This window comes from Monodon monoceros, unplaced genomic scaffold (genome assembly GCF_005190385.1).
Source record: "Monodon monoceros isolate NGI ecotype Baffin Bay Population unplaced genomic scaffold, NGI_Narwhal_1 Super_Scaffold_15, whole genome shotgun sequence".
In the NCBI taxonomy this organism is placed as follows: domain Eukaryota; kingdom Metazoa; phylum Chordata; class Mammalia; order Artiodactyla; family Monodontidae; genus Monodon; species Monodon monoceros.
The window spans coordinates 52,376,669-52,520,847 of NW_021703771.1; the positions used below are offsets into that span (position 1 = coordinate 52,376,669).

A 144,179-nucleotide genomic window follows, 5' to 3' on the forward strand; every position below is an offset into this window, starting at 1 on the left:
TAATAAATACTCAGTTATATTTTCTTTTAGCTTTTCTATGGCTTAGAAATATTTGATATTTTAATTTCTGTGAAATTACTTTTGATGTATAAGGTGAAAATTATACACCTTATACACCTATATAAGGTGATGTATAAATTGAGAATTTTCAGACTTCCTAATCAGAACCTTAAAAGAACTACTAAAAACTCTTGGATTTTTTTCCATTTTAAAAATAAACTTCAAAAAATGTTTTGTTTAATCTTGGTAAAACCATTTCACAGATTTTCATAATAGATTTTTTAAGTTTTGAAATTAACTGAGAACAACTCTGTATATATGAACAAAAAAAGAAAATTTACAGATTTTTTTTACATAAACTATGTGTTTGGTTGAAATTAGTGAATGTAAAATGCAGTTAATTCCAAAGTTAATTATGAGTTAATACTATATGAGATATATTTGACTTGCTAATTCTTCCTGTACAATTTGCTTCATCAGCTTATCATAGGAAAGTTCCCTGGAGAAACAGATTTCTCCTCACTCATGAGGAAGTCTTACTACCAAAAAACAAAAACTTCTGAGAGAGAGCTCATGAAAATGTTTTCCTCTGAACAATTCATATATGCTCATTTTTATTCAAAAGTTTAAATATTATCATTAGAATATTTGATCAATTGAAGTTTATAGTGCTTTAAGAATTTTTCAACTCCAAAATGATTCTTTTTAATAATTACTAATTTGGGGTTTATTTTTTCTTCTTCCACAAATATGTTGGCACTATACAGTGTATATTATATATACACTGGGCAATATACAGCATTTCAAATCAAATTTAAATGGCTTTATTCCATTTTATAGTTTGCAAAATGAAGAGTTAATACTATTCACTCATTCACAACCCTAGCAGAGCTGATTTTCTGATTGAGTCTTAAACTGAGACAAGCCTACCTACCAGCCCAGGTCCTTGAATTTGACATAAGCTGGTGTAACACAGGTTACGTTGACATGTTCTTATTGACCTACTGCAGTTTTAATGATAAACAACCCTTTGCCATTTGTGGCATTGTCTGCGGTCTATCCCGTGACCGTGGATGATAGACGTGGGCTGTCATTAAGATATCACCCAGATTTCTGTTAACAAAATGAACAAGCCTCCTGGCTCCTGTAAGACCTTATCAATAATCACTGTGATGTTCTACTTAACCTTTCTCTAATTTTTCAATGTCACTTGTAAACAACAAAGCCAGAAGTGTACATTGTGTTTGAAAAAGCAGGGCCGATACTTGCTTTTCCGCTTTTGTTTTACGAGAATGGTGTGGTCATATCCACTTATCTAGAGGTCAAACCCTGGCTAAGGCGGCCACTGGAAACACAGCCACTAACCACAAGAGCTATCTAATCAGCAACAAGCCATCTTGGAGCCTTTTGTAAAGAAATTGCACCTTTGAACCAACCTGAGGGCCCACATAAGTAATGTCTTCCCCATCCTCCTTGTTACCCGTCTCCCAGGAAAAGAGATTGGGCTAAGAACACTGTCACTGTAAGGTCAAGTGTGTAGTTGGGCAGAACTTATATGAACACGTTCAACCTCAAAAAAGAGAACGAGGGCTTCCCTGGTGACGCAGTTGAGAGTCCGCCTGCCGATGCAGGGGACACGGGTTCGTGCCCCGGTCTGGGAAGATCCCACATGCCGTGGAGCGGCTGGGCCCGTGAGCCGTGGCCGCTGAGCCTGCGCTTCCGGAGCCTGTTCTCTGCAATGGGAGAGGCCACAACAGTGAGAGGCCCGCATACTGCAAAAAAAAAAAAAGAGAACGAACTTCTAGCACTTTCCTCATACAGAGTTACAGAGAAAAACCACAGGGATCATTCTGCCTTCTCTTTCTCTTCCCCTCTCTCTTTAGGAACGAGGTAAAGCCCCTCTTAGTCCTTTTTCGGAAAAGGCGTCTGCAGGTGAGGAGTGATGATGACAAGGGAAGAAGACGACAGGAAAGCTCCAGAGCAGCTGTGTGCGGAAATGTTGGGTAAGGATCCCTCCCTGGCTAGGTGCAGAGGGCTCTGTATACTATGGGCCTCCCTATATTACACACGGTAAGCATTTCTATTCATATGGTTCTATTCATAATGACCTTCAGGAAAGAGTTAAAGTCATGGTTCTCACCAGGGGGCAACTTGGCCCTCCAGGGGACATTTGGCAACGTCTGGAGACATTTTTGACGTCACAACTGAGGAGTTGCTACTGGCATGTAGTGAACAAAGGCCAGGGATGCTCCTATCCATCCTATAGCACAAGAAAACATTAGCAAGTGAAAAATAGCAACAGTGCTGAGGTTAAGAAACTCTGTATTAAGACCTTAGAAAATTACTACTTTTTAAAAAAATCTTGGTTATAAGTAACTAGGACTCGTTTAGGCGAGACTGCTGAGTACCCCTTCCCTTTGGACACTTAAGATTTCCACTGCATCCCCACCTCTGTAGAAAGGTCAATTCTGGAGGAGCGAACCAGGTTTTCATTGACTTAACCAAACACCCTCCCCTTGTTTTCCATGTGGAGTATCTACAGGAACAAAGAACAAGAGGGTGAAGAGGGTTGTTTTCCTAAGCTTTAAAGATGTGAAGGAAATTCATCATCCTAAGTGGCAAGGAGAAAGAAGGACATAGCACAGTCTTCTTTGCCTAAGCCATTATGTGGGGAATAACACCGCAAACCTGGTTAATTCCTTCATCCTGCAAGACTCAGGTGAGGCAAGCATCCTCAAAGAAACCTTCCTTTATCTCCTCCCCCGTCTGAGTTAGGAGACCTCCCTCATTTCTCACATGCATACTCGACTTAACTCTGGTACAGACTTATTATATTGCACTGCTTTATAAAGCATCTCTTTACCCCTCCTTCTCACGAGACCATAAACCGCCGGGTAAAACGGATCATGGCTCTACCTGTATCCTCAGCATCTAGCACAGTCCTTGACACATAGAAGATATTCAGTAGCTGTTTCTGAATCAATATCGATATTTCATTATTATGAACAATGATACAAGAGTTTAAGAGGGCAGACCTTAAAATTTTATAAATCAGAAAAATAAGTCAGAGTTTAGAAGAAGTTTAGATGACTCAAGCTAGAACATCGTTAACTATTTTTAGCTCCTTTTAACAGCTAAGAGTCAGCTGTAACCTGGTGTTTAATCTCCAGCGTAGAGAGGACCAGAACGACGGAATAGACTCTAAAAAGTGATTTAATCACCAATTCTGGTTCATCACTTGGTGCATCCATGGTCACTATCACCAAAAACCGTTCCTCTATAGCTCACCTATGCCTGGTGATCTATAGAGGAATTTTTTTTATATGACTTTATTTATTTTTGGCTGCATTGGGTCTTTGTTGCTGCGCTTGGGCTTTCTCTAGCTGTGGAGAGCAGGGGCTACTCTTTGTTGCGGTGCACGGGCTCTAGGGCACGCGGGCTTCAGTAGTTGCAGCACGCGGGCTCAGTAGCTGTGGCTCATGGGGTCTAGAGAGCAGGCTCAGTAGTTGTGGCTCACGGGCTTAGTTGCTACGCGGCATGTGGGATCTTCCCGGACTAGGGCTTGAACCCATGTCCCCTGCATTGGCAGGCGGATTCTTAACCACTGCGCCACCAGGGAAGCCCTATAGAGGAATTTTAATGGCACTGATTACAAATCAAGGACATCTTCAACATAACAAAAAACACTAATATGTTTATACATGTGCCAGGCAATCATGAGTATTCCTTCTTTCAAGCAAAAATGTAAGATTCTATTAATGTTTATTAGACTATAATCTGAGAGTAACTATAGAACCTACTAGTTAGTTAATTGTTTATTCAATAAATCTTTTTTTAGCTATGAATTTGTATAAGGCTCTTTGGCAGGAAATATGAGAGGCTCAATATAAGACCCACACTGGACCCTGACAGACTTTACCATCTAAGAGAGAAAAGAGACTGAGTCATACAGCAAATCATTCAAGACCAAATGTAAGTAAATACTACAGTGTATTTTGCAAATGAGGATGGCATAGATGGGAAGAAAAGGGGAAGATCCGTGACAGCTAAGGACCTGAGGAGGTGAGACAGGTGATATTTCTTAGTCCCTGCCATGCTTTCTAGTCACATTGCCAGGCCAGGCCAAGAAGTGAACTGTGAGTTTCTAGTCTTTTCTCTGAAAATATGACTGCTTCATCAACTTACAGATACAACCCATGGGTTTCAGATTAGAAAGTATATCCACAGTTGATGCTTTTTATTTGCAGATTCCATATCTGTGAATTTGCCTCCCCACAAAAATTTATTTGTGACACCAGAATCAATAAAGTGCTTTCATGGTCCCTCCCGGACACGGGTAGAAGCCTGAAAAACTTGGGTAGACATGTGCACATCTCCCAGCAAAGGTCTAAAAAGGCTAAGCTCCACCTTCTTGTTTCAGCACTCAGATTAGAAACAAGTGCCCTTCTCACAGACTATAAACAGGCTATTTTTGTGTGTTATGGAGGGTGATTTTGCTATTTAAAATGATCCCCAAGCCTAGTGCTGAAGTGCTGTCAGGTATCCTAAGTGCCAGATGGCAGTCTGTGCCTTAGGGAGAAATGCATACATTGAATAAGCTTAAGAAGTTTCATTCAGGTTTCCTAAGTTAAATAAGCTTAATAGGGCTGTTGACCGGGGAGCTCAATGTTAATGAGTTAACAGCATGTATTAAGTGATGTATCGTTAAACAGAAACACACATAAAACAGTTATATACTGATCAGTTGACAAAAATTTGGGGTCCAGAATGTCAGAGGAACCTAGCACTGTATTTCTACCAGGAGCAATGATTCCTTACTGTAAATCCACCCTCCTTCCTCTCCCCGGGGCATTGGCCCACTGTGCTGCAGCCCATGAATCTTGCCATTGGCCTAGCAACATCATTCACAATAAACTGTCCCATAAAAACAAAAACAAAACACACACACACAAAAAAGTTCATCTCCAGTATTCTGACACCAAGTGTCAACTGTGGAACTTTCTTCACCTAGGATATTAATTCATAATTTTTCTTTTTGTTGATGATTGATACCCTTCCCTTGATTTAAACGTACACATTATTTTTATCCCACATGCCCAGTAGTCATAAATTCCAAAGCCACTGGATCACTTGAGTACATAAGTGCCACTGTTTAATGAAATATGTATATTCAGGTCTGTAAACTTAAACACGTGACTTGGAGTGCTACTTGCAGACGATTCTGACAGTTAAGTATTTACATGGACCATGGTGATATCCAAAAGAAAAATGCTTTTAAATTTGTGGATTATTTCATTGAACTATATAAAATGGGTATCAATAAATGTATTCACTAAAAAAACCCCAAATACACAAAACAGTGAAGGCACAGCCGACCTCAAGCCTTCATAGGGCGGAGCACGCGCCCAGAGCCCGGAGCGGGCGCCGTCCGCCCGATGCGCGGAGCGGCCGGCAGGTGGCGCCCAGCGGTAGGCTCCCTCCCCGCGAGGCCTGGGCCAGGTGGACTGGAAGGGGCGGAGGTAACCAGAAGCGGGCAGCTGAGGCCGCTCCGCGGTCCCCGCCCTTTCAGCGCTGCGCTCGCTACAAGCTTGCAGGAAGAGGACGAGAGCGGCTGTGCCAGCTGCGTTCCGAGCTCGGGCACCGCTGCTGCTTCTCCTCCAAGCGCCGGGCGCCCCCGCCGCGCTCAGTCCGAAGTCGGCCACCATGGAGGCGCAGGCACGAGGTGAGTGGTCGCCGACCGCCCTGAGGGTCAGGCCCTGGGGAACGTAAAGGCCCTTTCCCTGCATCACCTAACTTTGCTCCCGGACCGAGCTGGTGGGTGACCGCACCACATGCCCGCAACTCCGCTCCTACCCGCGCTTGCGGGGCAATTCCTGCTCCCCAAACTCAGGACTTGCTGTGGGGCTGGGGACCAGTGAAGGACGCATTAAGTGCAGAGGACCCTCCGCAGGAAATGCGCCAGCGGAATGCCCTACTCCTTTCCCAGCCCGTCGCCCACACGCTTCCCGAGCCTCGTGGGCGCCCAAAGAACCTGTTGGGCAGGGACCGGAGTCCGCGTTTCGTTGCCTTTTCCCCGCGGGGAGTAGCGGGGAGCGCTACGCCTCCTGCCCTGAGCGGAGGGCTAGCGTCCCGCAGCTCCCAAGTCCCGGGCTGAGCGCGGCGCGCGCCGCGGCGGTGGTTCCGCGGGACCCGGCTCTCCCGGCTACGCGAGGGGTTTGCAGGGCCTGGACCTGCCTTCCAAGGCCGGGAGACCTTTACCGCCCGCTGATCTTCAGCAGCTCGACACGGGTGTCCCTGTTTCCCACGGTCGGGAGCGACTTCTGCCTCCCCAGGCGCGCAGGGCCGCCGGCCACGGTCTGGCCGTCACGCTCCCAGCTCCTGGGGTCGCCCGCTCGAGGAGCCCGAGACCGCTTCACCAAGGGCAGCCTGGTGTCTTGGGGTCACACGCGGACGAGGGTTAGGGAATCCTGAAGGCATCGTACAAGAGTGGAAGTAAATGGTCGGTGGAAAGAAACAGAGGTGGGCGGAGGTGGAACAGGAGACTGGTAGGAAGGACACTGACTCTGGAGTCTGTCTTGGGAGCAACGCCAAGAAGGGATCAGGGGGCAGAGTTCAGCCTTTAAAACAATCACCACCACCTTTCTAACACACTGCGGGAAATTCTGTGAAGGCTTTTTAAAATAAATTAAAAACCCGTTTTAAAAAAAAAAAGGAAGAAGAGGTTCATGACCCTATGTGCTCGCCCTTTAGAGGCCTAAGCGTCTTGCATGTGAGCGACTTGGCAGATACTTGGGCCTGGAGCCACCCAGCAGGTTTGCTGCCAGGATTACGATGGTCTGAACAGTACAAACCATCCTCGTTCTTACCATCAGCCAAGATCCTGTGCATAAAGCTGCCAATTCCAGTATTTTTTCCCGCACTCTCTAAATAGGAAAGGAGAATTCAACCAAGGGTTGTTGGTCAAATTCAAAAGCAGAGGTCAGGTTGGAGGCCTTCACTCCTAAGCTGAAGCAGGTGGAAACAAGGCTGGAGCTTTCCAACCTGCTTTGCAGATTAGAATTATTTGCAGTCTTAAATACAGGCCCTGGCAGATTCCAGACCAATCAAATTGGAATCTCTGGGGCCTGGGCATGGATATATTTGAAATCTTCCCAGGTGAATCTGTTACTCAGTGAGGTTACTCACTCAGTGAGTGAGTAACAGAATCTGTTACTCTGGCACAGCAGATAGGAAACATTCATCAGGTTACTGAAACTACAGATTGGACCCACTAGTGTCATTCGTTTGCTTTACTTGAGAAATATACTTAACAAATATTCCAGTGCTTTCCTTGGCCAAGCACTGTGCTAGGAGGAACAAACATGGCCTTGATCTCTGCTTCATGAAATTTACAGTAGAGGAAGAGATGGACATTAATTTGATAGTTATTTGATAAGTAAAATGTAAAATTGCAAGCATCTTAACGATAAGAAGAGGGCCACAGTGTAGCAAGAGCCTGAAAAATCTCCTGGCCTAGTAGGTGATAATCAAACCAGCAGAGTTTGTTCACTGTGTCCCTGTTTCTGCTCTTTGTGCTTTACATGTGTTGACTCATTTCTTCTTCACAGCAGTCTCATGAGCTAGGTAGTGTTGCCCTTCCCGTTCTCCAGAAAGGAAACAGGTCAAAGATGTAAATTTCTTGTAACATCAAGTTCAAGATCTTCTTGCCCCTTCGCACGTTACTCTGGCTAAATGAATTGCCTCTTAGATTCTAAGAGAGTCCTGTGATTTCCTAAATGCATGTTTCTATCTTCAACACCGTTTATTTTAGAATTACCTAGAGTGGGGATGGCTTCTCTTTCTGCCTCTTGATCTAGAGAAAAGCAAAACTGAGTGAGGTTAAGTGGTCAGCTGCTGATAAGATATCCCCATGTACTTTGCAGGGGACCACGCCCCCCGCCACAAATGCTATGGATATGATTTGCACACATCACTCCATAAATGCAGCAGCGGGTCCTAGAGACGTTTCCCTAAGTGAAATGCTGCAGATATGTTCTTTGACTTTGGTAGAAGGTAAAACACAGAAGTGGGGTTAGGAGCAGAGCCATTCCACGAAGAGGGCCTGGAGAACAGTATGCAGTGAGAGGCCCACAGGAGGCCAACGTTGCCAGTTGTTTTCCTGGTAGTAGAGAATTTGCTTTCATAAAAATGATATATTAGAGAATTTATTTAGGAATGTAGCATTTTCCTGAAACATATGGCAGTCCTTTAAAGTTCCTGATCCTTTTGAACTACCTTTCAATATTTCATTACTCTAGGAAATAACTTTCTGTCTTTCCCATTGTCTTTAATGTTAAAAGGCAAAATTTCACTTCACACTTGTATGTATTCAGATTAATAATTGTATTAGTGTCCTATAATTGCTGTAACAAATTACTGCAAACTTAGTGGCTTAAACCAACAGAAATGTTTTCTCTCACAGTTTGGAGGCTAGAAGTCCAAAGTCACTATCACTGGACCAAAATTAAGATGTCAGCAAGGCTTCGATCCCTCTGGATGCTCTAAGGAATAAGTTTTCCATACCTCTTCCAGCTACTGGTGGCTGTTGGTATTCTTTGGCTGCATCTTTCCAGTCTCTGCCTTTGTGGTCATATTGCCTTCTCTTCTGTCTGTCAGATCTCCCTCTGTCTCTCTTTTAAGAATGCTTGTGATTTCATTTAGAGCTCCCCTGGGTAATCCAAGATAATCTCCCCATCCCAAGATCCTTAACTTCATCACATCTGCAAAGACCCTTTGCCCATATAAGGTAACATTCAGAGGTTCCAGTGATTGGGACCTGATATCTTTGGGTGCCATTATTCAGCCAAATTACAGTAACTATTTTTTGTATTCAGACATTCTGCTCAGGAGGATTCTCATAAGTCCATGAATGACATAAAGCAATAAACATCAGATTAATCCTGTTTGCAGATTCCATTAAAGTGAAAAGGTCATATTTACCTTACTTTCTACTTTGCTCAAAGGACGTTTATTTGCACTCATCTTTTTCCAGGAAGAGCTCAGGGCAGTTTATACAGATATATGAAACAAGGTAATGTAAATTACATTACAGCAAGGTAATGTAAATTAGAAACAGATGAAAGAAAACAAGCCAGGATAAGAAAAGAAAATGAAGCAAGGAATGAGCTCTAGAAAAATGAATACAGTTATAACCTTTTTATTAATATTCCATGAAAACAAATTCTTGCTTTGTAAACAAGGCATTTTTTTTTTTTTTTTTTTTACAAAGCAGTAAAATAATCCCTCCTCTCATAAATAGCAACAGGTCAAGTCTCTTATATTGTAGGGATCAGATACCCAAGGAAAAAAAATCTGTTTTCCACATTTCAGGCCATATAATCATAAACCTCAAACTGTGGAAGCTAGGTATTACACATTTTGATTAATGACTTTTGAAAATATTATGAAGAGCATTCTTAGTGTCTTCAGAGCTACCTTCTATTGTTTTATTTTCCCTCTAAATAAAAGTTTTAAAGTAATTAATGATGTTTATATAAGATAAAGTCAATCATTTGCAACAAATCATGTACTATTGTTGCACTTAAAATTCTTATAAAATGGAGTCATAATAAATCATAGATATTATAGTATATTGGAACCACAAATCATAGATGTTATAGTATATTGGAACCTATTTTGAATTGCATTCCCTAATATACACCTTATTTTCTTGATACTCTTGGTAGGCAGAATCTGAGAAGTTGCTTCAAAAAACCTATAAGCAAAAGAGTCCATTTTTCTGGCCAGTCATAAGATTTGGTACTTAGGGAGCTAAGTAAAAAATAAGTATTGATACTTTGACAAATAATGATTTGTCAAATAAATATTTCAACAAATATTTATTGATTACTATAGTAATAGCAAATATTCAATAAGCACTTACTATTGAGAGGTAGCAGGGGATAGTGGTTAAGATTCCAGAATCAAGTCAAACTGCTTGTATTTTGATCCTACCATGGTCACTTATCATTAACATGACCCTGAAAAATGTATTTGATCTCTCTGGGCCTTGGTTTCCCCATACATAAAGTGAGGAAAACAATAACAGCTATCTCATAGGACTGTAATGAGGATTTAACGAGTTAATATATGCAAAGTGCTTAAAACGGTACCTGACACTTTGTAAGTACTCTATAAACATTTGCTGATGTTTTTAGTAGCAAAGAACTTTACCTGCATTATCTTATTGAATCTTTTAATGACACCATGGGATAGATACTATTACTTTTAACTCATTTTATAGACAGGGAAAACTGAAGGTCAGAAAAATTCAGTGAGGCAGGCAGAATTCAATTGCAAGTCCATCTGAGTCCAGAGTGTGAGCTCCACCACTATACTACACCATTTCTCAGTATGGGATGGGCAGTATATGCCAACGGGAAGCAAAGATGTGTTTGATTGACATGGGTCATCTTTCCAGGGAGGGCAACCAAGAAGAGTCATTCCTATGGGTAATGGCACATAGAACTAGCTACATGATATATTTCCATCTCATTGGGACTTTTTGAGTATTAAAGTACTAATTAGAACTAATTCACAATGAGGGTGATAAAAACAATAATACTGTATTTTTTTTAAAGTGCCAGATGCCATGCTATTATGCACTTAAAAAAAAATCATGTTATTACTAAATACAACAAAGTCAAGAGGAAGGTAATGCTATTTTCGTTTTACAGATGAAGAAACTAAATGACAGAGTAGTTGCACAACTTCCTTTAATTCATAGGTCTTGGATGTGTTGGAGCCCAGAGTTGGAATCAGAGAGTTTGACTCCACACTTTGGGATTTTATTAATATTCTATACCATCTCCTTAAGTTGGTGTGTATAAGTGGTCAGTGTGCAAAGTTAAAAATAATAGAGTATGGTCAAGGGGGTTTTAAAAGGGCAGAATTTAACCATACTGTCCATTGCATATATGGGCAGCGTCTAGGTCTGGGCATATGACCCAGAATAGCTGAGGTCTGCAAGAATAAGCCCCGTATTATGGCAAGTTGGGGTAGGGGTGCTTATGTAGCAACAGCTTGCTGTTTTAGTTCTGTTTTCAAGATGGGAAATTCTGTAAAATCACAGGCCATGTGATTCTTAGAACCAGTACGGAATTTTATCAGCAGCTGCAAGGAAAAGCCATTTCAAAGGTGGAATGGTTCAAATATGTTATTCCACTTCGTGTTCGTCTACATCTCGTAATCTCAGGACTTTAAAATAAATAAAAGGCATAGCATCTACCTGCTTGCCTCCACAAAGTAGGGTCTGTACACTCTAGATGCCCGCTAAAAAGACTCATCTCAAGGAATACCCAAGAAAGAAAGATTTTTATAGTCTCATGAGTATTAAAATTACTTGTTTACCCCGATATGTTTTAATTTAACCGTCTCCCAGCATGTTAGCACAATACCTACTTTAAGAAGGTACCTGGTGGAAAAAATTGAATCATCAGAGGGTTTGTCCTTAAGCTACTGTAGCAATCTCTGTGTTAAATTTTTGTGGTCTAAAATGGCAATTGAAACAAACTTATGGTTACCGAGGGGGAAAGAGGGGGAAAGGATAAACTGGGAGATTGGGATTGACATATACACACTGCTATATATAAGATAGATAACTAATAAGGACCTATTGTATAATATATGCACAGGAAACTCTTCTTAATACTCTGTAATGACCTATATAGGAAAAGAATCTAAAAAAGAGTGGATATATGTATATGTATAACTGATTCACTTTGCTGTACAGCAGAAACTGACACAACATTGTAAATCAACTATACTCCAATAAAAATTAATTTTTAAAAATGGCAATTGAAGAAAAGAGGGTGGCAGTCCCAGTCATCAGCCTGGCTTGCTCTCCATGTATGTGGACGTTCTTCATTACTGCAGTTTTGGAAGGTCCCCAGCAACACTTTGAAGCCACCTTTTAAACTTACGGAGTTAGGATGCAGTTAAGAACACGTAAAGGATGACCCCAATCTGTGGATTTTCCAGCCTGTCATTCTACTTTTCATTGAATATTTTAGAAATGAAGTGTAATTTATTTAAAATCTATACATTACATTAAGAATCACTATTAATGCACCAGGGAAGGCAGTAGGACATTTTAATGAATTTGAGTTGGCTAAATGAAAGCTTTGGGTCCTCAAGGAAAGATGAATTTTAAATAGTTTCTCACAGTGTGAGTCGTTTATAAGTGCTACATTTTGATGCAGAGGGTGTGAAATTCCCAGAATAAAACCACAAATCTCCAAGAGTACCCCTTCTTCACCACCATATTGCTTCTTTCTCAAAAGACAAAAATCTGACACTTGACTATTTGTGCTATAGCCAAATGATGTACCACACACTGAAAATGTGTGTATATGTTATACCTCATCTCCAGACTTATCCATGGTTATTTGCACCTTACGCAAATTACATTTTCCCTGCTGTGTATCTAAAACATAGAATCCTCCAAGCCCTTGGAAATTGCAAAATGCAGTTTTCTTATAATTAGACACCTCTTTTGTCAATCAATAACAAGAGCACCTTGTCAAGTATTCTGGAAACAGAACTGATTCATTCAAAAGAAAAAGGTAACTAGGGATTGGGGACGGTGAGAAGGGATCTCTTCAGATTTCTCAGTTTCAGAGTCTCTGGCTGTTGGATATTTGTTTATTTGTTTTTCACTGATTTTCCCCCCTGCACATGAATGAGCTGAGAGTAGCAATAATGAGAGTAGAAAAGAAAATTGTTTATAAGTATTTCCAACATTCGGGATTTCAAAATGGATTCATTTCCACATGAAGACATCATGGAAAGATGGTTCCCTTACTTAAGAGTTAGGACAAGAGTTAGGCCAGGAGGAAATTGAAGTCTTTGGCCTCGTTATTCCTCTTTTGATACCCCAGGTCTCCATCTGGAAATTTCGAGATCTTCATTCTTCCTGCAAAGTTTATTTCAAGTGATTGGAAGGTTCTTATAAGCACTCACCTATTTCTATTTTCCTCATTCCATGAAGGACATTACTGACAAGGAAAATATCTATTGTGGGCCTACTGTGTGCCAGGCATGGTTGCAGTCATTATGAGATGTTCCATCAGGTTCCCATAGTCCACTCTCAATGACACTGTCCCTGAAAGAAGGAGGATTAGGACTTTGCGTTTTTTTCCCTGTGACAGAGAATGTATACAGATGAGATAAGATGCATAGATACAATGTATAGAGACAAGAATACACATGCAGAAATTTTTTGAAATATGATCTTGCTATTTTGATAAAATCTGCACGTGAAGACATAAGGGGAGTGTATCCACCAGCCAGAAGGCAGGTGGTCACTTCATGGTAGTGCTCAACGCATATGCTTTACAGATTCTCTTGCATGCAGGAGAAGGCCTGAGACCCAGGCCCCTCCTTTCGAGCAAGGGTTTTGGCGTCCACAAGGGAGAAAGGCCCTTGTACTTACAAATAAAAAATCCACTACATTTGAAAAGCAAATCTCGTATTGGAAGAAAAAGGGAGGTCGGTTGAGTAACAGTAAAAAAGCAGCGGTAAAACACACATCTGAAAAGAGATTCAGGTATACATTTGAAAAGAATTGGAATCACAATATTGCCCACACCACATTGACTTAAGTTCTTTGATTAGGTATGTTATAGGGTTGCTGACTTCCCTCATTAAGAGAACTGGACAAATAATAGTGGTATTAGCACTAACATTTTATAATCTACTATCCCAAATCTTACAATTAGATACAAATATAACTTTTTATGACTTTTGCTACTGTAGAGAAAAAATCCATTTATATTTAGTGTCATCCCACATGTTGTGTACTTACAGTTAAATATGCTTGTTTGCAATGACCCAGGAATTCACAACATGTAAGTACAAAAACTACCTCCTGTGGAGATCTGACCTCAGGAAAAAAAGAACTTGATGCCAGTGTTTTGCTTGGCCCTCTCTTCCCCGTGACGCCCTGTGCCTGCCTCTGCAGAGTTGCCTTTCTCAGATTTTTGTCCTTTCTTCTTATTCCTTCCTCAAGGCTGAGGGAAAATAGATATTTTGGATTAATGTAATGGGACCTGTTATATATGGTGGAGTTATAACGGTCCCATGTAATTGCTTTGAATTTGGGTTCTCTTTGAGGAAAGAGAAAATTAGCTCTTTCTCTTTAAAAATCCAGTGGTCAGTCCTCCGACCGTCCCCATCTTAGTTGACCTACCAGCATCTCTTGGCGCAGTTGCTCATTCCCTCCTCCCTGGAGCACTTTGTTCTCTTGGTTTCCAGGATGCCAAGCACTTTGCCCCCCTCCTTCTTCGCAAGCCCCCCCTCAGTGTCCTTTGCCTTCTATCTGCACTCGCTCTCTTGGTGAGCTCCTCGTGACTTGTGCTTTTAAATTCAATCCATACGCCAACAAACCAGCAACTCCCAAATTTATTTTCCCAGCCTGGACCTGGCCCCTCACCTTCAGCCTACTCACTTACTACGTCTGCATGAATGTCTAAAATCTTGAACTTAACATGTCTAACATTGAATTTCTGATCTTCTTCCTCTGAAATAACCCTAGTCTCCCAGTATCTCCCAAAGTTATTGCCATCTCAGCTAATGGCAACTCCATTTCAAACATGGAAGCCCAAAACCTATCCCAGGAAAGGTTTTTGTTTTGGGGTTCCCCCCCCATCATATCCATATCCCATTTCCAGTCTGTCATGCCAGCTCTACTTTCACAATATATTGAGAGTGGAACAGCTTCCCACCCTCTCTGCTGACCTTGGTCCAGGCCACCACTATTTCTCACCTGAGTTCCTGCAGGATTTTCCTAGCTGGGGGGACAGCTTCCCACCCTCTCTGCTGACCTTGGTCCAGGCCACCACTATTTCTCACCTGAGTTCCTGCAGGATTTTCCTAGCTGGTCTCCCTGCTTGGGCCCTGGCCTGTCTTCAGTCTATTCCCAGCATAGTAACGAGAGTGATCGTCTCAAAACAGGTAGTATCATGCCATTCCTCCCTGCAGAACTCTGCAGGAACTCCTCCTTTCACTGAGAATAAAGAGGAGGGTCCTTACTGTGGCCACAAGGGTGCTGCGTGATTTCCCTTCCTCCTCGTTGTTTCCCCGACCTTATCTCCTAATGCTCTCCTTTGGAGTTCCCTTTGCTGCCTCTTCAGAGCCTTTCAGCTGAGCCTTCTGAGCCTTCTGCCTCAGAAACTCTCCCTCAGCTACTTTCCCTAACTCTCCCACAGTACCTTCAGTGTTACCCTTAGTCCTGGCAACTGGGCCCCTGTTGTCAGGAGACAGTTCTCTGTCGGTCTCTCAAGTTTCTGCGCAACTGGTCTTGTGAGCAAAGGCATTCACAGCTAATTTTCCCTTGACTCTCTTTTCAAGGAGGTTTTGCATAGCAGGCAGCCTTGGAAGACAGAGACTGTCTCCCTTAGGGGCAGGTAGATTTACCGTCCAAGATAATAAAGATCAGGACTCCCTCTGGACCCCATGTCGTGCAGATTTGCTAGCAGCCCCTGTATAAAATCGGAGCATCCTAATCTCGGTGCTACTCGCGGAAACACATCCCACTGTGTAATCGGCCCTCAGCACGTCACCCTTGTGGAATTAGGGCTTAGGGAACTGGTGCAATGATGTTGCTATGGCTACTGCTATTGTTGTGAGTAATACATTTTCTTTTTTCTGTGACCCAGGAGTCTTGTATCTTCTGCCAACATCTATGAAACTGGCAGGCTAATTTGTTTGCTTGCAAGTGGGGCAAAATCCAACACTTCACAATTCTTGACACCTTTCCTGAGCCATTAACTTTAGAGGACCCCATTTTAGCCTTCTGTGTGGGCCTTGTCTGGAATGAGTAGTCTATAGACCCGCCTAGAACCTATGCCTCTTCTTCTAGACCGAGCTCTGGGTACCCGGGACTCCAGAATTCTCTGCGCAAACAGCCCTCAGTGTGTTACCAGGCTTGCCTGTGCTTCCAAGAGTAGACCATGCTGCCAGGGTGAACATTCTCCATCCTGAGAGATGGCGGGCAGGCTGCTCTTGGAGTTGGCAGTGGGAGCCGCTTGGACATACAGGCTAGGGTACTGGTTGTCAATGTGATCCCTTGACCAGCATCATGGGCTTCACCTGGGAACTTGTCAGAAGTGCAAATTCTTAAGCCCCGCTCTCGACCTACTGAATCAGAGACTTTGGAGGCGAGCCATCTGTGTTTTAAAATGCCCTCCCAATGATTCTGATGCACGTTCTGTTTGAGAGTTCCGATATAAACTCACTGGGCTAGGTTTCCCCATGCACGTGCACAGGAACCCCTGTTTGTGCTTGTGATGGACAGACCTCTAGGTGACCCCAGGTGATGAATGATTTCCAGTTTTCATACCCCTGTATGGTCTTTCCACCGAGATTTCAGGCAGGACCTGTGACTCGCTTCTAACAGCATGTGACAGACATGATGGGATGTTATCCTTTGATTATGTTACTTTAATAATACTCTGTCTTAGCAGACTGGAGTTGAGACTCTCCTGGTGGGTTGATGAAGGAAGCAGCTGTGTTAGACAAGCTCACGTGACCAGGAACTTTGGGCAGCTTCTAGAAACTGTGGGTGTTTTCTAGGACCTGAGGAAGGCAGCAAAAACCTAAGGCCTTCTGCTCTGTAGATGCCAGGAAATTATTCTGCCAACAACCTGAGTGAGACTTGAAGTGGATTCTCCCCAGTCAAACTTCTAGATGAGAGCGCTGGGCTTCCCTGGTGGCACAGTGGTTAAGAATCCACCTGCCAGTGCAGGGGACACGGGCTCGAGCCCTGGTCCGGGAAGATCCCACATGCTGTGGAGCAACTAGGACCGTGCGCTACAACTACTGAGCCTGTGCTCTAGAGCCCACGACGCACAACTACTGAGCCCGCGCGCCACAACTGCTGAAGCCCGCACACCTAGGGCCTGTGCTCCGCAACAAGAGAGGCCACCGCAATGAGAAGCCCGTGCACCACAACGAAGAGTAGCCCCCGCTCGCTGCAACTAGAGAAAGCCCACGTGCAGCAACCAAAAATTAATTAATTAATTAATTAATTTTTAAAAAAAAAGAAAAAAAGAGAGTGCACCGTGGCTGACACCTGGGTTACAGCTTACTGCCCTGTGATACCCTGAAAGAGGACCCAGCCAAGCTGTGCCCAGGTTTCTGACCCACAGAAGCTCAGAGATAATAGAAGCATGTCATTTGAAGCAGCTAACTTCATGGTAACATGCCATGTGGCAGTTGGTAGCTAACATGGTGCAGCGTGTCTGTGGGAAGAGAGGACAGGCTGTGTGCCTCCTTTGCGCTCTTGCTGTGGGCCCCGCAAAGGTTAGTGATGATCATGTCGTTGTGGCCTCTTTACATGACACTTCACCCTACACCCTCACCACTCAGGTGCACAGAGACACTTACTATTGATATTTCCCTAACCTGCTTTCCATTTCTCTTTTTAGCCGCTATTCCCCTCTCACATACTGTCTATTTTACCTAATGTATTTTTTTTCCCTTGGCTTTTCCTACCCCTCCTAAAAGTAAGTTCACTGAGGCCAAAATATTTTACTGTGTTCGTCAGTGCTCAATCTCCAGTACCTGGAGCTTACACATAATAGGGGTTCAATCGATATTTGTTAAATGAATGAAGCAAGTTACAATCTTTTTGAGAGTCTACTGGTTCCTTGTTAGTGCTCCACTGAAATCAACTGGCTCTTTCTACTGACTCAGTTCAGTATTGGATAATTGCATGAATGGGAAAAAATAAATGTGAAGAAAATAGTTTGAAGCATAGTAGTTAAATAAATGAAAAAATATGTTCCATTCCCTGCGACTTCCCCCATAAAAAGAACAAACTGACCCAGGGTTTGCCATTCTTGCAAGACCAGAGTCCATCTACCAGTATCACCATGAAATGTAACCCTTACTTTCTGTCAGCAGGCCTCTTCTTTTTCTGTGGCAGACTGGTGACTGTGTGGTCAGTTTGTAGATGTGATCACGTGCTCACAGAAGGAATCCAGGAGGCAGAGAGAGTCCAGCTTCCCCACTGGTCTGTGCCCCATTTTCCTCTCTCCCTTCCCCTAATTACCAGGCTGTGCCAGCTCAGTCATTTGCCCCAAAGGACTCTCCACTTTGAGTCAGGCACATGGTCCAAAGGATATCTATAGAGAGCCCTGGCTGCTTTCCCCAATATAAATCTACATTTTTCCCTGGGTAGATGCTTTCTGTTGTTTCTGTCATCTGTCTCTTGATCAAACCCTTTTGGGAGGCAGTCTGATGTAGAGAGAGGGCACTGGCCTGGGAGCCCGGAGACTTGTGTCTGGTCTCGGCTTTGAGATCATTATGACTCACCTCTCAGGTCTGTTTGCTCACCTCTTACCTGAGGGGTTGGATCGGATGTCTTTTGAGGTACTGACTAGCTCGTTCTTGAAAGGCTCATTCAAGTTCTTTTATCCGTGTTGCTTTCTAAAAATAAAAAAGTTGTGTATGTATCTATATATATATGTACACGTATAAATGTGTGTGTATGTTTCTATATATAAAGCTGCTGTTCCTATATATATAAAACAATCATAATGGAACTATGCTTGCTTGCATTTCTATATGGAAAGTTTGCAATCAAGTTAGGTATTTTCATTTCCTAACGTAATTCCTAATATTTTAGTCTGGATACTGGTACTTCTCATTTAGAGATTGACTGTACACCCACATAAGCTGTTTCTCCAGGCTGAGAAGATGAGTGCGGTCATGTGGGGAGAAGTCAGGAGGAAGAAATAGAAGAAAGATAAAGGTTCTGTCAGATAAAGGAACTCTGGCCTAGTGGTGGAGAGCACAGATGTTGTCACAGAGATTTGGATTCGTGTCCCAGTTCAGTTATTTTTTGGTTGTGTGACCTTTAACTTAACCAAGTCTCAGTTTGGTCATCTGCAAAACGGTGAGAGTTGTGGCCACCCAGTGGGTTTGGTGATGACTGAGGGAGATGATGCCCGTGAAGCACTTGGGATGGTGCTTGGGTACTATTATGGTAATTAAAGGAAAGGTGAGATTTATTTATTAAATAAATGTCATTTCTTTGTGAGCTTACCACCCTATTTTTATTGAAGCAGTTAGGTGTCAAGTTACTATGTTTAATGCATTCTTTTATCAGAAAATTCTTTGGATGTGGTACACCACCTACCACACGATTAAATATAGCTCTCTGGAGCTAAGGAAAGATGAGTAGGTTGAAGATAGAAATAAGTACATAAGTTGATGGAATTTGGACATCTGGCCAGCATGCAAAGTTCTTTTCTGAAGTATAAATTTTACCTACTAAAGCACACTGCAATTTTGCTAACAAGAGGATATTTTATTTAATTTTTATAAATTTATTTATTTATTTTTGGCTGCATTGGGTCTTCGTTGCTGGTGCGGGCTTTCTCTAGTTGCGGTGAGCCGGGGCTACTCTTCATTGTGGTGCGCGGGCTTCTCGTGGTGGCTTCTCTTGTTGTGGAGCACGGGCTCTAGGTGCGCGGGCTTCAGTAGTTGTGGCACACGGGCTCAGCAGTTGTGGCTCACGGGCTCAGTAGTTGTGGCTCATGGGCTTAGTTGCTCCACAGCATGTGGGATCTTCCCGGACCAGGGCTCGAACCCGTGTCCCCCGTATTGGCAGGCGGACTGTTAACCACTGCGCCCCCAGGGAAGTCCCAAGAGGATATTTTAAATGATTGCTCTTTGGGTCCTTCTTTCTTTACTTGGGTAAAAGCTTAGAGATATGCAGGCATAACAAAGCAATGTTCATCGTTTGGACATGTTTTGAGGACGAACAGGTTAAATTTTTTGCTTCATTTCCATTGCTTCTCTCATAATAATTTAATAGATCATCGGGGTGGTGGGGAGTGCTGGCAGTGCTTGTCTTTTCAGTTAGCTGATCTTATTTCTGATCTCTCGTGGCTTGGATGTTGATTATTACAGTGCAGCCTTGCTGAAGGAATGCGGAGCCTGTGGAGCAAGGTGTGTATTCTGGATGGCGGGCCTTGGAGGATCCCGGTTTCTGTTGCTTAGCAGCATGCTTGAGATTTCTGAATATTCTGTAAAGCTCCTAATGACAAATGCAGATTTCTGCTCTTGCTATTTCAGATGTTTCAAAAAATAAATAATGCACAAATGAAAACTATTTATGTATAAATATAAATACGTAAAACCCCATCACAATCTATTCCCTTTACCTTCTTTTTCTTCATAGCACTATGGCATGTTATATTATGCATAACTATTTGTCTTCATTTTCTCCCAACTATCATTTAAACTCCTTGAGGGCGGGGGCTTTGTCTCCTTTATTACCATATCCCCAGTGTCCAGAACAATGTCTGGCCCATGGAAAGCACTCTGTAAATATTTGTGGAGGAAACGGTGAATGAATGAATGAAAAGAACTGAGTGGATAATGTCTTATATAACCCCGGCAGGGTGTAATAGGGGATGAACATTTCAACTTTTATAAGAAGTGAATAGTTTTTAAAATTTTTTATTATAACTTCTCATAAAAGCTCTCCAAATTAAAGAAGTGCTAGAGTGATAGTAAGAATTCTCAGTATTCTTTCATTGTCACAGAATGTTTCCAAGATTGAAATGTTGAAGAAGATATTAAGCTTAGGTGTTGGGGAATGTCGACATAAAAATAGAAGCTGGGGCAGAACTAAGTTGCTCCTCTTAAGAAAACGAGGGTGAGAGGGCTGTGGAGAGGGTAAGGGAGAAATATGGGAAGCAGGGAGGGAAGGACCCACAAAGAGTGAGCCTTAGCAGGAGAAAAAGAAATAGAGCAGGAGAGATGAAGAGATGCCTGGAGGCTGAGGAGAGAAACTTAGGACAAGAGATGCGTCTAAAGGTGCTTTCCCAGGAAATGCTATCATCACCTCTTAGTTTCCCCTGTGATATCTTTATTCAATATAGAATTTCACATTTTTTTCCTAGAGTTTTGTTCGTGAGACAGCTCAAAAGAGAAGAGGTCATTGGACACCTGATGTATATTTTCCAAACAAAGAAATAGATACTCAGTTTCTCCCAATCTCCATTAAGCAAATATTGAGCAAATACTTAATAGTCTTCAGTATGAGATGTGCAAATGAACCGTGTGCTTTCGGTGCCCAGGTTTTTCTGACTGTCCTGGGGCGGAGGGTCCAACAGGGCAGAGGAGGGACGAGAAGGAGAGACTGCAGCCCAGTCCCGTGGGGATGCTTTACCTGAGCAGCTGATTTTCAGTGCAGTTGAAAACCTCGGATCAGCAAACCTGTTAAAACTATTTTAACTGGACAAATGAAAGTCTCATTTATAGAAATAAAAGCTACAATAATTTGGTAACATTTTCTTCTGTAATGTGCATGTGACCTGCTCTGCTTTCTATTTTGTAGAGATTTATGAGAAAATATGTCCATATCCTTATGTCCACTATTCTGCATGTTGCAAGAAGTTACTGAACTTGAAAAACACTTATTTCCTTCCCTGAATGTGCCACCTCCCCCAAGTCTTTGCTGATAACCTGTGAGGGTTTGAAATATTGATGAATATGAGTCCATTTTTCTCCCATTTTCACTGACCTTTCACTGGAGAGTATTTTTAGCTTTGCTGAGAATTTAAAGAGGAAATCTCTTACAGAAATATCAGATCATAGAACTGTTTCATAGAACTCAAGGTGAATTCTGTAAAATGAATACTTGAATCATGATTAGTCTTTTATACTAATAAAGTAGTACAGTATAAGGTCATTTTAAAATAAGCTCCCAAGAAATAACTGTGTAATGTAAAAGCATATCCTTCTTCCCAAATCTAATCTTAATACAAATAGATGTAATAATTTTGATAGTCAAGTGTTTGTTTAGGTCCTGTGTAAATACTATCATTGTGCTATGAAAATATCTCTGGCGTCCTAGCAGATACAGTAAAGGCTGCTACTAACACATTAGCTTTTTGAGCTATGAGATGTATTCATCAACACACTGGTGAAGTGCTCTCTTGGCCGCACTGGATGGCTTGCTCATCATTGGACGTTTTCCTGTCCCTTCGTTTTCCAAGCCCACTTTCTACTTCCCCATGTTAGACCCTTCGCTCAGGTGGTTTTGTCCGCCTGGAATGCTGGTTCCTCTCATTTCAACTTGTCAGATCCCATCCAGCTACTAATGAACTTCTGATCTTCTCCCTGGAGGTAATCCCCCTCTTCTGTCAACCTCCATGGCATTTGGAATCTGTTTTATGTCCTTAAGGAACAGCATCATAATTTAGAGTTGGGAGGGACTAATAAATGATCTCATACAGTCTCCTCATTTTGTGGATGAAAACACTCCAAGAGATCTGGAGGGGGGATGGGGGCGTTGACCCAGGCTAGTTTCTTATAAGTGGAGACACTAGAACAGAACACGGGTTTCCTTCCTGCCTCGCAGCCCTGTGATCCTGTCACGTGCAGCCTTCCACCTTCTGCAGCACATTGTGGTGATTTGTTCCTGTGTCTTGTTGAAAAGACTGTGTGGAGGTTTATTTTTTTCATTCAAACATTAACATTTTATTCATGACAGTCAGATTCAGAAAACTTACACTCTTAAGTTCAGCTTGCAAATCTTATTCTATTTATAAAATTAGCAAATGCTAATAATTACTCTTAAAGGAACTTTGAATAGTATGACAGTCAAATAGTATGACATACAAATTTAGCTCATATAGTCAATTTCATATTTGAGTACTTCAGTTTTCTAGTTGACATCCTTCCCAATTACTTAAATCTTGTAAATCTAAAAATTAAATATGTAAATATAGTAAATCTAAAATTCTCTTAAATGTTCTAATATTACTTACAAACTTAGTAAGATTTCCACTTAAAAATCACATTTAAATCAATTTCCTAATTAAACACTTAAAATTGTAATTATAAACCTGATCGTCTCTCAATAGACGAAATTCTCTCAAACATAATATAAAATACCAAATACTCAGATGTCTTCCCACAAGTACCCCAGTTCTGTGGCTTTGGTTTTATTCATTTTTTCATTCATTCATTTCTTTGTGCAATAATTATCTAAAATATTTACACCTGAAACTAATATAATGTTATAAACCATTTTACCTCAATAAAAAAAGATATCTAAAAAATAAGTGAATAAATAAAAAAAAAATCTATGTCCCAAGACATTGTTCTAGACTCCAGAAAAACACAAGCAAACAAAATGAAAATTTCTGCCCTCAGGAAGTTCATATTCTAGGGAAGAGGCAAATAGTAAACAACATAAATTAACTGAAGATGTAGTATACTAGTTGTTGGTCAGTGCTAAAGAAAACAGTAAAGTGCTGAAGGTGGTGGGTGGAGTGATGGTTGTAGATGATTCTGCCTCTCTCTGGGATTGATACTGTGCATAGAGCCTTTAACTGAGCTTACTTTCCAGAAGAGAGACGTGGCTTTCTGAGTACACTTGAAGTTGCACAAGGAGAAGAGATTTGGGTTGGGACGCTGCCTGCATTCCCACTGGTGACCCTGGTGAATATTCTGAACTTATAATTGCTGTGTCCACAACTCCGTGACTTCTAAAGGGCAACCTGTAGCCCCACATCACTTGATTGGATTTTGTTATTTCTTTGTCTCTTACAAAATATAAACATTCTTTTCACCCAACCTTAAAGACCTTTGATGTCCCTCTGAAATCCTGCATCTTCTTCAGACCGCTCAATCTTAACAGACGTACCTGACTGCATTCCAGCCATCCTTCATGGTTCTCTCCTGCAATTTGGACATAACTTCCCCAGTCGCTTGCCTGATCAACTTTAACTCTCCAGGCAACAGTGAACTTCAAGAGGAAAAACGCTGTGCCTTGGATCTCTTCCGTTTCTCGTTTATCACTGTGTTCTGTAGAACCCAAGTAGACCCTTAGAAGACAGTGGATTACCCAAGTAGACCCTGTTGCTAAAGGCAGTAAGTATAGAGCTGCTCAAAGAAAGACAGGGTAGTCCCACTCAGCCTCTGGGTTGAAGGCAATTGCTCAGCGGCTGGACTCCCTGAAGTGTGAATAAGAATTATAATAATCCCCACAAGCCTCAAAGACCTTTGTTAACTAAGAACCACTACAGGAATGCTAATTTTCCGTGGTATTCGTGGTTGAATGTTTATTCTGTAAATCCCTCAAAGCGCTTCACGAGCAGATCGTCTTTTTCCCTTTCTATTTAGGCTTTAGGATAATTGAAGTTGTACTATTGTTTTGTTTTCACAATGCTGATAATTTTATTGTGTCTGGTATATATTGAAGGCACAAGTTTTTTTCCACAGGATAGCTTCAATGTAGCAGAATGATCTTTCATTTCTTTCTTTTCAGTGGTACTAACTTCTTTTTTCTAGTCCTTCAATTTACTTACTCTGAATGCCAGCGATGTTTTTTTGGACAGAAATGCTGAGAAGGCAGCTCTTATTTGAAGTGAGTCTTTTCTGCTCTCGTGCATGATAGCATTGTTTGAGCATTCTAAGAAAAATTTGGAAATGGTTTTTAAGAGGGCTGTGTTGCTCTGGGGAGCAGCTTCTTAGAGGCAATCTGGTTAAGGGAGAGTGTTTGATAGCCATTTCAACAAGGAAAGTCACTTTCTACCTGGTGTCTGAATGCACCTGAATCCACCACCAGGCAGAACTCCGATACCATCCTGATCCTACCTTTTCATTACCTCTAATCCATAGCTCTGGTTATTACTGTTCTTCTGTTGACGCTCTATCATGTGAATAATTATTCTGCTCAGAGTCTTGGTGAATCATCAGATGTCTCAGTTTCTTCTCTGTCTTTTCGTAACTGCTGCACAAGCCCTGTTTTATTTTTGTGTAATTATTATTTCATCATATATGATGTCGTAAGCCAATTCGACTCTGTTATGGAGTGAAGGTGAAAGGGAGGGAAGGAAGGAAAAGAAAAGCAGGCTTGTATTATTAAGATTTCAAAGATAGACATTTGAAAGTGAGTCTTTTCCCAGAGTCACCTACCATCTGCTATGGTTAATCGGCCAGTTAGTGCCAAGCATGGTTTAGAACTTTTCTAAATTGAGCAAAATTTCACTTTAACTTTGAAGGTCGTGACATTACCGACAAATTGGAATTTTCAAATTAAATGTGATACATAATTTTTAAGTAAATAAATAAATTCAGCATATGTATGTGTTATGTATTCAACTTTTCTTTATCAGAGAATATAAAGGAGAGTGTGAATTACCCTATTCTGTAGAATTCAACTTATAATTGAAAACATGAGTGGGACTGTTTAACATCTATATAAAACACTGTTTCTTGTTTTTTCTAATGATACATTCAGGTATCAAAAATGTTTTCTATTTACTTGCTCAGAGTTCTTTTAAATAAAGAAACAGAATCCCACCAGTTTCCAGCTCTGGTGGCCCACGGAATGGCAGCCAAATGACTTGCTATTACCATAGCCCTTTATGCTTGCTGAATGCTATTCAGTACATCTAATTGTGACTATTCACAGTGCTTTCTGGTAGTGCAAAGGAGGCTGCCTGGTGTTGCTCTTGTGCAGGTTACAAAGGTAGAACCAGAAGAGGGGAAACAATGATGGCTTAAAGTAATCTTAGAAGTTGGGTTCAAGCCCACTGTTTGTTTTTCTCTTTAAGATTTAGAAAGGGTAGAGAATCTGATGGCAGTGAACCAAGCAGTGAATATGATGTCAAATTAATTGATTGATTTATATACTGGAGTGATTAATTTGTAGCAATGAGGTAACAAACCTGATAATACGTGATCTAAATGATTAGCATAAGTAGCAATGCCAAGACCAAAATTCAGGAAGACTAAGAGGCTGTAATATAAGACCTTCAGGAGGACTTAGGAATAAACAAGAGAACTACATAACAGACCTATCTAAGAGACTCAAGAAACATATCGGCCACAGTACAAAAAGAGCTAACTATTGGGGACTTCAGCGATAGTGTCGAGGCAGACCAGCTATTTTACCTGATTATGTACATGCTATTTTCTAGAGAAAAAAAAAGAGAGAGGAAACCAAACTGAGATCTAACCACATCATGGGATTTAAATATCAGACTAAGAATAGTTACAGGATTTGGATGTTTTCCACTAGCACTGAGGACAGAACTAGATAGAGGCATATGATAACATTTGTTTACTGACAAGCATTTCCTGAGCATCTTCTGGGCGCTGAGTAACGTATAGATTCTGGGATACAGTGATGAACTAGGAGGGATGCTAAAATGTGTCAGCACAGATAACTGTGAGCCTCCAGGCTTGATCTGTTTCCGTTGATGTGGTATGAGCCATAGATCTCTGAACAATTTCTCTCTTCTCTCAGTTTGTCAAAGGAGAGCTGGAGTGAGTTGTTATTAGGTGGTGCACTGATTTCAGGGTCTGAGGAGTCTCTAGGACATTACAGAGATTCTGGGGCAGTTGGCTTTCATTCGGAATGTTGAGTTCGGACTGCCGCTCTCCTGGTGGCTCTTGCCTAGATCACCCCTTCGGGGCAGTTCTTATGGGCAAGGCTAACTCTAGGATACTTCTGACTTTACGGAGGCACTGCTATGCTCCTCTGCAGCTGTACTTTCTAGAAACCAGTTAAGCATATAATGACCAAGAGTCCCTAGGAAGGCAGATAGGCATAGGTGCTGAGTCAATGCTGGAAGGACTTTATTAAGCCAATAGCTGTAAATGTGTGTTGCTTGGCTGGACCTCGTACAAAGCAGTTTAAACAGCATCTAAGGCAAATGTGCAAAGCACACAGAGGCACAGGGGAAGTGTGTAAACCCTGAACAAACGCACAGCGCTGTGTCATTTTCTTTTCTAGTTTTATTTTTTTTAACATCTTTATTGGAGTATAATTGCTTTATACTGGTGTGTTAGTTTCTGCCTTATAGCAAAGTGAATCAGCTATACATATACATATATCCCCATATCTCCTCCCTCTTGTGTCTCCCTCCCACCCTCCCTATCCCACCCCTCTAGGTGGTTACAAAGCACCGAGCTGATCTCCCTGTGCTATGTGGCTGCTTCCCATTACCTATCTAAGCACAAGTTGTTTTTCAGGATTCATGAGCTGAGGTCGTGAGCAAAGTGTAGGAGTTAGGCTTTTAGATCTGTGAGGTGGAGAGCAGTGGCTGCCTCTGTATAGGCAGTCAGGAGAGGATTGCCTGCCGAGGGGGTGGTTCTGAGAGGTGGTTGAAGGTAGAAAGGGAGGGAACCTGCCATTTGGATGGATGATGACATTCCAGGCTCTGGGTGCAGCTTCTTAAAGGAGCCTTTGCTTTTGGAGTACATGGAAAGGAGAAGACATTAAATTAATTTGGCTGAGAACAGCTGAGGGAGTCAGGATGTTATGAGCACTGGCTTGGCTGTCAGACATCATCATCCCTACCATTTCCTCACCTCTGGACCCTGGACCACTGCTCAGAGCATTGCCATATAAGATCCCATTTCATGTTCATCAAAATAGAGCTAAGCAGTAGGTGACAGCGTCTTCATTTTGCAGGTTAATAAATGGAGGCCTGGAGAGTTTAAGTAATTTGCACACCAAGTACTCAAACAATTTGTGTGTGTGTGTGTGTGTGTGTGTTTATATACCACGTTGGAATACACACACACACACACACACACACACACACACACAGAGACACACACACACACACGGTGGGGATTAAGAATGCAAGGCATGTTATTTTGAGTACTTCATGCCAGTCACTGTGTTATAAACTCTGAGGACAGCCAAAGAGACAACTTCCCCTTCTCTGAGGGATTTCCAGTAGAGCCAATCCTTATACAGTAAAGAAAAATGAAAAGAAAATGGGAATGAAAAATGGGAATGAAAGCAGCATTGAAGGTGCATATGCAACACTGAAGCATCCAGAAGGTTCAAGGTGGCCAGCCTGGGTCAGAACTATATAGGAGAACTTTTTGGAGGGGTGAGCTTGGAGCTAGGTTTTGTATTTAGGAGTGATAGGATATAAGTATTTGAAAGAAGCACAGATGGATGAAGAGTGCCTACTGAAGGGCCTTGAACAGAAGAAGGGTTGATGTTGTTGTTATTTCTTTGTATGACTCCACTGGAAGATCGTAAGGGAAGGACGTTTAATGAAAACAATGAACAAAGCATCACTGGATTGTATGAGAATGAAACTGGAAAATATCTATAAAACCTGTGAAACTTGTGAAGGTGACTATATGAGCCAGGGATCAAGTTTTAGCAGTTGTTTTTCCTGCAGAGCCCAATCCCTGGCAACTTGGTTGACACTCAAATGTTGATTAAATGTAAATAAATCATGATAGTGATTGGGAATGTGTAATATGAGCTAAATAAGGAGTCTTGACATAGAAGAGACATACTGAAAGGGAAACTTCGTCTTAAACCAAATGTACTCAATTATTATCTCAGTAAAATCTGGGAGTCCTTTGGGGAGGAAGGGGCATGTCATTTAGAGTCCAACGGCAGAGGACAGAATGCACCCATCCATTTTAAACAGGAAGGAATTTGTTACAGAGCCCTGTTAAAAGGCCACAGAATCATAGTGGCCAAAGGGGTAGACTCCAGACTCAGCTTTCAGGAACAACTCTTAAAGCTACTCCCAGAACTGGGGCCCCATATTGCTGCTGCCACAGCTACTATTAAGAAGCATTTGGAATCAGGAAGCCACTGCCATCGGGACCTGCTGCCACCAAGCTGCCGTTCCTGCCATTGGCTCCAGAACTGAGCTACACCTGCTCCTGTCTGCACCGGCAAAATGGATGGCTCACGTCATGAAGCTGGTGGGGGGCAAACACTGGGACCTCAGCCACAGAAAGCCGATGCCTCCAAGACTGTGCTTGGCTGCAGGAACAGCAGAAATGGCTGAAGTGAGTCTTCTACCTCTCTGCTCTCACAGATCTCCTGGGAAAACCTCTGGCTGACCAAACCAAAGTCACATGAGGCCCTCCGGCGTCATCCAAGGAGGCCAGCTTCTGGGACTTTGCAGTAGAGGCGGGCATATCCACAGAGAGAAGAATGCAAGCTCTCACCTTACAGGGACAAAGGAGGAAGTGATGTAGGATTCATAATGGATCTGGAAGGAAGCAATAGTTGGCTTTGTATAAGATAGCCAACATTCGATTTTGTCTGATTACTAGTATTAGGCACTTTGTTTTCAGAAGATTTTAGTACCACTGTTTGTGAAGGAAAGGCAACAACTTATAGAATTGAGAAGAGTAGTAGAAATTTCAAATTAACAAGAGAAAAAAGAATGAACAGAAAGTCTACCAAGCCAGCAAAATAACAGAGAAAAAAAGAGGAGAAAACAAACTAAATCGTAACTATAAAATTAAAAAAATCTAGTATACCATTGTTACATTACAGTGTAAAAGATCTAAATAAAGAGACTGTTGCAATAAAAATAAAAGCATGGAGAAAAGTTGCTATAAGAAATAAACTTAAGCAATATTTTTTAAGGTTGAGGGAGGAAGGGGATAGGCAAAAATATACAAGGCAAAGAGCAAACAAAATAAAAGCATGAGGAACAATATTTGTATTGGAAGGAAAGCACAAAACAATAAAAAGAGTCACACTTTGTGATATCATAATCTTCATAATGGCATAGCAACTAGAAATGCATAATCAAAAGCTATCACAATTGCATGGATAACTGTTTAATAATTCAGTTTTATAGTGATGTATTTTAATGAGGAGATAGTAGATAATAGGTAAAGACAAAAGGGCCTTGGGTGATTCAATTAAGTTGACTTAATAGGATATATTATGGAACTTTCTATAGAACTTCATGTTCTTTCCCTAACTCTCTTGGTGCCATGAAACATGGAGAAGGTTAGTGAAGTACTTGGCCCAAAAAAGAGCTTAAAAATTTCAGAACAGCTTTTACAGACCACATACTTTTTTTATGTTGAAAATGAGGAATTTATTACACACTCTGACAGTAACGTTACCTTTTTAGCTTATGTGGAATGGGATTTTTTTTTTTTTTTTACTTTTTTGAAGTTTAGTTAATTAACAATGTTGTGTTAGTTTAAGGTGTACAGCAAAGTGATTCAGTTAAATATTCTATTTCAGATTCTTTTCCATTATAGATTATTATAAAATATTGAATATAGTTCCCTGTGTTTGTTGTTTATCTATTTTATATATCATTGTGTGTATATGTTAATCCCAAACTCCTAATTTATCCCCCCCACCCTCCTTCATAACCATAAGTTTATTTTCTGTCTGTGAGTCTATTTCTGTTTTGTAAATAAGTTCATTTATGTCATTTTTTTAGATTCCACATATAAGTGATATCATATGATATTTGTCTGACTTCACTTACTATGATAATTTCTAGGTCCATCCATGTTCCTGCACATGGCATTATTTCATTCTTTTTGATGGCTGAGTAATATTCCACTATATATATACACACTACATCTTCTTTATCCATTCATCTGTCAATGGACATTTAGGTTGCTTCCATGTCTTGGCTATTGTAAATAATGCTGTGGACATTGGGGTACATATATCTTTTCAAATTAGAGTTTTCTGTGGATACACACCCAGGAACTGGGATTGCAGGATCATATGGTAACTCTATTTTTAGTTTTTAAGGAACCTCCATACTGTTCTCCATAGTGGCTGCATCAATTTACATTTCCACAACAGTGTAGGAGGGTTCCTTTTTCTCCACACCCTCTCCAGAATTTATTATTTGTAGACTTTTTAATGATGGCCATTCTGACAGGTGTGAGGTGATACCTCATTTTAGTTTTGATTTGCATTTCTCTAATAATTGAAACAGGCACACATGAAAAGTTTGCCTGTTGGTCATCTGTATGTCTTCTTTGGAGAAATGGCTGTTTAGGTCTTCTGTCCATTTTTTATTGGGTTGTTTGTGTTTCTTTTGATATTAAGCCGTATGAGCTGTTTGTTTATTTTGGAACTTAATCCCTTGTCTGTAGCATCATTTGCAGATATTTTCTCCCTTTCCAAAGGTTGTCTTTTTGTTTATGGTTTCCTTTGCTGTGCAAAAGCTTTTAAGTTTAATTAGGTCCCACTTGTTTATTTATGTTTTTATTTTCATTACTCTAGGAGGTGGATCCAATAAAACATTGCTGCGACTTATGTCAAAGGGTGTTCTGCCTATGTTTTCCTCTAAGAGTTTTATAGTATATGGTCTTACATTTAGGTCTCTAATCCATTTTGAGTTTATTTTTGTATATGGTGTTAGAGAATGTTCTGATTTCATTCTTTTACATGTAGCTGTTCAGTTTTCCCAGCACCACTTATTGAAGAGACAGTGTTTTCTCCACTGAATACTCTTGCCCCCTTTGTCATAGATTAATTGACCATAGGTTCATTGGTTTATTTGGGGCTTTCTATCCTGTTCCATTGATCTATATGTCTGTTTTTGTGCCAGTACCATACTGTTTTGATTACTGCAACTTTGTAGTATAGTGTGAAGTCAGGGAGTATGATCCCTCCAGCTCCATTCTTCTTTCTCAAGATTGTTTTGACTATTCAGGGTCTTTTGTGTTTCCATACAGATTTAAAGTGTTTTTGTTCTAGTTCTGTAAAAAATGCCATTGGTAATTTGTTAGGGATTGCATTGAATCTGCAGATTGCCTTGGGTAGTATGGTCATTTTACCAATATTGATTCTTCCAATCCAAGAACACGGTATATCTTTCCATCTGTTTGTGTCATACTCAGTTTCTTTCATCAGCAGCTTACAGTTTTCAGAGTACAGGTCTTTTGCCTCTTTAGGTAGGTTTATTCCTAGGTATTTTAATCTTTTTATGCAATGGTAAATGGGATTGTTTCCTTAATTTCTCTTTCTGACATTCTGTTGTTAGTGTATAACAGACCACATTTTTTATTGTCCAACAAAATTAGAAATAAATATTAAAATATAACCCTAAATTTTTAGAAATTTGGAAATAAACATACTTGGCCAGAGAAAAAATCAAAATGAATTCTGAACTGTCTAGAAAACAATGAAAAGGAAAACACTCCAAAATCTATGAGATACAAAGTAACCACAAATAATAAAAGTTAATACTTAAGAAACTAGAAAAAACACACTAAAAGAAGAGAGAATTTTAAAAGATGGAAACAGAAATGAATGAAAACAGCAACAACAAAAATAGTAGAAAGGGTAAATCAAAAGTTAATATTTGGAAAGATACACACCCCTTGAGAGCCTATTTCCAGAGAAAAAGAGAGCAAAGTTAGAAGTAAAAAAAGAAACAAAACTAAAATATTGAAATTTTAGAAGCTGAAGAATACCACATATAACTTTTTGGAAACTAAATTTTAAACCTAGAGCAGGGATCTGCAAACTTTTTTTTCTTCCTTTTCTTTTATTGAGGTTACCTTGGTTTATAACATTATATAAGTTTCACGTGTACAACATTGTATTTCTACTTCTGTATACACTACAGTGTGCTTACCACGAAAATTTAGTTTCTATCCATCACCATACAGTTGACCCCCTTTACCCATTTCACCATCTCCCTCCCTCTTCCCTTCTGGTAATCACTACTCTGTATCTACATGTTTGTTTTGGTTTGTTCATTTATTTTGGTTTTTGCCTGTGAACTTTTTCTATAAAGGGACATATAGTAAATATTTTAGGTTTTGTAGGTCATATGGTCTCTGTCACAACTACTCTATTCTGTCACAGTAGCACAAAAGGAGCTACAAACATTATAAAAACAAATGGGCATGGCTATGATCCAATACAACTTTATTTACAAAAATGGACAATGGGCCAGATTTGGCCTGCAAGCCGTAGTTTGCTGACCCCTGAACCAGAGGAAGTATAGCAAAATATAAACTACCAAAATTAATCCAAGGAGAATTGAAAACTTTAATAGATTAATTAATAACTGTATTTCATATAAGTCCATTTGAAGTTCCAATATAGATAAGATATTTTGGAATTGGACAAATGCTCTTAAGAGTCGCTATAAAGAAAAAAGATGTGAGATTAGACAAGGCATTATGATAACGACAGCTAAGTGTGGGAGGGAGTTGCCTTATGGACTTTTAAAAAATATTACTACTTTATTTTATTTTTATTTATTTATTTATTTTCTTTTGGCTGCGTTGGGTCTTTGCTGCACACGGGCTTTCTCTCGTTGCGGCGAGCAGGGGCTACTCTTTGTTACGGTGCACACTGTCATTGCGGTGGCTTCTCTTGTTGTGGAGCACGGGCTCTAGGCGTGAAGGTTTCGGTAATTGTGGCGTGTGGGCTCAGTAGTTGTGGCTTGCGGGATCTAGAGCACAGGCTTAGTAGTTGTGGTGCATGGGCTTAGTTGCTCCGTGGCATGTGGGATCTTCCCCGACCAGGGATCGAACCCGTGTCCCCTGCATTGGCAGGTGGATTCTTAACCACTGCACCACCAGGGAAGTCCCACCTTATGTACTATTAATATATACCCTAAAGTCACTCTAAATAGCATGGTATTGCCAACATAGATAAGTACCACAAAATGGAGTCCAGAATGGATCTTAGAATATTCTGGAATTTAATATATGCAATTTAGTGGAAAATATTTAATAACAAAGTCCTAGTACAATTGACTATTTGAAAAAAATAAAGTCAGACTCTTATTCTATGCCTTAAAAAATTAATTGTACATAGATTAAAATCTTTACTGTAAAAAAATGCAAATATTCAAAGAAAAGTGACATGGCTATGTACCATGTAATGACTGGGGAGACTGTTTTTACTAAGAAAGGAAACACAGAAAAGAAAAATAATAAACATTTTATTCTACATAAAATTTTAAAGTATTTACATCACAAAAAAGTATTATCAAATTCCATCAGCAAATAATAGGTGGGAGAAAAAATTTCATCACATATAGCAGTTAATGGATTAATATCAATAAAGTGTAAAAAAATCTAATACTTTGATATATCAGTAGAAAATAGGCAAATTATTTGAATGGACAGTTTACAGAAAAGCAAATGCAGTTGGCTGACAGCATATGAAAAGATGCTTAAATATACAAATGCAGATTTGAGTAATGATATGATATTGTGTTATATACTTTGGATAGGTAAAAAGTTAAAAGTGTGATAACTCCAGTAACTGAGAAGGATGGAGGAAAGGAATACTTTCATATGCTGCTGGTTGAAATGTGAATTGCTTCAGTCTTTTTGGAAAACAATCAGGCAACATCTATTAAAATTTAAATTCTTCTCTTGAAATTTTTTGGAACTAAAACTACCTTGTGTAATAATACACACACTGATACTCATTGCCGCACTGATTATAGTAGGCCCTTCCCCATCCAGAAAAAAGTGAAGTAAATAAGTGTCCATCAAAGGGGCAATGCTTGAATACATATAGTATTTGCTTATCATAGAATAGTCACCAGTCCCTTAAAACAATTAGCTATAGCTATACCATTTAGCATGTATATTCATTGTGAATTGTTAAATAAGAATAACGAGAGACAGAGGAGTATATAAATATGATGCTGTTTTTCTCGAACAGTGGCAAAAAAAGTGCATGTGTATGTGTAATTAGATATTTGTACATGTACACACACACATACATACACACATTGCCAGAGAATAAACAAAGTCTTGTGTTATCTCAAATCCAGAAACTGTCAGATGAACTTTTATTTTTATGCCTCCTCATTTACCGAGGATTTTTTTTTTTTTTTGAGGTACGTGCGCCTCTCACTGTTGTGGACTCTCCCGTTGCGGAGCACAGGCTCCGGACGTGCAGGCCCAGTGGCCATGGCTCCGCAGCATGTGGGATCTTCCGGGACCGGGGCACGAACCCGTGTCCCCTGCATCGGCAGGCGGACTCTCAACCATGCGCCACCAGGGAAGCCCTACTGAGGATTTTTATGGTGTTAAGGCATAAAGGTTTTTAGCTGGGATTCGGAAGGAGGAGTAAGGGAGCATTTCACCTTTAAGAATAACTAATAGCGATCTTGTTTGGGAAGTTTCTGTTGAGAAGGTGGCCAGGTTTTATGGCATCACCTGCTGAATAAGATACCCATAGTTATCCAAGCGTATTGTACATTCCGCCAAAGCCTTCACAGCTGGGTAGGTTTCAGACAAGTTACCATAGCAGACAACACTAGTGACTCCAGTGGAAACTTTACAGTGACTCTCTCCTCTGTCAACTTGTTATCTAAGTGGAAGGACAGGTTTTTATCCTTCAGTGGATCTTCTTCCTGTAGTAAGTGTGATATTTTTAGACATAATGCTATTATTGCACACTTAATAGACTATACTATAGTATAAACATAACTTTTATATGCCCTGGGACACCAAAAAATTTTTATTACTGACTTTATTGTGACACTCGCCTTACTTAGGTGGTCTGGAACTAAACCACAATTCTTCGAGGTATACCGCAGAGAACAATAAAGGTAAAGCAAACATCTTAAAAGTATCCATAAAGAGAACACAGATTAACTACAAAGAAAAAAATTGATGGCGGGCATCTTTTTTTTTTTTATTTTTTAAAATTTTATTTAATTATTTAGTTTTTGGGTCTGCATTGGGTCTAAATTGTTGTGCCCGGGCTTTCTCTAGTTGTGGCGAGCAGGGGCTACTCTTCATTGCGGTGCGCCTGCTTCTCATTGTGGTGGCTTCTCTTGTTGCAGAGCACGGGCTCTAGGCGCATGAGCTTCAGTAGTTGTGGCGCGCGGGCTTAGTTGCTCTGTGTCATGTGGGATCTTCCTGGACCAGGGCTCAAACCCGTGTCCCCTGCATTGGCAGGCGGATTCTTAACCACTGGATGGCGAGCATCTTATAAGCAACGGAGGCCAGAACGCAGCAGAGAATATTGAAAACCCAGAAATGTACCCACAGCAACTATTTTAGTGGAAAAATATGATTTTAGTGCCAATAAGCCATCATTAAAGTTACTTCTAAAGGAAGTATAAGAAGGAGAAGAAGAGGAAGAAGGAGGAGGAGAAGAAGATATAAGAAATCATTCTGAAAAATAAATCAGTATAGATAAGGAAATCCAAATGAAAATTGACGGTTTAGAAAAATGGAACATTTAGGTTTAAAAAGACAACTAAAAATTTGAGCTTTTATAAATACGTAAAAGGAAGAGGGATTATGTTCAGCATTTTATAATTTTTAAGGAGAGTGTAGAAATATTGTTAAACTTTGGACTTTTAAGTATATATTTTTAAGTATGAGTGTCAAAATCCTCTAGTAATCAATGATAGAACAAAACTAGAGGACATAGCTCTCAATGTAATAGAGGAAAAACCGGAATTAAACACAGCAATTCATTCAAAAAGAAAGGAAATAATACGGGAAAATCATAAGGAAGAAAGTCCAAAATATTCTGCTCAAGGAAGGCCAATGGATGTTTGTCAGTAATTTCTAGGCCATCTCAGATGTCACAGGTCCTCACAGCAAGAGCCTGGAAGCCAAGGCACTGTGAAGTGATTTCTTCTCACACTTTCACTACAGCAGCCAGAAAATATAAGACAACTGAAATATTCCAACAAGAGCCTTGGGTATAGAGTGTCAACAGATTTCCTGGAAGGGGACAATGGGGGACTATACGCTCCATGATGTCACAACCAGTAGCCCCAGGAAATGGCCTGGATCCATCCCCTGCAAATGCTGGTATTACCTCTACTGTGCATGTTTAGTATTTGATCTTGGGGTGAATTGGTTAGGCATCCACCTGTGATGGTTTTCTTTATGAAATGCTCCTCTTTATCTCATGACTGGTTTTTACCTTGACTATAATCTTGCCTTCTATTATTATTATTTTCAGCTGTCTGTTTTTATTTTGTTTTTGTTTGTTTTCACTATTTACCTCCATCTGGTATACCATTTCGCATACTTTTATCTTTGACCTCCTCCAACTCACATAGTTTTTAGATAGTTTTAAGCAGGTGTAGTTGGGTTGTGCTTTATGATCTCTTTGGAGAAATTTTTCTCTTGAGGCAAATTTATCCCATTTTATTTACTAACATGACAGACAGGAGAAAATATTTGCAAATGAAGCAACTGACAAAGGATTAATCTCCAAAATATACAAACAGCTCATGCAGCTCAATATCAAAAAACCAAACCGATCAAAAAATGGGTGGAAGACCTAAATAGACTTTTCTCCAAAGAAGACAAACAGATGGCCAAGAGGCACATGAAAAGATGCTCAACATCACTAATTATTAGAGAAATGTAAATCAAAACTACAATGAGGTGTCACCTCACACCGGTCAGAATGGCCATCATCACAGAATCTACAAACAATAAATGCTGGAGAGGGTGTGGAGAAAAGGGAACCCTTTTGCACTGTTGGTGAGAATGTAAATTGATACAACCACTATGGAGAACAGTATGGAGTTTCCTCAAAAAAAATAAATAATCGAACTACCATACGACCCAGCAATTCCACTAGTGGGCATATATGCAGAGAAAACCGTAATTCAAAAAGACACATGCACCCCAATGTTCATTGCAGCACTATTTACAATAGCCAGGACACGGAAGCAACCTAAATGTCCATAACAGGGGAATAGATAAAGAAGATGTGGTACATATATACAATGGAATATTAGTCAGCCATAAAAAGGAACAAAATTGGGTCATTTGTAGAGATGTGAATGAACCTAGAGACTGTCAAACAGAGTGAAGTAAGTGAGAAAGAGAAAAACAAATATCACATATTAATGCATATATGTGGAATCTAAAAAAATGGTATAGATGATCTTATTTGCAAAGCTGAAATAAAGACAGATGTAGAGAAAACTTATGGGTACCAAGGGGGGAGGGGTGGGATGAATTGGGAGATTGGGATTGACATATATACGCTATTGATACTATGTATAAAATAGATAACTAATGGGAACCTACTGTATAGCACAGGGAACTCTACTCAGTGCTCTGTGGTGACCTAAATGGGAAGGAAGTCCATAAACGAGGAGATATATGTATATGTATAGCTGATTCACTTTGCTGTATGGCAGAAACTAATACAACCTTGTAAATCAACTATATTTAAGTAAAATAGATTTTTTAAAAAGAACAAATTATAAAAACAAAGAAGAAAAATATAGAAATATATAGAAAACAAAGGACTTTAAACAGAAATCATCAAACAGATAAAAGGAATAAAACTAATACATCTGTCATATTACTAGGCTACTTTGTTTTATTTCATTTAAAAAATGCTAGTCACAGCCCATTAAGTTGACTTAGTGATCCACTAAATGGGGTAGTGACCTACAGTTTGAAAAAAATACTGCATTAGAAGATTCCTATCAAGCTGCGTGCATGGCATTCCACGGTCAGAAGATTTCCACTGGGCTGTCAAGGCAGTGACTCAGTGAGGTCAAATCCAGACCTAGGCTTGCTTTGCTTTATTGAGTATATGCCAGTAAGGCCAGCTTATGTGGAAGACATTCAGGGAGCAGGTTCCTTAAGATAGTTTTCAGTCTTAGGCAAAGCATTGTGTTACTTTTAGAGAATTAGCTTAAAATGGGAGCAAATACTTTTTTTTCCTGCTGTGGTAGATGCCTTAGGTAATGATTTTTCTCCAGCGGTTGGGTCTGTCATAAGAAGGTGGGTTGTCCTGGTGTAAATAGAAGGCATCTCAGTTGATTTCACCTCTGCCCTAAACATTCTTAGATTATCTTTTCCACTTAGGCTTTAAAATTATATGCTCAAATGGAAAGAAAAGAATTTCCAAACCATTCCTAAATGAAGCATTCCTAAATGAAGAAGAGAGAGACTGAATGTCCTCTTCCAGGTTCCATCAAAATATGGACTTAATTATTTTTCTTTAATTTCAGAAGGAAATGGTGAAGGGATAGTGATGCGTTCAAAACTGGGTGAATAATATTCTTTCTTCTTACTGAAACAGTGTAGAGGAACCTACCCACTATCAAATGTCATGGTGCAGCATTGTAGATGCCCAAGAACAGCAGTGTTTCCCATTTGGCTGGCTATTCTTACATGTAGTTTGTCAAAATAGAAAAACAGGGTGCAGATATCCTAAGTATAAAGCCAAACATTCTCTGAGTGTGTCTCTCTCCCTAACGTCTGAGGAGAGAGAGAGCTCAGAGCAAAGGAAGAAATGAACAACTGTGGGACATCGAAGTCCTCACTGGCCTTCTGTTACTTGACTTTTCTCTCTCCTTCTTCTGCTCACTGGACACCTACATACCTTGTCATTATGAACTATTACTATTTTTTAAAAGGTAAGTTCAAGAAAAATAAAAAAGAACCAATATTCACATGGTATAATAACATATGGAACTTGCTATTCAAGGCACAAACTAGAATCATAAAAGATTTGAACAGAATTATGAATGAAGGACCTGAAATAGCTACTACACAGCCATCAAGCTCTCCTGATCATGTTGTTGGAGAAACCTGTCCTCTCATCATTATTCCCTCAGGACCTCTGTTGCAGGAGAATAGTGGGGGGTAGGGGGGTTGAGGATGACTTTGACTCCAGGTGGAAATTGGTGTTCTCCTGATGAACTGGGCTAGCACTCAGGACACCAGACATTTAGCTCCAGGCATGTGACTATCACCCGGCCATGTTGACACCTGCCCTTAATGCCAAGGGTTTCAGAACCAGCATCATGAAGTTCGTTTGGGTTAATCCATAGCAATACAAATTTTGAGAAGAAAGGAAAATCCTTATTTTCCTTATCTGCAAGTGCCTCAGCAGGATCCCAAAATGTACATGCTAGTAACTTGAAACGTAATCTACCAAGGGGAGGAGAAATAGACATGCAGATGTGACTTACGCAGACTTTGTCCCCATAATGGAAAAACACCTGCTATGACATCACCTGGCCACCAGGGGATGTGCTGCTAGCACCTCATGGGAAAGAAGAAGGGGTTGGGTTTGTTTTGTTTTGTTTTTTTAGTACAGCAGCACCTCATAAGGGAGTCTTCCTGCTTCCATCTTCAGTTCTAAGGAAGTAAGCATTGATTTTTCTCCCCTTGGTTAACTTACCAACTAGGTTTAAGTCCACTTTTCTTAGAGTTAATAAGAACTCGGAGAGAAAAGAGAATATTAGCCGTGGTTCCAAACACCAGCCAAGGGCTTTGCCACAGTGGTCTGCTTTGGTGGTGGGCCCGAGTCTGCACTGACCCCTGTGGGGCTCGCCTCCCCCGTGCTCTGCACTGGACCCGCACACATACCTTACTGATAAAGTCAGGCCCATGTGTGGCCACTCCAGTGACAGCTGGTTCTGTCACAAGTGTCCCACCTGATTTCTTGAAAGATTTTATTAGCATCCATGTCTTCCCTGGCAAGCATTTAATTATAAGGGCACTGACGGAGCAGTTCAGCTCTCCCTGGCTGATTGTTTATAATAATCATTGCTAACATCTATTCATTACCCTTATGTGTTAAACATTGTACCCAAGAGTTTACATAACTTAATCTCATTTAATCTTCCAGACAACTTTTTGAGGTAGTTACTATTATTTTCTGTATTTTACAGATGAGGAAAGTGAAGTTTAGAGAAGCTAAGTGAGATAGCCAGGATTGCTCAGCTAATAATTGTATTGCCAAGACTAGATTCAGGCCCATCTTATTCCAAAAGAGACATTCTTAAATTATATTGCGATTCTCAGTATAGAGGGTGGAGACTGGGGCTACGACCTGTCCCCAGTGAGGTAGGGCAGAAGGACTTAGTGAATTTGTTTTCAAGCTGCTTGTGTTTATATTCTCCCTTCCCATGTCCCTCCTCCCTCCTCTCTGCTCCCCTCCTTTTTCCTATTCTGATGTACTTTCCTGGGTAGACAGAATAGGGGAGTGCCTGTCCTCACCATTGCCACTCAGTGCCACACTGAGTACTGTTCCTGAGGGCTGTGCTACAGCCCTTAGGGGCACCGTGATGGAAAATAGCTGAGAACCAGTGGGCTGAAGGAAGGCTAACAAATCCACAAGCAATTTTTCTGTGACTTTCAGTGTGAGGCGTTCTCTCTGTGACGGCATAGCTTCAGGGGGCGCACACAGCAGCAGAGTGCTAAGGCAGGCTGGAAAACAGCCTCTCTGGATATGAGAATTGTATGTATATCAAAAGCAGGAAACATGTATATAAAGTGCATATACACATGGAAAACATACATATGCAAAACATATACATGAAAAATACATACATATATGAGAAAATATATATGCACATATATTTTATATATGAATCTATATACCTAGGTATAGATATTTATGTGTTGGACTCTAGGTTTGTGCTTCCTCCTCTCCCAATTCCAGCATCAACCTTAGTAAGGGTGCAAAGCTGTGATATGTTCATTGCGGGGCAGTTCTCCTTGGAGACTTGCAAGACTGAGCTGGGGAGTTGGTGGGGTTGAAGGCCACGCCCAGGCCTTCAAGGATCTCACAACCCAAAGGGCTTTTTTTCTTGAGGATAATACTGACAGTTCTATTTATAGATCCATTCTTTTAGATCGTCAAGATTTAAACAGCCAGAGAATTCTGTGGAAAAGTCTTCTGAAAAGTAAAAGAATTAAAAAATGAATACAGGGACTTTCCTGGCGGTCCAGTGGTTAAGACTTCACCTTCCAACGCAGGGGGTGCGGGTTTGATCCCTGGTCGGGGAGCTAATATCCCACATGCCTATGGCCAAGGAACCAAAACATAAAACAGAAGCAATGTTGTAACAAATTCAATAAAGGCTTTAAAGATGGTCCACGTGAAAAAAAAAAAAATCTAAAAAACCCCCCCAAAAAACCCAGAAAACGAATACTAAGGCTCCATGCCTTTTAGTCCCTAAGAGCTGACTAGGACCACCTTTGGAATTCAAGCTTATTTACTCAATTAATGATTAATATTGAGTGCGACTTTTTTGTTTCCCTTGGCAACGTCTAGTTTGCAATCAATTAGAAGTGGCAGTTCACAACAGGGAAAAGTCTGGAAGAAACAGGGATAGATCTGGAAGCTCAGCATTTCTGGGTTTTCTGTTTAAGGATGAAAGGGCCATTCATAATTCAGCAGCCCCTGAGGTCATCCATGAGCACAGCATAGCATCAGGAAAGTCGTGTTTTCTTCCTTAAGCACATCCTATCACTCCTCTGCTCAACCTGTGCTTCTCTTTTCCTCTCCTGCCTCCAGTCTCCTTTCCATCTTTTTTCCAATTCAGGATCCTCTGTGATCTAGACCAAACATGCTTTTTGGTACCTTCCTTAACTCCTTCCCCTAGAAGCCTAACGTCAGATAGTTAAGCAACTCTTCATTCTTGTACTATACCTGAACTTTTTTGGTTCTTATACTTTGCCAGTGCTCTTCCTACAAGATCTCCCTCCCCATCTCTACCTGTCAAAATTCTCCTATTTTGTAAGACCAAAATCAAACAACATTACCTCTGTGAAGACCTTCAGGATTAGTTTTTGCATTAAACATTTCTTATTTATGCTAATACTACATTGTTTAGACCTTGGCTAAAGTGTTTAATACATTCTTAATTTATAGTTAGCTGACTACACTAAGGCTCTCTACTCTGTTCTTTGAGGGTAAGAAGCATGTCATGCATTTTTTGTATCACCCTTTAATGAGAGAAAGATTTTATATAAAATGAGTAGTTTAAAATGCTTTAACATTAAGTAAACTTTAGATCTATGGAAAAGGAACTGATGTGACATTCCCTGATAATACTGGGCAAATCAGCATTGTCATCTCCAGTTGCTCTAATCAACACGTGCATATTTTGATTCTTTGATGTTCCAAGCAGAGATTTTAACCTTAGGGCTTTTGAACTAGCTGTTATCTCTCCCTGGAGCTCTCTTTCCTTTTGGGAGTTTTAAACTTCAGCCCATTCTTGGGGTCAGCACACCTGACCCATCTTAGCGAGGCTTCCTTTGACTTCTCAAATCATTGTCGGTCATGTGTTGAGACAGAAACCCTGCTTCCAGTTGCTCTGTCACGGTGCCCTGTTGTACCAGAGCACTGCCACAGCCACGAGAGTTGTTGCTTATCTGCTCATCAAGCGTCTCTTAAGCTTCATGAGAGCAGAGGCTTTATCTAAGAACTAGACCAGGGCCGGTTTCACAGTGGCACCACTTACATCATATTATGTTATTTAAAATCAGTGGTTCTCAACACTGGCTGCACACCAGTGTCACCTGTGGGGCTTAAAAAAACACAGATGTGCCAAGTTGACTTCAAAGATTCCAATTCAGTTGACCTGGAGTGATGCCCTTAAATTTAGCTCTAAATGTATGAATCATCAAAAGCTCAGGAAAACAAGGAAAGATAAGCTTTCCACAGCTTCCAAAGTTGTGGTTGTTTATAAGACTTTCTATATTTTATTTTAAGACCTCATCTCATATCCTTAATCCTCGTGACTGTCACAGAGAGATAATAAGAAGATTAAACACGAATTTACATTAGCCAAAGAAACATCTGGGGCAGTTCCAAAGTTTTAATTACCGTTTCAGTAATGTTAAGAGCTTAATTATAGTTTGAATGTTGAAACGAGTTTGGGTATGTCGCCCTACAAATAAAGGAAATATAATTATCATCCGGCCTTCTGTCTCAATGCAAGACCAACAATCACCAAATTATTTTTAAGAAATATACTACATGTTAAATGGTTATTTTTTATTAGCTTATATAAAATACATGACACTGAATAATGTATTTGAAATAAATGTTTATTTTATCCATAATATGTACTTTGGTATTTATCAGATTCCATTAAAATTGTAAAACAAGTTTCAGTGAAAATAGAACTTTTTCTTTTTCCTCATATTTGTGTATTTGATATCAGACTTTATTCTTAGACTCTCCACCTCCCGCATCACCATGGTATATAAACAGATTTATGACTGTGACATGCTGTGCCCCTTATTTTACACATGGGGCACAGAGGCGAGAGTGAGGAAGGTTCCTGCCCGGAGCCACTTACCCAGTGAGTGGCAGACCCAGCATCAGGATTCCTCCCCCTTAGTAGCAAAAGTGTAGTCATATTCCTAAATCATTAGGCAGGGAAATAAAAACAACAACCTTGAAACTGTTCCTCAGAGATATCTGGACACGTCTGTGCTTTTAATCAGAACATTCGTGTGGTGAATCTCCCACTAAGGAGCTCCAGAAAGGATTTTCCCAACCTTTTCTAGATCATGAGGAACTACATTTAATTTATAATCTGAAAATATTCCAAACATAGACTCATAATCTTGCTTGCTGAAATTTTATTTCATCTTTCTTATTGCTTGCTGAAAAGAAGAACTGCTGTCCTTTTCCTTTTGAACAGTCTCTAGAGATGTCACTTTTCTAGACTACAATCTCTGTTTATATGTTATCACTTTGACCTTCTAAATCCTTGAACCATTTTACTTTTCCTTCTTGGTAGGTCTGTTCTCTTCATAATCTCTAATTAAATAGTTCTAAACAGTACATATCTGCCCCTTGATCCAGTTCAGTATTGAGCGGTATGAATCAAGCTCACATGCTCAGAAATGCAGGAAATGTAACTTTTCTTATTTTTCTGCATTCTCATTTTCATGTCTCTTTTGAGTTCCTTTTCTACCGTAGAGTACTTTAGTGAAATGTTTGTCGCCCAGATCAGGAGGCACTTCCCTCTTTCGTCCTGCGAGACCCTAAAGTAAAGACTTTTTTGAGGGTCAAGTGTACGATTCAGGCCTGTAAGAGGCAGAATAGTTGGACGAATTTTTTTAAGCAAAAGCTATTTTCTACCCAAAGTAAAATATAATGTTCTAATCAGATGTGCAAACTAGTTATTTCTAAAATAATATATAATTTAACACTTTCTTAAAGTTAGACCACATTTCAGAAACAAGATTGCTTTTCCAGTGATTACTCTTAACTAAGCTGTACCCCAAAAGATTATTAAAAACTTGCCAAGTTACTTTTCCTTTCATCTTAGTGCTAAGGATTCAGATGGGTGGCAGAAACTAAGTAAACGAAAGTGTACGTAATTGGTGACGTGGAAGAACCCAAAGGGAATTGAATGAAGCCCGCTAAACCTCAGAGGTGAGGGGTTGCACCACCCAATTTTCAAAGAGGCATTTGGGTGTCATTTACCTGAGACAGTAGAGGCACTAGTGTCTCCAGAAAAAAAGAAAAGAGAGAGGTAGGGGATGTCACAACCAAGTGTGGTTAGTAACAGTCACTGCTGGTGTCCACATGGGTGAGGCTGGCCGGCGCCTCTGCAGCTCTGGGTCAGCGTGAGGCTGGCCGAGGGATCAGGTAGCCCAGGGCCCTCTGAGTGAGCCCGTGGCTCCAGTTAAATAAGTAAGGGTCAGGATCTGGGAAGGTCAGCACTGTCAAAGCACTACCAGGAAGTAGGACTGTGCCCAGGGCTTCAAGCTGAGACCCTGGCCCTCAGCCCCATCTTCATTTGATCTTGAACTCTGCTTTGCTCCCTGAATGGAGGAGCTCAAGGTCTGTCCACCTTTAGGGACAGAATATCTGCGGTTAGTTTCCAGTGGATCCCAATTACAGCAGAGGCAGCCGCAAAGGCTCTCAGCCACTGGGAGGCTCTTACAGTACTTTAAACCCTTTAAGGCAATTTGAGTCTTCTGTGTCTGTTGTCTTTGAAGGCATCTTGTGTAGTGTTTGAAACCTGTAGTGGCCAGGTCAAGTGATTTTTCAGTTATTCACTGGAGATGGAAAAAAATCACAAAATTCTTCTTTATTTTACATTTCTACTCACTTGCAGTGGCTGCCCCCATTCTACCCCTCTACACACGTTTGGATGCATGGAGTAAGGGAAATCTATTTGCAAACACATGAGCAGCTTCCAGAGCTGGGAGGCCTAGGGACACACTGAGATGATAAGTTGCCTGAATATAGAAAAAGCAGGGAAACCTGGCTCGACCATTTTCTCTCTATGAGCATCAATTTTCTCATCTATAAATTAGGGGTAGGGATGCCTAACCATATGAATTAATGAGCATCGAACCCCTTGACCTAGGGCCTGACACATGAAGAACACAAGGGTCAGCTCCTTCCCAGCAGCCATAATTGTGGATGTGGGGCTGCCTCTGTGCCCCAGGAGAGCTTCCTTAATGGTTCTCAACTGGGTGTGGTTTTGCCCTGCAAACACGGGGCAATGTCTGGAGAGAGTTTGATAGTCCCAGCTGGGGGAAGGGTACTACTGGTATCTGTCTGGCAGAAGCCCTGTAAGCCCGCTAAACCTCAGAGGTGAGGGGTTGCACCACCCAATTTTCAAAGAGGCATTTGGGTGTCATTTACCTGAGACAGTAGAGGCACTAGTGTCTCCAGAAAAAAAGAAAAGAGAGAGGTAGGGGATGTCACAACCTCAGGATTGTAGGATTACTGAACATCCTACAATGCACAGGACGGTCTTCCACAACAAAGAATCCTCTGGCCCCAAATGTCAAATAGTGCTGGGGTAGAGAAACCCATCTGACCGAAAAGTCATAGCAAAAAAGGGCAAGGTTGGCTCATTTTCCTTCATCCTTAGGAAAAAGAACATACATGATAACATAACAATACTGACCTCTTCTGGCACTTAAAGAAACAGCCTATAAAATCTAGACAATGCTATGAAACTAAATCTGATTGTGGTGAAAGAAAACAAAAGTAAAGGTATTTTGTTTGTTTGTTTGTTTTAATTTAAATAAGCAATCCTATCTACTCAGCTGGTTTCTTGATTGTGGATTGAAGGATCTAAGGCTGGATTTTATTGATTTTAATTTTTAACAATTTTTAACAATTTTTAACAATACAGCCTAAAAAATGTTTTGCTAGATTTGTATGATTTACTAAATAATTACTGATGTTTGCATGACACACAAAACCAAGAAAAGGTCAAGTGTTAAATTCTGTTTAGACACTTACTTCACTTCAAATGAAACTCTAAAGGAAAAGGATATCAAGTTCAGCTTGCCTTAATATACAAGAAAATGTGCTAGAATTGAGCACTTGTATCACAAAATATCAGATGTTGATGAAAATTTTTAAATGACTTACTGCACAAGAATGCTTTAGAATCATAGGGCACTTTGTAAAGCTCGAGTTGCCTTGTGTTTCCGCGTTGTTGCATCATTAGATGAAGTCTCCTTAGTGGGTGATTACCACCTGCCTGCCTGGGTTGGGTTGCCTGGGATACGTAGGTGAGCCTGCAGTCACTGCCATGTTTCGTAGTCTGTGTTGAACTCCTGCAGTGGCACCTTTCTAAAAGAACATACATTTTAAAGCCATGATTATTGTTTAAAACCTTCTTTCAGTCATCTTACTTGAAGACTGGTTTTTAAGTTTTGTTTGCCACCGACTGGGAAGGATTTTAAAAGAGGACCAGGATTCTTGCTGCTTCTATGTTTAGCATGCCATAAGTTCCATTAATAAATTCTTTGATCTTTTTTAAAAAAAATAGTTCTAGATTTAGTCATCTGTTAAAAATGTGTTGAAAATTGACGACATGTGTACAAAATTGTACTAGCCACAGATTTAAATACGTATTTTCTTTGAAAAAATGTGCATTGAAAATATCAGAAATGTTGTCACAAAATAGAGACAAATGATATACACAGTTTCTCAATAATTCAGTGTGACCTAATTTTTAAATGTTCCTCAATAGTCATTTATCCCCAGAGTGAGCAAAGGCTTGTGTGTCTGCGAGTGTGGGACAGTCGACCGGCTTCTGAAGACTTCTGATTGCGGTGGGCATGTTAGCACTGTCTGAGAGACAGGGAGGGCGGGAGCTCTGGAACTGTATGCTCTTCCTGTACCTCCCTGGCTGTCTCCAAAGGCAGTCTCCTCAGCCACCTTCGAAAAGCCAGACCTCCTTTGCCTGGGTCCATTTCGCTCAGTTTGTGTAAGTTAGGATTTCTTCATGCATGTTCCTTCGCCCACTCTGTATTTGAAATAAAAACCACCATTCATGATTTAGAAGTGTACATTGTCTCCCACTGATACCAAAACTGTAAAGTGAATGAGTTATTTAATGGTTTATACCTATACTGTATATATACTGTTCTTTGATGATAACATTGACACAATTGAAAAGACTCATCTATTCGTTCTACATATTCGTTCTTACATATGTAAAAAATCTATCTTCCCACGTATGGCTTTTTAAAAATGGTCCTTGATTTTGATTTTTGATTGCAATTTGTAAGACTCTGTGACTCTCTTGCTCAGAAAGATCTCCTTGATCCAGTGATCCTTCTTGTCTTTTCTGTTTTCCTGGTGATTTTTGGCTGGAGGTTCCAATAATTCTCCTGTTATATGCCACAACGATGCTAAGTGCTGGAGATTCAGACATGATTATGACAGTGTCTCTATTCTTGAAGAGTTCATGGGTAAGGACTAATAAGCCCTAAATTCAATGTGATGAGTGCCGGAATGGAACCAGTGAGAACAGATAAGACACATACATGAGGAAGCAGTTAATTCAGAGAAAAGCTTTCACAGCGTAGGCACCATTTGACCTGGGCTTAGAGGACGAAGCAGTGTTGGACACATGAAGATGGTAGGGAAGGGCATGACTTGCCAAAGAGTAGCATGAGTAGAGGAATGGGAGCAGAGATTGCCCAGGGCTCTGAGAATGACTGGTGAGCTGGTACAGCTGTAGAGTAGGCTGCCTGATGGAGAAAGGCTGAAGGGCCCAGCATAGGGGGGCTCTACTCAGTCTCGATGCTCTGCTTCGAGGGTTGTATTTTATTCTGAATCCGGTAAAGAGACATCAAAGGCTCTACTGTGATGTTACAGACCAGGATAGGAATGATGTAGGGACCCTGAGGAACCCAACTAGAAAGATCTGTACTTTCTTCTTAATATATATTTATTTTAGAAAATTTGAAGAATACAGGAAAGTGGAAGTAAATGAAAAAAAATCACCTGTAAATCCACTTCCCAGTAATATTCATTTTTAAGATTTTTGTGGATTTCCTTCATATAGTCTTTTTCTATGCATAGAAAATATATGCACTTTTTTTTTTTTTTTTTTTTGTGCTGCGCGGGCCTCTCACTGTTGTGGCCTCTCCCGTTGCAGAGCACAGGCTCTGGATGCACAGGCTCAGCGGCCACAGCTCACGGGCCCAGCCGCTCCGCGGCATGTGGGATCTTCCTGGACCAGGGCACGAACCCGTGTCCCCTACATCGGCAGGCGGACTCTCAACCACTGCGCCACCAGGGAAGCCCTATGCACTTTAATATTTGATATAAAATTTGAAACTATGGTTTTATATGTTTTAAAATTAACATGGTATTTTTAACTTTTAATGTTATTATTGTTTTTCTGGAAAATGATTTTTTTATGATGCAAAATGTTCCTTTTTATGGATTTACCAGAGTGTATAAATAGTCCTCCATTTTTTGGCATTTAACACATTTCACCCTTTTTATTGTTGTTAGTCTTCGATATTTGTCTTTAAGATAGTTTGCTGAGCATACCAGTTAATATTGTTAAAAATACCACGTCAGTGATATTGTGTATTTTTTCACTAATTCCACTGACAAAAGATAATAAATAGTAAATAAATAAATGTTGGTTGACCTGAATGGAAATGAGGCATTTGCTTTGATGGTAGTGAGAATAATTTGAGTTAGACATTAGAAAGGACTTCCTTACTATAACGATTGTGAGACATATTTGCAACCATGGGACTCCTGAACCCATTTTCTGGATATTTTAAAAATTAATAGCCAAGATTTAAGTATTGTCTTTCTTACCTGAATTGACTAGGATAGGTAGTATCTTATATCTATATTTATACTTTTGTAATCCTTTTAAGTTTTACTTATACATAAATTTGATATTACAAATTTTGAAAAATTTTAACAATTACATGCTATGTTGGTCCATTCGGGATGCCATAACAAAAATACCATAGACTGGGTGGCTTAAACAATAGAAATTTATTTATCACAGTTCTGGAGGCTAGGAAGTCCAAGATCAAGGTGCCAGCAGATTCTGTGTCTGGTGGGAGCCCACTTCCTGGTTCATAGATGGCCATCTTTTGCTATGTCCTCACATGGTGGAAGTGGGGAGAGATCTCTCTGAGCACTAATCCCATTCATGAGGGCTCAACCCTCATGACCTAATCACTTCTCAAAGACCCCCCACCTCCTAATATCATAACATTGGGTATTATGATTTCAACATGTGAATTTGGGGACCACAAACATTCAGTCCCTTGCACATGCTTACTGTAACCAGCCAGGTAATACAGAGCTATGTAAAAGAGAGTTAATCTTTTCCGTATCCAATCTCACCCTTTTGAAGTGAACAGCATTAATGATTTGGTGTGTATCTTTTCTCACCTTCCTCAGTGTTCTTCCAAACACACAGACATTCATGTCCACATGTAAAAGGTATTTTTGTTGGGCAGAGTACTGTGTGCTGGTTATTAATCCCACGGGAGCAGAACACTGTGCACCAATGCTAGGACTCTAAACACTCCTGTCCATTGTATCTTGATATTGGAGTTGCCAAGGAAAATACAACAACGCGGTCAGGCTCTAGATGGAGCAGTGCTTTACTTGTATAGGAAAGAGAGCAAGGTGAGCTTCAGTATTGTGCCTAGGTCCTTCATGGCTAGCAGGTCCCCTCCCTCACCCAGCAGCTGGCTGGGGCAATTGACCTTACTCACCCCTCTCCTTTCTACCACCATCAGCAATAGAGAGGAATGATCCCAACTGCACCCCTGTGGAGTCTGAAATACTGAAAGGTGGGGTGCACTTGAAGGCCATGGACACACATGCTTAAGCAGAGCAAAAGAGCACCCACTGAGCCTGAGATAGGGAAAGAGATTCCCTCACGAGGTGATAAGCCCAGCACAGGCTATGTGGGCTCTTTATCTCTTAGTAAGGAAGTGTTCCAGGCACAAGGCCCATTTCTCATTCAGCCAAATGGGGGTCCAAAGACTGCATGCTTGAGACTGCCTTCCCCAACAGTTTTTATTGCTGTCCCCAAATGGGTCATGGGTGAACATGATGTAGCAGGTTGCTTTACACATTTAACAACATACAGTGAACATTCCTCCTGGTCCATGAATGTCAATCCAGTTCATTATTTTTAATAACGCAGTATGGGTATCCTGTACTTCTTTCAGGTGTTCCCCTACTGATGGGTAGCCAGGTTTTTTTAGTTTTCTGCCGCTACCAACAATGCTGCAGTAAATACTTATACCTATTTTCTTACATCTTCTCGTTTTTTTCTGTAAGATTGATTCTCAAGAGTGGGATGGCAGGGTCAGAGGCTCTCCCAATCAGCTGTCAGAGTCCGGAAGCCAGTGATGTGGTGGAGGACCGGTTTCTCTACAACCTTGCCAACACAGGCTGTCCTCCAGCGTTCGAATTTTTGCTAATCTCTTAGACGAAAAATCATACCACTTTGCAATTTTAATTTGCATTTTCCTTCTACTAGTAAGGTTGTCTTTTCATATATTATTTAGCCATTGTATTTTCTTGTGTATGACTTGCCTTAAACTTTCCTAGTTCTTGCATACTTTATTTCTGCTGAACATTTCATGATGCAGAAACACATCTTTCCATCTCTTTTAGCATTTATTTTCCTACTGAGATTTCAGGAGAAAAAGATTTTCTCCTGGACATTGTCAGTAGCAACTATTTGAAATGCTAAAGATTTGATAAGCAAAACTGGGGAAATGTGAATGCTACTGAACTGATTGTTAACAGTAAAGGGAAGGCTGCCTATAACTCTGGCCAATGCTTTTTAAATGATCAGGCCTTCAAGTCTGGCTGTGGTACCAATAGGCTGCATCCTGGCATTATTCTTTAGCTCTCACCATAGCCATAATGTTGTATAAGGACTAAAGAACTTTTAAAAGCTTATTAAAAAAAAAAAAACCTTGGTCCTATGGAGGTCTTTCTTACTATTTACCCCTTTCTGTAAATATGCGGTGGGGGGGGGGAGTTATATTTTGTTCTGCTTGAGTCCCTAGAAGATGTCTTCTATTGTAAAGGGAATGGTTTTACTTTTTTTGCTTGAACTTGCCCTGAAGAATGACCCAGACCTTTACAAAGACCCATGAGCATTCAAGGAATGACCGAGGATGGGAGTGTAGCCTGTCCAGTGAAGCTGACCATATGTAAGCTTGTGTCTGTCTCACTCCCTCAGGGGTTGGAGGAAATGAGAAACTGGTCCCAGGTCCCTTGACTGTAGCTCAGTTATCTCAAGATGACTCACCAAATAAATAAATGGAAAATCTAATTCTCGAGTCTATTTCTGATGGTGTAAGAAGAAAGAGGGGAGAAGTAGAGAGAAAAGGAAAAGGGATTCTTTCTTTTTTTTAAATGAGTGTTAATTTTTGTTGATGAGTTTGAATACAGGATAGTTTATTACCTTGGGCTTTTCTTGTAATATAAGTGAGACTGTCTTCCTTCTTGTTCAAGGCAAAAATCTAAGGCTGGGTGTTAAATTCCGCGGATTTATCTTTTGTCAGGTTTGGTTTCCTTTTCCAAGTTTCATGAGAGGTAAAGTTGAATATGTATATATAGGGCTGGGGGGTGTGAAATGAGGATGGGGATACAAAAAAAGGATTATTTAAAGGTTAAATGATCTACCTATTTTTGGTTTGTCTATACACATTCTTGCAATAGTTTTATTTTTCCACATCAATGTAGGAGTTTATTCAGAGAAGGAAGTTCCTAGAGTCTGTCCATCAGGAAGATTAGTTATTTTTTGTTTTTCCATAACTATTTGTTTGGTTTTTTATTCACAACTTCGTGGCTGCTGCGTTTTTATCACTCTGCTTTTGGATTGTTTTGGTCTGAGTTGCAGATTTATCCACTGTGCATCTATTTGGTGTGTGTCAAACTGTGCCTTTCTAGAATAGCAAATGATGGTTTGGAATGGGAAGAATATTCCAAGTGCCTTAATCTTATACTTGAAACGTAGGCAATTGGAGAAGCCAAGAAGATTCATGATAAATATGTCACGTATTTTATTTATTTATTTATTTATTCTCTTACATGTATTTTAAATGACGAAAAGTTGCCCATGACAGTTACAGAAAATGGATGGAGTTACCTTAAAAATGCTTAAGTTCCATTTATGTACATCTGTGTGTGTACATGCACGCACTTTTTAACAAGAGTTAAATTAAACTCTCCACTAAAAATCATATATGGGAAATGTGTAGTGGGCATCCTCACTTATGGGGAAGCTCAACAAGATTTGGGAAGAGGCCTAGGACATTCATACTAAAATAGGAAATGCAGGCTGTCTTCAAATGGCTCAAATCTTTGTAAATCCAGGACAGAAGTCATGCAATTCTGACACATCTAATCAGGATCTTTAGTTTTAAGTTCTTTTCCATTTTGGGGAAGCTCTTTCAAATGCTTTGTGCTTTCAGCTTCTCTTTGGAGACCTAGCTCTCAATCCTTAAGGGTGAGCACAAAGCATGCATATTTGGAATCTTAATGTGTCCTCTTTATGAGATCCAGATTCTAGTGACTGGTTTCCTCTTTGCTTCTAATATTTAAACTCTCAAATTCTACCAGCATTAATCTCAGTTGAATCAAACTATACTCATCTGCCCAAACCATCCTTTTTCCTCCCCTAAAGTTTTACTAAAATGTAGTATACTTTTTAGATGTTTGAAGATAGAAGACTATCTAGTCCAGTAAAAAGAAAAGTATAAACCAAGGAAAGCATTGCCGTCGCCTTAAGAACTGGTACCCACAGAGGGTCAAAGACCAAAAATAATACGAAAAGCCTCAACATCTGCAAATCTCTGTTTCTACCCCACGTTCTGCACAGGAAAAAGCGCCCCCTGATCACTTCCCCGAGACGGTTTCCACATCAGCCATCTTGCACTTCAATTTCCCAAATCCAGCCTCATCCACTGCAGATGACCATACTTTTGTGAGCTGGAATAATGTTCAAATTCTGCCGTTAGTGTCAGAAATCACTCATTCCCGATTCACGGGCGGTGATATCAGAGCGGGTCTGGATTCCTGACGTAACTAAGGAACTTGCAGCATCAGTCGAGCTTCTTACCAGCTTCTTGGAAACCCAAACAGCAGTCTGTCTCCATCTTTTAGAAGCCGATGGCATTCCCGCCCAAGACCCCGGTGTCATTCTGCTGCCCCTGTGCTTTGTGACCATGGCCATGGCCTGAGGTCACACCCGGAGGTAGTTTCGGAGCTCATTCCAGAGCTGGAATCTCTGTCCGGATTCACGATGGAACCAACAGATCAAGCAATCTTTTTACAACCCAAGGTCCAGCTGTCTACCTTATCATGATTGAGGTGTCTGAGGAATTAGGAATTCTTGGTTAGGTAGCATGTCTATTGCAGACAGAAGAGAAAACCCTTCTGGGCAGCTGCTTAAGCCAAGAAGGAAAGGAACTTTGCGCGGGATCGATGAAGGCGGATCTTGTCTGGGTGGAGCTTTTCTCAAAGCAATGGGTGGACCTTCAAGGCCTCAGATGTTTTCTGGTTCATTTGTCCTGAAACAATTCCTCCTCCTGTTGTACTGGAAATAGCTGGCCGTTGCCCCCACCAGGGTCACCACCACCCCGCACACGATAGGAGACAGGATTTTTGCTATCCTATTGCCTTGTGGGTTGCCGTACAAGGGATAGCCATCTCCACCTGCGGACGGCCTGGGCCTGGGCAGGTAGCGGCCGTCATCAAGGTCCCTGTCGCTCAGGAAACCGTCCATTTGCTCCCCCGCTCCCCTTGCTGCATGGCTGGCACAGTCGGTTTGGTGCCAAGAACCAGGCTCGGCACATAGCAAGCGCTCAGTGAAATGCTTTCACAGTCCTCAGTGCAAGCTAAGCTGCCGTCCTCAAAAGGGGTCCGTCCGGGTGGGCTGCTACAAAGCTGCCAGGGATGCTTTCCTGCCCCTCGCACCCACCTGGGCAGCCTACTGCGGCCCCGCTGCACAGCCTGCACGGCGGACCGGGCCCCGTGGACAGCCTTGATGTCCCAGCCGGGAGCATGGGGCACGGCTCCAGGCTCTGTCCCCTCTCCCCGTCCTGCAGCCTCCCCATCCAGGCCTGCCTCGTGTCACATCTTTTAATTGAAAATTGACTTCGTGGTTTTTTCCCATGGCTTTGAGTGTGGTCACTTGAAATGCTTGTAACCAACAGAAGCCATTGGTGTGGATAAGGCCATGTGACCTCAGGTGAGGAATAAAAACTCAGGTCTGAGTGGCTCACTCTTTGGTTGTGATTCACATTGGCCTCACATGAGTGAATTTCAGAAGCAGCCCCCGGAGGAACACATCTACCACATCAACTGTAAGGAACTTAAGCTTCTCTGTTTCTGACTTTCATTAAAGAAAACCCAGTGTTTTCTATACTTGTTCCCTTGACCCACTTTTAAACATTTAAAGAAATTTTTTTCTACAGTATTCACAGTTAACTAAAGTTTTCTTTTATTGATATTTTCTAAACAACCTAAATTAACACAGAAGTTGGACAGTGTAACACAACCATGTCCTGGGTGACATGAAGGGACACCTTTCTACCACAGATAGTCCCAGGTATATGTCAAATTTCAACTTGTCGGGATGTTGGGTAAGATCCTGCTGTAGGTGTTTTCTGTTACCAAATGGAGTTAATATTCTAGGGACACCCATCATGTCTTGAGGATCCTAGTTCCTCTTAAACTTTCTCCCTTTAATTACTTGTATCTCTTTCAAGGAAGTAGAAACAGAATTGTTTTATTGGGGAATATAAAGGTATAAACTCAGGCAGAACATTGATAGAATGAAAGCTAGCCTCTGGCTTAATGTAGTTCTTGAAGGGACTAGATGCAGTAACAAAAATGTAGTGATGGTGCCAGGACAGCTGATACATTGATGTGTGCTGATCGTTGCTTCTCTGCTGCGTTATTTAATACTTCTGTCAATGGCCACTGCGTTGGTTGTCTTTTTTTTTTCTTACATCTTTATTGGAGTATAATTGCTTTACAATGGTGTGTTAGTTTCTGCTTTATAACAAAGTGAATCAGTTATACATATACATATGTTCCCATATCTCTTCCCTCTTGCGTCTCCCTCTCTCCCACCCTCCCTATGGTCACAAAGCACCGAGCTGATCTCCTTGTGCTATGCGACTGCTTCCCACTAGCTTACGTTTGGTAGTGTATATATGTCCATGCCTCTCTCTCGCTTTGTCACAGCTTACCCTTCCCCCTCCCCATATCCTCAAGTCCATTCTCTAGTAGGTCTGTGTCTTTATTCCTGTCTTACCCCTAGGTTCTTCATGACATTTTTTTTCTTAAATTCCATACATATGTGTTAGCATACGGTATTTGTCTTTCTCTTTCTGACTTACTTCACTCTGTATGACAGACTCTAGGTCTATCCACCTCATTACAGATAGCTCAATTTCATTTCTTTTTATGGCTGAGTAATATTCCATTGTATATATGTGCCACATCTTCTTTATCCATTCATCCGATGATGGGCACTTAGGTTGTTTCCATCTCTGGGCTATTGTAAATAGAGCTGCAATGAACATTGTGGTACATGACTCATTTTGAATTATGGTTTTCTCAGGGTATATGCCCAGTAGTGGGATTGCTGGGTCATATGGTAGTTCTATTTGTAGTTTTTTAAGGAACCTCCATACTGTTCTCCACAATGGCTGTATCAATTTACATTCCCACCAACAGTGCAAGAGTGTTCCCTTTTCTCCACACCCTCTCCAGTATTCATTGTTTCTAGATTTTTTGATGATGGCCATTCTGACTGGTGTGAGATGATATCTCATTGTAGTTTTGATTTGCATTTCTCTAATGATTAATGAAGTTGAGCATTCTTTCATGTGTTTGTTGGCAGTCTGTATATCTTCTTTAGAGAAATGTCTATTTAGGTCTTCTGCCAAGTTTTGGATTGGGTTATTTGTTTTTTTGTTACTGAGCTGCATGAGCTGCTTATAAATTTTGGAGATTAATCCTTTGTCAGTTGCTTCATTTGCAAATATTTTCTCCTATTCTGAGGCTTGTCTTTTGGTCTTGTTTATGGTTTCCTTTGCTGTGCAAAAGCTTTGAAGTTTCATTAGGTCCCATTTGTTTATTTTTGTTTTTATTTCCATTTCTCTAGGAGGTGGGTCAAAAAGGATCTTGCTGTGATTTATGTCGTAGAGTGTTCTGCCCGTGTTTTCCTCTAAGAGTTTAATGGTTGTAAGTCTTGATCATTTTGTCTTCAACACTGCAAAAAGACAGAGGCTCCCCTGACTGAATATCAGATTTAATTTATAGACATTTGAATAGTACATATGTAAGGTCATGAGAGCTAATTAAATTAGTCCACAAATATTGATATTTATGGAGAACCTTGTATTAAGAGTGTATAAAGTACCTCATAATCTGAAGGAGGAAAAAGACAATGAATTGTGTGGTTAAAATATAGCATAAGTGATAAATATCTTGAAGTCATCAAACTCTCTTTATCCTTCCCAGTGCTTACCAGATAATCTTTTGCTGTTCATTTGGTTTCTCTAGTAGATTTTGTTCTGAGAAAGTAAAGAGTACAGAATTTCCCGAAAGAAATTTGGTCTTCTTGGAAAATCAGTCTCCCAGAAGATTTGTTAGTGGAAACTATCATCTAAGAGGCTGATTACCACAATGTGAAGTAGTGAAATAAAATATCTGGATTTAACAGACCACAGAATATGACATCTCTCAAAGATGCAGCCAGCCTGGGGATCCCAGCCTGAATGGCCAGCTGGTCTTTCACAATAATTGAAGCCATGTCTTAATGCAAGGACATTTTCTGTAGTTAGCCCAGTAAAATGATGCCACAAAGCAAGCCACTCCCATGGGCCTGGGCAGCGCCACTGTAGCCATAGAGGAGCAGGACCTCTCCATCCCTCAAATTTCCACAGCTCTCAGTACCTTCAGAAGCACCCTAAAGGCGTGGGTTGGGCATGAGCCCAGGGAAGCCTTGGGTAAATGGGGCCAGTTCAGACTGTCTGGGATTCTTATCCCTGACGGTAGGTAAGAGTCCTGATTAGACCTTAGTCACAGAAATGATAATTTAGGTTTATGTGCATCCCTGATTGATTTGAGCTCCTTGAAGATGACCTGCCCTTCAGGGCTGTGCAGTACTTATTTAACTCTTGCGTGCCATATACTTTCTGCTAACTTTAGTATCCTATTGAATTTTGGTAACCTCATCAATACACAATGCACCTAAAATTTTTATATCAAAGGTATGTTTCCTCTTACAGTCAGAAGACAGTTACCTTGTACATATGGGTAAATGAGAAATGGAAGGAAATATTTCCATATATTTGTTTATCTCTATCTGTGATAGCATGTCACTTCCATCTTTAGCCAACGTTAGGTTTTGGTAAGTCACAAATTTTTCTTTAGAGAGTAGAGTCTATTTTAACCAGCATCTGACTATGTGGATTATTACCTAAACGGCATATTTTAAAAAAAGGGGAAAGATGGAGTATAAGAATTTAATTTAGTCATCTACAACCTCAGAAGCATCTTTAGATAAAATACTTAGTAAAAGCATATAGTCCTTATTCAACTGATAAGCACGCTCTCAGGCTGAGCATTACAGAGATGATCTTTTTTAGCTACATTATTAAATGACACCAAAGCTTTAGAAAATAATGCTATTAGTAGTGGTGACTCATGTGTTCTTCATATTTTAAGAAGGCTAATAAAATTTTACAGGACAGTGCCTGAAATATTTTCTTCATAAACTTGCTTAACTATAATTATAGTAATATATAGTATTATGTGTATTAATGCAATTTATAAAATGCAAGTCGTAGTGTAGCTTTTACTCTATATAATACTTAGTGGTAATATATAGAATAATGTATATCATAATATATAGAGTAATGTACATCGTAATACATAGAGAAAGCAAAAGAGCCATTTTAGATCAGTTTAAGGCACACGACATGTTAACTTGTTATTCTCGTGTTGTTGGCAACTTGGTAGGATTCTTAGAAGAGAAACTGAAGAGGAAGGGGAGAGAGGCTTTCGAGAGAGATGGAGTGGCACAAAAACATAAGAATGAATAGAACATGAGTGAGGAACACTGCATATGACAGCCTGGTGGGTTTTGAGGCCTTGGCGGGAGAATCATAGGCAGGCTAGTTGGAATCACCACTTGTAGCCAGCTGTGGAAGGTTTTGAATGCTAGTGTAAAAATTTTCAAATTTAGGCTAGAAGCAATTCCATTCCATCCATGTAATGTTTTTGCAACTGGGTTTTAACATGATGAAGGTTATGTGTTCAAAATATTAATTTGAGTGTTGTGTAGATTGGGTGGTGGAGAAAGAGACTACAAGCAAGGAGGTAAAATTTAGCTAAGATTTAAATAATTTTGAGTGTGTAGTGACAAAAGCCCTAAATCACAGCAAGCAGTATGCACAGCAAGCAGTACTGTGTCATAGCAATGAAAATTCAGAAGGATAGACAGATATGATAGATGATGAAAAGATATGCAAAGGGCATCAGGAAGACTTAGTAAGACATAGAAAACAAGCCTGTGGTTACCAAAGGGGAAAGGGATTGGGGGAGGGATAAATTAGGAGTTTGAGATTAGCAGATACAAACTACTATATATAAAATAGATAAACCACAAGATCCTACTGTATTGCACAGGGAACTATATTCAATACCCTATAATAAGCCATAATGGAAAAGAATATGGAAAAGAATATATAGACATATATATGTATAATTGAATCACTTTACACAACATTGTAAATCAACAATACTTCAGTGTTTTTAAAAAAAGAAGAGTTGGGGCTTCCCTGGTGGTGCAGTGGTTGAGAATCCGCCTGCCGATGCAGGGGACGCGGGTTCGTGCCCCGGTCCGGGAAGATCCCACATGCCGCGGAGTGGCTGGGCCCGTGAGCCATGGCCGCTGAGCCTGCGTGTCCGGAGCCTGTGCTCCGCAACGGGAGAGGCCACAACAGTGAGATGCCCGCGTACTGCAAAAATAAAAGAAGAGTTGATAGCTTGATTTTCTATTCTAGGGGATTAACTCAACAAATATTAGTTGAGCAACTCCTATATGAGAGGGTTTGGGAGATGAAAGCCCACGGTGGACTCTTCCCAGTGCTCAACAGTGGGAGACCCTACATATGTTAAAGCTACAGACTGCCATAGGTGGCAGCTGGGGTTTATGTGTCACCCCCTCTCTCAAAGGCTGGAGATAGGTTACCCCACTGGCGTGTCCTACATTAGGGTTCCAGCCTTGCTTTTAGGATGTGGGAGTTTAAAGCTCTCATTATATTGTTCTTAGCATTTGAGCCCTCTGCCAAAACTACAGGGCAAAACAAGGAAAAGCATTCAAAGCCCTATCTGCTCTACATGTGATTCAACAATAGGCTAGATACGAGTTTCTGGTAAATGAATGAACAGCAGTTCAAGAAGGGAGGTGCATAAGAAATAATATTTGGGTTTTTTGTGTGGAAGATTTAGTAAATGTGCAGAAGGGATTCTAATAAACTAATTTGTTTTATAGCTTTAATTTCTACCCTTCTCAAATTAACATGTATTTGCTTTTTGTGTGTATACTCAGAGATAATCATAAATCCAACAATAATGAGATAAGCTCAATAGCTTTTCCCTAGGGAATAAATGGAGATATTTTGAAGTTTTATGTTAAAAGAATGCCTGAAGCTATTTTTACCAAACATCATGAAGAAAATATAATTAAGTAATAAATATCACAGTTGTAAATTTGTTATTTAAAGCATGGTGAATTTTCATTTAAGCTATTTTATTCTTTTTAAAAATTTTTTTAACATCTTTATTAGAGTATAATTGCTTTACAATGGTGTGTTAGTTTCTGCTTTACAACAAAATGAATCAGTTATATATATACATATGTTCCCATATCTCTTCCCTCTTGCGTCTCCCTTCCTCCTACCCTCCCTATCCCACCCCTCCAGGCGGTCACAAAGCACCGAGCTGATCTCCCTGTGCTATGCGGCTGCTTCCCACTAGCTATCTACCTTACGTTTGGTAGTGTATGTATGTCCATGCCTCTCTCTCGCTTTGTCACAGCTTACCCTTCCCCCGCCCCATATCCTCAAGTCCATTCTCTAGTAGGTCTGTGTCTTTATTCCTGTCTTACCCCTAGGTTCTTCATGACATTTTTTTTTCTTAAATTCCATATATATGTGTTAGCGTATGGTATTTGTCTTTCTCTTTCTGACTTACTTCACTCTGTATGACAGACTCTAGGTCTATCCAGGTCTATCTTCTTTTTTATTAAGTCCTAGGATAACTTTGTATTCTTTTTGAAAATACGCGCTTCCTTCGCTGGATTTATTTCTTAATTCCTGAATATGGTGCACGCACACAAACAGGCAAGATTCTTTTGTTATTTAAAAGAAATTCTGGAACTTTTATATATTTGCCAACAATTCAGGGTATGGTCACTCATCTGAAATCACAGTTCATAATCATTTTACCTCATAGCTATCTGTACTGTTTCAGTCATGTGCATGAAGCCACAGCCTAACCCAGGGGAGCGCTTGACCGGATGCATTCAAGTATGTTGATGCCAACAGGTGATTTCATTTCAAGGTTGGAGGGGAGGCACTTTCATCCCAAGTTCATTCTTGACTTGTACTCAGCAGCATTTTGTTTACTATTCTTCAGATGGTTGTAAGCCAGGTAAAGGCATAGGCTTAGGACTCAGACTAACCTAAGTTAGAACACAGCAACTTGTAACTGAGCCAGACTCTGAACCCAGGTCCCATGAGTGAAGGTCCCCATTAGCAAAGGCTGAGACTGGCCCACAGTGACTTCTCAGTTGGATCTGGTTCAGTTTGTTGTGTCATTCAGTCCCATATGTGGGACTTAAATGAGTCATCACTGGGTCATTGTAGGTATAGTGAAAGCAGGCGGATGGTAGCATTTGACGAGTATTTAAAGACCAGGATGTCACCTGGCCAATGCAGAAGCACAGTTCCTGCGGTAGAGTCATTCCTGTGAATATTTGTTACTTTTATTAAGACAGGTCTGTATATTTTGTTGCATGTACTAATGAAAGTAAAATGGGCATCTTGAAGTGCAAAATACCCCACAGCAGGTTTGCAAGATTTATTCACACCACACCTTGGTGCACATACTTGTGCTCCATACCTGACCTATACCTGTATCTCTACTACCCTTGCGCTTTGGATAGTGGGGAAGAAAAAATAGCTTTAGTCCATTCCAATACAATCATTTTTAAAGCCCCTTTAAATAGTACTTAATTCCTTAGTAAAATTACCCTCTAGCTCAGAATTCTCCTTTTTCAGCTCCCCTTTTCCTTGTCCCAGCTAAGGGGATGTCTGGTATATGGAAGCAGGAAGGGCCCACGTAGTGCCTTGGCTTCTTCTCTGGCTCTTTGGGCCACTGGGACCATGAAGTATTCTGATGCTGACGTTTTCTGCAGATATTACTTATGATCTTGTCTTCCTTACCTGAGTCTGGGCCTTTCCAAGCTGATTCAGCTTCACTTTGGTTCTTGATGGCTGATTTCTCCACCCCCTCCACCCAGACCTCTGGCCAGGGCCAGTAACCTCTGCTCCTGCTGCAGGGGCACCAACCCTTTGCCAAGGCAGCAAGTTTCTCTCTAAGTGCTAAGGGGAGTTCTGGATCCCATGCGTGGTTAACTGACTGCAGAAGAGTGAATTGGGGAACTAAACACCAAGGGCCAAGATGCCCAACCGCCCAGCACCTGTTGATAGGGATGTGGTCCAGGTTGGTGCAAGACAGCCTGAAAGATATTTTTCTCTGGAGCGACCACTGCCCTCCAAATCAGAGTGGGGCAGGCTTCCTATATCAGTCAGGGACCAGGAAAGAAGTAAATGGATGACATGCTCAAAGGGGTGCCTGATTCAAGAGTTTAATGAAGGGACTATTAGAAAGATAGGAAGAATTAAGGGAAACCAACAGGGGATGTTGAAGCTCCTCAGAGCAATAGCAGCAGGAAGTCAGTACAATCCCTAGGCTGGAGGACAGGGCGGGGTTCTAGGAACTTGACAAGAGCTGAGCTGTAGAAGAAAACTACTGAATAGAAGCTGTGGTCTTTGGTGGTGGAAAAATAAAACTGCACAGTGCTGCCTGGCAGGGAGAGAGGCAGTCCCTGCCCCTTTCTGTCCCGCAGGGTCCCGCTGGGGCTCTGATGGCCAATGCAGAAAGGAAGCAGAAGGGTGAGGGAACCATGTTGATGTAATCCTTAGGCCAGTCTCCCAGGCACAGAGCATAGTGGAAGAGGATAGAGGGTGGGTCTGGAGAAGCAAACAGAACCTCCAGCAGGTTCCTCTATAAATCTTTCTGGGCCAAAACCCAAAGGAAAAGATTGGACATACACACCTCACAGCTCCTCTCCTTTCTCCCTTCCCTCTTCCCGCCTGCTCCGGGGCATAGAGCAGGAGGTACATACATCCTTGGTAAATCCTCATGCACTGTGTACCTAAGGGGAACTTCCTGGCCTGGATGTCCTGGCCTTGGCTTCTGATGTACAAAGAGGGAAATAAAGATGTGGAGAACATCCCCTCCTAAGAATATTGCCCATTTTGCAAAACTGTTGTCTTCCTGGCAAATCCAATTTCAGATGCCAAAAATCTAAATATTAATCTTTGTGTTTCTTTTGCTCCTTTTCTCTACCTCAGACAGATGGATGCCTTAGACCAGTTAGGAAAATACTATATCTTGGGGAGGCTGAAACACAAAAGAGAACATAGCACATTAATACTTTTAAAAACTGTCACCCCCAAATTTCACCAATATGTTGCTGAGGTCTGTATGGAAATTTAAACATTTTCACATATCTGATTTAACATCATTTAATCTTAACAACAATCCTGTAAGGTACCCATTTTACAGATGAGATAATTGAGGTCAAGTGTCCTCTGCTGGTTAGTGGCAAGCCCACAGGTAGGCAGAATTCCAAGTGTCCCACCTCCTGTTGTAGTGCTCTTTCTTCTATGCCAGATAAAGGCAGCGTAGTTCTGCACATTTGGAAAAGAGAACAAAATTCATAATGTATTGGTACCTGCTAAAAACTGTGCTTCTTGAACAGTTTTGCCCACTAATTACTGCTTTTATTAAAAATATGTTTTTAATCTTCTCTAATATCTTCTTCCATAGTAACTAGGTTATTTTATACTCATTTTACTGCCCTTCTCACATTATCATCTGTCACTTGGTATCTCTTCCTATTTGCTTTTTTTTTCTTTCTGATTTTGACTCTTTCACTGTTTAATCACTTTTTAAAATCGAACTCCTTTTTCCCCCTACTCCTTGATTCTGGAATTATCCTTTGACCTCATGAGTGATTGCTGCTTCCCTAACGCAGTGAGTCAAAAAAATGATGGGGAACTGACATTTATTTCAAAGACAAGAGTAAAGAAGGTAGCTGGTCTAATTAGACCTGACCTAACTAGCAGCTTCTGGGCTCCAGGCAGATTTCCTGAATGGCTGCTTTCTGGGAGAGAAACTTTGAGATTCATGATGTCTCTGAGGAGTGGCATGTGTGACAGATCAGAGCTGAAGCCAGTGCAGGAAATATCTCACTTTATAAGATGTATATACCTTCCCCCTGAAGAGTAGAAGCTACCTGCTGGATAAGGGGAGGTCTGTCCTTCCCTAAACTTGCTAGAAGTTTCCCAATTCACATATTAGCAATTAAAATGGATTTCGAATCTTCCTAGAATATAGGAAGATACTAAAGACATTTGATGTCTTGAAAAGTCTAAGTGCCTGGAACTGTTTTCTGTTCCCTGGTACATGTCCGCTCATACTGTCAAGAAAGGAGAAGATGGAGAATTTAGGTTCTGGCTAAGTTTGAGCAGTATCTGCTAAGTTCCTGGGCCAGGCTGAGTTGGGGAGAAGACCAGAGTGTCTTACAGGTTCCTCCTATGGCTCTTCCCCAGCCCCCAGTGCAGGCGGGCAGCTTACTTTCTGGGTGCATCTCTTAAAACTGTGCTTGGAATTACTGCTGATTCCTGATTTAGACAATTATCCTAGAACACTGACTAAAAATATATTGGCCACATGTAAACATAAATATTTACCAGCAAAAATAAATGACAGTGTTTAAAACCTTTTAAATGACCTACTTAACATTCTTGTACCGAGAATCTAGAGATACTCTCCTAGGTTGCTGATGTTTGCATAAAACTGGCACCACCTTTCTGGGGGATAACTAGGCAGAAGGTTTAAAAATGTCCATGGCCTTTGCCTCTGTAACCCAGTGTGTAGGAAATCATCAAGATTTTGCCTAATGACTTGGCAAGGAGATGTTCACTGCAGCTCCCCAATAAACAGGATAATTTATCAGTCATACATGAGACAAAATACTGTACAACCATAAAAATAAATAAAGGTAGATATGTGTTTTTAAACATGAAGGATATCATGTTATCCTATTGAAAAAGTAAATTAAATTCACAACAGTAAATGCATATAAATATATACAAGAGAATGTAAACAAATGCATAGAAGAAATACCAGAAAGGATGGACAAAATGATCATTATTTCTGGGTAGTGTGATTAATAGGAATTTTAATGACTAATGGGTCATTTTATGTTATTATCTTTTACAACGAACAGGTATTACTTATGAAAAAGAAATACTTAGCATTGAAACTGGTCTCTCCCACTCCTCAGAGAAAACCATGGTCCTGAATTTTTTACCATAGCCTTGCTTGTCTTTTTACTTTTATTCCTAAACAGTATTTTATTTAGTTTGTGTGTTTGAGGACTTCATATATGTGCAATTATACTTTATTATTCTTCTGCAACCTGTGTTTTTCACTCAGCATCTTGTTTCTGAGTTTCACCCATGTGGCGTGCATGGCTGTAGTTGACTCATTTCACTAGGGTCGAGTTTTCTTGGTGTAAATGACCACGGTGTGCTTTTATGTTCTCCTGTTGATAGACTTTTGCTGATTTACAGTTTTTTGCTACCATGAAAGTTCTTATTAATGACCTCAGGTACTGATGTATGAGTGTCTTGGGTATATCCATAGGTGTGGAATGCTGGATTGTAGGGTGTGTGAATGTTCAACTTTACTAGATAATGATACATTTTTTTCAAGTTATTTGTATCTGTTTATATTTTTACAAGCAGTGGATCAGAGTTTCCATCCTCTACATAGTCATCAACTTTTATTAATATCATCAAACTTTTAACTTTTTGCTAATCCAGTGGGTATGAAATGTTTTAATTTGTATTTCCCGGAATATCAATGAGGTTGAGCATGTTATTCGGGATTTATTAACCACTTGTGATTTCTCCCTGTAATGAATCTGTTTGGGTTTTTTGGCCCATGTTTCTATTGGGTTATTTCCATTGTTTATGTGGGTTGGTAGGAATTCTGTTTATTCTGGGAACTAATTTTGCTAGTTCTACATCTGGGAGATATCTTCTTCCATTAGTGGCTTGTCTTTTTATTTTCCATACAGTTAGTGTTTTTGATGAAGAAACATTCTTTTTTTTCTTTTTTTTTTTTTTTTTTTTTTTTTGCGGTACATGGGCCTCTCACTGTTGTGGCCTCTCCCGTTGCGGAGCACAGGCTCCGGACGCGCAGGCTCAGCGGCCATGGCTCAGGGGCCCAGCCGCTCCACAGCATGTGGGATCTTCCCGGACCGGGGCACGAACCCGTGTCTCCTGCATCGACAGGCGGACTCTCAACCACTGCGCCACCAGGGAAGCCCTAAATTCATTTTTTAACTTGCGTTATGTTTTCCCAATCTTGCCTAAAGGTTTGTTGGAGACTGAACCACTGCAAGGAAGAGATGAAGACACAGTAGCCAGTGCTGACTTCCCTAGCATGCTCTCTGAGGAGGAAAAAGAAGAATTAAAGGCAGAACTAGTTCAGGTATGTTTAGTAATCTTCTTATTGTTGCTATGTCTGTCTCCAAATCCTGAGAATTATTGTTAGTTGATATAAGTTGCATATTACAATTATGTTGTCTTCCATTTAAAAAGATTTAATAAGTGATATATTGTAAGATGATTCATTTTTCTGAGGTATTTTTGTAATGCTAATTGTCCATTATCCATTGGTGGCCATGGGAAAACAAACGGTTATGCTGTTTAAGCAACAATAATTAGTTGTAAATATGCACCTCTTACTCTTCTTAGTATCACAATGCTGTGGGGGCAATAAATCACTTACAAACCTTATGGAATTCCTTCAAGACCTTGGTACAGTCGCAAGCTGCCTTTGAAGAGCAGTTGTTGTTTTAGGTCAGCAGCTTAGCTCAACAAATACTGTGAAGGGATTTATGTTTATAATGAAAACTTCATTCATAGAAGCAACTGAATTTATTAAGTTGATGTACTCTTTTTTAGAAGAATAAAGCTCCGGCGGTAGAGAGGGAAGCTATGATGACTTTAGGCTTCATTAGAGCTTGTGTAGTTGCCGTGGGCATCTGGACCTAGAGATGAGGAGGGTGCCTGGCTTGTCGTGAAGACAACTCTTTGTTAAAGCCATTTGTTTGTAGCACCCACTACATACACTTTGCTACCTCTTAAATACTTTGCTAGGGAGCGTTTACATTGTAGGAGGAAAGGGCAGGAGAAGGGAGCTTCTCAAGTAGAAGAAGCAGTAAGGCAAGAGGGGAAGGGGCCAGCATTCCTCCCCATTTGAATCCCTGGCCCAGAGGGTAGGAAGCTCCTGGTCCAGCTGGAATCAAGGCTTGTCTTCTTCCTCTGGCCTCTTCTACAGGCTGGAGACACAGCTTTAAATTAAGCTTCACCCCGCTGTGTCCACCCCAGACTCTCCAAGCTCTAAGGTTCTGATAGTGTGTGTTTATGACAGCTCATAATAATACTAAAGACATTTCAGGTGCTTTCCTAAGACACACCCTAGAATAACCTCATGATAAAATGAAGGAGCAGCTTGTTCTTCTAGTACAGCAGAAATTATGTTAGTAAGGACAGTGCCTCAGATCAAGTAGCCTGGTTCTTTAGCTGGACCTGTCTGTGGCCACTGATCCAGAGCCACCTCGTTTATTTCAGATTGGCCATACCTGCCAGAGTGGATGGACCAAAGTCAACCTAAACAGAGAATATCTGAGCTCCACGTTTTCTTAGGGCCTGGAATCCTGGATTATGACTTGTTCCTGTCAATTGTGTTGACAAAAGTTATATTCTGCAGACTGTCATCAGCTAACTGATTCTAAACTGAAATTTAACTCCTTCACTGTTATCATCCAAGTTTAAGTTCATACACAACCTCTGTAACAGACCAACTTTTATAAAATGACTTGATTTTTCTCAGTTCTGGGATTACTGGGATATATATATACACACACACACGTACATACATCTGTGTTTTTTGTGTGCCTGCATGCTGTATTTTCTAAACTTTCAACAATGAGCAAGTATTATGTTTATAATCAAGAAACAGTAAGCCTTGGTTCTCAATGGATGCCCCCATGAATATAAAAAACCAGTGTTTTCACACATTCTTGTCTCATTTGGCCACATTAATGACCCTCCAGTGTGTCTCATTCCTAAGACTTTTTAAGCCTGACTTCTGAAAATAACACCAGACTCCTTGTTACTTTTTCACATTACCAGGATTGATGTTTTCATCCTTTAGGATGCATTAGCCTCCATGCTTCCTGTCTCTTATTTCTGGATTCCTCAGGGGTGGAGAAGCACCATGTCTTGCCAAAGGTAGCAGTGTAACCTCCAGGGGCACTGGGCACAGCTGTTTGCCTCAGGCCCAGCAAAAAGCAAAGGAGGGGATCTTTCCTATTTTTCCTCTTCACATTTCCATTTCTTCTCCCTCCATCTGTGTCACCTCTGTTTTCTGCTCATTATTCTCTTAAATCCACTTTCTCTGCCCTTTCACAGCGTACATGCGCGCACACACACACACACACACACACACACACACCACAGATTAGGTTCTTTCATATCACACATGCATTCAGATTACCGTAAATGCTAGGGTTTAATTGCATCACGGACATCTCAGCAGTCCCACGGCTGGCCCTATGAAGAACTGAGACATCGTGCAGACAGCTCAGCTTCTCTGCCTCAATTCTCCACAGATATTCCTCTGGGGCCACTGGTCATAAGCAACCCCTCTCTGTTTGAGGGAAGATCCTACTGGGTCTGTTAGGCACTTGGGTAACAGGACACCTCACAGGTCAGCCTATTAGACTGCTTTTGAATCAGGCAGTCAGTTGTGGCCATGATCCAAAGCAAGAGCTTCGTGTAGGAGGACTTCTTATGTCTGATTGCTTTGCTTAGAGGGGTCTTGGGGTGTTCCAGGCACCCGCTCTCCTCTTCTGTACACTCCTCTCCCTCGTTTCCTCAGATTCTCCTGCTGTTTGCTGACTGTGCTGGATCCCCACCCCACTGCTTTACCCTGCACTGTTTTGTGGTCTGTATTCTCAGGAGGGCGCCCTTAGACTTCAGGCGAGCCTGTAACCCCATTCAGCCGCACAGCCAGCGCACTGTTGTGCTTACCAAGTGCTGGCAGAAGACCTGTCCTTGTGGGGAGAGACATAAAATAAGCCAGTATTGGCCAAGGGGCTACATCTTAGCCGAGGTCTGCATCTTAAAAGAGGAATCTGTCGTTAACACAGTTCAGTCTCGAGTTTATTATCATGTTCACGCAATAAGTGTGTTTTTAAAAGAGTCTTCAATGCGGGGCCAATATCACTTCCGATCTGGTGCAGTGGTTTGTGCACAGAAGGTGAGCAATTAAGATTTATAATTAACTTGAATCATAGCACCAACAAACATTTATATTTGTGAATACTGGAAGAAGAATATATTTTTTTTTACAAATCTTGTCAATATATAAAGAAATATTATTTTGTTTCAGATATTTGTTCTCATTAGTCTTATTACCAGCTGCTCCTAACATCTTTTCTGAGGTTTTTATGCATCTATTCTGTGGGTTGTTTTTTCCATTCTCCCTTTTTAGATAAACTTGCTCAATATTTCTGTGCTACTAACATCCCACTACCACTTTCATCTCGCTAAGCTGCATTTGATGCTCAGTATTCTATAATGTGGCTTGCCTTTTGAAAAGGATGAAGTGTTAGCATTAGAACCATAAATTTATGATTATATAACAATCAAGTACTGCCAATGTCCCCTAGATAAAATGACTCAAGAAAAATGGGCATTACTAGGAGTAGAAAAAATACCAGACAGCATCATCAAATAGACAGTGGCTGTTGCTCAGTGTGTCGTTCCCCAAGAAAAGCACACAGTGCCCTCAAGCCACCCGTCTCTTAGCCTTTCCAAAGAAGTGCCCTAAGCTCTTCCTTCCTCTCTCAGTTTTTTTCCTTCAAGACTTTCATTTTTTCTGGACTGAGCTAGTGAACAACTAAAGTCTTCACAACCAATACTGTCTTATTGTAACACCCCTCTGTGTTAATCAGGGTTCTGCAGAGAAGCAGAACCAATAGGATATATATATATATGTATATAGAAAGAGATTTATTATAAGGACTTAGCTGATTGTGTAGCTCCAGTCTGAAGGCCTAGGAAGAGCCAATGTTACAGTTTGAATCTGAAGGCAGGAAAAAACAAAAAAACAAACAACAACAAGACAAAACAGTGGCCCATCTCAAAAGCAGACAGGCAGATAGAGTTCCCTTTTACTCAAGGGAGGGTCAGCCTTTTTGTTCTATATAGGTCTTCAACTGATTAGATGAGGCCCACCCACTTTGGGAGAGCAATCTGCTTTACTCAGTCTGCCAATTCAAATGTTAATCTCATGCAGACTAACCCTCACAGACACACCCAGAATAATGTTTGACCAAATGTCTGGGCACCCCATGGCCTGTCACACCCTCCCAGATATTATTTGAATTTTAATTTTAATTCTTCCATATTCTTAGCCAAGGCAGGAGTAAACCAGGAGAAGTGGCAGGACTTGAAGCAGTGTGTACAAGAGACCAAATGCTCTTACTCCTAAACATCATACTGATACTTAATAGTTTATAAAAGTATTTCTTTTTCTGGATTTAAGTTAGATATTTTATGTAATATAGCAGATTAAATAGAAAAGTAAGCTTTCAATCTTCTAGTATAAATTTCATATTGAAGCTAACTCATTACTTAATTTATAATTTTTTTCATTTTTTATTGAAATAAATTGGCATAGCATAAAATTATTTTAAATTGAACCATTCAATGGCATTTAGAAACTTACAGTGTTGTGTAACTACCACCTCTGTCCAGCCCCAAAACATTTTAATCGTCCCAAAAGGGAACCCCATACCCGCGAAGCAGTTGCTTCCCATTTCTCTTTCTTCTCTGCAGCCATCAGCCTGCATTCTGTCTCTATGGATTAGATAGTTCATGTAAATGGCATCATACAGTAGGTGACCTTTAGTGGCTGGCTTTATTTCACTTAGCCTGGTGTTTTTGAGGTTCACCTGTGTTGTAGCTTATATCAGTACTTCATTCATTTTTACCACTGAATAATATTCCATTTTATGTATATACTGCAATTTGTTTATCCATTCGTCCTTTGATGAATATTTGGGTTGTTTTCACCTTTTGGCTATTGTGAGTAGTGCTGTTTTGAGCATGCATATACATGTATTTATTTGAGTACCTGTTCTCAATTCTTTGGAGAATATGCCTAGGAGCAGGAGTGCTGTGTCATATGGTAATTCCATGTTTAACTTTTTGAGAAACTGAGAGACTGTTTTCCGCAGTGACTGAACCATTTTTCATTCCCACCAGCAATGAACAAGGGTTTCAATTTCTCCACATCCTCACCAACACTTTCATTCCTATTCATTCATATCTGAGTAATCAAGTTGAAATATCTAATCTTGTGCATAAATATTTATCCTATAAGAAGATCTTCTGGGCTTCCCTGGTGGCACGGTGGTTGGGAGTCCGCCTGCCGATGCAGGGGACACGGGTTCGTGCCCCGGTCCGGGAAGATCCCACATGCCGCGGAGCGGCTGGGCCCGTGAGCCATGGCCGCTGAGCCTGCGGGTCCAGAGCCTGTGCTCTGCAATGGGAGAGGCCACAACGGTGAGAGGCCCGCGTACCACGAAAAAAAAAAAAAAAAAGATCTTCTAAGGGGTCAAGAAACCAAAGAACCAGACTATCAGTTTCTAGTGAAGATATGATTAATTTAAAATTAAAGGGGAAAGGATATCTTAAATACTTTAATTGATGATTTACCTGCACTCCAGCTCATTCCAAAACGAATTTGATATGGCTGCAGAGGTACTTACAATGTAGAATTTGCATACTACCTGCATCAGAATAACTGGGGGTGCTTGTTAAAAAATATATGTAGGCTGGCCTCACCAAATTTGAGATATCAGAATCTTAGGGCATTAAAAGGGGCCTACTTCTGGAATCTGCATTTTAAATATGCTCTCTGAGTGACTTTTATATAAACTGAAATTGAGAACCACTGGTGTAACTAGGCCAAAAATTCTCATTAGTCAAATAAGTGAATGAATCTCACCAGGATTGTCATTTAAACCATTTGTGATTAAAGGCCTTTCTGCTGTGTCAGGACTCTCTGCTCTGCTGAGAGAGATGAGATTGGCCATTTTCAGTCTGGCATGTTAATGTAATTTAAGATTATCTGTTTTTTCACCTTCTGGGTTTTGCTTCATAGATATTTTGGCATATATTTAGATCACTGATAAATAAATGAAAGCTTTAAGAAGTGTGAGCCTTACATTTTATTGAAATGGTGAGACTTTCATTATAGAACCTGACAATAGACCCAACAGAGTAACTGAGTTCATGTTTCCATCATTAGAAGTTTTTTCTCTACAAATGCCTTTTAATGTATGCTTCGATTTTTAAATTATTAGGTGTGGAATTTTATCTTTCTTTAGGATGTTGTTTGGTAAATTGGTCACTTCAATGTTTCTATCACTTTTTGGGATTGTGGATTTCATTAGAAAATTGTGAATACTTTACCCACTCCTCCCACCCCCAAATAACTAATGAATATCTTACTGTCCCCCATAGTTTTGAATAAATTTCTGGGGTTCCATAGATATAAGATTGAGAATACCAAGTTGTTTAAACCTCTTTCTTCTTCTCTACATCTTTAATTTCTTTTTGCAAGTTAAAAAACTTCCCATTAATTTTGTTACAAGTTGGAAACTACAGTAATACCTGATATATGTACAAAACCAGATTCCTAGTCATTTCAGTCACCCAAACTGAAAGAAAGCCAAAAAGGTCTTTCTAATACAGAATAAAAGGCAGAAATGAAGCCCACGTATTTTCTATGGTAAGAGAGATAGAGATACAACCTTGAGAAATCTTAGGCAGCAAACTAAATGCAGAAGAACACATTGACAAAGATGAGAAAGTGGAATATAACACGAGAACAAAAGGATAGAAGGGTTTGACTTTAAAATGACAGTGTCTGGGCTTCCCTGGTGGCGCAGTGGTTGAGAGTCCGCCTGCCGATGCAGGGGACACGGGTTCGTGCCCCGGTCTGGGAAGATCCCACACGCCATGGAGCAGCTGGGCCCATGAGCCATGGCCGCTGGACCTGCGCGTCCGGAGCCTGTGCTCTGCAACGGGAGAGGCCACAACAGTGAGAGCCCCGCGTACCGCCAAAAAAAAATCAAATAAATGACAGTATGTTCTCATTTAATGGAAAGACTAAAAACATAATCCCCCTTGGTGGTCCCTACGTACACTCCTTTTGCAGTAATGAGTATATGTCTGCATACTGAAGACTCTTGCTCATCAAGAAAAGACAGGGTGCTATTGATTATAACATGTTTATGGAAGGTGAAATTCATTTCAGAAAGATTTCCATGAACATACAAGAAATGTTCCATAACCATAAAAAAAAATGGATAATGTTAGATTATTAGGACATTTTGCTGATATTAAAAGCTCCAAGATATTGTTCTTTTCTACTAGATTATTTAAGATGCTTGATTCAGTATTTCTGCCTGTTTTGCTTAAGTGATTTTTTGTGAATATGAAGGTTTACAATGCTATTTTTGTCTGTTCACCATTGCGGTAAAATCTTCCTTGCTCTAATAAAAAGGACTAATTTTTGCAAAGGTAACTGTCATTGTTGAGATGTGTTTTTTAGCAGCTACGTCTCTGGTGACCCAAGGAACACATTTGCAAGATGACTGACAGGGTTAGTGATGCTCCTTGTGGTCAGAAGTAGAGTGACACTTAGAATGTAAATGAGACACAGATCTCCATTAAAAAAAATAATAATCTCGTAAAGTGTCAGGCACTTTTTTTTTTTTTTACCTCTGTGCGTGTGGGATACTAAGGGAGTACTATCGATTCTCTTCTGGCTTCACAAAGAAAGTCACAAATATTTATACTTTTCAGAAAACCAAGATGTAAATTTAAGCAATATTACCAGGGCAATATGTTACAGAGTGTGACAATAGAATAAAGTATGATAACTGGAATCAAAGACTTTGAGGAGGTTCAAAATTATTTTCACAAAATATAGCAATGCTCTCTAAAATCTGGGTATTTTACAGAATTCCTTTGTTAGAAATTAGATTTGCAAGAGCAATTTTTTCATGACTTATTTATTTTATAACAGGAAGTTTATACCTTTTGATCCCCTTCACCCATTTCACCCACCCCCCTCCCTTGCCTCTGGCAACCACCAGTCTGTTCTCTTTATCTGTGGGGTTGGTGGTTTTTTTAAGATTCCACATATAAATGAGATCATACAGTCATATGGTATTTGTCTTTCTCTGTCTGACTTCTTTTACTTAGCATATTGCCCTCAAGGTCCATTCATGTTTTAAATGGCAAGATTTCCTTCGTTTTAAAATGGCTGAATAATATTTCTGTATGTGTGTGTGTGTGTGTGTGTGTGTGTGTGTGTGTGTGTGTGTATGTAAAATATCTTCTTTATCCATTTATCTGTCAATGGACACTTAGGTTATTTCCATATCTTAGCTATTGTTAATAATGCTGCAATGAACATGTGGGGGGGTACATGTATCTTTTCTGAGCTAGTGTTTTTATTTTCTTTGGATAAATCCTCAGAAGTGGAATTCCTGGATCATATGAGAGTTCTATTTTTAATTTTTAAAAGAATCTCCATACTGTTTTCCAGAGTGTACAAGAGCAATTTTATGATGCTGGAGAGATTTACTGTTCTGCTAACACAGGGGAAACAGGAGATACATCAGTACAAAGACTTCTACATGAATGTTAATAGTAGCTTTAGTTGCATTAGCCAAACCCAAATATCCTTCAGTAGTTGAATAGAAAACAAACTGTGGTATATCCATACAATGGAGTACTACTCTGCAGAAAAAAGGAAAAGCCATTGATGATGCAGCAACATGGATGAATCAAATGATTTCAAATTATTATATTGAGTGAACAAAGGCAAGAATGAGTTCATACTGTATAGTTCAATTTATATTAAATTCCAGAAAATACAAACTAAACTCCAGTGAAAGATCAGTGACTGCCTGGGTGAGGGAAGAGAAAAGGGAGGGAGGAATTACAAAGAAGAACTAGAAAACTTTTGGAGGTGATGATTTCTTTACTATGTTGATTAAGGCGATGACTTCAAAGGAGTATACATATATCAAAACTTACAGATTGGACACTTTATGTGTGTACAGTTTATTGTATGTTAACTACATGTCAATTAAGATTGTTAAAAAGAAAAATCAGTACAAATCACTCCCTTGCATACATCCTCTCCTCCCTTGTTCATTCTCTCCTGAGGCACCACCTTGGCAAACCACAACATATGCTAGGTGTGGTTGGCAAAAAATAAACAACACTGACTAATAACACTTTAAAAGAACTTGTTAGGCATAGACTACAAAAACAGTCTTTTCAAAAATTATATCTATGTATAATTTTAGAAAAACGTTTGGATGATTAGAAACCAAAAAAATTAAGCAGTGGCTGTTTCCTAGTAGATTACACGTGATTTTTATTTTCTTTACATTTTGCTGTATGAGTGAATTTTTTTTTTTTTTTTTTTTTTTTTTGCAGTACGTGGGCTTCTCACTGTTGTGGCCTCTGCCGTTGCGGAGCACAGGCTCTGGACGCGCAGGCCCAGTGGCCGTGGCTCACGGGCCCAACTGCTCCGTGGCATGTGGGATCTTCCCGGACCAGGGCACGAACCCGTGTCCCCTGCATTGGCAGGCGGACTCTAAACCACTGCGCCACCAGGGAAGCCCCTGTATGAGTGAATTTTTTACAAGGAGTAGTGATTTCTTTTAGAATTATTAAAGCTAAAAATATCTACTTTCATTTTTAAATATTAGACGGTCTTCTCTACAGGATGTGTTTGCTAAGGCCATGCACTGGGCTGTGTGAACAAGAGGGCGCAGAGGCTGCTTTGGAGCACCGAGGGCACCCGTGTGTGTTTCAGCTGGTCTGACCTCTTTCCCCACCATTTTCCCTCCTACCTGTAGCTAGAAGACGAAATTACAACATTACGACAAGTTTTATCAGCGAAAGAAAGGCATCTGGTTGAGATAAAACAAAAACTCGGCATGAACTTGATGAATGAATTAAAACAGAACTTCAGCAGAAGCTGGCATGACGTGCAGACTACTACTGCGTAAGTATATGTTTTTCTTTAAAAAAAATTCACTCAGCCTGCTGTCTTGCCTCTTCAGTTTTTTTTCCCATGAGGCTGATTTCGTACTGGTGGCTAGGGAAAAATATTTCCTCCAGAAGTAAAATAAGGAAATATGAATAATCATTAATATGTTGCATGATGCAGACTCTATAAAGTAGCTTCATGAAATAAAACTTTGTTCATCAACACTCTGTTTTCACTTAGACTACTTTTATGGAGTTGTACAGTTTAAAGTTCTTTCTCTTCATTATATATATATATATATATATATTTTTAACATTTGTTAAATATATACTTTTTCCTTATGTTTTTTCATAAAATTCTACATCCTCAGAATACTTGGCATTCACTGCATATTTTGAGTTACTATCAAAAATGGTTGACAGCTTTAAAAACTACAGACTTTTTGTCCATTTACATGAAAAGAAAAGTTTGTACCTCTCATGTTTGGGGGTGTGCTTTTATCCCCACTACTCTAGGGAATGTTAGAACTGGGTTAAGGCCTCATGAAATAATAGAATATATTGGTTTCTGCCCCTGGTTTCTGGCACAGAGCTCCCAAAACCCTTATAATTTCCTACACCAGGAGCATCTTTTGTTCTAACATTTGCATTTTGACCCTGGTTCCTGACACAGAGTTCCTAGATCCCTTGGAATTTCCTGGGTGATAGCAGTATCCTTGGTTCTAAAGAGGTGACTTTTGGTGGACTCCTGGATGAGGGCTGGTCACCAGAAAGACCAAGCCATTATTAGAAGCTTGGAACTGTCAGTCCCACAGCCCCGTTCTCTAGAGAGGGAAAAGGAGCTGGAAGTGATCTATCATGCCTACATGATGAAGCTTCCATAGAAATCTCAAAAATATGGGGTTTGGAGAGCTTTAGGGTTGCTGAACACATGGAGGTGCCGGGAGGGTGGCGTGCCAGGAGAGAGAATGGAAGCTCAGTACCCATCCCCACATGCCTCTTCCATCTGGTTGTACATCTGTATCTTTTATCATATCATTTTTACAATAAATCGGTAACCCAGTAAGAAACCTGTTTTCCTGAGTTCTGTGAGGCACTCTAGCAAATTAATTGAACTCAAGGAGGAGGTTGTGGGAACCTCTGATTTATAGCCCACTGGTCAGAAGCACTGGTGATAATCTGGACTTGCGATTGGCATCTGGAGTGAGGTGAATGGGGGGCAGTCTTGTGGGGCTGTGAGCCCTTAACCTGTGGGATCTGACTCGATCTCCAGGTAGATAGTGTCAGAATTGAGTTAAATTGTAGGACACCCAGCTGGTGTCACAGAATTGCTTGGTGTGTGGAAACCCCCCCCACAGCTGATGTCAGAAGTATTGTGAGTCTGATAGTAATGTGAGAGTAAAGGAGAAACACAGGAGAAGCAAGTTTTTCTTACTTAGACCAACAGAAATGTTTTTCAGCTTTGCCATTATCTTCCTGTCTGATGTTAGGCAAGGTACAGAATAGGTTTGGGTATTCTACAATCATGCTTTCATGGCGTTACTTTTTAAATTATGTGAAATATTTAACTATCGTGGTACTTCTCTAATGATTTAAAATATTTTGCTTGCCAGGGGGTCTTGTGCCAAAGCGAAGAAGGTGCCCGCATCATAATGCAATTGTGTTTCCTTTTGTGTGTTGGGAGCTGGGGGCCGATGGAGAAACCACAGAAGCTTCCTATCCCTTGACCCCAGATTCCACCATCAAGAAATTTTTGTCTTTGTGTTATGCATTTTCTTCCCTAGTATTCCTCCTTGGAAGGTAAAGATATTACATTGCTAGTATCTAAGTGGGAAACAATTCTTCTCTTTGCTGGTACTTTTCTCCCAGGTGTAGAGGGGCCTGGTAGTAAGAAAAGGTACCCATGATAGAGAGCAATTATTTCAGTTTGGCTGGGGGCCAACTTTGCCTGCTGGTTACTGAGAACTAAGATCTAAGACCTTAGTGAAGATACCCTTTGCATGAGGAGTTAGATCTAAGAGGAGCCTGACGTCTCCACACTGTGGTTCCCTTAGTGTCCATGTAAAGGGGAATGTTCTCTCCAGCTCTAAGAGCCTAGCAATTCTATCTGCATCTGTGCATGTGCACCCCGTGGGCTCATCCAGAAAGGGTCAGGACACAGTCCAGAGTAGGGCAGGATGGAGCCAGGGAGCCCATCAGTGTCTCTCCAGAGGTTAACCAACCTTCCCCAACCTGATGATTATGGAAGAAGATAAGAAACTACACACTGATGTTTATCAATTTAAAAAATATATATCGGGCTTCCCCGGTGGCGCAGTGGTTGAGAGTCCGCCTGCCGATGCAGGGGACACGGGTTCGTGCCCCCGTCCGGGAAGATCCCACATGCCGCGGAGCGGCTGGGCCCGTGAGCCATGGCCGCTGGGCCTGCGCGTCCGGAGCCTGTGCTCTGCAACGGGAGAGACCACAGCAGTGAGAGGCCCACGTACCGCAAAAGAAAAAAAAAAAAAAAAAATATATATATATATATATATATATATATATCTCGCCAACACCATATGAACAATCTCTTGAAAATTCAGGATAGCTGGATTTTAGGCACTAAATTAAATGAGCTTATCTGTCAGTAGTTTTGCTTTTTGTCTTTGCACTTTGGTGGCCTATACCAATTAATGGCCCTGATAGGGTGAGGCCGAGCCATCTCTAATTCCCTGGGTCTGGTGGCCTCTGTATTTAATCCAGGTCTGGGCTTTCTTGTCACTTGATCTGAACTTCCTTCTGGGGTGTCAGAACCAGGCAGGATCTTTCTGCTTGGGCTCCCTGACCACACTGCAAGGGTAAGAGAACCCAATGGAGGGAGGGCAATTCTGGCTCTTCTGTTGCTGAGAGGAGGGAGGGAGCAGCGAATATCTGAGCAGAGGATGTGGCCAGTTTGTTCTGGGTCTGCCAGAGCAGGCGGCGGGGGGAGTGAGGGGAATGGGTCATGGTTTCCTGAGACATGGAATTAGAGCAGGCAAGTTCAAGGAAGGCTTGTAGCCTCTTTGCACACTGGAGAATATATAGTTTCTTGTTTTCCCACGTTTGAAAAAACCAATTGGTTTTATAGTCAGGCAGTACACTTAGTATCAAGCTTTTTGTTGAATGAGTAGAACAGAGTTATTCCCTGGGGTTATCGAGTTTAAAGTCGTGGTCAGGAAAACAGTTTTGTTTTTGTTTATTTTACAAGTTTTTACAAGTAACCGGTTAAAAGCTAAGTGTGACAGGGTTGTAACGGCAAATCCAGGGTATTGTAGGGGATGTAAAGCAGGGGATGGAACCTTGCCTGGGGTCTCAGGGAAGCTCTTTTGAGTAAGATGTTTAAGCAGAACTCTGGAGGATGATCTGGAGTTTAATCCGGCCACGGGGGGCAGGAGGGACGTCCTGGGGGACGCACAGGCACAGCCTGGTTGAGGCTGGCAGAGAAGGCTCCTTCTCCTAAGGAAAATCGATCCAATTACTTAGGCTTGTTGAGGTGGTGGGGAGAAGGGGCCGGGGCTTGTGGCAACTGTTTATAACAGAGTTATTCTTTATCCACAGGCAATAGAAAGCTGTTAGGGGGGTCCTGACAGTTTGTTTACCCAACAAGTGTTAGTGAGTGTCTGCTATTAGGCATTATTACCCAGGGGCTAATCTAAGCCCTCAGGATACAGGATTCAACAAGATGGACAAAGTTCCTAATCTCTATGAATGTTGAAAGGGAAAAGGGCATGAAACAAGCAGCAAACAAATGAGGATCTGTCAGGACGCTATGATGAAGACAGCATAGGTTGAGGTACTAGAGAGTGACTTGCCGGAGAGGGTGGAAGCTGCTTTGATGGGTCCCTGACAGGGAAATCCTGTCCTGGGAGGTTTCTTTGAGCTGAGACCTGAATGACAGAAAGATATGACCTTGTGAGGATCTGGGGAAGAGCTTTTAGGCTGAGGAAAAAATTGCCACAAGGACACTGAGGCAAGACCTAGCTTTACAGGTTTCAGGAAGCAGAAGAAAGGGCTGTGTCTGGATTGTAGTGAAAGGAGCTTGAGGTCAGAGCCTCTGGGCCCTCCCAGGCCAAGGGGAGGAGTGAGGATTTTATTCCAAGAGCTTTGGATGCCGTTGGAGAATTTGCAGCAGGAAGTGACTTGTTCTAATTCACCTTTTAAAAAGAACGTTCTGGTTGGTTTGTGTAATATTGATTGTGAAGAGGCAGGAATGGAAACCAGAAAATCATTTATAAGACTGTTGCAATGGCCCAGGTTGTCGTGATGGAGAGTCATGAGCAGAGAGGGGACAGGATCTGGAGGTCGACCCAATGGGACTTCCCAGTGGTGTGGATGTGGGGGGTTGAGGGAAATAGAGGGATCAAATGTGACATTAGGTCTCTGACTTGGGCTACTGGGTGAATACTGAGACTGGTTACAGCAGTGGGGATTTAGCATTGTGGTTAAGCTGGTGGGCTGCGGACTCCAACCAATTGCCTGGTTTGAAATCTAGGTCCCCTGCCTCCATGAAATGAGATCGTATTAGTACCTATCATAGGTAGTGAGGATTCAATGAGTGCAGAACAGTGTCTGATACTTTGTAGGCCTGTTTGCTCTTCTAGGAAACAGGTCTGGTGAGGACACCCAAGAATTCTGCTTTGGCTGTGTGCAGTCTGAGATGTCCAGTAGATAAACAAGTTTATATATTGACAGGGCAACTCGGAGGAAAAGTCAGGGATGGAAATGGACATTTGAGAGTCATCTACATATTGATGCATTGAAAGCTGCAGACCTAGATGAGATTTCCTCAGAGATTAGTTAATAAATACAGATGATCATGGACTCACTAACCTTTAGGAATGATGTGAACTTTCCTTTGTAAAGAAGAATAAATCTCTTTCTTAAGAGGGAGGCATGAGTCTATCAGCAACATAATTTCAGGAGAGCATCTTGCTCCCACCATTTTTTCTTGGCTGCTGAGGGAAAGGGAAAAGTCTTAATCATATGGTGGGGGGAGGGGGGCAGACAGAAAAGCAGAATCTATTTTTCCCTTGAATATTTAAATCCCTGCTATTAGTGTCCATGATACCCATTCTAGAACAATATCTGTACCTCATACAATGAAATTTTGATGTGGGGGAATGATGAACTGGGGTAAGGTTAGATTGGATAAAATTAGATTTCAAAGCACCAAAAAGAATTTCAGCTGTCAGAGTATTGCAGGTATCCCAGAGGCAATACTTTGCATACTGATTAAGCGATCATGACCTATTTAGTTTGATTTATAATGAAAAGAAAATCTGTGATATGTTAATGAAAGATCTTGGCATATTTTAGTCTGTGGTAGGATTCAAATTGGAATAGGACCAGATGAGTAGGAATAACTACACCGCAGACGAAAATTATCTCCTTAATAGAAAGATAACCATACAGTAGTAGGTCGAGAGGCCATCTGTGTCCCTGGGTTTGTCGTTGCTGTTGTTTTTGTCATAGTTTTTTATTTGCCTTGATTTTGGAGAATCTAAGAACACTCACAAAAAATTCCCCCCACCCTCATCCTTTGAAGCTTTTTAATGTTTTTAGGCTTCAAGGAAGCATGGGGGAGGTGGGCGGCTTTGGGGTGAAGAGGTGGGGAGACCACTGGAGGAGAAATTGAATCTCTTCTGGAAATAGAAGGAAAAGGAATTTGTAAGCTTGATGTCGTGGTGGGCTGTTAAAACTGATATGCTGCATTTTAGTGAGTGTTCAGCCTTTGCTAACCTGTGAAATTGCCCACCAATAAACACTGAGTTGTATCATAGAACAAATGGCAGGTCTACAAAGAGGAGAAGGTTGTGGAATGGAATTTAAACCATTCCATCTTTTCAGAAAACTTAATAACTTCATCCTATATACAGAGGAGTAAAACTCTAACATTCAGCATTAAAAAAAAAAAAGCACAGTGCTTGAAAATTGAAGCTCAATTTATGATTTATTTACTCTTTGCTTTGTGCTTCTAAGACTTACAGCTTATTATGGTCAGTAAAGATTATTATCTCTTTTTATGAGGAGCCTGTTGTGGCACCATTGGGTTCAGAAGTGCCAGTGAAGATTAAAGACCTAATTTTAAAAGACCACGTAGCGCATCTCTCACATGTTCGTTCATTCTTCTTACCTTTCGGCTTTCATCTTATCACACAAGGCAGGAAGTAGGTTCTGCTTTTCTAGATTCAAGTGGTAAATCTATGTTTTGATAGTGTGTTTAGGGAAGCTTTGGAAGAAAAGAAGCCTAGTTTTTGTGTCTTTGGTGAAATGCTGCATATGCAACTGTTCAAGTAATGCTCTCTTTTAAATTCCATAATAGAAAACAGATTTGGGCTATAAGATATCTTCTTGTAAGAAGACTATTGAATTAAAATTTTTTTCTTCGATCCGTATGTAGAAAAATGCTTTAAGTCAGAACATGTTAGAAGATGACACGCTTTCTCCTTTTGATTATTAACACTGACTTTCAAATCTGTAAGACATGAAGAGGAATCTGCGTGGAAAGTCAACAGAATGCCTTTTATTTGGCTTGCAGAGAACCTTACCCCACACTACTGAAGAGCCCCTTGTTGGTGTGCTGGCCAAACAGCTCACCTGTTCTAGCAGTTAAATGCTACCCATTCCTTAAAGATGTGCGCGCGCGTGCACGCGCGCACACACACACACACACACACACACACACACACACACACACGAATGCAATGGAATATTATTCAGCCATGAGAAAGAAAGAAATCCTGCTGTTTGCGACAACATGGATGGACCTTGAGGGCATTATGCTAAGTGAAGTAAGTCAGAGAAGGACAGATACTGCATGGTATTACTTATATGTGGAATCTAAAAAAAAGTCAAACTCTTGGAAACAGGGTTCAAGGATGGTTGCAGAGGTGGGCATATGGGTGAAATAGGGAGAGGTTGGTAAGAATACATACTTTCAGTTATAAGATGAATAAGGTCTGAGGATCTAATGTATAATATCATGACTACAGTTGGTAACACTGTATTGTATAATTGAAATTGCTAAGAGAGTAGAACTTAAATGTTCTCATCTACACACATACATACACACACACACACACACACACATGTATGTGAGGTGATGGATATGTTAATTTACTAGATGGAAAAGAGTCCTTTCACAGTGTATATGTATATCAAATCCAATATCTCACAATTTTGTTTCGTCAGTTATACCTCAGTAAAGCTGGGAAGGGGGAAGCTATCCATTCCAGCCAAACTGAATCTATGAAAAGTAAAGCCTATTTTTCTGTTGACTTTCATTGGAAAAGAGGAAGATTACTTGTACTCCAAACAAGCAAACAAAATGCATCTTCAATAGGTTAACGCATACAAAGTGCTTAGTAAATGTGAGCTGCCATTTGCTTATCACAGTTAAACTTTTGCCAAAGAAAGGTTCAACACTGGACCATATTCGAGCCTTGTTGGGAAGTGCAGGTTCCTCCAAAGCTACTGTTAGCTGGATTGCTTTAGAGCACGCAAGGCAGAATTGCCCTCACTCACCTTAAGGTCGCTGTGGCTCTTCTGCAGAGTTAGAAACTTCGCACTGCCAAGTCCTGACTCTGCACCTGTAGCTGAAGCTGGGGCATCCCAGCCTCCAGAATCCAGAGGAGACTCACGTGACTCTTGCTGTAGTTGATTCAGGCACTGGGGATACAGTGATGATGAAAAAGACGTGGTTCTGCCCTCAGGAAGTTCAGGCGAGTCCCAGAGAGAGGTTTAAAAACCGTGATTGCAGCACATTGGGAGGATGTTTGCAAAGAGCTGTGCAGAGGGGATTATGGGAACCCTGAGGAGAGGCACCCAACACAGACTTCTGGAAGCAAATACTCCCAATTTTCTTGCCTCCCAGTGCACAATTGACAGCAACCTGAGGATATCTTTTTTTTTTTCAATAAATTTATTTATTTATTTATGGCTGCGTTGGGTCTCCGTCGTTGCGCGCAGGCTTTCTATAGTTGTGGCGAGTGGGGTCTACTCTTCGTTGCGGTGCACGGGCTTCTCATTGCAGTGACTTCTCTTGCTGCGGAGCACGGGCTCTAGGAGCACGGGCTTCAGTAGTTGTGGCACACAGGCTCAGTAGTTGTGGCTTGCAGGCTCTAGGGCGCAGGCCCAGTAGTTGTGGCACATGTGCTTAGTTGCTCTGTGGCATGTGGGATCTTCCCAGACCAGGGCTCGAGCCCGTGTCCCCTGCATTGTCAGGCGGATTCTTAACCACTGTGCCACCAGGGAAGTCCCTGAGGATATCTTAACACTTGATTTTTATTTAAGGAAAATGTGTTAGTTGTCCGCTCTATCAATTATGGAACTCAGCAATGGTATAATTTATCTTTAGCTTAAAATAAGAGATGCTAGTAATGTAAAATGCTAAATACCACTTCCATTTAAATTATAAGATTGTCAAGTCAATCAGAATATTAGTATTTAAATTGTTTTTCATTATTTGAATACTGTTGAACATAATTTTATGTGATAGAGTTGAAAAAACAGTTTTCAGCATTAGTAGTACAAACTATGTACAGAATTTCATGGCACAATAAAGGGAGTAAAATGCAAATACACCGACTTCCTTGGGGGTTATCTGTGGCCTGACCGAAGAGCATTGTTTCAAGACACAGGCTCCTAGCCTCTGGATGAGGATGTATATTACTTATTCAGTTTTAAGATCAAGCCCAATTGGGATGCACCATAAGGTACAGGGTCTGTGCAGTGCACAGCTCCAGAGGGACCCTTCACTTAGGCTGTAATGTGTGTGGTACTCCTTGGAGCTTTTAAATGCTCTGAGCCTGCTGACCTATTTCTCATGGATTCCCTAGTTATTTTGTTCGTGGAGCTCACTTCCCCATGTATAACCCTCTCTCACTGCCTAACCCCTAGAAATCTCTTGTCCTCAATTATTGGTCTCTAAGTAATGTATATAAGGACTACTAATTGTTTTCAAGAAATGTAGTGGTTAGCCTAGGGGAAGAGGCCTAAAAGTGTGGGTAGAAAATGTGCATCTTAAAATTTCTCAAAATATAGTATTATTATTTCTCTCCACAAACACTGGAGTTGATCTAATTCACCCTTGTCATCTCCTAGGCAACAAGACACTCTGGTGGAAGGCAGGCACACTGCCTACTCTAACCCTACCTCTGTCATTAAAGAGTCACTCAGCTCTTCTGGGCCTCACTTTCATCATCTGTAGTCTTAAGGGATCGGGCTCTAGTGCCTTTCAGATTTAACATTTTATAATTCCCAGAAATAGAGTTAACAGTCCCTAAAATCTTTAACACTCCATTGAGCTATCCATACGTTTGAATTTTAACTTTGAAATTTCACATAGATATAGAGATGCATTTTTCATGGTGAGGACTTAAATGCCCCTAATACCTCACTAAAGTAGTCAGATGCCTGTAAACACCTGTCTCACATTTTGATACAGAAGCGTTTTTAAAACATAATGTGCTAACACTTATTGCTTACTATATGTAGAGTCACCCCTAGGTATCTGCGGGGGTTTTGTCCCAGGACCCATGAAGATACCAAAATCCATGGATGCTCGAGTCCCTTATATAAAATGGTGTAGTATTTGCATGACCTATATGCATCCTCCCATACACATGAAATCATCTCTAGATTACTTATACTACCTAATGCAGTGTAAATAGTTGTAAATACAGTGTAAATGCTATGGAAATAGTTACCCACTGATGGCAAATTCAAGTTTTGCTTTTTAGAACTTCCTGGAATTTTTTTCCTGAACGTTTTCCATGTGTGGTTGGTTGAATGCGCAGATGCAGAACCCACAGACGCGGCGGGCTAACTGTACTTCTCCCTGACCAGCTATTTTTAAATGAAGCCATTAAATTTAGAATGTCTCACACACACACACACAAAGTGTTCAAAAGTCACTTCTTACCTCAAAATTCAAAGCATTCTCAAATATATAAAAGTTAAACTACGTGGAAAGTTTACAAGTAAATTAAATAATTGCTTTAATTGCAAGAAATTACTGAAAGAAATGCAGGACCAACACAAGAAGGAATTCTCTAACTGGTACCCAGTCCCAACCTCATGCAAAGACCACAGTGTGACAGAGTACTTTTTTACTTTTCCCTTGAGTCACCTTTCAGGCCTTACAGATGCAGTACTGAGTGGATACCCGATTGACTGTCTTCCCTTGGCCTTCCTTGATTCCCTCTTCTGTGCCCATTTTCCCCCAGAACCCAACTCTGTTCCTCTGACACTCACTTGGCCAAGACCCCAGGTGAGTGATGATGGTGAATTGAACTAAGGCAGAGACGAGTAGAGGTGGTGAGACAGTAGACAGATTCGAGATCTATTTGGAGGGCTGAACTAGCAGGGTCTCTTGATGGGTTGGCTATGGAGTGTGAAAGGAATAGAAGGGAAGAGAAGATACAAAGTCTCCTCTTTGGGTTATTTAATGGATTATTTCCTCACCAATATGCCTGAGAAACTTTTGCATAAGGAAACATTTTCCTTGCTAATTAGAACTGAGCCTAATTCTAAATTCCAGTCCATAGTGCAAGACCATGTTTCATCTGTGTATAATATAGTGTCTTCCTCACTTCCATCATGTATGGATTTCATGTTTTACAGCCCATTTTCCATAGATCTGATTTTTGGGGGTTTTTTGGGCCATGCTGTGCAGCTTGTGGGATCTTAGTTCCCCAACCAGGGATCGAACCCGCGCCCTCGGCAGTGAAAGCACAGAATCGTAGCCACTGGACCGCCAGGGAGTTCCCTCTACAGATCTGATTTCATGGCCGGGTTACTACTTTGTGAAAACTTTGTCAGCATCCTAAAAATATAACTGGAATAGCAATTCCACATTTTTCTTTGTTTATTTGTAAATAAATCCTTTTGTTTTTAAGGCTAAAACTACTACCTTTAAATCTTTGTTTTAAAGGCTATCTCTACGCCTAGTTAATCCAAGCATCAGGACACTGCTTTGGGAACCTGTTTAGTAGCATGTTTCTTCTGAAGAATTCTCAGCATGTGCCATTTCAAGATCACATCTCCTGAATTCTTGTAATAATGATTGAGGTTTTTATTTCTGGTCCACATTTAGTGCTATATTAACTGCCTTATCACTAATAAGAAGTTAGAGATTAATATTTTATTTTATGTGTAATCTGCCTGCAATTCCATGATTTCACATGATCAAAAATATTCTCCCGCCATAATTAAAACCTAACATCCTATAGTAAAATGTAAAAATAAAGTTGTAATTTGAATAACTGATATTTTTGTAACTTGGCAGCGAACAAAATTAAGCAAACATTCTAAAAGCTGTTCCTTTCTTTCATTTTCCCACTTCTCATTTGCTGCTTGACCCAGAGCCGTCTGGGGTCCACCTCCCCTAATCACATACCTCTCCCCAGAGACAAATTACCTCCCGTTCACCAAATTCTGCTTTGACCCTTTTTCCTGTCAGTCTTTCCCTATTCCCTAGAAAATGTCTGTTTAGTAAATGAATATTTGGTTTGGTTTTATCATCTAGATAATACTTGATTTTTACACTTCCTGAAGAACAGACATTGTGTAAATAAATAACATACGGTGCTGATAATATCAGACTCATTCCTTCCTGCTAACAAAAAAAGAATAATAGAATACCATGTTAATAAAGTGATTTCAGTCCCAAGGAAGACCAAGGAGCATGTTTTAAAGCATTTGTGTAGAGTCTGATAGTATATTTAGGGCCGGATGATTTGTGGGAAGTGGAAGGGTGGGAGGGATAACGGAAGTTCCTACACAATGAATGTCACAGGACATAGTCTTCTTAGATGTACCATATGCATGCAAGTGTTCTAGGCTAAGCAAGGAGCTTTGGGGGAACTTACCTGGGAGCAACATATATGGGAAGAAGATGGTATGTGCATTATAAGAATTAGTTTATAGTGGGAAGCAGCCACATAGCAGCCGCATAGCACAGGGAGATCAGCTCGGTGCTTTGTGACCACCGAGAGGGGTGGGATAGGGAGGGTGGGAAGGAGACACAAGAGGGAGGAGATATGGGGATATATGTATATGTAGAGCTGATTCTCTTTGTTATAAAGCAGAAACTAACACACCATTGTAAAGCAATTATACTCCAATAAAGATGTTAAAAAAAAAGAATTCGTTTATTTTTTAAAAGTCAGTTGAACACTTTTTGGTTTGGTTTGTTTCAGTTTTATTGAGATATATTAAATTAAATATAATACATACAACACTGTATAAGTTTAAGCTGTATAGCATAATGACTTGACTTACATATACTGTGAAATGGTGTACAAAACTTTCGGCTGATTTCTTTTTATTCCCTCAGGTTAGGTGCCTTTTGTTTTCTACTTTATTAGTTAACACTTAGAAATTTCCTAGCCCAGTGGATACACCACCACCTTTCCTGTCACCATGCGCAAAACCTTAAACCAATTTATTCGTCTTGTTCCATTTGTCACTTATAACCTCCTGTCAAGTCCGTCCATTCTCTCTCTATAATCCATCACACTGCATTGTTCTTACTGTCATGGCTCCTAGTTCAGAGCTACAGAGGAGCTTCCTCTTTGATCATTGATTCATTCCTCTAATATTTATTAAGCTTCCCCTGTATCCCTCTGCCACGTACTGGGGACACAAAGATGAATGGCTTCCTTGCCCTCAGGGAGTCAGCCTTGTGGGGACATAGGTTTGTAAACAGATCATTGCAGTACTATATTCCTAAAACTGTTTTAAAAAAAGTAACTATATTAAGATTATGCACCCTTCTTATTCCCAGCTCTAAGTATTTGAAAATTAAGTAACTAGTTCTATTTTGCCATTTTATGGTTACTTTTACCCACATAAGCAGTAAAAGCTTAAATTTCCCTTTGAAATATACATTTTCTAATTTGTGTTACCATTGATGGCTAGAGCTTTCATCGTCACTTCATAGAGTTAATACATCTCTTTAAGAATAACTCTCTACTCTCAGAGCAGTTCCACTATTTGTGATTAAAGATCTGCACATTCAGATCTGGACTTATATATGTATATTTTTCCTGAATTCAGATTTAATGGTCTGAGTTTCCCTCTGATGAGCGGCCACCAACCCATCCTCCCCAAACAATGAATAGAAACAATTACTTCTGTGGATCATCTTCCTAAATCTGGCTTGGAAAGGGAATTTTCAAAGTCAGGAGAGAGAAGTATGATGAATGTTTCATGGGAAATCATGATATTATCTTTCTCTGTTTTATTTTTTGTTTTATTTCTAGCTACAAGAAAACACATGAAACTCTGAGTCACGCAGGGCAGAAGGCAACTGCAGCTTTCAGCAACGTTGGGACGGCCATCAGCAAGAAGTTTGGAGACATGAGGTACTGTGGGAAAGAACCACGGGAACGGGGCTAAGCCTTTGGCTTTCTGAGAGAAGGGGAGCATTATATATATATATATATATATCAACTGGTCTTCCTAACACATTCTTTTTTTTTAAGTTGGATTAAAATTTTATGTGACTGATAGTATTGGTGACTGAGATACATTTTTATATTGGGACATTTTCTGCCTGAAGGTCAGGTTAGTGGGCCTGGTCCCAGAGATGCCCTTTCCACTAGGACCCGACCTAGTAGAAATAGAAGATAGAGGGGGGTGCCTTTAATCACCAGTAATAAGGAGAGATTTCAAAAGAATGCAGCACACACTGAATTTTAATCACTGTAATTTAAACAATAAGTTAAAATATGCCTTCAGTGGAATATTCTCTGATAAACTATTCTTGGTTACATTTTTGTATGTATCCAACTAGTACATGTATTTTTTCTGTGCTAAATGCATAGATATTTATTCTTTTATTCTAAAAAGGTACCATATAGTGTATGCTCCTGGTAGTATTCTTTCTTTACTTTAGCAATATATTGTGAATATGTTAATAAATGTTTATTGCATCTTCATTTTTTAAAAAATTATTTATTTATTTTTGTCTGCATCGGGTCTTTGTTACTGCACACAGGCCTTCTCTAGTTGCGGAGAGCAAGGGCCACTTCTCGTTGCGGTGTGCAGGCTTCTCATTGCGGTGGCCTCTCCCACTGCAGAGCACGGGCTCGAGGCTCAAAGGCTCAGTAGTTGTGGCTCATGGGCCCAGTTGCTCCACGGCACATGGGATCCTCCCGGAGCAGGGATCGAACCCATGTCTCCTGCATTGGCAGGTGGACTCCAAACCAGTGCACCACCAGGGAAGTCCTTACATCTTCATTTTTAATGGCTGTATTATCTTCCAGTGCATAGCTGTAGCAAAATTTTTAAACCAGTCCCTTTGCTCATTTTGGTTATTTTCAGTATTTGTTATATAAAATTAGGGTGAATATCAAGATTTTGAACCGAGAACCAAATGACCTCACTATAGGCACCAGGAAAACAATGTAGTATTGACCATTTTTATTTTTCATATTATGTACTAGGAAGTTATCTTACATAGAGTTGTTACTCTCATTTTTTTTGCTTGTTTAAATACCTATCATAGTTTATTTTGAATTTGGCTGATATGCTTAGGAGATTTTTCTGTATAAATCAATGTCACTTTTCTCTCTAGAAATCAAATTCACTTTTTAAAAACTTCTCAAGTACATTTTATAGTTCTTCTTTTTTAAAAATATGTGTGTATTATTTTACTGGATTCTTAAACTATTGCTTTCTTTGTTACCCTGCAGCTTTGATACCTAGAGGCAAATATTTATATCTTTGTGTTTAAGTTATTTTTTGACGTCAAAAATTACTGGATTGTGCCCAAAATTCATGCATCATCTTAACAACTTGGCATTCATGAGGCTAGAGTTAAGTAAGTACATGTGCATGAATCTGAGTACATTGCTTTATCTTCATTTTTGCTAATAAAGCAATAACAAAAAGCAGTTAAAATTCTTCAGAGGCAGTGTGTGATGAACGGTAAATACTCTGGATTATGAATTAACCCTAACTTTATTATATAAAAATTTGCAGTCATTTCAGTGGCATTAAAACATTTATCTAAACTACTTAAATAACTCCTTAAAACAGGAAAGACCTTATCACCAGTTATATCCAAGAAAATATATTTTGTCATGTTTATAAAGTTTGTTCTCCACATACTTAGTTGAAACCTTTCACTTGAACACTGGGATTCAGTGGCATAATACTGCCGACTATAATAGTGTTTCTCTAACGGTAGCAGACCTCAGGGACACCTCTGAAGCTTGACAAATGCATATTCCCAGATTCCACCTCTCTCTCCAAGGTTGCACCTCAGTAGGTCTTGGGTGGCGTCTAGGAATCTGTGGCTGTTCTCAGTTATAAATGGGAATATAAGTAACAACGTCTTCAGTTTATTATACAAGTAGCAAACGAGAGCCTGCTATGTATTAAGCACTCAATAAATGCCAGTTTTTACCTTTACTAAGTGACTCTCTCAGTTACAAGGTGACCCCACAGGATTGAAATTGGGAGAGTCCGTGAACAGGAGTGCAGTGTGTTTCATAAGTTGTAGAGAACGAGGACTGTGTTTCACACGTGCAGCATGTTGACATACTCATGTTCCTACAAGAGCTGGGCATAGTATCAAGGTTGTGTTGACTGCCTTTCCTCCTGTTTCAATGTGGCTTTGTTTTAGCATAATGGATAACCTGTTTCCCAGGAGTTCCAAACTTTTCATTAATTATTGCTCTGTGTAGAGGATACAAAACTTCCATTACAAACTGAGGCTAAAAATATTGGGAAATGTAGTCCACATTCAAATATGGGCCTGTAATATTTTGTAGACCTATATTTTCAGGCCTATATTTTTCTCAAACTATAATATCTAACATTTGAAATAAATGAGGATAACTCTCTGTGAAAGCAAAAAGTTTTACAAAGAATTGTTACTTTTATACTAGAACAAGTAATATATGTAAAAGTCATATTTGAAAAGTATTTAAGTTTAATATAATAACGATTCTCAAAAGAGAACAATTAGTAAGTTTTAAATTTTTTGTTCAAATTAATTTGCCAATTTATAAAATGATAGTGGGGAAATTTTAAAATTTTATCACAGGCATTTTACTTTGAACCCCTTTTCAGTTTGAAAGTATCATATTATTTTATATTTTGTTGGTTATACCATAAAATTCTTTTGTGAATTCTGGGAACAAATTTCTGAACTTCTTCAGAAAGATTGACAGAAAAATTCAGATACCTGAGAAGAAAAACAGTACCTCTCAGTTTTGTGGGGTTTTGTTTTTGGTTGTTGTTGTTGTTGTTGTTGTTGGCTGCACCGCGAGGCTTACGGGATCCTAGTTCCCCGAACAGGGATCGAACTCGGGCCCTTGGCAGTAAGAGCTCAGAGTCCTAACCACTGGACCTCCAGGGAATCCCCTCTCAGTTTTTCTTTAAAATAATTAAAAGTTAATGCTTACAGGTTTTGAAAACCTAGAATTTGGGCCTTTTAATAACTGGATGAAAAGCACTATGTTAGGATTTAATTTAGATGTTTTATAAAAATAAATAAGATTTCCTGAGCTAAGGTTCTCATTTTCTCCTGACGGCCACTAAGTGAAGGCCCCGAGCCTGGTCACGGAATTGCTCTGGCTTCTTCTCCACCTGTCAGGTAACGTGGTTAATAGCTACCTAACTAGACTGTTTTCTCTGAAGTTAAAATAAGGTCACATTTATGAAAGTACTCTGAAGAAATGCAAGCTATTAGAATCACTTTTATATTAATAATGTTGCCATCTTCTTGGGACTTCTCGGTGAATTTGTTCAAACTGCGTGTGATCTAGTGGAGAGGAAATCTTTGGAGGAGGCGTGTGACTTTATTAGAGAATCCAGCCACCTCTATATGTCCATGAGAAAAATAGTGAGAAGCACACATACGGTAGGTTGGTAAAGTAATTGTGAAGACATTAAAAAGTCAGTATACTCAAAAAGAGTAACAAATGGGGTCCCCTCGTCTTTTCCTTGGGGCTCTTCAGAGAGGGGACAGTGGGCAGTGAGGCCGGTTCCTTGCATCCTGATGTGCTAACCCTGCTCCTGCTCTTCTCTCCTGTGCTGCTCCGGCTGCAGGTCTCACTCCATCGGGTAAGCGCTGCCTCCAGGGCCCTGCCGGCTCCCTAGCAGCTCCCTTCCTCCCTGGAGCCCCACTGTGGGTGCGCTTCAGCCAAAGACCAGGTCTCTGTTGCGGAGAGTGTTCACAACCGGGGAGAGTTACAGAGTATAGGGCGCCTAATGCATTTGAATCTATTTCAGCCCCTGTGTATCTCACTTCTGAATCATTTACACGACTTTCACTTGCTGAGCCATCCCTCAGGAATCTCCTTCTGCATCATGCCTTCTTACACTGGCAGAGGTCCTTAGATTCAAAGAAGAGGAAAGTGGCAATTGCGAGTTGCATATGTTTACGAAACTTTCAGAAAGTGAAGTCGAGAAACAGGAGTTTTTTCCTCTAGATTGTTGTGTTTTTCTGAATTCCTAGTAACTGTTACTTAGGCAGATGATTTACCTTCAACTCTGTACCTTCTGAAGTTGAAGAGGAGAAAGGCCACCGGAAGAGCTCAAATGTTAGCAAGTGTGCAACTGTCAGTCCCAGGTCTCTGAATTAAGCCTCCTTTTAGGTAGAATCTTATTACATGCCTTAAAAAAATTTTTTTTATTAAGAAAACTACCTGTATTTAAAGAGATGAATAATTTATAATGCTGATGAAGTTCTTTTAGTAATTCTTTTTTTAATGTAACTTATGAGGAAATATTTGCCTATGATTTCTAAATGGAGTGTCTAGGGTAAGACCGTAAGTATCCCCTGCACTTCTTTGTCCTTTTCTTTCTGAGTTCTAGTAAAGTGCCGCCCCTACTGATGACCTCAGTGGATATTGTTGGGGAAGGTGATGAGTCTGATCCCCTACCTGTTAGCTTCCTGGGAGAAGAGAAGGTCGGGACTGTGGTGGAAATTGGATGAGGGCATGCTAGCCTAGGAAAATGGACCCCATTTTGCTTGCTCCCTTCCCGCAGCCTGATTTCCGAGTGGAACTCACGTAGAAATAACAGGCAGCCGAACAGAGGGAAGACGAGTTATAGCCACTGTAGGATCAGCAGGGTGAGAAGGCTGATGATCCTAAGAGTTCTCAGAAAAGTTGATCTTTGTACCAGATGTCCTGGGATGGATGCAGAAGCCCTGCCACCATGTTGGACTGTGTGAATTGCGTTTACCTGGCATGTGTTTCCTTGATTGACTCATGTTAACTACACACAGTCCTCTGGAGTGCTTCTCTACAATGGAATGATTAGCTTTTAGCTGCCTGGCTCTATGTGCTAGGCACTGCCCCTTGCCCCTTACTGTCTTCCTGAACAGGAGAAGGGAGCTGGACCAGGTGAGCATGTCCACCAGCTGTTGGGCTGACCTAGGGCAAACCAGACAGTCTCCTCCTCTCCTCCCTGGCCTACAGGGAACCTACAGGAAGTGAAATAATATGCAGCCATGGACCACCTGGTCTCCTTATTCCCTTGGAAGTGACTGTGGCCCATCCTACCCAACAAAAACAAATCTCATCTTGGTGGGGTGTGCAGGGAACACTTCAGATAGTTGAAGTTGCTGTTTTGAAACTGTGAATAGGGAGTTTCTCATGTACTTATATTGTGCTATCTTTTTTTCTTTCTTTTTTTTTTTCCCTTTAATCTGCTTTTGCCCTGAAGCTACTCCATTCGCCATTCCATAAGTATGCCTGCTATGAGGTAATCTGTGTAAATTATTTTACATAATATCAGTGTATAATGTGCATGAAGTGTTAACTTTATTGATACTTTGTGGGTTTTTTCCTTCTTTATATAAAGGGAAATGCCATGACCTATCTTATGCTCTTTTCTGAGGGCCCTCAGGAAAAAAGGCTGACAATCCTGTACAAGTATTGTAGGTGTCATGGGCTTGGGCTATTGACCAGACACACTGGGTTAAGTCCAGACACTCTTGATTTGTGTGACCTGAGGGGTGAACTTGGCAGCCTTGGGGAGGTCACCTCAGTGACAGCATTTTCATCATGTTTAAAAATAAGAGGCTAGAACCAGCTTTACTGCTCTTCCCTTGGTGCTTCCAGGAGCCCTAGTGCTTCCTTGGGCTGCCCTGGTTGGGGCTCCATGGGAGGGGATCTAGTCTCTGGGACCCTCCCTCACTTCAGTCAGAACTGTGCCTCTTCTTCCTGCTTTATATTATATACTGTGGTGTGAATACATTCTAGAGGGAGTTCAGTTACTCTAAATAGTTTGAGCCCACTGAAGCCAAATTCTTTCCAGGGTCATTTGCAGTGCTACAAGTTTGTAGTTGTATATGACATGATTAAATCTGAATAAATAGTTTCTCCGTATTCCCCAGCATGCACTCTAGTGTAATTTGATTAGAGGAATGTCTGTTTTATATATCTGATGATGTCTCTTCTACACTGGGGTTATGTGGTTACTTTGGAAGTTTAACCACAGCATTTGATTTCCCTAATTTGGTGGTAAGTAGAGAGCATAGATTCAAGATGGCTTAGTTCATATTTGAATGACTTGCTGCCCCTAGAATAAGAGCACCAGAATTGAGCAGTGCAGCCTGCAGCTCTGAGCTTCTTTACTTGTTAAATTTTAAGTCTGGGTGTCCAAAAAAGCCTTGAAAAAAAAATATGAATCAGGAATTCATAAAAATATGAAACCAGGAATCCATCTAGTGACTTATGGGTCAAATGTATTCCTTGTGAGCTTGCCTGAAATTAACTTTAAAAAAAAAAAAAAAAAAGGTTTTGCTCAACTAACATAAACCATGAACCATTAGGCTGAACTGTCTGCTCACTGTGGTCCTGTGCAACTGATGGATGACAGGTAGTTAGTCATGTGACCAGCTTGGCCAAATAAAACATGCATTGGAAGTAAAGTGCTAATAAGTGTACACTTCTGAATCATTCTTATGTAATTTCACTAATATTTCATCGTGAGACAGGTACGGTGGAGGATTCCTCACAGGAATTCAACTCATGTTTGAGTCATATACAAGGTGTGATGCCATGCTTGGGCCCTCTGAACTCACCACTGTTACTTCATACAGCCTGGATGCAAATGCATTTGTGACCATCCGGAGCATCAGAGTCTTGGGAGACAATCCCTAATGAGCCAAATTCATTCAAAAATATATCCTCTACATTAGTTTCCTCTTGATAGTATTAGAGCCATGCTACAGCCCACACCATACAATGAAGCCCGTATTTTATAACCATCCGCCCTTATGAAGTTTCTTTAGGCCATTCCTCTTATTTTATTTCTTCTGCACTCAAGAGAGAATAGCAAGTGGCTTATCAAGTATAGTAACGTTCAGTTGAATTTTTTGACCTGAAAATGATGGCAGTTGTTGCTGAAAGCCAACATGAACACAAGATTTAAGACACATTTTTAATTCAGTTCCTGTTTCCTTAGTTGGACTTGGTGATATCATTTTTAATGGTAATGATGTCATTAAGTCATAATGTCATGTGGCCAAATCCAGTATAGGAAACCAAAAAGCACCAAATAAAGATCTAAATCTTAAAGTTACAAGATGGTATGTAGATTATTTAACACAGTGAATGAGTCACAAATAAATTGTCAATAGACAGCAAAGGTTCTGTCTGGTAAGAACAAGTAAGTGTATCTTCTTTGGGAGGAAGTATAACACGTGCCAATAGCACCATTTTGATCAAGCATTAAACAAGTAGTGAGTATATTTCAGCCTAAAATAATGGGCGCACTGACTTTCAGAAACACTGCTTCCTGGATGTTGAGAAAATGCTTAGTTTTAAAACTTTAAAGTTTGAAAACATCTGAACCTTTTTTTTCCTTTAGCTATTTCTGTCTTGTGTCACATTCACTAAAATAAATGACTTAAAATTCCAAGTGGGAAAACTCGAATGTGACGTTCTTCAGGTAGACTTTCTATTGGTTATAAAATAACTGAGCTGGGAAAAGGAGTGTTACGATAGAAACAATTAATTAGTAAATGAAAAATTAAGCTATCACTCCTTTGACTCGTTGGAAATGATGTACGGTGCACCATGGAATTATTACAGTTGTATCCTTGCCAAATGCTATATTATTTATTCTATAGTTATCTATTTTACTTAGAAAAATTCCATGTCGGGTTATGGTTTCTGGCTCTAACCTAGCAGAAGCGAAATAAATTTGAAAACATGATTGGTGTAGGTGGCAAATCAGCAACTAACTCTGGTGCAGAGGTGATGTTTGCAAGTAAGAGCAGAAAACAGGCAGCGCAGCACGATTGCTAAGACAGCTAGGTCTTCGGAGCTGACCTCTCTTTTTTTTGTTATTTTAGGAATTCTCCTACTTTCAAATCATTTGAGGAGAGGGTTGAGACAACTGTCACAAGCCTTAAGGTACAGATGAAGTGAATTTTGTGTCGCTGGGTTCGTTGAATCAGGACAGCTTAGGCGTTGCTGGCCATTGGCTCCAAAGGCGGGGGCTACCAGCATTTGAAGGCAGCAGTGCACAGAGTCACTTTTCTTCACATATAAATCTATAAAGAAAACCAATATTGAATAGTGTTACTGTAGCCATACCAAGTTGTTTATATAAATAAATCATTCAGAAGTGAACTGTTCATGAAAGCGAATTGGGATTTGTGTTGATCTGTTCACTGGTTAGAACTCTTAATGCTATCCCCCAAGAAGCAGATATGTGATAGATGACTGTGGATAGGACAAAGGACCTGTGAACTCTGAAATTAGAGTGTAAGTGAAAGTTCAGTAACAGCTCAGAGCTCCTCTGGTTTGGACACGGACCAGTAGAAATGAACTTGGTTCCATGTGCTGTCCTGCCATCCACCGCCCATCAACACCACTTGCCGGCTCCACTCACATACTGAGCACAGCACAGCGTGGTTATCACGGAGGGAAAATAAAGCTGAATCACAAAATGCATTATTTTGTAATAGTGCATTTGTTCCCTGGGTATAAACTGAAAGTATGCCTGTTCTATAGTAGGTGCTAAAAAAAAAAAAAAATCATTGAATTTATCGTTTGAGCATAGATAAGTTAACGTACAGAGGATAAAAGAGCAAAAGTAAAATCAGTCTAGTCCTAACTGTATAGAACGTTTAAAACACGAAAAGTCATTGATACTACTAAGATTTTTTAAAGATACCACCTAAACTTAATTACATCTTGATATCATTATCACTATTTTACATACAATCCATTTCTATATTTCCCTATTACTGGGAAAATTAAGAATATGTGTGATCTTTAATCAGATCAAAAGCACATATAGGCTCGTGCTGATTACCCAGCTGCTTCTGAATCATACGACCCTCACATGGGCTGCCAGATGAGAGTCTGTGAGGGTATAAGTTATTCCTTAGTCGAGGTCTTAGATGCTCTTATTGATTTTGACCTGGAGGGTCTTTCCCCTTAGAAGAGGCTTTCACATAGTCTTCTCTTTTCCAGACCTGTGATTAGGTGTTTAAGGCTCAAGAATGAAATTATTACTCAACATTTACCATGCTTTCATTGATTTCATTTACCAGCAGTCTCTAGTTGTGCAGTTTTACTGCTCTGCCTGTCAACATTATCATTTATTTAGGGACCCAGGGGAGCCATTAAATTGCCGCTGTTTGTAGGAAAAACTTTTTATGGGTAGAGACCTGCAGTGTCACAGACGTTTCTCATGCCAGAATATCTAGTTTCAAAACAAAAGATTCCAAAAACCCCAGGAGTTAATTTCTCAACATTTGGTTCTCAGCCTTAAGACAATCCAAGAAGGATGGACTCTGTTGTCAAGTTCTGACATAGGAGAAGTTGTGCTTTTTAGGTTTTCTTTAGAAGAAGGAGGTATGAAGAAGCAAAAGAAGAATAAAGAACAACCTGTTTTCATTTGCTTTTAGGAAACTCTGGTTAGCTCACAGTTCATATATGAGATAAGTGTCTGATCCACACTGTCAGCCTCTCACTTTTCTCACCGCATCTGGATGGAAGGTACAGAGCCTGCCGCCTTCCTCAGACATGCACAAAACTAACTCAGCCAACTGGATACTAGCCTGTGTCAAGACCTCCTGAAAGCAGATTCTATGTCTGCATGATTGTCCATGGGTTTAACAAGACTCACAGCCCACCCACCACCTAGTTTCTCTTTCTCTGCCCACACAGGCAACAAGAGAATAGCTAATAGTCATGCTGTGTGTCAGACCTCCCACTTCCTCAATAATTACAAACTTCTCATTCCTTTTTTTCCCTCCAGACTAAACAATAGATATTTAACCCTTCTGTGTATAGTTTATTTTCTGCATAGTTTTCTTTTGTGTTCTGAATCTTCTCCAAAACTTCTGTAACTTGTCAATCCTGAGGTTATTTCCTGCTGAGGGAATGACTCATGAATCAGTACAGATGAGTGAAATTCCTTGCAGGTCTATATGCTGTATTTCCACTCACACATCCTGCTTTAAGCCTGATTTTTCGAACACCACTTAGAGGGCATCGTGTTCATATTTGTGTTCTATTAGGAGTAATGTTCTGCTGTGAAGCGACGTCCGTTCCTGCCATCTTTGCACACAATCTGTCACACCATCTGGCATTTGCACGCAATGGATCGTTCTTATTTTATACCCAATTGTGTAGATAGTTTGATTTCCCATGAAAAACTTGCCAGTCCATCAAAATCATATAAAATTTAGTCCTTTCTGCCTACATCCTTGTAATACATCAATGTATTACTTGACATCTTGGCTGGTGTCACCTGTACACTCAATAAGCACAATTTCTATTTCATCTAAAACAAGCAAACAGAAAACAGACCCAGAATCAGCTCCTATGAAACCATATTTGGAATGTTCTACTATGTTCCAGTGAATCATGAGCAGCTACATCCCCTCTGACCGTTCTGCACCCATGTCAAGCAGAACATATTTTTAGTGCCCCTACTTTTTGGTGAGCACATTGTATGGCCTGAATTAAAACCATAAAAAAAGGTAAGATATACTTACTGTTTCTTTGTGTCCTTTCAACCGGATACTTTTATTAAGAAAGATCAGGAAGCCCAGTTCAGTAACTCAAATAAAATTTTTTTGCAAAGAGCAGTTATAGTGTTGGGGACACAGTGACAACTTCTTGGATGAAAAACCATTTTGAAGGGAAGGGTCCGGGAGAAGCTTATTGTTCACATCTCTGCTTAAGGAGGTCCTTGGCTAAAGTATTGTAGTGTGTAGTTAAAACCCGCATGGTTAGGAAACCCCTTTAGTCCGCTCCTTTCTTGGCCAAACTGCTTTATTTCCAAGCGGTTTCCTCCCTCTTTATTTTTCTATTTTGATTTGAGAAATCAAGAACTAGAAGAGAAGAACAAAACAAAGCCCAGAAGAAAACATCAGTAATTGGTATTCACCTGATTTCAACACTGTGTGTGACTTCTGTTGCTAAAGAGAATGCGACTAAAGAGGAAGACGGAAGACGGGAACTATTAGTAGAGTTAATTACATTGAATTAACCTTGCCTCTCTCGGAAAAGAAATAACCATAGTGAACAATCAGATAGTTGAAACCAACCCCCTGCTTCTTTCCAGTGCTAAGGTAACACAGAGTGGAGGAGGAATCAGTGCTCTGTCCCTGAGGTCTGCAAACTAAGGTTTATGGGCCAGATTCAGCTGGTTGCCTATTTTTGAGCCGTCTGTATGCTAAGAATGGTTTTCACTTTTTTTTTAATGGTTAAAAAAAATCAAAGGAAGAACAATATTTTATGATTTGAAAATTAAATTACACGAAATTCACATTTCAGTGTCCATTCATACAGCCTGTATGGAACACAGACATGCTCATTCACTTATGTATTATCTTGGCTGCTTTCTACAATGGCTGATTTGAGTATTTGTGACAGAGACGATGTGGTTCCTAAGCCTAAAGTATTTATAATCTGTCACTTTCCAGAATGAGTTTTCCAATCCCAAGCAGAGTGGAAAAATTCAACTTAGTAACTGAATTTACGGAGGCAGAGGGATTTTAGTGACAATGGGAGAAAAGTTCGTGTGTGATTTGCGATGACTGAACTGCTTTTAAATCCTGGTTAAGGTTTTAAAAGGGCAGGCCAGGCAATTGGCAGGTACATTTCCCAGTGTGGTTTATGTCCTTGTGAGTGATCATAAGTGACAGTGAGGTGTAGACAGCATTTTGGGAAGAGCAACATCTTCTATACCTTTCTTTTCCTCAAAGTATTTTTCCATATTGTTAATGGTTAAAGGAAGGCCGATGTGGCCATTAACAAGACTTGCATTAAGCATTTTGGACCATTAAATATTCTTTTGAGAGACCTTATAATAAGGAATTTTTCAAAATACTTAACCATATTTCTTTATTATAAATTGATTTCTTCCTGACTATATTCTTTTTTTTTTTTTAATTTTTAAAAATATTTATTTATTTATTTATGGCTGTGTTGGGTCTTCGTTTCTGTGCGAGGGCTTTCTCTAGTTGTGGCAAGCAGGGGCCACTCTTCATCGCGGTGCGCGGGCCTCTCACTATCGCTGCCTCTCTTGTTCTCTGCGGAGCACAGGCTCCAGACGCGCAGGCTCAGTAATTGCGGCTCACGGGCCCAGTTGCTCCGCGGTATGTGGGATCTTCCCAGACCAGGGCTCGAACCCGAGTCCCCTGCATTGGCAGGCAGATTCTCAACCACTGCGCCACCAGGGAAGCCCCTGACTATATTCTTATTAGCCAATAACAAGTACACAGAAAGAGAGCTTCGTAAAGCATCATAACTTTGCATTTTAAGGTATATTCCTCCTATAAAGACAACTGCCTGGAAAGATATGAGAGGAGCAGTGCTTAAGCCATGATTCATCTCCAACTCTCAAAGTATTAGAAACCAGAAATCATGTTCCATTGAGCCACTCTGCTTTTCAAGAGACATTTTTCGGAAATCCAGATTGCCTTGCTAAATCCCAAATGGAAAACTCAAGCTGGAGTCACTAAAAGGCATTCACACATTTGTGAAATTGGGGGAATTTATCTAATATCCCATTCCATTTGATTAAATCGGTTCTCTGGGTGAGTGAGTAGATGGTGCAAATCCACAGATCTGCATATGCCCCTGAAGGGACTGAGAATTTTAGATGTAGAAGAGACAAAGAGAGAGTCGCCAAATCTGTACAAATTAAAGTTTCGAGTCCAGTCGCAGAACCCAAATATGAATGATATCCTAGCCCCCTGCTAAAGGAAACTAACTTCTCTACATCCTTTGCATCCCCTTTCAAGAAGACAAGTATATTTGTGAACTTGAAAGCAATCGACCTTATTTTTAAAATTACAGAAATAACGAAATAACTGCATGTGCGCGTCTCAACCCGTTTCAGACGAAAGTAGGCGGGACGAACCACGGCGGAGGCAGCTTCGAGGAGGTGCTGAGCTCCACGGCCCAAGCCAGCGCGCAGAGCTCGGCCGGCGGCCCCCGGCGGGCCGAGGAGGAGGAGCTGCAGTGCTAGGGCCCCGCCCGCGCCCGCAGCCGCCTCCAGGGACCCTGCTCTGCCCGCGCGCATCCGGATATGAAGACCAGAATCCCACTGGAAGACCCAGGCCTTGACCTTGTTCTTCAAATGGCTTCTCCTGAAAGTTTAATTAAATGATTTCCACTTGAATTTGTGTTGATGATGGACCACGTGACCATCACACTTTAGTATTCATAGATTGTCATCTTTTAAAATGTCGGCTGCAGCAGGTACACAGTTGGTCACGACCCTTGTTTTTTGTGTAATTCAACATATTTTCCAAACATGTAGCTATTAATTATTTGCTTTGATTTTTGCTTGGACTCCTGTACGAAGTGCATGTCTTTGAAGGCTCAGTGCCGCCTTTCAGTTCTGTCCACAGGATGGGGCTCTTTCTGACCGTCTCTAGCAGTGAATGGGATGACACTGAGAATTTCATCAAACTGCTTCCAATCTCCCTCGCCTACTTTAATTCCTTATGTTTATTTAAGCAATTAAAATAATTGATTTTAATGACGACTTTGAATTCTTAATTTCTTTACGTTTCAGTTCTGCTGATGACCTTGAAAGGTGGTAGGTATAATTCTGCAGATGCTATTTTATATCGACTTCTGCTAATTTGGAAAATATGAGAGAGGATATGTAAGTAATTATAACCTCAACTACCTTAGGATGCTGAAACAATCTACAATTATAAAATTCTCTCTAATCTACCTAGAGTAGTAGTTAACTTGGTAACTACTGAGTTAAGTAGGCAAGAGATAGCTGAAAAGGGAATTGCTAGAAAATGGGAGAAGCAGGGCTCTGCAGTGGTCTCCAGTTTGCAAATTGCTCACAAGAATGAAAAAAGCATCAATCAGTACAATCAGATTTCTGCAGTACTGTTTACCTTCCACATCATATGCTTCTTTTTTCTTCTAAATGGGAACATACATTTGTTATTAGGTAGAAGGTAGCATTTGTTAGTAGCATCCTATAGCTACGTTTTTTAAATGTACACTGTAGAGTGTAGAATAGACCTACCAACTAAAAATTCACAATTTAAATAAGCAATATATATAACTATATATTATATATAAATAATATATAATACACATAATATACATAATATAGATAGCAATATATATAACTATATTTTATATAAATAATATATAATACATATAATATACATAATATAGAGAGATAGTATGTTCATTGTTTTTTGTTTTGGTTTGGTTTGGGTTTTTTTGCGTTGCGCGGGCCTCTCACTGTTGTGGCCTCTCCCGTTGTGGAGCACAGGCTCCGGACGCGCAGGCTCAGCGGCCGTGGCTCACGGGCCCAGCCGCTCCGCGGCATGTGGGATCTTCCCGGACCGGGGCACGAACCCGCGTCCCCTGCATCGGCAGGCGGACTCTCAACCACTGCGCCACCAGGGAAGCCCCATTGTTCATTTTTTAACTTATTATTAAATAGAAGTGGATATATGTAAATAGTGAAGTAAGACCAACCTAAAAACTTCCATTGAAGTTAATGCAGCAGGACAATCCATACACCTAACTGAAAATCGAACTGGTTCAGGGCCACATAATCTCTGAGGCCTGAAATCTCAGGAGCAATAGGTGTGGGGCTATAAACTTGAAGCAGAGTGGACAAAGGAGCCCTGCCAGTAGGAGCGTTTGGCATTCTCCCTAATTTATCCTTCCAGCCTGCTGGTTGAAGCCAAACTGGCTTGTGACTGTGTTGCTCACCCCCTGCTACAGCGTGTCCTCGGTCTCTCTGTGACCAATCTGCAGTTGCCTGGTCACCTTTTGTAAACTCACTGCCATTGTTTTGATTGCATTCAGCACCCTGCATTGTATTAGAAAATGCAGTTATGTTGCTATAAACGTATTTTCATTCACCAACCCATTTCTGCACACAATAGTCTCAACCCTACAATCTGAAAACACAGCATTAAAATTCGGTAGAAAAATAATCAAGAAAATTAGTGTTAATGCCTCAAAGCTAAAATAAAATAAAATAAAATATATTTTATCTGTTTATTTTATTTATTTATTTTAATTCTTTTGGCTGCACCAGGTCTTAGTTGCAGCATGCAGAATCTAGTTCCCTGACCAGAGATTGAACCCAGGTCCCCTGCATTGGGAGCATGGAGTCTTAACCACTAGACCACCAGGAAAGTCCCTAGCTGTTTATTTTAAACCATTCTTCAAAAATTCTAATTTCATCAGTTTTTTAAAAACTATATTCACATCACCTCTATTAATTGAAAAGTTTGTTTTTAATTAAAATTATTCCCTCTCACCTGGGAGCGATATAATGGCCATGACATCTCTTTTTTCATTTTGTCATGAGATGTATGAGTAGAATAATTAAATCAGTTTTTGGTTGGTAGGTCTCATCTTCTCACTGCTTACTCACTCAGGAGCTGCTCGTGTCTCCCTGACTTTGCACAGGCAAGTATGTCCCAACTTGACTGGCCGCTGAGTTGCCCTATTTTGTCCAGCTGGGCTTAGTTCACATGCAGTAGTTTAAAGTGTTCCACAAGTACTGAACAGTATTTGCACGCAATGGACATAGCCTTTTGCTAACAAAATCAAAACGACTTCAGGTCAGGCCAGCCAAGTATACGAAATGCCACAACATGTATGATACCAAAAATGCATCTCAATAATTGAAAACTCCAATTTGATTTGTGATTACAAAATAAACTGTTTTTAAGTAAGCCATTCTGTAATTTAACCATTCATTACTTTTAAAATCCTGTTGCTTTGATGGAAAATATTCAGAAATTTACACTGCAAATTTATCTTAAACTCAAATCTCATAGACTATGACTATTGGTAGGTCATGTCAGCAAAGCAATCTGTATCTTTCCCTAAATTACACATTTTCTTATAAATCTGCTCTTGAACCATAGACAACAGAACTGTCCTGATAAGCCATGCCACTCACAGTGGTCAACGTGAAGAGAACTCTGGGAATCTAAGCGGCTCTTCTGCCACAGTGCATTGTTCCAAAATTACCCATCAGCTTGAAAGTTGTTGAACTTCACTGTAAAATGGTGCATAAGGTTGTGAACTTTAACCCCAAGCCTCTCCTCTCCCTTTTTATTAAATTGGAGTGTGGATGGGTACAATAAAGGAAGGTGGTGATAAGGTTAAAAAGTGATTTAAATATGACATGTAAAGCAACTTCTTCAAACCTGGCGTTCAAATATAATTTCAAACTATATTTGGCAAAGTCTTACGGTTATTTTTGATAATCTTTATTTAAGAATGGTAAAATTCTTTATTCTACATTTCTACTTGACTTTCAGTTTCTACCATAAAGAGTATATATATCAAGGCAAACCACAAATAACATAATCCTAAGTCTCCCATAGAAATCATCCCCAATCTCACTTTGTCTATAAAGACTGGCAAGTTACTTAAATAAAAATGCTGGGTACAGAGGATGCTCTTCCCAAGGCACTCCGTTAGTCATTTATCCTAGAGCATACAAGATTTTAAGACGAACAGGTTGGCCATTCTGTTAGAATTAGTATTTGTCAAATATAAGGGCATTGAGAATTACGTAAGAGCTAGGGAAATGGTAGCCCACAGACAATGGGAAAACAAGGAACTGTTTTGGAGATAGAACCACCCCCACCTCCACCCGACCCGGATCAGCCCCAGGGACCAGGCAGGGAGAACTAGCCTGAGGTGCCCCCTGCAGACCAACCCTTCCAGCTGCTCCTCTTTTTGAGTGCGGGGTAGTCTCTTCCTCATTACCAAGAGGTAACAAGGAATTGTTTTTGTTGAGTTCATGTTGGAGGTCATCAGGAGGATGTGACCACCAGCTGACCAGAGAGCTGGGCCCAGGCAATCGGAGGCTACTCACCCCCATCCCTGTGCGTGTAATGTGTGTTCCACCTACCATTCCCACACTAGGAGCTGTTTCAGGAAGCTGCCTTGTGACGGTAATGGTTGAGACCATCTGGATGGTACACATGACTGACTGAAGCCAGTTAAAGCTTCTATATAAATTCAAGATTCTGACAGGCGAGTGCAGAGATCTTGTCTTGAGGCCGCCCCAGACAAGCTGCATATGTAAGTTGCCTTGCTTATGAACTGGCCACCTACTAAGCTGGAGTGGCTGCCTCTTCTGCAGTCTCTCCTTGCCCTCCGCGTAGGGGAGCCGGTCTGCGAACCAACAGTTCAACCCAAGAATAATTATTTACTTGGCAACATAGTTCTAGGGTTTGTTATTCAGAAGACCAATTCCAGACAAGAAGCACAGGTATCTAAGAAGAAAAAAACATTAGATTGATAATGCTTAACTATTTGTAGACATCGGCTGGTGAATGCAGTAGCTATCTTCTTTTACTGATCTTCATTTTGTCCTTATTAAAGGATATTTTATTTATAACACCATTACATTTTCTGTTTTTAAATATATCAGCCCAATAAGGAAGGTTTAGGACTAAGTGTGAACCCTCATTTGGTAGGTAAATGGAAAACTGAGATAATGATTGTGACCAGTATTAAGTCTAACCCAGTAAAGACTTCGAGAGTCTCTGTGTGGATTTATGAAAATTACAACAGGCAAACAACCCAAATAAAACTCCAGGGCCACAGAAAATCTTCTGGTTACAAATATTTGAACTTTATCAAGGGTTATTTTGTGTGCATGTTTTCATGCCAGGAGAAAAAACTCCAAAACACTGATAGATATAGTTGTTTTCTTCTAAACCGTATCTCCAATGAATAACCAGACTTTGCTGACTTTCAACTATTTACTGCTTTTTACATACTGTTGCTGTGATGCAACAGCATTTCGGTGCAGAGCAGCACTGCTCTTTTCAATGCAGATCAGCTCTATGTACACGTTTGTATTGCTCCTAAAGAGATCATGCACCTTGCTTCCGGCAGATTGGGTATCCATGGATACTGCAAAGTTTCCAAAGAAACGGTGCCTAGGATTCTCACCATGCCAGCCTTTTTAGGCCTTCTTCAAATGGAAACTGACATTTGAATTAAAGGGACAGGCATCATGCTCCCACCAAACTACTGAGCAGGTTTGCATGGATAGCCTTCCCTTCCTCACCATTCAGTGGCTGTGCAACATGTAAAGGCAAGCGGGCAGATTACTTACCCTATGCTAGGGAAATGAGGGGAAGAAGTCGGGTCTGATGTGTTCGCTCCATAAGGTCCCGTGACCCAGTAATAACTCATATATTTCTCATCTGGTGATAAATATCTTATAATCAAGGTCTGAAGAATATAAATCAGCCAGGGGAAAACAGAGGAGGAGAAATGCCATTTGAGATCACATGCCCAGATTTATATCCCCAAATGACAGAAAGGATTGACGGGGGCGGGGGCAGAACCAGTTACCAGGTTTACAAGTCTACGATCAGGGGCCTAAAGCAGATCATAGTGAATTAAAAATCTGGCCACAGAATCTGAATAAAGCAACATTTCATCTGATGGGAGAATGCATTATGATACTTTTGTCTTTCCTGGATCCTTATCACTAAGCCAGCTGAAGAATCTTCTTAAAAGCAATCATAATTAAATTTTCTGTTGTTCAACGAATCTGGCCTTCAGGGAGGTAGGTTGTTAACTCAGAATAAGATGACTTAAAATCAGTAATAAATATTCCGAAGTTTAAGGTTTTAAAAATTTATTTATTCAGTTCATAAAAAGCCCCCCACCCTCCAAGTCTTCATCCATGGCATTTTCAGAACCACACCCTGTTCTGTCGCTTCTTTTACTGTCCAAATTTTATCACGTTTCTTGCTGGAGTCCAGGCAATTGAAAACAGACTCACATCTGGGGAATCAACAGACCAACAGTGGCAAAACACAATACCATGAAACAGAAAAATAAAATGTTTGTTACAGGAGTGCCTCTCACGAGTGTGGCTCACCGGCGGCGGCAGCTATGTTAGCGTTTCTTTCTGCCTCAAGTTCAGAAACAAGCTGGGCTATCTCAGGGTGACTGAATTTTCCTGCAATGCAAGAAGATAGGGAAAAAGATAATGACAAGTGAATACATCAGTTTCTCCAGCTGGATCCTAGGGCTTGTCAGGAGCCCGATTCTGTGATCTGACCCATACTTGACTCCAACGCAGAGTAAGATTCCAGGTCCTGGAGAGAGGCCAAAGGCAACCACTCGGAGCTTACGCTAGTCACCCCAGATGCTATCAAGCGTAAGGATGAGAATCAGGCAAAGAACTACAGCTCAGGCAGACCTGGGGAAAACCTCACCAGGCAGCCTCTGAGTACCCCTACCAGGAACTCCAGGGAAACTCAGGGAGGATGGAGTCCAGAGAACTGAGAACAATTGCTGTCCATTCTGAATCTGCAATTAGTTGTGGGGAACAATGCACCTACATATAAAAAGACTGATAGGAAGACCAGGGGGTCTGGGCTGTCCCAGGATGCAAACAAGAGTGCAAACATCTACAATGAAACAAGCTAGTCTGTGCTGTCTTCCTGGCTCCTTGGCCCCTCTGGGTTTCTGCCCTGGGCAGCAGCCAAGCTCCGAGCTATCTTAGGTGGGTGGTGGCTAGCACGCGGTGGGTGAGGGGTGGTTAAACCCACCGTCCCTTCTTCCCTGTCTTCTCTTGCCAGTGCCTTTTGTTGCTTGCTCTTCATTCCACAGTTAACTCTATTCCATTGATTCGCTATGCTCAATCTCTTCTCTGAACGTCCCCTTCACTTTCTTGCCCTAACTGACACCTACTCGTCCTGAGGATACAGCTTTCTCTGCAGCCCCTCCACCCGTGGCTGTCTTCCGTCTCATGCAGCTCCTACCACCAGGCCAGGGCTTGTCCTCCACACTCCTCGTTGCTTCCAGGCCATCCTCTGCCCCACGGTGTAAAAGTCGTGCTGTCAGACTTAACGTCATTCCACCAAAACTGCTTTTACCAAGGACACCGATCAGCTCCATGTTGCTAAATCCGACGGCTACTCCTGCCCTCTTGAAACACTTTCTTCCCTTGGCTTCTGGGACCCCTGATTTTCTTCCTCCAAACCTATTCTTCCCCCCATCTTTCCTGTCTAGTGGAAAATCCAAAATCCTCAGACTCCTCTTATAAACACCCCATACACAAATCCTGTCGACTCTATACTCAAAATATATCCAGAATCTGACTTCTTACTTTTTCTACCATTACTACCCTGGTCCAAACCAGGGCAAGAAATAGGAAGAAACCATTTCTTACATCATTTACACTGTTTAAGTTTACTAATTTTTTACTAGAAATAGTGCACCACAGTGGAAAGTGCAGTGAATTTTAATCTCATCAGCTGTGCGCACATCACCCTCTTTCCAGGCTCAAGTTTCTTCCGCAATAAAATGTGGAGTTTAAACCAGATGACCTTCCAGCTCCCATAGTTTTTGATTGTACTAGTATTCTCATGTTTCATTTTCTGTTTTTCATTGTGAATGTACCAAAATAGAAGATAATAGTATTAAAATGCAAAGAACAACATAAACATGACATATTTTATTACCTTATTGGGGAAATATGCTATCTAGTAACCCAATCATTGGTCAAACCTTTTTTCGTGTAAAGAGTCAGACAGTAAATATTTTAGGTTTTGTGAACTATTTGGTCTTTGCTGCCAAGTACTCAGCTCTGCTGTTGTAGCATGAAAACAGTATAGACAACAGAGAAAGAAAGAGCGTGGCTGTTTCAGTAAAGCTTTATTGATAGAAACAAGCAGCAGCCAGTTTGGCCCACGGGCTATATAGTTGGTTGACACCTGGTTTACAACATTATTCCACTGAACCAAAGTCAAACATTTTGAGCATCACCTATATCAAGGACAGATAAGACAAAGCTGGTTGGTCTCAGCCCTCAAACAGCTTACGATAGGGTGGGGTGGGCAAGTGGGGTTTTGGAAAGAAACCCAACGAGGAACATTATTACAGAGAATGCAAGTCAGACTGTGACAACACTAAGGCAAGCTGCAGGCCAAGGGCAGATTGAGCAAAAAGAAGGGAATGCTCAGCTGTGACAGGGAAGATTAGGAGAGGAAACCAGACAGCTGAGTGGCCTTAGCCTGCAGAGCTGTTCAGATGACTTAAAAATTGTCAAGATTTTATTTTTAAGGAAGAGGAAAGCCACAAACGTTTAAAAAACAAAGAAGTGATGATACCTATATCTACAGAGGAGGAAAGCACTGAGACATGCAGGATGAACTCATGAGCCTAGCAGATTAAATTAGGTGGTTATAACAACAGTTCAATAGAGAAATAATGAGGGCCTTGTCTAGGGCAGAGGTAGTGGGGCTGGAAAAGAGAGAAGGAAAATCACATCAACTTCATTACAATGCAAATCATAGTTTGGAGCATATTTTGGAGCTGGGACTTTCCTCTACTTGATGAGGTCACAAAAGGGTCCAGAGAGGTCCCCCCAAAATCATCGCTAACAGTATTCTCAGGGGAGATGGAGGCTGAGCTGAGCCTGAAGAACTCCCAGGGAAGAGAGATGGAGTTCTACTCCAGGGAGCAACATGAACACCAGCGGTCAGTGCACCTGGTGCCTCACTCTAGAAGCTGAATCAAAATGAAGATAGCGGGCTTCCCTGGTGGCGCAGTGGTTGGGAGTCCGCCTGCCAACGCAGGGGACGCAGGTTCGTGCCCTGGTCCGGGAAGATCCCACATGCCGCGGAGCGGCTGGGCCCGTGAGCCATGGCCGCTGAGCCTGCGCGTCCGGAGCCTGTGCTCCGCAACGGGAGAGGCCACAACAGTGAGAGGCCCGCGTACCGCAAAAAAAAAAAAAAAAATGAAGATAGCTAAGGCTTATTGCCAGCCATTTTCTAAGCACTTCACATATATCCTCAAATAACCCTATAAAGTAGATTTTGTAATTATCCTCAAGTTAAAAATAAGGAAACAAAGGCCCAGAGCTAGGTCAAGTATTAATTTACTGGAAGTTACGTAAATTGTATGTGGCAGAACCAGGATTCAAACCCATGCAGTTTGACTTTAGGCCTGTGCTCTGAAGAGCTATAATGACGACGGTGACTTCAGCTGTTTGGAGTTTTCTCTTTTTAAGTCTCTATTTCTACCTCCACCTTAACATGACCTGACATCTATAAAGCACTTACATATTATAATGCATTTGACATACATTACCTCTCTTGAATCTCAAAACCAGCCTATGTCTTAAGTAGGGTATTATGATTTCCATTTTTCAGAGAGGTCAGGAGACTGCCTGGAAGCACACAGCTAGTATGTGTGATGTGAACCTGGTGCTCAGAAACCAGGGTGGCAATGCTCTTGTGCACTAGGTCACCTCATACCATAAACCCCACCATTTGCTTCTTAGATGCTCCATACGAAAGTGTCAGAGGAGGGTAACAACAGTGGACATATAATGTTATGACTAACATTTTATACACTAGGAGTAAATTAAGCCGAACTAAAGTGATGCTTATTGAAAGCAGCATTGCGCACCTGCTGTGGAATTGTAGAAGTCCTGCAGTCTCCCAGGTTTGTTCTCAAGGTCTTCATATTCAGATGCCTGAAGAATCATTTCACATTGGTCCAGCTGCTTCACAAATTTAGCTTCTGCACTAGATTGGGTCTCATATTCCTAAGTAAAGGGACAATTAAAGCCACATGATTAGGGCTGCATGATAGGTTATTCCAGGAAAATTCTCATTCTGGTACCTGAAATCAGAGTCACAGCTAAAAGCACATTCTGTACTGGCCACATTTCTCCACTGCATACAAACCCATCACAGAGACTAGTCACCTGCAATTCCACAGCTTAACAGCGGCGCTGTATGTGGGAAGGCGGTGCTCACAGCTCCATCTATTCCACCCGATGCCTGCGAGGCCTCATGTGTTCACATGGACACTTCCAAGCATTTTCCTTCCTGTTTAGTAACTTATCTTCAAGATCATTATTCTTTAATCCACCTGAGTAGAGCAGGTCTTTTCAACTTCAAGCTAATATTTCATCTTATGCTTCTCAAATTATTTCCCTCTCCATTTAATGTCGCGTTTCCTTTTCCTTTTGAAGTGAATTTCTAGCTTTCTCATTTAATTTCGGTTACCACTCTACAATGAAAATCTCTGTCCCTGCTTTCCAAATAGGGAGGAGTTAATCAAGTCCCTCCGGGTTATGACTCTTGAGGATACAGCCAGGGTCTGAGAACTCTTCATGCCATGGGTATGTGCATGTGTTGGTGGCAGGGAGGCGGTGAAGGTAGTGGACGGGGTGTGGCTTTTTTACCTTTCCTCTTCCCTTTGTTCCCTCCCTCCTCAGTGCAGACCAGAAATAAGAGGCAGTCTGCTTCATACTGCATGACACATGTCACAAAACCACCAGTCCCAATTAATACTATACAGAACCATTCTTCTATTAAGACCAAAGTATTCCCAACTGATTTCCCTGCCAAGTTCTCATTTGTAATTCCACCCTAGATGTGTTCAGATAATGAACCTGTCATGCTTTCTCAGCAGGGTGATGTGATGTGAATCACTGAAGATTTCTTGGTTTTTATTAGATGCAGCTCTGATTGGGGTTTTCAGAACAACAGAAGGATGAGGATTTCAAGCAGGAAAGAAGCTCTGATTGGGGTTTTCAGAACAACAGAAGGATGAGGATTTCAAGCAGGAAAGAGATACAAGTTCCAGGTTCTCAACATGGAGGACCGAAGGAAAGAGAAAGAGAGGAAAGGAGAGGAAGATCAAAGGTTACCTCCCTCTCCCTTGGGGAAAGATTGGCACTACATGAAGTACTGACATATATAAAGTTTGTCTTTTATGTGTTCCACTTTCCCACCTCCTCGTGACTCTCCCTCTGGGACCCAGGACCCTCATGTTGCTGTATATCAAACTCCCCACCAAAATACTGCACTTGTACTTCAAAGGATAGAACAGAGAGAGGCTTTTTTAAGGGGTACTTGTTAACCCAACAGTATCTTCAGCTGTATGTTGGGAAACAATCCAAGGGCAGGTGAGTGTGCCAGGCATTCAGCATATGGCAGGGAGCACCTCTTGCTTTGCCTCGGGATTCCAAGGGTTATTTCTTTAAAGCAAAATGCAGGTGGTAGGGCGGATATCTTTCTGTGATACTTCGAGGAAAAAAATGAAAATGTTTTCCCTTGACTTACTAAAATTTGACTTCACACTTCTATGGTAAAAGATAAATTATAATCGAGGATATCTAATTGCTTTAACTAGATGTGACCCTGTGGGCTGATAGCTATTTACAGTTGTGAATAGCAGTGATTAACGTTTCAGAAATCGATCAACTGCCATTTTCTATGTAACCAGTACTCAGTTCCCTGGGTACAGAATGACCCTATTTTCTTAAATCAAAATCAGAACATATGGACTGGAGACAGAAAAACAGAGTGTACTATGTGTCAGGCAATATTCTAACTGCTTTACATATATTCATTTGATTGCCACGCAACCCTGTAAAATAGGTATACTACTATTAGTACCATTTTATAGATGAGGAAATTGAGACACAGAGAGGTTCAGTAAGTTGCCCAAGATCAAATAGCTAGTAAACAGAGGAGCCAGTAATTTGAACTTTGGAAATCTGGTATTGAAGCCAATGTACATGAATCTAAAACATGTGTAAGTTAATATGAGAGTCTGTTCTCTGTTGAATAGCATTCCCACAAAATCATGTCTACCTGTAACGCACGAATGTAACCTTATTTGGAAATAGTCTTTGCAGATGTAATCAAATTAAGATAAAGTCATAATGGATTAGTTCCCATGACCGACATCCTTACGGGAGGGAAATCTGGGCACAGATACAGACACAGGAAGAACATCACCTGACTAAGGAGGCAGAGACTCGAACAACGTATTCAGAAGGCAAGGATGTCAAAGCTGGAAGACGCATTCACCAGAAGCTAGGGAGAGGCAAGGAAGGATCCTCTCCCAGAGCCTTCAGGGAGCATGGCCCTGCCAGCACCTTGATTTGGACTTCTGGCCTCCAAAACTGTGAGACAATACATTGTTGTTTTAAGCCATCCGAGTTCGTGGTAATTTGTTACAGCAGCCCCTGGAAACCCAGGGTCTCTTACAATTAATAGTAAGTAACTGACATAGTATCATGAATACATAAGAACTATAAATGCTTGTTCAATTAATTAACATACAGCGTAATGACATAAAGAAAATGCTGAGTTAGGAGGCAGGCTTGTGGCCTTGCTTTGTCACCAGCTGGCTAAGAGACCTTGGGGAAGGCAAAACTCTTTAGTCTCCAGTCTTCTTATCTATAAAATAAGGGAGTTGGAAACAGGCTTTCTTTCAGCTATAACTGTACAAAACTCTAACAGATACAGTAAAGAGCCAAACAGAGAGAATACAGAGATAATTAAAAAATAATGAAGAATATAATAAAGTAGCCACTGCACAGAATCAGGGAAAGAGGAAGAGAGAGAGAGAGAATTAGTTTTCTAAGGCTGCTGTAAAAAGTACCACAAACCGGGTGGCTTAAGCAACAGAAATTTATTATCTCCCAGTTCTGGAGGCTGGGAATTGGAAATCAAGGTATTTGCAGGGTTGGTTCCTTCTGAGGGCTGTGAGGGAAGGAACTGCTCCAGGCCTCTGTCCTTGGCTTACAGATGGCCTTCTTCATGCTCATATGGTATTCTTCCAATATGTGTGTCTCTGCATCCAAACTCCCCTTTTTATAAGGACACCAGTCATATTGGAAAAGCGCCCCACCCAAATGACCTCATTTTAACTTGATTACCTCTGTAAGAATCCTAGTTCCAAATAAGGTCTTATTTGGAGGTACATATGAGTTTTAGGGGGTGAAAGAAAAGGTGGAAGGTCAGGTTCAGAAGACAGGAGGAGGGAGCAGGGCTTTGAAGGAAACGTGAAAAGTGAGAGTGAGAGGCAGGGCTACCCAAGCGTAAGGGGTGGGGCTAGAGGCTCAAGCAAGGGAGGGTCAGTGGGGCTGGAGGGGAGTGAGAAACTGCAGTAGGCAGGGTTTGTTTGTCGTTTTCCCTTCACTGCTGGAAAACAGCACCAGGGAGGGACTGAGCACCCACAGAGCCCACGTTCTGCGCTGGGCTCCATGGCAGCACCTGGCCTTGACCTCACTCAGCCCTAACACCCCTTAATGGTTTCAGAGATGGACAACTGACTCAGGGAGGGGAAGGAGTCCAAGGTCACTGAGCCAGGAAGTGGTGAGTGAGGTGGGAACCCAGTTCTGAACTACCCCAAAGCCTACATTCCTTTCAAGGACCAGAGACGGGGGTGGGGGGGTGTGAGGTTGACAGGGTGGAGGATGAGAGCCATGCATCAGGAAATCCAGGGGCTGTGAGTCAGTATCCGTACCAGGCTTTATGGTGACAAGGGAAATGGGAAGAAAAATTACTGTTAGTCCTGAGAAGTTCCTGCAGCAGCTAGGAGGTGAGAAACTGACACGACCAAAAAAGCAACAAGTTGGAGACAGCTTATTGAGATAGTCTAAGTCAAATAAAACACTGATGAACCATATAAATTCAGTTACAATAAGAAGCGACCCATCAGATATACTTACTTCCCAAAGTTCATAGAGCTCTTTTCTGAGACCCTCTGGGAGAAGCTGGGTTAGCTGCTTCATAGCTTCCTGAAATATCAAATCATTACTTTTATCATATTCACATTTATTTAACAACTCATCTACAAATGCCAAATAATGGACTCAAACTCTTACAAATAACTCCCAAAGGGGCAGCAGAATATTGGACAATATTTAGGCTTACAAGGAGGGCAGTTGTGTACATTAAATAAATGTATTTGTTCATATGTATTTATTCACGAGCACTTATTTTGTGGCCTACAGCACACCAGACACAAATAAGGACAATGAGGAGGGTGTGAAATGATTACAGAAATATCAGAAGCAAGGCCAAGGAGCTTCCATCTTTTTTTTTTTTTTTAACATCTTTATTGGAGTACAATTGCTTTACAATGTTGTGTTAGTTTCTGCTGTATAACAAAGTGAATCAGCTATACATATACATATACATATATTCCCATATCTCCTCCCTCTTGCGTCTCCCTCCCACTCCCCCTATCCCACTCCTCTAGGTGGTCATAAAGCACCGAGCTGATCTCCCTGTGCTATGCGGCTGCTTCCCACTAGGTATCTATTTTACATTTGGTAATGTATATATGTCCATGCCACTCTCACTTCGTCCCAGCTTACCCTTCCCCCTCCCCGCGTCCTCAAGTCCATTCTCTACATCTGCATCTTTATTCCTGTTCTGCTCCTAAGTTCGTCAGAACCTTTTTTGTTTTTTAGATTCCATGTATATGTGTTACCATATGGTATTTGTTTTTCTCTTTCTGACTTACTTTACTCTGTATGACAGACTCTAGGTCCATCTACCTTACTACAAATAACTCAAATTCGTTTCTTTTTATGGCTGAGTAATATTCCATTGTATATATGTACCACATCTTCTTTACCCATTCATCTGTCGATGGACACTTAGGTTGTTTCCATGTCCTGGCCATTGTAAATAGTGCTGCAATGAACATTGTGGTACATGACTCATTTTGAATTATGGTTTTCTCAGGGTATATGCCCAGTAGTGGGATTGCTGGGTCATATGGTAGTTCTGTTTTTAGTTTTTTAAGGAATCTCCATACTGTTCTCCATAGTGGCTGTATCAATTTACATTCCCATCAACAGTGCAAGAGGGTTCCCTTTTCTCCACACCCTCTCCAGCATTTACTGTTTGTAGATTTTGTGATGATGGTCATTCTGACCAGTGTGAGGTGATACCTCATTGTGGTTTTGATTTGCATTTCTCTAATCATTAGTGATGTTGAGCATCCTTTCATGTGTTTGTTGGCAATCTGTATATCTTCTTTGGAGAAATGTCTATTTAGGTCTTCTACCCATTTTTGGATTGTGTTGTTTTTTTGATATTGAGCTGCATGAGCTGCTTGTATACTTTGGAGATTAATCCTTTGTCTGTTGCTTTGTTTGTAAATATTTTCTCCCATTCTGAGGGTTGTATATTTTTCTTGTTTATGGTTTCCTTTGCTGTGCAAAAGCTTTTAAGTTTCATTAGGTCCCATTTGCTTATTTTTGTTTTTATCTCCATTACTCTAAGAGGTGGGTCAAAAAGGATCTTGCTGTGATTTATTTCATAGAGTGTTCTGCCTATGTTTTCCTCTAAGAGTTTTATGGATTTTACATCTTGTGGATGAATTGCAAGATGCCCACATGAATTTCAACCATAAGCATACTAGAGTTCAAAACAAACCTGAGTGTGGGGAGAACAGGAAAGTATCAGTGAATTACAAATCTCAAAGAAATTTTTTGTATACCATTATGTTCATTTTTTACTGTTAAAATGTTTTTATTGCAAAATGTAAAGCACTACACAAATGGGCAGATATTGTTATTAACATAAAGGAAACTACAAGCAGCATTTTGTAGGCTCACAGACTCACAGACTGAAAAGAGATGTTAAAGGGTAATGAGCCAAACCATCCAGCAGCATCACTGGGCACTTCTTAGTCTCCCTCCATAAACATGTCCAGTGGTGGGAGCCTAGCACTTCAAGAGGTTACCCAAATGGGCTTTAGGCAGCATTGGTAGAAAGTACTTTCTTACATCAAGCTGAAAATTGTCCCTGTAGTCCTTCCACCATGCCTATAGCCCCAGCTCTTCTGCCTTCCTCCCTCATAAAAACACAATGTCAAACAGGTGAGCAGTGGCCCGGCTGGGCCAGAATCTCTGTGACCAGTGATTGGTCCAAGGGATGGCCATGTAACTCAAACCAGCCACTCAGGGACCATCTGCATGAGTTGTCCAGCACAGGCTGGGAGACAGAAGCCCCGAGTAGAGCCTGGAGAGCCAAAATCCACAGAAAAGCAGAGATGAGAGAGTGAGAGCATGGAGGGTGTTCAGTATGTATTTCTAGTCTCCAAGTCCCAGGAGCCCCTCTCATTCCCATCTCTTCCTTCATTTCTATGTTGCTCCAAAATTCTAAAATATCACACTTTGGGGACATGAGGTCTGCAATCTACTCTCAAAGGCTTCCAGTTCCTTCACTATCCTCATCCTATGCCTCTTAATCTGGGCCAGTTCTTCTAACTAGAGCTTAGGCTCTTTGAAAAGAACATGGTTGTAAGAACCACTTTTGGCAAAGTGGGTATATAAAAGTGGCAAAGGTCTCACTTAAAATCAAATGGTGAGATGGGAAAAAGCAATAAAAATAAAAATGAATATTTGTATATATAATTATTTATTACCGGGAGAAAAAAATGTTATAGAATACAACCACTTCCAGAGCAAACCATATTGGCCAGTGTCAACAATCTGCTCTTGTAACTAACATCACCATCTTGAATGGTTTGTACCATTACAGCAGGCTTAGTGGTATGAAATTTAGAGTATTTTGCACCTGCGTTCTCCCTTGTTTCTTTTTCATAAATCTCAGCAAAATATTTGAGAAAATACTTTGCACTTTCAAAAATTAGTGTCTTTATAAAGAGATCGCTTTTCTCTACACCATTCTAGAAACATAAGTTTGCCCATTGCTTTTGTTTGAAAAGAATGAACTGAGTAACATATAGGTACAGAGACATATCAAAATCTAAACTTTTAGCATATAAACATAAAAGTCCTGCTGTGACAAGGGATTACTTTATTTCCTTCAGAGCGATGCACCCAGCACTGAATACGGTGATTGATATGTGGTCTGACCCCGAAACACAATGGAACCAAAGCTTCCATCGTGCCAAATGCTCTATTTCTATAAATGCAGCCCAAGGCTGAGTTGGCTTTTTGGAAATCACATATGATTATTGACTTATTAATAAGCTTCCTGGTGACTAAAATCACCATGTCTTTTAAAAAACAATACATAGCAAACAAATACGTTTTTGCTCTCTTCCTGAAATTAAGCAATGATTTTCTGGACCTAAACTCATTGATATCATTTGTTATTATACAATCAGAATTGCATTTTGAGACCTCTTAGTTGTTATTCCTTGTTTGGCCTCATATGCCACAGAATCATGCCTACCTTTTCAAATGAGCCACTGAAATCAACTTCATTAAAGTCCAGGACAAATGGCTGAAGATGTCAGACTTTCCCTGCCTGATGGTGAGCCCTGCCACTCCCACTTCTAAACTGAGTTTTGTCTTGTTCACACAGATTTAGAGTGATAATCTCCCTAGCTTCTTCCTGTTAGCAAAGCATGTCAAGAATCTGCCTACAGTTCTGAGCTGAGTGAAGCTTTCAGCAAATGTCTGTCAGTTTTGTGACAAGCACCCAGAAAGCAGTATTCATCACTCACACATCTTTGGTGAGGCTGAAGAGTGCAACAGCTAATGACAAACTGTAGATTCAGATGGGGTTTGAAACCCTGCTTGCCATTTACTAGCTGTGGAACCCTGTGCAAGTTACTTCTTTGTCCTTCAGGTTTCTCATCTGTAAAATGGGGTTAATAGTGGTACCTACCTGAAAGGATTGCTGTGAGGATTAAATAGTTAATATATATATAAAGTGCTCATTATCTGGCACAGGAACAGCACTCTGTAAAATGTTCACTGTATTTTTCACTTTCTCCATCTTGCCATGTTTACTCCCATAATAAAGTTTTGTTCTTCCCCTTTTAACCTCTAGTTCTTCAGCAACTTTAACTCTCAGGTACATATATATCATAACTCTGCCTTCTGTTTTAATAAGTTTTCCCTTTGCAAAGGAATATAACCTGCTATTGCTATATTCCAGAGTCAAGCTTCATCCCACTACTTCTTAATGATCCCTACCAGGCACCATTTACCAACTAGGGTTATAATATGAAGTTTATTTTATCCTGTTTAGGAGAGGAGTCAGACTACAAGTATTACTTTTGGCCCCCCTGAATTTTCTCTTCTACACCTTCATTCTCCCTTTCATCTTAATACCTACTCTCCTCCAAGACAATCAGCCTTCCAATTTTATCAAGTATTTTTCCTCCCATTCCTACTTTGGTTTAAAGCCTTTCTGATGCCGTTGGCTAGCCTCTGGGCAAATGATACTTCCTGGTTTTCAGTATGTGCATTCCACCTCAAGGAGCCAAGAAACCCTCATTTAATTATCTTAAGTTATGGCTCAGACATCCACATCTTATTCATGAACACCATCTGCATAAAGAACTGTTCACCTCCCAGATCTTTTTCTCTGTCCCAAATCCTAACTAGCAGAGGAAGAGGCAATGGAGTATCAGCACTCCCCAAGCCTTTGGTTTCCTGTCCAAGAACTTGGGGTTCTTTAAGATGTTTCCCCTGTCCCTTCTGATGATATTTATTCTCCTGTAAATCAGAGGGAGTGGGCAGCAGCCAGGAGGTTTAATGAGGCTGGGCAGGCTTTTCATCATTGCTTGCCTACGGCGTCCAGGAAGAAGCAGCACTGAGTGTCAAGTCCCCTCTATGCCCCGCTCCGGGGGGTGTCACTAGCCAGGACTCAGCTTCTGTCAGGACAGAGGTGGGTTTTCTCTGTCTCCAGTGGTTGGAGATCCTTCCTACTGAATGTTTTTTCTTCAGAAGGTTCTGACTCGCTCCTCTGTGGAATGAACCTCACATTCCTTGTGTGCCTATACGGGAACACTCTCTTCTTCCTTTGCGTCACTTTAAGGGTCTCTGATCACCCTCTGGTACTTCAGTATGTGATTTCTCCTCCACAAGGTATACATTTACCCTTGAATGAAACTATTGTACATCCTGAAATGTGCTATATAATTGAGGAGTCTTTTCCTCCTCCTTTTTCTCTATGTCATATGTCAATACCCAACATCCTCTGGTTTGGGGCTAACTCCTCTCCGCAACTCAGCAACAATTGAGCTAATTGTTTTCTTTTTGTGTTAATCCTGCCAGTCAACCTAGGAGTTCTTTATTCAGGACAGTCTAGACTCCTACAGGGAAACATTTCCTTAGCTCCTCCCTTTTCACAGACTGTCATGATGCTCATGTGTTCTGGACCTGTATTTACACTAAGAACACATTCCTTACACTATTCCCCTTACTACCATAATTTAGGGTGTGTTGGAACTCCTAAACTGAGATTCCTTATAGATCTTCTTGCCTCTAGAGGGGCAAAAATGCTGTTGGCTACTGAGCTCTAGCCTCCGCCAGCTCCGAGAACAGCTATTTAAGCCCACCTTCCCTGTTAAACCACCTTGATGAAGGATCTGTTGACTTAGATATTTAGGATCAATCTCTCTGGCCTACAACAAAAGCAGCTTGCAATAATCCCTGAATTGGGAACCAGCCATTCAGCATTTTAAAAAAAAACGTTCCTGGATTTTCCAGTCTCTGTTTCAAATATGTCTTCCTCTTTGTCCCTGGACTCTGGTTTAGAGTCCAAATCAGCAGACAATGTTTTATTGATGTTATTCATTTTTTACTAATACAAAATTTTTTTCTTTACTTTTAACCACTAAATCAAAGGACTAATTTAAAATTTACTAAATACTAATTATAATAATGATTATTCTTGGGCTTTATAGAACTTCTCTCCAAAGAGCTTAAACTAGCATGGAGAATTCCTTCAAGTTCCAGCTATTTCCATTGTCCTACTGAAAGCCGTACTATCTGTACTCTGTGTTCAGGTGCCCTCTATGCCCCTCCATGAGAACTGAAACCAACAAAATGCCCTGTCTCTGTGTTAAACAAGGCTTAGAATAAGCAAAACCAATTCACTGCTTATTCCAAGAAATCCTTACTTCTGGAAGGTAAGATTGTAAACCACCCAAAATAGAGTAAGCACTAACAGCTTACCCTTCAAGACGCTTGTTAAGACCTTGGCTCACCAGCCCTACCACCCCAAAGTTATTATGTCCTAAACTCTATGCAATCCCATCTTGTAAGATAGTAGCTCCTCTTGTAAGATGCATCCAAACATCCTCCAGCCCAGGCCCTAAAACTCTATAAATACCCTCCCTTCACCCTCCTTTCTGAGACACTACTAAAACTCCGTCAAGGAGGTACTCTCCCTTACTGCAATAGGTCTAATAAACTTAGCTTTGTTTCCTCAGTGGGTTTTTCTGGGGGTCTTTTGTGGAGTCAACAGTCAACACTGACCTCTTCTCGTCTATGTTTTTCTTCTTTGGGGATGTTATCTGCTGGTGCTATGTCCCCAACGATGCATTCTGCCATATCATGAACCAGGGCTAGGCGTACACATCTGGCCAGGCAAGAAATGGTGAATAATTACACAGAATTATATTCACTACAGATTCCTTCTCTATACTACTTTGAAGTTACATAATATAGTTTTCTTTCTCCAGCCTCACAGAGTATTTTATTTTAATGCAGTATTTCCTAAAGTAATTATATTCTGCCAGCCTGCAACAGTTCTGAGTCAAAACTGCTAGTTAATATTCAGCACAATACATGAGAATACAGGGGAAATTGTTAGCATGAATTTAAAAAAAAATAGCTGGTTTCTCAAATGTCACTTTAAAAGGTTGCTAACTTTAGATTAAAAAGCCAGGAGGTGATCTAGTTAGAGCATTTACTTACTGATACAAAATTCAAAAACTATCATTTCCCCAATGTACTAGTCAGATGTCAAAATGATGCCCTTTCTAGAGAAATGGGTAGAGTTGGACAGATCTGAGTTTGCATCCAGCAATCAACATCTAATAGCTGTGTGACCTTTGCCAAGGTACTTAATTTCTTTAAATGCTGAGTTTTGCAGCCTTCATTTTTAACATCCGTAAAAAGGGGTAATAATACTTCCTAACTTTGGTATGAAAACTAAATTTGATAATTTATATTCCTGAAACATGTTGATTATTCAACAAATGATTGTAATTATTAGTGATAATGATTAGGATAATCACCATCAAAATAATAAAGGCAGTTCATGAGATAAATGCCCCAGAGGGCCAGTCTGTTTTATGTTCCCACCATCACCAAGGCAGAAGGCCTCACAGCCTCCTCACAGGTGTCCCTGCCTGCAGTTGCTCTCTCATCTAGTTCAAATCTCAGACTGTCCTTACGAGCCTCTTCATTTGACACCGTGCTCATCTCGTACCATCTGCCAAAAATCTCCTAAATTCTACACCATCTACAGAGTAACAGGCCTCCGGAGACTCCCTAATGGACCTTTGTTTCAATCAATTTGATTTACTTATCAACTCCAAAATATACCTTTACTTTCCTACCATCAGAGATTTGGTTTCTCTGCCCTTCTCTTTATGTGCTGTCTTCTACTTCTCCACCTAATCAGCACCTTAGAGGTCAACTCCGATTCTGTATCCTCCATTAAGACCGCCCAAGAACAGGTGATCTCTTCGGTTAAATTTTCTAACTTAATTTATTTTGTGCTCTGTGTGGAAGCCACTCTGGGCCTGTGTAATTCATCTGGGTTTTATTTACTATCTTATACTGTATTGCTAGGAAAGTTTGTCCTGCGCTCAAAAAGCATTTTATTTTTTATTTTATTTATTTATTTTGGCTGAGCCAAGTCTTAGTTGCGGCATTCATGACAGATCTAGTTCCCCACCCAGGGATCAAACTCAGGGCCCTTGCATTGGGTGTGGAGTCTTACCCACTGGACCACCAGAAATGTCCCTCAAAAAGCATTTTAAACACTTGTTGGTTGACTGAAGGGAGAGAGGATATCTTTCTCAGCTCTTTGCTGCACATACAATTTCAAAAAGTCACTTCACAAATAAGTGCTACTATTCAGAAAAGGGGTGAAATGAAGGTACACACAGTGTATGGATACAATTTTAGACAAAAGACACTTTACCTTCAAGGCCCTGGAAACCCTCACATCACACTTAAGTTTCCTTGAGACCAAGGCAGGCTCTTTCACTTGCCAGGAGAAAACCCAGAGTACAGTTTACAACAACTGAAGTGATCAGCATATAGTGCCCCTTCCCACATCCTGAATCTGTATGGTTTGCCTCAAGTAATTTTTCTTGACATATACACTAAGCTACAAGAATTTGACACAGGCCTCAGTCATGAAGAGTCATGCATACCCACAGACCCTAACTGGCACCAAAGTTCACAGCTTACCGGTCTTTGTTAAGATGTTCATCTTTGGTCACCAGAGCCATAATTGCCATCCTATACATGTGATCTGATACGCTCTCTGGCTTCTGGACATTTCTGTATACCCAGCCAGTACGTGGGACTCTCTGATAAAAATGAACAGAAAACAATTGATAAAAATAAGTATTTTAACAATCTACGGTGCTTTTCAAGAGAAGTCCAGGGAACAGGGCACAGAAGCTGGGTCACGGTTTCAGTACATATTAAAAAACACTTAACTAACCTAAATGATCAACTTCTGGAATCAAATAAACCAGTGAGGGCAGAGAATGAGAAAGAGAGAGGGAGGGAGGAATAATTCACAAGTATACAATACATAAGTCCAAAAGTCAAGTTACTCCGTGTTACCGATTTACTGATGTACAGATCATATACAAGTCCTTAAAACATAAGAACAAAACTGTAAAGTATCTTATCTTTCCTAACTATAAGAGTTGGTAAATTTTACTTCAAACAACTCATTAGACACAAGTAAAAAACACTGTGGTGAAAGCGTCGTGAACAAGCGACAGACTTCCAAATTCTGAAGCAGAAAGGATAAGGCATTTCTAACTGCTTCATGCTACCCAGCAGTCATGACTCTTCCTTTTACTCAGATCATGATGTGATCCTGTGAGACTCGGGAGTTCACATTTCTAAAGAATTTTATGAACTGTAGAAACAATGGCATGAAAGAGATAATCTGCTTTGAACTTGGAGAAATTCTGCAAAACGTGTGGCCAGGGGTGGACCGGCAGGAGGAGGACCCCTGGGATGTAACTCCAGTGTGTGCTACATAAAATCCTCCGTTAAAAAAAAAAAAAGTCTTGTTATTTCTATAAGTAATTGTGAGACAGATTTTAAGCACTCCACTTAAACCCTGCAGGACCAATGGGTTCTGATCTTCCCACTTGGCCGGTTGTGGGGTCGTGAGCCCCAAAAGTACTCGGGGCAGACACGGGCAGAGGGACCAGCACATCACCGCGCCGGATCCCCTCCAGAAACCTCTCGAAAGGCCGCCTGGGCCGGCCCCATCGGAGCGCCAGGCCGACACAGGAAACAGCGCGTCTCGGACTCCTCCCGGCCTGGGGTCGGCCCTAGCAGCCCGGCCACGCAGTCTCCGCCACTTGCTTCCTCCGACCACGGTCCGGACGCACGACCGCATCCATCCGGAGGGGTTTCCTCGGTCGACCCCAAGAGGCCGGGAGAACTGAGGAAGGGGGCTGGCCTCGGGCCAGGTGGGTAGCAGGAGCCTCGTCGCCCCGCGGCCGGCCCCGGCCTCTCTCCGCGCAGCCGCGACCCCGGCCCCAGGCGGCCCTCCCGGCGCCCGCTCACCTTGAGCTGCCCCACCAGCCGCAGGAACTGCAGCAGGTCCCGGGCCCCGCGGCCCGAGATGGGCGCAGCCATGCGGCCACCGATTCCGACAGGTCTGAGCCAGCAGCGCGACCGCCGCTCGAAGCTCCTCCCCCCGAAGCCCCTCCCACTGAAGCTCCTCCCATTCTTCCTCCCTACCCCTCCTTCCCTCTCCTCCTCTCCTTACTCCTTCTCCATTTCCTCACCCTGGTTTTCTCCGACTGTTCTGTCCAGTCTTCCACCTTCCTGGCCGTAGTGGCTGCAGTTGGGCATTGCACCATCCAAGGCAGAGGCACTGTACTTGGAGCATCTAGGTATGCATTACTTGTTTGCTAAACTCCGCTCAGCTGAACTCCATCAAACTTTTAAAGGGATTGCAGTTCCTTGGGGAGGGACAGAGGGGTTGGGGTGCCGAGGAGGTGGAGGAAGGTTATGCCATAATGCACCAAAATCTTGCCTTTTAGCAATTCAGCCTCTGACTAGAGGGAGAGATAAGGAACCCTACTTCAAGGCGAGCAATCTATAAACATTTTAACAGAGGCACAAGGAAGATGCTTTGGAAGGGAGACATTAGTTAGGAGTGACAAAAGTACTGGAAGGATTGGAGGCTAGCCATAGCTAGAGAACTTTAGAGGTTAGTATAAATGGCTAGGGAGTGAATACAATTCCATGTTGAAATCACAACCCCCTGACACCTCAAGTGCTGAAGAATCCCCCAAAGTTGGTCAGGGCCCGTCTCAACTATCTGTCCTAATTCTATCAAAAACCGATGGTACCAGTTTTTAAAGGCACTTAGTGACATGCATACTGAAGGACTCAATGAGAGAGGGTAACATGGAGAATGGACTCTATAGGGAGGAAGGAAGTTGGAAGACCAGTTAGGAGTCTATTGAAGTAATTCTTTGGGGAGATGATTTTGGTTTAATCCAGGATTCTAGTAGTGGAGGTGGTGAGATGTTAAATTTGGGGTACAATTTAAAGGTAGGACTAACAGGATTTGTGACAGATTGGACATGGGGTATGAGAGAAAGAGAGGAGTCAATGATGACTCCACGAATCTTGGCCTGACCAACTGAAAGAATGGAGTTGCTATGTATTGAGCCAGAGAAAACTGCAAGAAGAGTAGGTTGTGGGGAAGGGTAGGAATCAGAAGTTTAGTTTAGGACATGTTGAGAGACCTATTAGAGATCCTAGTAGAGAGATAAATCGGGAGGTCAGGGGAAGGGTGACAACTTTGTGTCATCAGCACATAAGATGGTTTGTAAAACCAAGCAACTGGATGAGACCACCTGGTGGAAAAGTGTGGATGAAGAAAAGATGTCTGAAGCCTCAGCTCTCAGGCAAGCCAACGTTTAGAGTTTGGGAGACCAGAAAGAAGTGGCCAGTGAAGTAGGTAGAGGATTAAGAGGTGGTTGTGTCCTGGAGGCCAGATGAAGAAAATACTTAAAGAAGGAAGGAATGTGATCAATTAAGTCAATATTATATCAGATAAAGACAGATTTGACTACTGGATTTAGCAAATTCATTGTCACTACTGACCTTGACAAGAGCAGCTTTGGTCTGCTGGGGCAAGCAGAACCCTACCTGGAGATGTTCCAGAGAGAACAGGAGTGAGAAATGCAACTCATTTAAAATGAGTGGGGCTACTGGAGGAAAGATTTCTTTTTAAGACAGGAGATGTTACAGTATTTTTGTTTACTGACGGAGGTGATCTAGTAGAGAGGGAAAATTAATGACGTATTGTAGGAGACAAAGGAGAGAAATACTGGAATGACGGCCTTGAGTAGATAGAAGAGGATACAATCTAGGGTACAACATGAAAGATTGGTCTTAGGAATATGGAGCATTCATCCATAAAACATGAGGAAGGGAGAATATATGGTGACTAATTAACGGCAGTTGTGGTTGTGGGAGATTGTGGAGCTCTCTTCTGATTGCCTCTATTTTCTCACTGAAATAGGAAGTGAAGTCTAGACTGGGTTATGTTGTAGTAATACGCAACCTCTGTATCTGAGGGGTTTAACACGTCAAAGGTTTACTTCTCTCTGATGCTAAATGTCTATTGCTCGGAAATTGGCAAGCCTGCTTGCACTCTACCAGACCAATGGCTTATTTCAAAGCCTTGTTGGCCAACCACTAACATCAGGGGACTTGGAACCCATTTGTTTCCCTAGAAGGGGTGCCAGTTTAAAGCAATGGGCAAGGAAAACAATTTGGATCACTTACTGAGTCGACTAGAAGAAAAGGTGAAATCGGAAGGCTCTCATTAGAGGGATATATGCTATAAAATGGATGAACCTTGAAGATATTATGCTAAGTGAAATAAGCCAATCACAAAAGAACAAATACTGTATGATTACAGTTTAATATACACTTCTGGGGAATATGGAAATCTCCTGAAATTGTGTTGCATTTGAGGGCTTTTCTATTTATCAGGTCCCTAAAGAGGCCTGTGACCAGAATGGGGGCAAAATCTGCTGCTATTGAGAAAGCTGCTTCAGTATGCAGCTGTGGGGTAGTCCACAAAGCTCTGGCCTTGGTGTTCTAACACAAAAAGCTATCACTGCTTAAGCCTCCACTAAGTGAGATATATTGTCACACATCTCTCCTCATTTTAATTCACCCAACATTTCTCCAAGATAGTAATCGCACATTTCCAAGAGAAAACTGAGTGGCACAGAAGCTGAAGAACTGGCCTGACTTTTCTTTCTTTTTTTTTTTATTTACTTTTTATTTTATATTGGGGTATAGTTGATTAACAGTGTTGTGATAGTTTCAGGTGTACAGCAAAGTGATTCAGTTACACATAATTCATGTATCTATTCTAAGTTTTCATAGCCAGTGAACAGGGCTGCCAGAATTGAAGCTCTGGCCTGTCTTCCTCCAAATCTTCCTTTCCATGACACCCTGCTGCTTGCCAGCTAACTGGCTGTGAGTACCACATCTTATCACTGTGGAAATTAAATGAGATCCTGTGTATAAAATAGATTTCGTATACTGTCATTCAGGTAAAGCATTGAGCAAGCGAACAGATAGCAATGGATTGATCTGAGAAACTTTGCCCAGAAAACATTTATAAAAATGCTTTTAGGAACTGAGGAAAGAACAGAGACCATGTCTGACCGAAACCTACTTTCTTTTCTTTTTTTCCTTTAGACACCCAAGGAAGAAATGATGCTTCTGCCTGCTATATCTTCACTGACAAAAAGGTTAATAGTTGGTTTATATCAGCGACTCTCAATCTCGGGGTGACTTTGCCCCAAAGGAACATGTGGCAATGTTTGGAGACATGTCTGGTTGTCACAAAGCAGGGCAGTGTGCATCTAAAAGGCAGATGTCAGGGCTGCTAATAAATTCCCACAAAGCACATGACAACCTGCCACAACAAAGAATTATCCGGCACAAATATCACTAATGTTGCAGTTAAGGAGCTGTAGTCTATAGGTCCAAAATGAAAATGCTTAAAATTAAACTCCTCGTATTGTTGATGAATTATAATTGGCGAAAATGGATGTTACATTTATATTAAAATGAGTGAGGAAATAAAATAAACACAATTTTCACATGTAACCCCTTTTTAAAGTAGTGTAGAAAGGCTCTGGAGGTTGGCCACAGAGACTCTGGAAAGATGAGGGGAATTCGAGGAAGGCTTTGATCAGTTATGTTACTAGGTTAAGCAGAGCAATTCAGCTCCCCGAAGAAAAATGTAGGATAGTAAGTCTAGGAGTGGGGGAATATTACAAAAGGAATATTTGCTCAAAGAGATTGGGCTTTGTTCTCTTTTGCCACTTTTCTTGCCGGTGCTGCAGTATTGCAGTGCAGCAAAAAAGTCAGAGTGGGCACCAGTCCCCCATAAAACCAGCCATTAACGACAGAGGTAAGGGAGGGCTTTCTGCTCAGAGGAGCAGCTGTAGAGTGCACCCTGTCTGTGGTAGCTGAGGGTGGTGTCAGAGACATTGCCAAGAAAGATGTGCCTTCTTAACAGTTAACCTTAAGCTGAGCAAGAACGGTTTGGCTCCAAGCTAATTGCCACTAATGGGTGTGTTAGAGTCACCCCTGGACACATCTGGATTACAGAGTGGAGGGGTTCTGCATGTATAAAGACAACATTACTGTTTTGTTTTTTGTTTTAAATTATTATCTGAGTTAATAATCCCTTACACCAGTTTTGTGGCAAGCCCCCAAATCTCCACTGATGCCCACCTTCAGTGACTAAAGGGTTTCATAATTGTACAAGAAACTTCAGCTGCTCTATCACTCCATCCTTATCAGATGGAACAGACTGGAACTATTATCCCTCTAGAGTGACTGAAGTTACAGTTTGCCCCTGTCCATCAGCATGCGTCATCAGGAATAGGGCAGGGTTCCAGGTGAATTTCACAGAGGTCCTTGATGCCAGCCACTGTTTTGGGAGCTGTTACACGGTGACCTTTCAGGTGTCTTAGACCAGGTGTCTTAGACCTTTCAGGTGTGTCTTCTCCGCACACAGAAAAAGAAATGATACTATCGTACGTACTCAGCAGTAGCATTTTCCTGTTAAATAAAGAAAAATAGTTACTCCTATAAAACAGCAGCCAAGTTAAGTAATATAGAGAATAAATTATATTAAAAGAAAGCCAGAAAAACAATTCTGATAATATGCAGCTTTCAACAATTTGGAAATTTTTTTTTTAACTTCTAACTAAAAGAAATGCTATTGTTCTAGCACATTCCTAACTGTTAAAGAGTAAACCTATATGTTTTGTAGCAACACCTCAGTTATCCCAGAGGCCAAAATTCTAGTAATCTTATACATCTGGAGTGGCATGGAACCCAGAGGATTAAAGGGGGGGCGCGGGGAATTTTTAAAGTGTGTCTAACAGGAAAAAGAAGAAAAACAACCAGAGCATCCAGCTTTAAGCCATTGAACCGAAACCTGATTGGATTGGGTCCAAGATGGCACTTAATGGTCTCTTGGTTTAATGTTCAGAAAGAATAGAGATACTTCAGTGCCTTTTAAGAGTCATAAAAGGCAAACCACAGCAACACTCAGGCCAGGAAGTATAGAGGAAGTTTGATGGAAGAGGGAAGAAAACAAGCGAGGGAACAGCAAACAACAAAGGCAGCAAGTGGTGAATATTACAAGTGGTGGCAACGAACATTGACTCTAGGAAAGCAATTAGATACAAGGACAGATACTAAAACTGAAGGGTTTGGCCTCACTAAAAGCACAGGACAGTCAGGTGGTCTTGCATGGCGTTGTGAGAGGGTATCAGGAAGTGGGTACAGGGAGTATTTAGATGGCAGTGGTAATACCTTTCTTTAACGAACACCTCATTTGTGCCAGACACTTCACTAGGAGTTCTGCCATATTATTCAAATTTGTACCATCCTTCAGAGTATCGTTATCTGCTTTCTGTAGGTGAGGAAACAGGCTCAGAAAGGTTAAATAATTTGCCCAAGATTGTACACCTATTAAGTTGCTGTGTCAGGGCTAAAACTTTATAGCACCATGGCTCATGTATTTTCTAGTATCCATACAGCCTCCTAGGACTTTCTAGAATGGCAGTGTGGGAATCCTGGCAGCCATTTAGTTCTCCTGTGTGGGGAGATCATTTCACACACACAGAGAAAAGCTGTGTCAGAATATGCCATCATTATGTAAATACTGAAGTGGCTATATTGCCAAGGAATCATATTTCAGAGCTTGGAAGGGGATATGGAACAGAAAGGTTCTTCTAGGTAAAGTGCATCTCAAGCTTTCTCTAGGGACAAATCAGGTTCTGCATGTGTCTTTGGTTCAACTTAATTGAAATGGTAATTTTTGAGCTTACAAATTAGGTCAAGTTTCTTTTCTGGTGGTTGCCCCTGCCATTTCAAAGTAGGACTTGACCTCAGAAGGTGCGAAAATCAAATGGCAAACCACGAAGCCACAGAAGAATTCTTCAACTTTTTGGAAGTACATTTCTGAGCTCAGGGAATATTTCCCAGGCAGTTTCGTCCTGATGGTGATACTAGACAGAAAGGCTCCTGGGGGTAGACACTCTGTCTGATCCATCTTTTATCCTCAGAACCTAGCATGACATTCCCCTAGATGTGGTGACAAGAAGATGGTGATGGTGGTGGTGGAGGTGTAAAAAGGAGATGCCCTTCAGGGATGGAATCACCTTGCCCGAAGGCCTGAAAATCGTTGTGAGATTTGTAGACTAGCCCAAGTCAGGAGCTCAAAAATGTTAATTTAATGAACAAAATCTGGGAGATGTCTTCCAACTTCTACCAGAAGAGATGCCATTGGTCCAAAAGCCATGGCATTTCTATAAAGCAAGGGCATTCAGGATTGGGACACATGTGTTCCCCTCTTCTTCCATGCCCACGTGAGGCTGGGTGGCAGGGTGTTGGGGGAGGAGGCATATCAAACTGCCGGGATGGTCCTTCCTGTCTCTGAGGCCAGGGCCCGTCTAGGGCCAGAGAGACAGCAGCAGCAACATCTGTCCTGCTGTAACTTTCTGTTTCTGCCTATTCTCTCTTCATCTGAGCTTTTAAACTGCCTTTAAAACCGGAGCAGCAATGGGCGTGTATATGCCTTCAGCTGTTTCTAATTCTCTCCCAGGCCCGCTCTCTCCAAATAAATGACACATTGTAGAAGGTGTTTTACAGCCTGACTTGTTAATAGAACCAGACTGCTCTGTGACAAATCCTAACACAGCAGTCAAGGGTAAAAGACAAAATCACAAAATATGTGAGTTAGATAAACAGAGTCATCTGTAAAAGAAGGAGCTGAACCTTCTAATTTTTAAAGTGCCTTCTAATTCTAAAATTCTAAACTTTAAAAAAGATTTCCTTACAGTTGAAGGGTATGCTGCTTTATACTTGGGCTATTGGATTTTTCTTTTATCGGTGGAGTTAGTTTGTCTTCATAGATCCTACTATGAACAAGTGAATAAATAATATAAAGTTAATCGAATCTGCTTATTTTCTCTTTCCCAGGGACTTGGGACTGAATGTCTGTAGAGCACTGTAAAACTCCTCACTTAACATCATTGTGTTTAAAAGATTATAATTTTGAGTAAGTAACTGCAGGACGCACTATCATGATAGATAAAACATTCTTCCTTAAACGTTCATAATTTTATGAACTTAATTTTGATAAACTTATAAAAAAAAAGTATTTTCTTCCTTCCTTGCAGATGGGGAAATGGTGATCAAGACCACAGCTTAACTTGCAAATGTCAAGAATCTCATCATCCTTTGTTACTTTGTGATTGATTAATATGTTGACTTGTTGCTAATGAGCTAATTTATAAGCCCAGAGAGGCTCTAATTATTAATGTAGAAGTAACAACAAAGTGCTGCTGAGCAGGTCTGTGAGCACAGCGCTGTGCACAGCCCAACTCAGGATGGGTGAGAGAGAGGAATGCACAAGCATTCCTTCTCAAAAGAGACAAGAGGAATAAACGGGAGGCCCCTTTGGCAATTATTAATATTTCCCCACCGCTTACGAAGTCGCTGCATGTAATATCAAGAGACCACCACTAAGTGGCACTGTCTCACCAGTGTTCTCTTTTATCAGCATGATGAAGCCACCGTCACCTTTGGATGGTGGAATACATTTATTGTCCTGTGTTCGCTGATTTGGTTTTAGCAAACTCTTTCTGCTCTCATCATGCTTCTCTGGCTTTTTCTATATCCTTTCTTCAGTTTTCCTTTAGTTCTTGGGAATCTGGGCCAATGATAGGCATAGAAATGGTGGCCACCATGGTGATAATAATCATATTAGACAACTTAAAGGAGAGAAACATTGATTGTGACCTTTTATTGAAGTCTTATTATGTGTTAAGGGCTTTCCAGGTATTACTACCAAGATTCATGAGGACTCTGCAAGGTTGCCTTTATTTTATGAGCAAAGAAACCAAGGTTCAGAGAATTGAAGCAACTTTCCCAAGGATACCCAACAAGTAGGTGATAGACGCACAACGTGAGTCCAAGTGCTTGTAACGTTAAGGCATTAATGATCTTTGGACCATTCATGGAACTTAAACATCGGGTACAGTGAGAAAAACAGGAAGAGGCTAGGCTTCACGAAGTTCATAACCTAAAAGAAGAAATAGGGTAAATGAACCAAGTTATTTATAACATAATTTTTTAAAATAATGACTTATTTATAAGTTCATAAGGTTTATAAAGGGTCTAAGATTACTGGGGACGCTTACTAGGAACAGAGTCAAGAAGACATCCTGAAATCGACTCTTCTCTTGGAGTTGAAATTTTTTGTAAGGGACATAGTTCTGAAGACGAGAATGGGGGGGCAGGATAAAAAGCAGATATTCTTGGATTTATCCCTCAAACTTTTGAATCCTTCTGTTCATAATTTTGTTTCATGACACTTTCATTTGCTCTGTGTCCTTTGAGGTGATGTCTCAGCTAGAGCTCTAGTCATAGGGGAGGGAGACCTAAGTAAAATATTTTAAGGGCTAAAAGGCTCAACTCTCCCAGATTATTTATCCCACAGAACTGTATGAAAAGAAAAAACCAGGAATCTCATAGTGCTAAAACAAACTAATGTTTATTTGCTGTGGGCTGGACATCCCACTTGGTGCCTTGCATGCATCACTGTGCTCTATCTTTTATTTATTTTTTATTGAAGTGTAGTTGATTTACAATAAAGTGTGTTAGTTTCAGGTGTACAGCAAAGTGATTCAGTTTTATATATATATATATATATTCTTTTTCATATTCTTTTCCATTATGGTTTATTACAGGATATTGAATGTAGTTCCCTGTGCTATACAGTAGGACCTTGTTGTTTATCTATTTTATATATAGTGTGTGTGTATCTGCTAATCCCAAACTCCTAACTTATCCCTCCCCCACCCCCTTTCCCCTTTAGTAACCATAAGTTTGTTTTCTATGTCTGAGTCTGTTTCTGTTTTGTAAATAAGTTCCTTTGTGCATATTTTATATTTCACATATAAATTATATCATATAATATTTGTCTTTCTCTTTCTGACTTACTTCACTTAGTATGGTAATCTCTAGGTCCATCCATGTTGCTGCAAATGGCATTATTTAGTTCTTTTTTATGGCTGAGTAATATTCCATTATATATATATCTCGCATCTTCTTTATCCATTCCTCTGTCCATGGACATCTAGGTTGCTTGCATGTCTTGGCTGTTGTAAGTAGTGCTGCTATGAACATTATGGTGCATGTATCTTTTCAGGGATTGAACCTGGGCCCTCCGCAGTGAAAGTGCCTGGTCCTAACCACGGGACTGTGAGGGAATTCCCTACCTTTTCAAATTAAAATTTTCTCCAGATAATATGCCTAGGAGTGGGATTGCAGGATCACATGGTAGCTCTATGTTTAGTTTTTTAAGGAACCTCCATACTGTTCTCCATAGTGGCAGCACCAATTTACATTCCCTCAGGATGTCGGGCTTAGGCAGGTTTAGTAACTCACCAGAGGGCACACAGCTAGGAAGTAGTGAAGTTAGGATTCCATCCAAATTGGCAGATCAGAGCCCAGATTTTAACCTTTAAACATATGACTTCCACTTCACATGCTACATGGCAGCAAGCAAATGCTCTGGCCATTATAATACTAACTTAACTTTTTTTTTTTTTTTTTTTGCGCTATGCGGGACTCTCTCTGTTGTGGCCTCTCCCGTTGCGGAGCACAGGCTCCGGACGCGCAGGCTCAGCGGCCATGGCTCACGGGCCCAGCCGCTCCGCGGCATGTGGGATCTTCCCGGACCGGGGCACGAACCCGTGTCCCCTGCATCGGCAGGCGGACTCTCAACCACTGCGCCACCAGGGAAGCCCCTAACTTAACTTTGATTTATAAGTTTCAAAGAACGTTCAACTATATTATTGACCTTGATGCTAACAACAATTCAATGAGAAAGGCAGCAGAGATTTTCCTACCACTCCTTCCCCTCCACCCCCCTGTCCCTGCGAGCAACACACATGCCTCCACCAGGAGAGTTTTTTTGGGGTTAATTCACAGAGCTGCTAAGTGTCAGACACTGGACTTGAACCCAAAGTTCTCATCCTTTGCTCCTTGCCTTTCTTCTGCAGTAGCAACACCCCTTTATAGTAAATCATATAAGGTAAATTTCCCTCCATTGGCACTCAGAATACGCTAGCTCCAAAAATCTCTGTTAAATGTCAAGCATGCTATTTAGGAAAAGCTGTATTAACATCAAATAATACATGCAGGTATATATTTTAAATCACTTAAAACTCCTGAGAAAGGAAGAAGAACCTAAAATGCTTTTTTCAAAAATTTTACATGAATGATTTTAGAGGCATAGGCAGTGACTAATATAATTCAATTTAGAATCAACATCTGTGGTTTTTTATGTGTTGTGAATAGAGAGATTTGTACTTTATTAGCACAAACAGAACATGATAAAGTTATAAAGATAAAATGCATATGACCTAAGATATCACAATTAGTTTCGATACAGTCCCAGTCTTTCCAGTTACCCTCTAAACTGCAAAATTCTGGGAACCCAAGACAGGGGAATGTGGCCCAAAGGGGAGGGCCTGAGGGTAGTAGTCAACAGGTGCGGGGTCAACAGGGGAGGTATATGCCATCACTGGTCTACTCCAGACCTCACCTTCTGCATCTGTAACAAGAGGAGCCTAGAAGACCTGTGAGATACCTAAAATGCTAAGAAAGAATTCTTAATCTGAATAAAGTCTGGAGACTTGTTTTATTCAGTAGAAAATCCAAGATTTTAAAGAATGGTGCAGACTGAGAAATAGATTAAGAATTACTGTCTTTTAAAAGTGAATTCATAGACGGTGAATAATAATTTTAGAGCCCAGAGACACTCTCGCTAAAACAGTCATGAGGTACAATCTCAGGTACTTTACCATTGTTGGCCCAAAAGGTAATTGAATGCTGTGCAAGGAGAAAATGCGAGCGATCCCTGATTCACTCTTCTGGCGGACGGTTCCTCCGACTCTGGCCCACAGAAAGGCCACCTTGGTTTGCTCTTGAGAGGTGGCGCTCTTCACCAAAAGATCATCACAGCAAATCTTATGGTTGGGCAGGAGGCTTCCACTTTATTAAGTCTTTTTAATGGACCACAGTTGTTCAGTGTAAATCAATGTGGGATGCATGAATATCAAAGAGATTATCAAGGTACCACATTTCCTGAGATGATAAACTTCATTCAGAATTAAAAGAAGAAGGAGGAGAAGAAAAAGAAGAGGAAGGAGGAGGAAAAGGAAGAATAGGAGAAGGGAAGGGAAAATCTTAAAAGACTTCCAATGTTTCAAGAAGCATTGAAATTCTCTTGTGGTCCATTCTTAAGTTAATTTGGGTTCCAAATTAGTGTGACAAAGAGATGGGTTTAGAAGCCTTTGGTTCTGTAGGAAGAAGGAGCTGGGTTTTTAGGACCTATCAACCACAGCTCTAGACTAATATGTATCAGCATTCAAATGGTGCTCTAGTGAAGAAGACCATGTCCACGGAGAGTTTCAAAGGTACAAGTATTATTCTTAGTAAAAAAAAAAAAACTTTAGTATCATGAATAGAAATTAAAAACCTAGGATTTAATAAACTGTGGCTCAAACTGAACAAAACTCCCAGAAAGCAGAGCACAAGGATTTGGTTCCTGTCTTAAACTGATGATATTACAGGATGCATCTTTTAATACCCTTCCAAAAATGAATCTGTTCATGGTCATGAAGTAGAAAGTGTTGGAGCTTTTCCTTGGCTAGGGGCTAATGGGCTGCCACTGTTTTTGCCTCATAAACCGGGTCAACCCCCCAGCTTACATAACAGTATCCACAGTTTATGTCAGAATTCCTCCAAAGATGGAGAGCTCACTGTCTGTCATAGCCCACCTTGGACAGTGCTTCTTATTAGATCATTCCACTTATATTAAGGTGAAATTTGCTTCCCTGAAGTTTTGTTTTAATTCATCAACAAAATAATACTTTGAAAAGCATTTTTGAGCATCTGCCACGTGTCAGGCCCTGTTGGGCTTTAGGAGTAAAAAGATAAGAGAATTACATATAGTTCAACTGATTTGGCAAAATTTATAGTCCAGTTTGATCCATCTCAATTTTTTCCATCCTAACCCTCCTAAGAAATAGGTCCAACTCTCAGGATAACAGTGGCATTCTACTGCAGACGCATTAGCATCTCAGCAGAGATGTAAACTGAAGACGACCTTAACTGTCTCTACTCACCACCACCACTCCCCCTGAAGAATCACTGCTGTGATGGTTCTGTATTCCTAAAGAAGTCCAATCCTATGTCAACAGGGTGGTAGGTCAAATATCTGAAGACAACTGTCATATATCCTTCTCTCTACCCCAATCAATTCTTCTTTCAGCTAAACGTGCTACAGAATTCAAAATATGATTATTATCTTTCTGAAGCAAAGATTGTATCCAAAAAAAAAAAAAAAGCTGCTGATCATATCTGTAAATATATCCATAACTGTGGTAAGTGGAAGTGAACCCATCAGGCCAAACCAGTAGCCGAGCAGAAGCAGAGATGTTGAGCAGGGAGAACCCTGAGCTATATGCAGTGCCCTGTGGATGTGGCTTTTCTACTAGAACGTAGTCTACAATGACCAGCTCAGAAGCGTGGAGGACATGGAGTTGAAAATGTGGAGATGCGTGTACTCACTGCCCCATCTTCTTGTCTTCCTTCGTTCTAAGGCACAACAAACTGTTCCTTGATGGGGGTTAGAAAGGAGGTAGAAGAAAGATTGGCGAAACCTAAAATTTAAAGAGAGAGGAAGAAGAAGAAAAGACAAGCTAAGATAAAAATTGTTCCAGCTTGTATAGCCGGGATGTTTATAATGTAAAGAGACAACAGCTGCCTTAAAGGGTTAGGACTCACTGCCTGATTAACATCTTTTGATCTTTTTTTTTTTTTTTGCGGCACGCTGGCCTCTCACTGTTGTGGCCTCTCCCATTGCGGAGCACAGGCTCCGGACGCGCAGGCTCAGCGGCCATGGCTCACGGGCCCAGCCGCTCCGCTGCATGTGGGATCCTCCCGGACTGCGGCACGAACCCGCGTCCCCTGCATCGACAGGCGGACTCTCAACCACTGCGCCACCAGGGAAGCCCCCATCATTTGATCTTTTGCTATTGAAAAGACCCTGTGTATTTTCAAAGGCAGTGGACTTCTTAAACAAAACCAGGGTGTCTGGGTTAGCACAAAGCTGTTAGAAAACAACTCATCTTTTGTTTAGTAATCTTTTTGTCCTACCCGCTTCATAATCTTCAGTTTCCTTCTCTCTGTTATTGGGGGCTGCATCTAAATCTGAAAACTGGGGCTCTGGGACATGTGATTTGTCAAAAACAAACATAAAAATCCTTATGACCTAAATTGGTCAGATCAGATTTTTTCCCATGAATATCATCATAGGGGAGCTTCTTTTTCTGTTTTCTTCTGAGTTTATTTTTTAATCCTTTACTCTCCATCTCCAAAAATCCCTGTGCAATTTCAGTGGGAGAGATTAGCACATCATTACAGCATAGCAGTTTCAGGATTTACTTTCTATCTCGTTTATCTGCGTTCTTTTTGCGAGTTTCCAGTGAGCTTGGTACCCCTACTGAATTAGATTGGTCATCAGGAAGTCAGCATTCTCCACTGGTCAACTTGGTGCAGCATATTGGTAGGAGGAATTGGGGCATCTCTGCGTCCATGCAGTCATCTCAGGGTGGCTGGGCAATGAGGTGGGGAGGCCCTCTGGTCATTTGGGAGGACCCAGCAGTCGTCATAACTAGTTCAGTCTCTGTGGCCCATTCAGCTCTTGGCATCGCTGCCAAGCCAGCCAACAAAGGAGCATTGTATTCCTGACAGTTTCCCAGCATTGACTGGACAAGTGCAGACCACCAACCAGCTCCATTCGCTTCTGCTGTTCACAAGTGAGACCATGAATAGAAAAAAGTCAGTGGCAAAAGTCCCACATCCTGCTGAAGTTACTGTGTGGATGCTTTTCTAGCAAGTGAGTCTCCCTTCAAGCTGGTAATCCTCATACCTGTTTCCTTGTGCTTTCTTGTGTGCTTGTTTTTAAATACAGTTAGCTTGAATGGTAAGGCATAATCCTCATTGACGCCACCAAAAAATTATGTTTGAGTTTTGAAAAATAATCACATGGCATGCAATACTTTGGAGAATGGGAAGTATAATAAAAATGAAAGTTCATAATAAGCTTCAAAGATAAGAAGCAATAATTCCATCTAGTGCTAGAGGCCACTATGATTCTTAAGAAGTTGAATTTGGGGGGAACAGACTAGAGTTTTCAGGAATAAAATGGAATCATATTAACTCATTTAAGTTTTTAGACATGCACCCCAAAGTCTGCCCTTTCTGTAGACCAGGCCAAGGACATTTACAACTCTGATTTTAAGAATAGCAATAAATAAAATAAAATGTTTAAGAACAAAGTAAATTCAGAGATTTTTTTATGACTTTATCATTGATTGGAAGTCAGGAAATATTTTTGATAATCAGATAAAATGATCTTTTAATACATTTTAATGGTAAAAGTGGCATAATTCCATTCATTTAAATTGTTTTCCTTATAAATACAGATTACAATAATGAGATGCCATGCTTACTTATCAGTTGTCAGATATTCAAACAAATTTTTGTGCTCCATGCTGACGGGAGAGGTGGAATAAGAATCTGGTGTTTAAACTGGATCCCTGGTTTTAAAAAGCAATTTAGCAGAACCTTAATAATAGTCTGCCCCTTTGACCCAGTTATCCTACTTCCTCAAATATATTTTATGTATTTATATATTCTATAGATTCACACATAATAGTATATTAAAGGCAAAATAAGGAAATAAATACAATATTATTCATCAAAATGAAAATAAAAGCAAAAACAAACAACAGGAAAAACAAAGCCCTAAAACAACATGGGAACAATGAGTTAATTAAGTAAATTGTTAACCCTAAGTAAATCTACACAATGGGATACAACATAGCTAATAAACTAATGTATCCAAAGACTCTTAGTAATATGGGAGAATGCTTATTTAAATGTTAGATGAAAAGATAATCTGTAATTAAGTAACTGGTAATGATTTTAGAATGTGAAAGTGCAATAAAATACTAATGGTCATTGTCTTGGTTGGTGGGATTATGATTGACTTTTCATTGTACATTTCCACATTTTAAAAATTATTCCCCAAAAGCATGTCATTTTTTTGTAATCATAAAAGAAAACATTATTTTTTTTAAATTCTTTTTTCAGTGTGGGGGAGGGATAAATTAGGAATTTGGGAGTAACATATACACACTACTATATATAAAATAGGTAAACAACAAGGACCTACTGTATGGCACAGGGAACTGTCCTCAATATTTTGTAATAACCTGTATGGGAAAGGAATCTGAAAAAGAATACATATATATATATTATATATATATAATATATATATCTGAATCACTTTGCTGTACACCTGAAACTAATACAACATTGTACATCAACTATACTTCAACAAAAAAAGAAAAAATCCCTTTTCTTGTGTTGTAGAAAGGCTAATAAAGAATCTAAATTTCTACTTCCCTTACACTTAGGGGTTATTTTATTTGAACACAATACAAATGAACAACACCTTAACCTGTTACCAGGAGGCCCTGCTGAGATAGTTTTTGATGCTGATTAGACAGACTTTCAGTCTTGATTTTCTTCTTGATCCACCCCGAAAAGTAGACAACAGGTTAAGCAACATAACCCAGTACTGCCTCTGGGCTGTTTGAGACGGGTAGAACGTTGAGTCCTGAGCTGTGGTGGCGAGGCCCCAGGCTGGAGCCCATGCTCTGGGAAACCAGTGACTTTCCTGACAGCTAAGCCATCGGGGCACCTCAAGGCAAGTCTAACCAAATGTCACAGGAATGAAAACTGGTGATGATCAGAGCTCTTCTGCTCCTTTAGCCCAACATCTTTTCAATTTTGTTCCATAGATAAAATACGAGTCTTTTTCTACTAAACTTCAAGAGGACAGGTCCCCGGTCTCATGCAATCACTCCCTCAGGTAGCAATTTTTGAGCCCAGTTGTGTTCTATGAAGCTGTTTGCCTAGTGGTTCAGAGCATAGGCTTTGAGTTAGACCCAGGTTGGTAGCACTAGCCTTAGACCAAGGCAGGAGGTGGAAAGGGACATGGGGATCCGCACCAGGTTCCACATTTTGGAAATCCCTGTTCTTGCCTCTGGGCATCACATTGAGGAGTGTGCAGTTCAAGGGGCACACTCCTCTGGAGCTTGTTTTCTATGTACCCATGCTGCCTATTAAGCCATCATCCGGGTGCCAGGGACCTTGGAATTTCCTGCTTCACAGCCGCAGCCTATTTCCAATCTGCTCAGGCCTCTTTCTTTCCAGGTCTGTTTTTCTGAAAGAGCATTGCGCCACTGGGGGTCACTTGTAGGCTGAAGAGGGGGCCAAGGGACAGGCATTTTTGGGGGTGTGGAGGGAGCTTGCCTGTGCAGACTGGCACAGAGGAATCATGAAGACTAAGAACGTTTAGCACCGTGTCTAGCATGCAGTGGATCCCCTGCAAATGTTATTTCTGATGTAGTCCTTTAGTACCTTATTACGTATTTTCTACTTTGAGAGAGAGATAATATAACCACGAGAATGCAAGCTTCTACAGGGGGACACCGGTTTAATTTTTGGTGTCCGAACTGGGATATTTTTTTCAGTAACTTGGCTATTGTTCTGGCCCAATTCCAATACTCTCTATTCAAGCTAATTACATTCCTCCCCCACTGGATAAATTATTCTTCACTTCCCCCATAAAAATCATCATGTTATACTTGTGAAACAAAATAGCTTCTGTGTTCTACTGAACATGCAGAAAATGGTTGTATTTCAATACACAGTGTATTTCTCTGTGTGACTAATTTGAGGGCTGCATTGGAACTTATTACAGTGAGATGTGAGCTTAAGTCCCTGACGCTTCTGAATAATGATAGATCCCCTATTAAATGAAGCAATATCACAAGAAACATTCTCCTGGTGACTTAAGATGAGACAAAATTTTAAAGTATTATTTGGGTTGAGATTCAGCAGATGTGAGCTGTTGAGCTTACCTCTAAGTCATTGCATTCCCAAGCAAGGCCTTTACCTCATCACTTTAACTCTGTTTTCAATGCCAGAAGCCTGAGCGTTCATGAAACGGCTTACCAAGGGTTCTACATTCATCCCCAATATAGAAAAGATGTGATTTTAAGATAAAACTGGAGAGAAAAATATTGAAGGCTGTTAAGGAGTCACTATCCTTTTTCTCTCCCTTTCTCTAAGTTTAGCATCACTTAGGTCTAAAATCCCTTTTGGTGATTGATTTAGGGAAGTGAGTTTCATTTCTTGAGATCATAGAGCATGGCGTGGGTGGCAGCGACCAGATAAAAGTGGCAAATTTTCATGAGGAAATAGTAGCTTTGGGCCCAAAGCGTGGCTGGGAGCACAACTGGCTCCCTTTGAGGAATATTCCAAGAAATGTCATCCCTAGATCTAAACTATACTTGGTTTTTAACGACTTTGAGCAAGAGACAACTCTCACCAAGAGGGTTACCTTTTCCTGCATTGTTCCTGTTTGGAAGGGACCTTGTTGTTATGAATTGTTTGTGCAGCTGCTACAATGCCAGGCACGGTGCTGCCTTGCCCCTCTGTGCTCGCGTCAGTGGAGAAGGCGGTCAGCAACCTCTCCTGTACTTGAGGATTTACTGAATTAATGTTCCCGTGCAGGCTGAGGTAACTCAGATGTGTGACTTTTCCCTTCTAACTTTACTTTCTAAAATTTCAGTCTGAAATATTTTTATCATTCTAGATCTTTGCTGCTAAAGCAAAGGAGATAATTAATTACTTGGGTTTTTCAGGACCAAATAACTATTTGGGAAAGGAAGTACCTGAATAATGCAATGAAAAATAGCTATTCTGTTGGATTGATTCTGAAAAATTATTTCAGTTATTGTCTT

General features: G+C 40.8%; 2 protein-coding genes across 4 annotated transcripts; one reads left to right on the forward strand and one right to left on the reverse strand.

Annotated features, from left to right (window-relative positions):
• The first annotated feature begins 5,512 nt into the window (after positions 1–5,512).
• TPD52L1 (TPD52 like 1) lies at positions 5,513–103,397 on the forward strand. Of its 3 annotated transcripts, XM_029224270.1 has the most exons (7): positions 5,513–5,722; positions 66,615–66,730; positions 76,266–76,414; positions 89,679–89,780; positions 95,101–95,139; positions 97,739–97,799; positions 102,754–103,397. In XM_029224270.1, the coding sequence occupies exons 1-7, from the start codon at positions 5,704–5,706 to the stop codon at positions 102,880–102,882; spliced, it is 615 nt and encodes a 204-aa protein (XP_029080103.1). In that variant the 5' UTR covers positions 5,513–5,703; the 3' UTR covers positions 102,883–103,397. The 3 variants fall into 3 exon arrangements, with proteins under 3 accessions (XP_029080103.1, XP_029080104.1, XP_029080106.1); XM_029224271.1 differs by lacking the exon at positions 95,101–95,139; XM_029224273.1 differs by lacking the exons at positions 95,101–95,139; positions 97,739–97,799.
• Positions 103,398–108,514: 5,117 nt separating this feature from the next.
• On the reverse strand, positions 108,515–126,323 carry HDDC2 (HD domain containing 2). The gene is made up of 6 exons (XM_029223372.1): positions 126,220–126,323; positions 124,870–124,991; positions 122,920–123,022; positions 116,389–116,457; positions 112,320–112,458; positions 108,515–108,858 (listed from the first exon to the last, which is right to left on the reverse strand). The coding sequence occupies exons 1-6, from the start codon at positions 126,289–126,291 to the stop codon at positions 108,761–108,763; spliced, it is 603 nt and encodes a 200-aa protein (XP_029079205.1). The 5' UTR covers positions 126,292–126,323; the 3' UTR covers positions 108,515–108,760.
• Between the last annotated feature and the right edge of the window lie 17,856 nt (positions 126,324–144,179).

Coding starts and splice junctions, on each gene's coding strand:
- TPD52L1 (XM_029224270.1), top strand. Junction 66,731..76,265: donor TAAAGGCAGAACTAGTTCAG/GTATGTTTAGTA, acceptor TCCTACCTGTAG/CTAGAAGACGAAATTACAAC. Junction 95,140..97,738: donor ATAAGTATGCCTGCTATGAG/GTAATCTGTGTA, acceptor TTGTTATTTTAG/GAATTCTCCTACTTTCAAAT.
- HDDC2 (XM_029223372.1), bottom strand. CDS start 126,291: ATGGCTGCGCCCATCTCGGGCCGCGGGGCCCGGGACCTGCTGCAGTTC. Junction 123,023..124,869: donor GAACATCTTAACAAAGACCG/GTAAGCTGTGAA, acceptor TTGCCTGGCCAG/ATGTGTACGCCTAGCCCTGG. Junction 116,458..122,919: donor AAAAACATAGACGAGAAGAG/GTCAGTGTTGAC, acceptor TTGATATTTCAG/GAAGCTATGAAGCAGCTAAC.